The 123,435-nt window shown below is 39.7% G+C and overlaps 2 protein-coding genes across 3 annotated transcripts; both read left to right on the top strand.

Annotated features, from left to right (window-relative positions):
• Positions 1-5,235: 5,235 nt before the first annotated feature.
• Positions 5,236-17,293, top strand: Hint3 (histidine triad nucleotide binding protein 3). Its single transcript, XM_038340390.2, has 5 exons — positions 5,236-5,602; positions 8,629-8,746; positions 11,614-11,683; positions 13,197-13,323; positions 14,228-17,293. Exons 1-5 carry the CDS (start codon positions 5,447-5,449, stop codon positions 14,258-14,260), a joined length of 504 nt encoding a protein of 167 aa, XP_038196318.1. The 5' UTR covers positions 5,236-5,446; the 3' UTR covers positions 14,261-17,293.
• A 2,197-nt stretch (positions 17,294-19,490) lies between these two features.
• Positions 19,491-69,906, top strand: Trmt11 (tRNA methyltransferase 11 homolog). 2 transcript variants are annotated; one of them, XM_038340285.1, is made up of 13 exons: positions 19,491-19,934; positions 23,419-23,484; positions 25,000-25,073; positions 27,273-27,354; positions 27,443-27,535; positions 30,461-30,595; positions 31,580-31,736; positions 41,222-41,302; positions 44,327-44,491; positions 45,943-46,015; positions 46,136-46,267; positions 55,966-56,086; positions 69,676-69,906. In XM_038340285.1, exons 1-13 carry the CDS (start codon positions 19,863-19,865, stop codon positions 69,805-69,807), a joined length of 1,383 nt encoding a protein of 460 aa, XP_038196213.1. In that variant the 5' UTR covers positions 19,491-19,862; the 3' UTR covers positions 69,808-69,906. The 2 variants fall into 2 exon arrangements, with proteins under 2 accessions (XP_038196213.1, XP_038196214.1); XM_038340286.1 differs by lacking the exons at positions 19,491-19,934; positions 27,273-27,354 and having other exon boundaries at positions 23,422-23,484.
• Positions 69,907-123,435: the final 53,529 nt, after the last annotated feature.

Here is a 123,435-nt window from a genome sequence, read left to right as displayed (position 1 = left end):
AGTGGTTTGCTATTGCCTACTGTGTACCAGATGCTAGGCTGGATTACAGTAAAGAAGGCCGCATGCCACATGCAGGGGATTTGCATTTTAATGGCAGGGATCTTAGGGAGCACCCAGAAAGCATCTGTTGGACAAGGGATGCAAACTGCATAGAATCATGGAATAATTTAACAGTGTATGAGCAGATGAATGACAGCATTGAAACAAGGACTGATAACTATAGCAAGTACGCCAGAACTTAAATGTGGCAAAGCTGGAGTAAGGAAACAGGAGGGAAAAAACTGTTAGTTGTGAGGTGTGGAGGCACCTAGTAGACAAGCATGGATAACATGTGTTCTTAGCAATAGTCACTTCCCTCAACCACTCTGGTATCTGCATCTCATCTTGTCTTTATTGCTGTAGCTCAGTCTCTGAGATCCTTTGTGTACTGTCTTTTTTTTTCCTAATTGTTTTTGATCTATTCATACTTGCTGCTTTCAGTTTCTTTATTACCATTCTTTCTTAATGCAACTGGAATCTGGCTTTGAGAAAGCTCAACTCTAAACTTGCTTTCCATCATCTTTTCCAGTGACCTTTGCTCCATTCCCAGCCCTCAACTCGTCTTCTTAGCAGCCTTTAAAGTCCATCAAACCCTCCTACTTGAAACCCTTTGTCTTTGCTCCATGACACTATTGATTCTCTTCCTGTGTCTCAATATTTATTTATACATTTTGTTCATTTACTTTTAAATTTAACCATTTCTCATTTCTATGACTTTAAGGGGCTTCAATGGCTCCAGATTAGTCCCTGGGAATGTTTTGTTCTGGACCTTTTCTCTTGGGGATCTCTTCTAATTTCCTGTACACTGAAGATTCTGAACCTTATATCTCCAGCCTGGACTACTGAAGCATGATTAATAAAAGCTCGGAGAGAGAAACTGGGGTTCAAACTGAAGATCTGAAAAGCAAAGCAGTCATCCACTGGCTTTTACCTCTACCTCAGTCTGAAATGACAACCCTGCCTCCAAGAATCTCAGAATGAGACTATGACTGAGAACTGTCTCTTCCCGTTTTATAATGCTCTCTAGGGCTGGGATTAAAGGCATATACCATCCAGTTTCTATGGCAACTAGTGTGACTACTGGGATTAAAGGTGTGTTACCACTGCCTGATCTGTAAGGCTGACCAGTGGGACTGTTTTACTCTTTGATATTCAGGCAAACTTCGAGGCCATCCTTGTTTACAAAAGCCAGCTACAGGATAGGCTCCAAAACTACAGAGAAACCCTGTCTGGAAAAACTGTAAAAAACAAAACAAATACACACACACACACACACACACACACACACACACACACACACAAAGGAAATGCCACTACAGACTACCATATGGAAACTCAGATATTCAGTGATGTGTCACTTAAATGTCTGATTGACATGGTAGGCTTTAGTATTGTTATTTTAAGCTTGCCTGATATGGGATTCCCCCCCCCCCCCCGGTATGCTGTGAATATTATTGGTTAATAAAGAAGCTGCTTTGGGCCTATTGCAGCACAGAATAGAGTTAGGTGGGAAAACTAAACTGCTGAGAGAAAGTAGGCAGAGTCGGAGAGGTACCATGTAGCCAACAAGGAGAAAGACATCTATGGGAGCCTACTGGAATCTTGCTGCTAGGCCACAATCTCATGGTGAAGTATAAAATAATAGAAATGTGTTAATTTAAGATGTAAGAGCTAGCTAGAAATATGCCTAAGTGATTGGCCAAATGGTGTTGTAATTTATACAGTTTCTGTGTGATTATTTTGAGTCTGGGTGGGTGGGAATGAATGACTGGTCTCCATCTACAGCTGCCTTTCCAGTGATGTGATTATATTTATTCTATTTTGATGAAGCCAGGGTCAGCTATGCAATTTACTTTGGTCCACAACTTGTGGATGCAACTAGCATGATGAATTTCCGAGACATGTCTTAGTCCATTTTCAGTTGCAATAAGATCAAGGCTGAGTTTCTCATAAACAGAGATATTGCTTAGTTCAAAAATCTGCAAGTACAAGAGCATAGCACCAAGACCTGGGCGTATGCCTGGATTCCTAATACCCAGGATGAAGTAGGAAGGTTATGGAGAAGTGTTGCATACTGGCTTGTTCCACATGGCTTGCTAAAACCTGGTTTCTTAAAAAAACAAAACAAACAAACAAACAAAAAACCAGACTACCACCCACTGTGAGCTGTGCTATCCCCGTCAATCACTAACTTAAAAAATGCTCTTCAGTACTTCCCACAGCCAGATCTTATGGAGTCATTTTCTCCATTGAGGTTCCTTACTCTCCAATGACCTTTGCTTCTGTCAAGGTGACATAAAAGTAGCTAGAACAAGTATCATTGCGTATATAAATATCAGGAAAAATTGGCCTGCTATGAACATAAATGTGGCAAGACATTTTGATTGCTTGTTTGATAGATTTCAAGACAGGGTCTCTGTGGTTGCCCTGGAACTCACTATGTAGACCAGGCTGGCCTTGAACTCACAGAGACCAACCAGTTCCTGCCTCCCAAGTGCTGAGATTAATGGTGTGTACCACTAAGCCCATTGACTAAAATTTTTTAGTTTAAGACACTAAGAGCTTTAGAACTGTTTACTGTAATAAACAGCCTATACACAGCAGTTCAGTTAATAGAGCATATCAATGTGACATGCCCAGAACAAAATGCCTGATCTTCCCTGTCTGCCCACCATCTCTTAGTCACACAGAGTACCCATCTTGGTGAATGGCAGCCTCAGCCTTCCAGTTATGAGGTCAAAAATCTTTATAGTCTTGACTACTCTACTGTACTGCTATGGTACTGTAGTGTAGTAGTCTACTGCAGGTACATATATGAACGGGCACAAGAGATAATTTCTGTAGAGATGGCATTCAGTGGAGATTGTCTTAGTTAGGGTTTCTATTGCTGCCACAAAACATCATGGCCAAAAATAATTTGAGGAAGAAAGGGTTTATTAGGCTTATAACAAATACCAGAGCCTGATATTTTGAATTAGGCATTGCTTTTCAACACTGAAGGGAGTCAAGACAGGAACTCAAACAGGGTAATATTCTGAAGGCAGGAGCAGATGCAGAGGCCATGGGGGGGTGCTGCTTACTGGTTTGCTTCCTATGGCTTGCTCAGCCTGCTGTCATAGAACCTAGGACCATCAGCCTAGGGATGGCACCACCTACCATGGGCTGGGCCCTCCTGTAGGAGGGAGGGCAGCTTGTTCTTTCTGCCTGCCCAGCAAGCTTAGATCAGAAGTAACCACACAGAAACTGTATTAATTAAAGCACTGCTTGGCCCATTAGCTCTAGCTTCTTATTGGCTAACTCTTACATATAATTTAACCCATTTCTATTAATCTGTTTATCACCACAAGGTCGTGGCCTACCAGCAAAGTTTTAGCACATCTATCTCCAGTGGCAGCTCCATGGCATCTCCCTCTGACTCTGCCTTCTTTCTCCCAGCATTCGGCTTAGTTTTCCCTGCCTACCTAAGTTCTGCCTTGTTCTAGGTCCAAAGCAGTTTCTTTATTCATTAATGGTAATCATAGCACACAGAGAGGACTCCCACATCACCCTCTGTCACTGATCACTAAATGAGAAAATGCCCTTCAACTGGACCTCCCTGAGGCATTTCCTCAACTGAAGCTCCTTCTCAGATGTCGCTAGCTTGTGTCACACTGACATATAAAACCAGCCAGTACAGAGATGGGGCAGTAAGAATAAATATACATACTAAATCAAATGCATACATTTTAAATGTATGTGGCATATTACTAATTAATTTTAAATATGTGGAGATTGACATGCAACAGAAAAATTAGAGCAAGATAAAGAGGAAGCAAGGTGTTAGGTGGAGGTTCCAATGTTAGTCAGCGTTAACCTTATTGAGGAAGAAACACTTTGGTAAGGAACTGAGAACTAAAGAACTTATGCCCTATAACTACTATAATCTATTATATATAACATACATACAAAACACAAAAAAACCCCAGTGATATGCAACTCATCTTAAAACAGACACAGAAAGCAATAATACCTAAATTTGGCAAGGTTTGATTTTCTGATTCTGAATCCTGCCTTGACTTCTGAGGATCTGTGGAGCTCCGATAGTGATTATCCACCCAAGTGGCTAACCACAAAGTGAATGTAAACGAGTCTTGAGGGAGCATGTACTTTTACCTGTGTTACTGTTGTAATGAGTCTTGAGGGAGCATGTACTTTTACCTGTGTTACTGTTTTCGATGACAGCACAATTCACTTATAATCATTACTGAATCCAAAGTCAACAATCACCAATGTCACAAATATTAAAATCAATGATTTTATGTAAAATTTCAGCATCAAAAGAGAAGTGCGGGGAGCACAGTACTAGGAGGTTTGAGGTAAGATGGTTCCCAGGCCAGCATGGGCTATCCAGTCAGAATTCACCTCACTTTTGTTAAAGTGTATTATAAAAAAAATTCTATGGAATCTAGGAGTCATTTGAACTGTGTCATCATCTAGGTATCAAGAAAAAACTCTGAATCTATTTCTTTCTGTAGAGTTGTAATAAAAAAAATCTTGCTTGGCTTCACAAGTAGAGAAACATCATGCATATTTGGTGCTCAGCCATGTATTCTAAAAAGCTGAGGTCAAATCATACCTAAAGAACTGACAATTTTTCTTTGGGCATGATTGTTACTAAAAGTTTTTGTTTTTGTTTTCTAAATCGTAGGGGGGTAAAAAAGAGAAAATTCTTGCAGTGAACCAACCGATCAGACATACCAATGAGCAGGCAGGAACTTCTCAAGTACAGTCTTTTCTTTATGACATAAACGTGGTAGGAAAGACTCCTATTTTGATTTACATCGTTCCGTTAACAACAAAAAGTAACCACATGTGAAATTCAGTCTGGCCGTTTTTAGTTTCAGATCCTAAAATTTCTGTGGCTGAACACAGAAAAGACCTAACATTGACTTTGCCAGACAGGGCTCTCTACATTTTACTCATCCTCTTAAACCTTTAGAAAATGATAAAACTTTTATACTGCTTCTTTCATTTTATAACAGCAGCCTAATACACTGTGAAGAAGCAAAAACAATGTCCTTCGCACTTTCGACTAAGGTTACTGGCAGCTCCCAAACCCCTACACTTAGGCACTTAGCCTTCAGGAAACACTTTTTTTTGTGTGCGCGGCTGCGCGACGACGTCATCACCGGCGCGCCGCGCGGGGGGGCGGGGCAGGCCCTAGAGGCGTCCTCGCCCGCCCTCTAATGGCCGTCGGTTTCTAGGCCTCGCGCCGGTGCTTGACTCCCTTTCCCGGAGTCTAGCGCTTCCCGTGTGCCCGTCGACTTCCCGTCGCTAGGAAGGCCGCGCAGGGGCGGCGACTCCAGGGCCGGAGAGTGCGCGCGGGTGTCCGTCCGTCAGCTGGTCTGGGCGTCGCCTCTCGGCCGCCATGGCTGAGAAGCAGGTGGACTTAGCTGGAGAGCCGGAGCCTGGTAGTACGGTGGCCTCGCCTGCGACCTCGGAGTCCGGCGACTACGACCACACCTGCGTGTTCTGCCGCGTGGCGGCGGGGCAGGAGCCCGAAACTGAACTCTTGCACTGCGAGGTGGGCGGCGACAGGCCGGGGTGGGTGGGACCCCGACCGCCCTGCCCTTCCCTACCCGCTGGCTCCTGCTCCCCGCGGTCCCGCTGGGACCCGGAGGCCTGCAGCGGTCCCTTTGCTGCTGTGTAGGGAGACACGGTAGCGACAGAGGCAGGCACCCTCGCCTCCATAATGCGTTTGCAACACAAGTGCACTCCGCCCTTGCTTTTATTGTCGGGAGTCGTCAGCGTCTCCAGATAGTAATTTTAAATTCTGCACACTTCTGCTATGGGTAGAGAGGAAAGAATTAGCAGGCAATAGAACATGGGCGTGGTGAAGAAGCGTGAGTTCGGTTGAAAACAGGATAGGAGGGGATTTAGGGACTGGGTCTGAAGTCAAATTGTCACTTAACAGTGACTTGTAAGTGGTCACACCACTTTAGAAAATGTCTCCTCCCCCATCAACCCTGAGTTCCGCCCCTCTTCATGGCAAGACTTTGCACGGTTCAGTTCTGTGCAGATCACGTGCAGGTAATCGTGGCTGCTCTGAGTTCTAGAGTACAACAGCCGTGCCATGCCTGGGCATCTTTATTCCATAACCCCCACCCCCCTTTCCTCTGGCTCTAACTTTTTTTTGTACCCCATCATCCCGAATAAAAAATTAATCTTTTTAAAGAGATTAATCACCTTGCATTTAAAATTCTCATCACACATAAATTTGTTGTAAACACCTGAACGGATTGGGCTTACATAAGGAGTGATATACTTACATAAGTAAGTATAGAGAAAATGATTTGCCGTGGAATAATCAGAGTTACCAGCATTATGAAGAATTTGTTTGGGAAACCTTTCCAACAAAAGTCAGAGAAAATTCCTCACTTCGCAGATCTCTATATAGTTTTCTTACTGTATTTTTCAGAATTCATTTGAGTAAAAGGTACACCATATATTCTTATCAGAGAGCATAGCAGTTCCAAAGGCGTGTCTTACTCTTTGTGTATGAGGCACAGGTATACATAATAATACTTAAATACCATGACCGGCATTAGTATCTCATACTTTTAATATGAATTATCTTTAAGAGCTCTGAGAAACAGCTGGGCAGTTGTGGCCAAAACATTTATATCTACAGAGTGAGTTCAAGGACAGCCAAGGCTAGATGAAGAGAAAAGGACTCTTAGAAATGGAAAAAACAAGATACCCTAGGTTAAATTTCACCATGTGTGAGCCCATACTAAGCAAATATCTCAGTGCTAATTTAACTCTACTTTTGTTAACCAAAATTGTCTTGAAACCTTAGCATGATACCAAGAACTCTTTCAGTATACTCCCTTGTTTTAGATATCAAGGTATAGTTAGTGGGAAGAAATTGTTGTAGAGATTTTAAGCAAAAAATATTTTTTGAGAATTATTTTTAGAAAAATCATTGGAAGAATAAGAGAAGCAGGTTCTAGAATAGTCTATAAGAATTATAACCAGAACAGCATGGTAGAACCTTATACATTATAACTGTTTCTGCTTCTTACTGTAAAATAAATTAGACTCTTTCAGAGAAATAATTTCATAGCTATATAGAGATCCTTTGCATTTCTTTTTATAACTATTCAGTGGCTTACTGGACAATTTTAAACATTGTCTTTGAGTTATGGACATCTGGCTTCAAAAGTTTTTTGCTTTGGGAAGTCATTATATAAAGATCAGCTGTGTCTGGAGGTGTGCTCAGTGGCAGAACTGGCCAAGCATGTGAGGCTCTGGGTTTGATCACCAGCACTACAAAAGAGAAAAATAATTTAAAACGTTTATATGTGGATATAGACAAACAATTTCATATTTTTGCCATCATAACTTTGGAACTGAATCTCTTTCTCTTTTTTTAAAGTAATAGTTGGGTCAGTAGTAGCAATGGAAGACAGTAAATAGCACAGAACCAGTATTTTAAAAGCATAGTGGAAATGCAAGTAACAGCTAACTGAAATATCAAGTTTCTTTGTCTTTAAATTTAAAACATAGTTTATTGTATTGGTATTGGTTTATTGTATTGATATTGTATTGTATATGTATGTGCATATGTTGAGGCCAGAGATGAGTGGTGGGTGTCTTTTCCTATTGCTCTTCACCTTATTGCTTGAGACAGAGTCTCAACCTAAAACTTGGTGGGCAGACCCCACCAAGGACCTCCCATCTTCACCAACGAGCTCTTTTTACCAACCTGACTTTTTATGTGGTGCTGGGATCTGAACTTGAGTTGTCAGCTTGTGTGGCTTGCACTTTACTCAGCAACCTTCTCCTTAGCCCATGCTGTGATAGCTTTATCTTAACCTTTTCCAAAATATCTGTTGTTATCAGTGCTTATCTGCTACTCAGACTGAAATAAAATGGATCAAAATGTAGTTGCTGTGCCTTTATCTTAGATAATTAAGGTTAACAGTATGGGTGTGAGGTTCTCTTGACATTGAATTCTGATTCCTAAGATGGGGAATTGAAGGAAAACAGTGTATCCAGGGAATTTTGCTGAGAAAAACTGTTTATTGATTTAACCTTTATTTTAATTTTTAGAGAATTTTAGAGAAGAAAACTTACACTAGAGACGGGAAAACGTGTAGTGAGATTTAAAACCAAGATGTCTTTTTTTCTTTTTGATTTTTCAAGACAGGGTTTCTCTGTGTAGCTCTGGCTGTTCTAGAACTCTCTCTGTAGAACAGATTGGCCTCAAACTCAAAAGAGATTCACCAGCTTCTGCCTCCCAAGTGCTGGGATAAAAGGTATGTGCCATCACTGCCTAAAACTGAGATTTCTGGTAAGGAAATTTTAATGAATTTTACTTATAATTAATTGTTCCTTGAAATTGACCTAATATAATAAATTCCCCATGACAGAAGCTTAAGCTGCTTTTTGTGAATTTAAATAAGGCAAGTCACAAAAATGTTCATTAGACATAAATTGTAACTGAAATACCATTTTCCTTTTGTAGATTTATAGTGTTAAGTCACAGCAGAGCAGAATGATGTTTGTTTTATTTTAATTTACCAACAAATATGCCTCTTTCTTTAGAATGAAGACCTAGTTTGCTTCAAAGATATCAAACCAGCGGCACTTCATCATTATCTGGTGGTGCCAAAGAAGCATATTAGAAATTGCAAGGAACTGAACAGAGATCAAGTAGAAATGGGTAAGATGGAAGCAGTGTTCTCTGTGGCTTTATTACATGAATTGCCTTTAAATATGTCAGTGCTGATATAAACGCCTATTAAATTATCAAGAAGAAAGTGAGAACTTTTGAAATATTCCCTTTTTTAGATTAGGAGCATGTGTGTGCCACCATTCAGACTTTGCTTTATGCTTTCTTAAATAATAGTTTTTTTGACTTTGAAATTGGAAGATGCTATGAAAAATTCTAAACAAGTTCTGATGTATTATCTATATAAGTTTACACTTCCTGATGGTTTCAGATGCAGATAACTTAGTGCCAGAGTTTAGTTATGAGGGTTTTGAACTTTTAGCTTCTGAAAAGGAGATTCCAATTTTATTTCTTCCAGAACTATTCTGTATTTCCTGCTCATTGCCTTCTTTGACATTTTCTGATATCTTTTCCTAAAACTTTTTTTAGTTTATTTCAATCTTTTAGTAGTCTTTCTAACTAACCATGGTCTGGTATTGGTTTGGCAGTATTGTATGATAGCCAACAACATAGCTGAATCAGGCCAGATTTCTAGAGAGGTGAATAAGAAAACGTGTAGACAGAACATCTTGTGTAGTGTTATTGTTCATGGGCATGTAGATGACTGAATTACCAGTTAGAAAACTTGTTTCCAAATTCTACAAAATTCTTTAGTTATCTCAAGTTCTTTCCATGTGCTTTAGAACATAATGATTTATAACCACAAGGTAGCATTTATACTTATAGAGATAATATCTAACCTATATTTACCTGATTGATTGATTGTGTATTTATTACCAAAATTTCAATTGCATTCTTTGGCTATTTCTTAGAGATCATAAAACCTCTAGGAAGTTTTATTTATCATTAAGGTAGTAGTAGCCTTATGGAGAAGAGAGTCTTCTACAATTATTAGTAATAATTAGTAATTTTTAGCTAGTTATTATAGCTAGTGCATATCAAATATAAATATTCAAGCTAATGGGGTTTGGAATTTCATTATATTAATTCCTCTCTCCACTTGTATTTGAATATTTTCATATAAAAATCTTAAAAGTTGTTGAATTTAACTTTTATTATGTTATTGATAAAGTGAGAAATGTATATGGAAGGATGCAATAACAATGTCAAGGCTAGCTTATTGCTATTGACACTTTTAGAACTTTTACTTGCAGAGTGCATGGTTTTTTAAGAGCACATGTTCAACAAAGTAGATCATATTCTGAGCATTAAAGCTTGTAGCAGTTAATGTGTTTGAAATCTTTTTTATAACCAAATGTTCCTTTTTGTTTTTTTTTATTAAATTATATAATTTTTACAAATTTTTCACCTCCTCCCATTTTCATTTTCTTCCCCCCACTTCCCCTCCCCCTCCCTCTCCAGTCCAAGGAACAGTCAGGGTTCCCTGCCCTATGGGAAGTCCAAGGATGGATGGGAACCCCCGCCATCCAGGTCTAGGCAGGTGAGGATCCAAACAGACTAGATTCCCACAAAGCCAGTACATGCAGCAGAATTATAACCCAGTGCCGTTGTCCTTGGCTTCTTAGTCAGCCCTCCTTGTCAGCCATGTTTAGAGAGACCAGTTTGAGCACATGCACCATCAGTCCCAGTCCAATTGGCCTTGGTGAGCTCCCATTAGATCAGTCACATTGTCTCAGTGAGTGGACGCACCCCTCGCGGCCCTGACTTCCTTGGTCATGTTCTCTCTCCTTCTGCTCCACATTTGGACCTTGGGAGCTCAGTCCAGTGCTCCAATGTGGGTCTCTGTCTCTATCTTCATCCATCGCCAGATGAAGGTTCTATGGTGATATGCAAGATATTCATCAGTGTGGCTATAGCATAGGGTGAGTTCAGGTGCCCAAATATGTAATCTGAAGGCGATGGAATTAAATTAGATATTTATCACAGCAGTAAATACTTTAAAATTAAACAGACATCTAAATAGTTATTAAATATGTCAAAGAATATTTTTGTTCATTTTATTTCATGTACATTGGTGTTTTTCCTGCGTGTTTGTCTGTGCGAGGGTTTCAGATCCCCTGGAACTGGAGTTAGAGACAGTTATGCATTGCCATGTGGGTGTTGGGAATTGAGCCTAGTTCTTGAATGAAGCCAGTGCTCATAACCTCTGCTCTCAAAGAAGAATTTCTAAATAAAATAACACTTTTCTAAATAATTCCAAAATAAAGAAGATACTGAGTTTTAAATAAATAAAAACACAACATATTAAAATTGGTAGGATATAGCTAAAGTACCTAAAGGGAACTTTGTACCTTTGAATGCTAATACTAAAAATTTTTTAAGGAGCTGGAGAGGTAGCTCTATAGTTAAGAGTGCGTTTGCTCTTCCAGAAGGCTTGTTTGTACCTAGCACTCACGTTGGATTGCTCATGATAGTCTGTGACTCCAGTTCCAGGGATCTGATGCTCTCTGCTGGCTTTGTGGGCCCTTTCCCATATGCACACAGGCATGCACACGTAAATAAAAATAAACCTTTTAAAAAATAAACTCTTTTTGAAAAAAAAGAGAAGAAAGTGAGTTTCAAATTCAGTAAATTAAGTGTCCAACAGAAAAAATGGGGCTGAAGAAATGGCTCAGAGGTTAAGAACACTTTCTGCTCTTCTAGAGGACCTACATGCCAGCCCACAACTGTCTGTAACTCCAGTTCTAGGGAACCGCACACCTATTCTGACCCCTGTGGACTTTCACATGCTGCACAGACATACACTTGGACACACACATACACAAAAATAAAAGTAATTTTTAAAAAAGATACCAGAAAAAGACAAGTAAAGACAAAGTAAGTACCCCAAAGAAAGTAAAGTTTTAGTGAGCTTACTGTGTCCCATAGTATAGTATAGTTTCTTTTCTGTCTTACAGTTGAGAGCATGGTAGCTGTTGGAAAAACCATTCTTGAGAGGAATAATTTCACTGACTTTACAGATGTGAGGTATGTACACTTTGCGTAGAAACCAACATTAATTACTGAATTTTATGAAATTTGTTTTTCATGAAAAGGGAAGTAGCAGTGACAGAGTCTGTGCTTTAGATACAGTATTCCTGGAAGTGAGAATATAGTTTATTGCTAGTATAATTGTAATAAACCTGTTTTGTATGCCTCAACATCTTCTGAAAACCTTCACCGGTACATTAGACAGATAAGTGTATATAAACAATAAGTAGGTAAAATAGTTAGAAGTCCTCCCTTCTTTTTCCATATTTTAATTTCTATAAAATTGGGTAAAGCGAATTAATGTATGTAAACTTACATGGCTTAAAAATACATTGTTGGGTTGGGCAGTGGCGGTGCATGCTTTTAATCCCTACTTGGGTCATCGGCAGGTGAATCTCTGAACTCGAGTCCAGCCTGTTTTACAGAGCAAGTTCCAGGACAAACAGGGCTACATAGAGAAACTGTCTTGAAAAGCAAAAAAAAAAAAAAAAACAAAAAACAAAAAAAAAAAACTAAAAAAACAAACCAAAAACATTGTTGGGACTAAGGAGATAGTTCTATAAGCAACAGTGCTTGCAATACAGCCATAACGACCCTAGTTTGAGTCCCTAGAATTTAGGTAAAAACCCAGGAAGGGCTGTACCCCTAGCATCCTAGCATGGTTGGAGGCAGAGACAGGAGGATTTCTGGGGCTTGCTGGCTGACAGTCTAGCTCCAGGCTCAGAAAAAGGTCTTGTCTCAAGATAAATGATGAACCAGGACATCCAATGTTATTTTCTGGATATGTATGAGTGTGCATACCAGCCACACCTGTACACACACACACACACACACACACACACAAACACACACCATTATTAGGCTTCTAGCATAAAATTAACTTGAGTTCATTGTTTGCTGAACTGAACTCTAGCATTTAACAAAGTTTGAGCCAAAACCCATAACATTTAATTGATTTTAAGAGTTTAAATGCTTTCCTATTGAAAAGAATAATCTTATGTTTTATAAAGTAAGAAATTATCAACAAATAATATAAATTGTTTTAGTATTTAACAACCTTATCTGATGACAAAAGCTTTTTGATTTTTTTTGTAATAATGATTGGATTGATCTTACTAGAGAAATGTTGGTCACTGTCTGAGTATTTTATTAGAGGTAAAAGCCTGCCATCTACTGGCAATGTCTTAAAGTAATGTCTAGTACATTTGCTTTGAGATTCATTACAGGCACATTCCTTTGCAGAACTAAGCTTATTTTGATAAGTACTGAAGTGACTAGTAATAATGCAATCCACACTCTCTAGAGGTCTTATCAGGTTTTCTTTGATAAATGGTATGCATTGTCTATGAACTTCAACACGAGGGACTTTGCAAATACTCAAGAGCATAAAGAAAACAAGAAATGATCAATGAATGGTAATTTGTTCACCTTTGGATATTTTTAATCTTATGTGATTTACAAGTAATTTAAAAATTGAGAAGTGACTTTTCGATAATCTCTTCTGTTACAGAATGGGTTTCCATATGCCACCATTCTGTTCCATTTCTCATCTGCACCTTCATATCATAGCACCAGTCAAACAGTTGGGCTTCTTATCAAAATTGATTTACAGACCAGATTCTTACTGGTTTGTCACAGTAAGTAATCCTGTTGCACCAGCAGCACACCAACATATTTAAAGTGTTTGTACCTTTCTGTTTTTATTTTCATTTTGTTTTATTTTTCTTGATAGCCCTAGACACAGAGTTCTGTTTGTCTCTAACACTCACTTTAACAAACTTATTTATTTATTTTGCATTGATGTATATACTTATTTATTTTGCATTGATGGGTCTTGAACCAGGGTCATCTTATGCTAGTAGGCAACATTTTATTCTGTTGATCTATCTCAAACCTCCCCCCATCTGAATTTTGAGACAGAGTGTTGTGTATCATCCAGATGGGCCTTGAAATTGGGATCCTCCTACCACCGTCTTCTAAGGTTCTGGGATTGCAGGCTCATGCTATATTTCCATTCCAAATGTAAATTTTGATTTGAGGGAATGTTCTGGGCAATCTAATTTTATAAGATGATAAGTAGAACATATATAGAAAAGCAGAGCTTTAAGAATTCAGATCTGGATATAGATTCAGACTTTTCTTACTTGAAAGATCATATACAGTATCTTTTAAAAGCTCATGTTCTTATTCTGCAGTACTGGAAACTGAATGCAGTTCAGTATTTTCATATTTCCTCTGCTGGTACATACATACCCAGTCCTCCTCCTATCGCGTCCCTACCATAGTGGCCTACTTATTGCCAGCCAAGAACCAACACTGACACATCATTGTTATCCAGAGTCCTTAGCTTACTTTAATTTCCACTCTGACTGCAGTACTTTCTGTAAGTGTTGACAGATACATGACTTGTATCCATCATTGTAGGCTCACACAGAACAGCGTCACTTTTCTAAAAATCCTCTATGCTCATGTTATCTAATAGAGGCAGTGGTAACTACAAAGAACCATATATTCATGTCTATCCTTTTATTATTATTACAGGTTGATTATTGGCTTGAAAAGCTAAGAAAATAAAAATGTGAACCATGGACAAGCTCCTGAACCTGACTCAGGATGAGCTACTTACTGTTTTGCTCTCTTCGAAGTCTAATTGCAGTCTGAAGGTTTGCTGGATATACATGATACTACCACTGAGTAGCCTTACATTTTTTTCTGAATGTCTATTTTCTGAGATCTGTAATATAGTTATGTGAGTACTCTGTCACTGATTTCTTTGTTTTGATGCTTATGTAAGGTTTTATGCTTAAGATACTATAACTAAAAGTTCATTTAATATAAATTTTGCTAATCAGGATGACTCCTATATTCTTTAAAGTTCAGGTTTCATGTATTAGTAGTCTTAATAATAATTTATGATGAATAAACTGGCATATAAAATTGAAACCTTTTTGCAGTGAAGTAGAAAAAGAAATTGGCAATTTTATGATAGTTTTATTGTCTTACACATAAATTTTCAAAATGAAGAATACCATACTACCAATATTCTCTCATTTCGATGACAGAAACATTTATATATGTGTCATTGGTTTCAGAAACACACACACACACACACAGACACACACACACACAGACACACACACACACACACTCATATATTAGTTTACCCTTTACCTGAAGCCCAGGATAGTACCAGACTCTATAATGTGTCCTGTGCTTTTTCTATAAATGCATATCTTTGACAGGCAGAGTAAAAGATTAATAATAATACTAATAAAATAGAGCAGTTATAACAAGATACAATTGAAATGCTGCCAATGTCCATGGTTGTACTTTGTTGCCATATTATGTTGATCACAACTACTAAGGATACTGTGACAGTTAATCTGATAACTGGGGTCGTTACTGTAAGTGGGTAATGCATACAGATTGTGGATGATTCATATCACAGATGGGATAGAGTGGAATGCTGTGAAATTTCATTGTTCTGTGTAGAACTGCATGCAATTTAAGATGTATGGATTGTTTATTTCTGGCACTTTGTCATTTAATATTTTGGGTCAGCCATAGATAACTGACACTATTAAAAGTCAGGTTGCAGAAGGTGAAACTTTAGGTAAGAGGGAACTCCTTCAGTGTAATTTTAAATGAATATAGTAACCAACAACAGGTTATCTAATAAAATTTATGTGTAATTTTACCTGTGAGGAGATAAGGAAAAATACAAATTAGTAATGTATGAAAACTATTGTCATATGGTATGCTTTTGTAGCAATGGAAAATGAAAGTGCCTAGTGGTTAGACCCAGTGTTATGAAAAAAGACTTGATTTGAAAGTAGAAAGAGACATAGATAGGGAGTTTATCTTGATAATATAGTGCTAATATTGGTATATCATTTAGTAGAGACTGTTAATTGGAAGTTGCCATTGGCATTATCTACACAGTGGTGAGTGAAGGGAGATGGGGTGTTGAAAGATGATTCTGCATTGTGCCATTGTCTAATATTGTTATGTATACAGCAGGACAGGAACCTGAGGACTAGTGCATTATAGAAATCAGCTAAGATTTCTAGTTTATTGTTTTGGCATGATGATAAGTGATTTTAGGAACACACTAGTTATTACAGTGCTTGTTTACAGTATCTACAGTCAAGTGTTGTCTAGTTTGATTAAAATTAATTAATTCATCAAATATTTTTTAATATTTAATAAGTGCCAAACACTATTGCTATTCAGAACTAAAGAAATGATAGAGGTCAGTTGCCAATGCTATGGGGTTAGGCAAAAATAATTTATTAGATTTTAGTGTGTTAAATGTGGTAAAGAAGCCATGGAAGGAGACCACTACTGAGAATAGGTAGTAAGTGGGTAACACCTAAATTCAAGACTCAGTGTTAGGCTGACAAACAGTGGTGGAAAGCTGAGAACTGAGTTCTGTTTCCACTGTTAATTTATACAAACATTTGAATTTCAGCTTATTCACTAGAGATGGAGAAAGGGATTTGTGTGCAGAGGCTATTCTCAAAATTATATTTATAGGTTTTATAGCACTGCCTTGTATAATAACTTTCTGATCATTTGCATAGCTAGCAATCACAGTTTTTTTTTATACCAGTAAAAATAAGACAAACTTCAGGAAAGATGCAACCTTTGAATGTTTTACTCTGAACTTGCAGTGATATAATTTACCCCATGATAAGAGTACCTGGAAGATGGTCAGGGTATTGTTTAAATGCCCTTAGGGGTCTTAAAAAATGTAATTAGCTGGTTGATTGTGTTTGTATAGGTTTATATCTTTTCAAGGGGGCAGAGTGGGTAACGGTGCTTACTGTCTGACAGTAAACCCTGAGGACCTGTGTTTGATCTTTGAGTTTATGTAAAGGTGGAAAAGAAAAGAAAGGAGCCTACAAAGTTGTCCTCTGACTGGCACACATGACCTCTGTGGATCTCCCCACCCATTATAAATGCACACATACAACGAGATAACAAAATTTAAAAAATCATTGAAAGAACATTTTTAATGCAATTTTTCTTTAATTATAATGACGAATAATCAAATTACAGTTAAAATCCGCTTAGTCTTTTTATTAGTGTTTGGTTACTCGTTACCTATCCACAACATCAATTCAAAGCAAAGCTAATTAATAGCGTGTCTTAGTCACTGTTCTAGTGCTATGAATAGACACCTTTGCCAAGGCAACTTTTATAAGAGAAAGCATTTAATTGGGGGCTTGCGTACAGTTTCATAGGTTTGGTATGTTGTTAACATGGCACCATGCAGGCAGCTCTGGAGTAGTAGATGGGAGCTGTGTTGTGATCTGTATGCAGAGAGAGAGAGAGATACTGGGCCTTTTGAAACATACTTCCTCCAACAAGGCACACCACGGCATTAAGACCACACCTAACCTTTCTAATCCTTCTCTAACAGTTCTACTCCCTAGTGACTAAGCACGCAAATATATGCGCCTACGGGGTCCATTCTTAATCAGAACACCACATAAAATGTTTAAAATAGTATTGAGAACATTATGCATGTGATACTAGTGTATAATTATAAAATTATTATGATAAAGTAACTAGAAGAAAATAAAAATGAAGTAATCTGTCAAATTTTGATTCTCTGTACTCTTAATATTACTAAAATCCATAATTAAACTCAAAAGTGTTTAATAAACTGGCTGAATGGAATAAAAAATTTCACCCTTGAAGATGGAGACACACCTTTTCTCTCATATAAAGAATCAAAGATCAAGAACTTTTTATTGTTCTGTTGCTATGAAGAGACATGATGACCAAAGGAACTGGTATAAAGGAAAACATTTAACTGGGGGCTTGATTACAGTTTTAGAGGGTTGGTCCATGATCATGGCAGGAAGCAGACTGGTGTGGTGCTGGAGTAGTAGCGCAAAGCTGTAGAAGGAGCGGTGGGCTGCCTCCCGCCACCCGGCTAGCTTTACCCAAAATAATTACACGGAAACTGTATTCTTTTAAACACTGCCTGGCCCCTGGCCCGTTATCTGTAGCTTCTTATTGGTCGATTCTCATATCTTGCTTTAACCCATATTTAGTTTATTTTCTGAATGTACATGCTATGTACCAGGCACTTTTACTATTACAACAAAATCAGTTCTTTGAAAATATTTATTTATTATATATACTGTGTTCTGCCCACATGTTTGCCTGCAGGCCAGAAGAAGGCACCAGATCTCATTACAGATGGTTGTGAGCTACCATGTGGTTGCTGGGAATTGAATTCAGGACTTTTGGAAGAACAGGCAGTAGTATTCTTAACCTCTGAGTCATCTCTCCAGCCCCCCACTCTATTTTTTTAAAGATTTGTTTATTATGTATATGATGTTCTGCCTGCACGTATGCCTGCACCAGATTTCACTACGAATGGCTGTGAGCCACCATGTGGTTGCTGGGAAATGAACTCAGGACCTCTGGAGGAGCAGCCAGTGCTCTTAGCCATGGAGCCATCTCTCCAGTCCTCTTTGAGAATCTTTTTTTTAAAAGTTTTTTTTATTCATTAAAAATTTCCACCTCCTCCCATCCTCCCATTTCCCTCCCACTCTCCCTCCCTCTCCAGTCCTAAGAGAGTCTTTCATCCCTTAAATTCCAAGTTCACACTAGCCTTTGTGAGGTCTTCTGATACCTTTCATTCTCAGTTGCAACAATATACTCTTGGCAGCTCCCGTACAGAGTATTATATTTTCCTAGCATAGGCTTTCTATATAATGTAGCCAAGATATGATGGGATACTTCTTGTCATTGGATTTTGATATCTTTTTGCAGTTGATATCTATTTATATCTTTCTATATCTTTTACTATATACTATCTTTATATCTATTACATCAGTGTTTCATGTATATGTCTGGCCACAAATCCACTGTATCTCTCTATGTACCTTATGATGCTGATAATGTTACCATAACACACTCAAGGTTTACTGAGGAGCTTAATATCATTGTATTAGTTATTTGTCTGTTGCTATGATAAAACACCATGGACAAAGCAACTTACAGAAGGAAGTGTTTATTTGGGGCTTATGGTTCCAGAGGGCTAAGGGTCCATCCTCATCACAGTGGAGAAGCATGGCAGCAGACAGACAAATCTTTTTTTTAAAGCAGGAATTCTCATTTAAAAAAGAAATCTTTCTCAATGCCATTTATTGGCCCCATGCAATAGGCTGTTTTGAAGTGTGAATATTATTATACCTTATCCTTTTAACGGTCATTTGTAGGTGGCAATATTCCAGCTTTTATAAGAAAACAGAGACTCGGAGATGTCACAAATTTTGCTAAGAGCATAGGAATGATAGTGGACCCGAGGTTTGAGTTATGAGAATCTACACTGTGTATTGAGCTCTACTAGTACTACTGCATCGACTGTAGCACGTGGTACTAGGGAGAAGCAGGACACTTTTACACATTGTCTACTGTCAAGGTGGAATGCAAAACCCCCAAAATGGAGGTCTCAACAGGACAAAGGGTCAGTACTTTTAAAAGTTAACGTCACTTGTAGAATGAGTCACTGTCTTACAAACTGTTGATATTAGACCCATCTGAATGATTAGGACAACCCTCGCCAATGTTTTTAATCCACCATTGACCGTGGAGTGACTGAGTGCCTGTATAAAACATAATGATTGAGTCTTAGTCTGAGAAAGGTTTGTGTTGTCTTCCATACCGAGTAAAGCAAAGTCCTTGAGAGCTCTTGAAAAGTTCTGCAAAATCACAATAAGTCCACTCAATGTTAAAGCCTGGCGCAGGTGAGGCCTAGAATCCTGGATAGTTAGAGGGGTCTACACAGAAGAGTAAAATTTAGGTCCAATTTTGAGTTGAATGGCTGAGGAGGAAGTCGGAAGTACACTCCAAGTGGAGCATCACTGGGAACTGCGGGATTACAGCAGTCATGCTCTTAAAACGATGCACCTCTCACTAAGGGGGCAGCTCAAGACAGCGCGAGCTCTGGGAACGGAACGATCTAGCTCTGCACCCCACCTCCACCCCCACCGACTCACACACACTCCATCCCGATCCCAAGACGCTGTCAGGCCTGTGCTCTCCTGACCCAGCTTCCGTTTCCGGTCCTCGTTTCGGCTTCGGCGGAAACTTCGCTCCTGGGTCGAAAAGGGCGGCCCCGCAGAAGCCGCGCAGGCGCACGGCATCCGCTGCAATGGCGGTGCCGGCCTCCTTGAATAGGTATCTGCTGCTCATGGCACAGGAGCACCTGGAGTTCCGCCTGCCGGTGAGCCGTCCTGGGGTACCCGACGCACAGGCCCGCACTCCCTCGCGCGCCGGATTGGGGGCCTCCGGGCAGCCGCGCGCGCCGGCTTGGGGCGGGGGTGAGGTCGCTGGTGGGATGAGATAGCTCAGGGGACCTTTCTCCAGGACCAAACTTGTCATTCATTCCTCTGCACGGGAGCCTGGCGCCGCAGTTAAGCAGGAGAACATGATCAGGCCCTCAGGACTCTTCGTCCGACCGAGACGTATCATTAGGGAGCTCAGGGGAGTGTGAGAAGTATCAGAATATGAAGTTCAGGCATGGTGGAAGGCTTGAGGGTGGTACTTGATGAAGTTGGGAAACAGCTTTTTGTTTATTCAAGAAACGTTGTCCAAAGCGCGTGTAATCACGTGCGCCGGGCGGTGAGGATGTGCTGACTGACTGTCCTGCCCACAAAGAGCCTACTGTTCACTTAGGCTAAGGGCCAGCAGACACCTATGCACAATTGTAACGTTAAGTGCAGTGATGGAGTGCCCAGTAAGGATATATAGGAGCTTTTAAAAAGGCAGTCTTGTCCACTGAGGGATGGGGGCTTTCATGGTGGCCTCCGTGAAGAGGTGACATTGAACGATAGGATTATTTAGCTGGGCCGAGGCAGTAGGTACATTAGAAGTATAAACTGTTGTTCATTACTGGTCACCAGTTGCATGGCAGAGCGTGGTTAAGGAGAGAAGTAGGTTGATGGATCAGAAAAAGCAGACTTGAGAATTCTATAACTTGGAAGAGGGATTACAGAGGTTAAAAGAGGCAGAATTAGATTGTTTTTAATAGAAAGCAAAATGAAGGATGGTCTTGAGAGGAATAAGACTTGAGACTGCTTAAGAATCTGTTGAAATGTTAAATGATTAAGAAATTAACTTAGTGTGAGCAATAAGGACAGGATAGAATTGCAGTGTGGGAGATGAGAACAAATCTAGACTTGTGATAAATATTTGTGATTGTTTTGCAGAAGAAAACTAGGAAAGGGTGGGATTTTTTCAAGTGTAAGTTCTGAATGTGGTAAGACAATGGAATCGAAGAGATGGTTCACTGGTTAGAGCACTTACTGCTCATTCGGAGGACCCGAATTTGATTCCCAGTACTCCTATTAGGAAACTTGATTACAGCTCTCTGTAACTCCACCTATAGGGGGAACCCACATTTCTAGACCATCAAGCCTTCCTTAGTACACAGGCATTTTTGTTGTTGTTGTCCTTCTTCTTCTTCTTCTTCTTCTTCTTCTTCTTCTTCTTCTTCTTCTTCTTCTTCTTCTTCTTCTTCTTCTTCTTCTTCTTCTTCTTCTTCTTCTTCTTCTTCTTCTTCCTCCTCCTCCTCCTCCTCCTCCTCCTCCTCCTCCTCCTCCTTCTCCTTCTTCTTCCTTCTTCTTCTTCCTCTTCCTCCTCCTCCTCCTCCTTCTTCTTCCTTCTTCTTCTTCCTCCTCCTCCTCCTCCTCCTCCTTCTTCTTCTTCTTCTTCTCCTTCTCCTTCTTCTTCTTCTTCTTTTTTTTTAGAGTGGTAGGCCAAGTACAAATACTTGGAAGCATTGACATTATAGGAAAACTGGGAGAGGAGACCATGCACCATGCCAAACATAAGAGCCTCAGACACAAAGAGAGAGTGAAGGTTTAGAGAGCAGAGATGAGTAGTGTTGAATGCATGTGCCTTGGGGTTAAAAAGGTTACTCTCTGAAAAGATAAAAGTGAGGAAAGGGAAATAAGGCAGACTTCTCGAATATCAGAATATGAGAGAGTAAAGTACAAGATTAGTTACTGTTTGAGGGGGACTAGGGAATAGACCTGCGGAGAGAATGGAGCTTCAGTCACCACCATCTTATTGCCATGATATCTACATTTCTGTGCTGAGCTCGGCTTAGGGACATCCTACTTCTTGTAGCTGTGATAATGCACATGGGAAGGAAGGATAGCCAAAGGATGTGATAGTATTTAGATGATCTGAAAATCAAATTATTGTCATACTCCCATGTTTCATAATGTTTCCCCTTCAAATTTGTGTTATTCATGTAAAGAAGCCTTCGGGCTACCTTCACTGATTTACCTATCATCTCTACTAGCTTGTGATTCATTCACATGTTTGACTTGAACTTAGCCCTCGCGCACACACACTCACCTCTTAAGAATATTTTTATTCTTTGAAATTTTCATACAGTTTGTTTTGATTGGATTCACCTCCAGTTTCTCCTAAAACTCATAACTTTCTAATGCAAGAAACAATTGGATGCATAGCCAAAGGAAAACTAGAAGTAGCATTTGTTGTCAAATCTCCCATTCCTTTTGATTTGGAATGGACAATTTGATGATGTGACTGTCTTTCTCTGCTGACGCCTATGGGCTGGGTGTTAAGACCTTCTGGCAGGGAGGAGAGGAGAATGTTGGCAGCCAGCAGCAGGGTCACTTAACTTCTCCTTAGTTCCTTTCGCCATAGGGCCAACGTAGAGGAATAGAATTCATTTGCTATTGAAGGAAACAAATTTCTAGTGTTATGAGGCAAACTCTTTGTATAGTCATTCTGTGTTTGTCAGTCCAAAGAGATTCCTTCAAAGAATCTATGTGTTGTTTGATCAGATTTCCCCTTTGCATGCGTTACGTTTAAAATCTCTACTGTGGGCAGGTGTGGTGGCATACTCCTGCAATCCTAGCATTTGGGAAATGGACGCATGTGAATCAGGAGGTCACAGCAGCTGTTGAGACTCCGTCTCAAAAAATAAACAAACAAAAATAAAAGTCTCACTGTATTAGTCCTTTCTAGTTTATTCCTATTGGGAAAGGAGGTTAACCATGTAGCTATCCATACTGAATTCACAATTATGGTCCCTAGCTAATTATTTCTTTTCCAAACATCTTGAAATCATGTTTAATAATTGATTTATTTTGGTTAATTGTTTGTCTTATTTACCAATCTATAGCATCTGTAAATGTTTTCTCCCTCTCCAAACCGGGACAGGACAGTTTCTTTTTGCAGCTCATATATAAAATTTCTCAGAAATTGCTTAATCATGGTTAGGACCATGTAAATCCTCCTCAGAGCCACACATTTCAATTGCCTGATGTTGAAACTTCAATGCCTCAAGTAGATGTCAGCCTACTCTTTTATTTCTATTATTAGACCCATTTTTCTTAGCAGGCTGAGTTTAAAGTCACTTTTCTTGGTGGTGTGACGAAGTAGCTGCTGGAAGTAACCACATGGAAGAGCTTTGTTTACTCCTGACTTGAGAGAGTGTAGTTGAGGCATAGTAGAGTGGCTTAGTGTGTGGCAGGATCGCGGGGAAGCAGCCTGCTCACTTGACAGACCGGAGAAATGGAGCAGGTTGGAATCTTCCTCAAATCCTGCCTCTTAGTGATGGTCTCAGTCATCCCTGGCTCTACAAGCCAAGGGCTGAGATTTAAAACATTGGGGGAACATTTCTTAAATACACAATAACAATATGTATTTTTTCTGTATTTTCGATACAGGAAATAAAGTCTTTACTATCACTGTTTGGAGGCCAGTTCATTAACAGTCAGGAAACTTATGGAAAGGTAAGATGAATTTTTTTTTCTTTAAAACGGAATAGGTATTTATTTTGGAGCCTATTTAAGTGACCATATGGTCTGGGAACACAGATTCAGGCTACCCCAAGTTCCATGTTCCTGTATGGTAGCTTTATAGTTTCACAGAACAAAATAAGCCCAAAATCAGTCCCTAAATTGAAGTCTTCTGTGTTGGCAATTCCTTTGTTCAGAGTGACTCCTTCACTATGAAAAGAAAGGTGGAGGGGAGAATATGGATATAATGCGTGAGAGAGCAGCGCTGTGGTTGGCCAGGTTCTGACAATGGATTGTAGGGGTGGAGCTTACCACTTTGTTTTTGGGGACAGAGGACTAAGAAACCCCTGCTGATACATCTGAAGCTTTCCCCCTTAAATAAAATAATTAAAATTAATATCAATATATAGACACCATGACTTTATGTCACTGTTAATTCGCAGGATGCTTCAGACCACAGCTATCCAGAAAATGAGTGTGACCAGGGTGAGCATGGTGGCATACCCCTCAATTCTGTCGCCTGGGAAGTTAAGACAGGAAAGTGACAAGTTTGAGTCTAGCATGGGCGACTTAGTGGGACTTTGTCTTTGAGGGAGGTTGACATAGTTTGGTTTCTGTTGTGGTGATAAACACTAGGACCAAAAGCAAGTTGTGGAGGAAAGATTGATTTGCTTTTACAGCCTGATTCTAGTCCGTCATGGAGGGATAAAAGGGCAGAGACCTGGAGACAGAAACTGGAGCAGAGGCCATGGAGGAATGCTGCCTGATGACTTGCTCAGTTTGCTTTCTTACACACCTCAGGACCACTTGCCAGGATGGCACAGCTCCCAGTGGGGTGGGCCCTTCCATATCCATCATTTCTCAAGAAAATGTCCCCTAGATTTAACCCCCTGCCAGTCTGTTGGAGGCAGCTAGGTGTGTCAGGTAACGAAAAGCAGACCATATAGAGAGCAAGGAAAGGGGGAAAGGAAGCGAGATTTAGTAATTAGGGAATAAATCAAGGTAATATACTTAGAAGTTAAAATAATGATGTTATAAGGAGTGATTAGTAATAACAGCAATTCCGGTAATACAGTCTCATATGCATTAGTTTTCTAGTCAAACTTCATAAAGGCAAATGAAAAGTCATCTTAAGCCAGATGTTGCACACAGGTTTACAATTTCAGCACTTTGAAGTGGAGGCAGGAGGATCTTGACACATTGAGTATGAGGCCTGTCTGGAATACATAAATATATAGGAAGTAGGTTTTTCTCTTTAAAAGTAAATTTAAAGTGTACTGACATTTTCATTTATAGAGTCATTTATAAAAGTTTTCTTACACAGTAATTTATTAACAAGTTGTCTACAAGTAACTTACCATTTTATTATCAGAATGATTCTTATTTTGATTAGAGTCAGATCAGGCATTTTTACGTGATATGTAGGAATTTCTCCTGTTGTCTCCCTGCATCAAAGCGTATTAGACCTTGGAGCTTTTTAATAATTTGCATGCTTTTTTTTTCTTTCAGTCTCCATTTTGGATTCTTAGCATTCCCTCCGAAGATATTGCCAGAAACTTAATGAAACGGACGGTGTGTGCCAAGTAAGAAAAACTCCTCGTGTTGTGCTGCCTGCCACACACGGGCTCACAACCACTCATGTCGGGGAATGTGGTAGAGGCTGGGAGGATGATAGTGGAGGGGGGTATCATCTTAGCCTGAGTTACATAGATTTACCATTGGGTGCTGATGAGGGAACAGAGTCATCTGGAGCTGAGGTGACGGACACTTGCATGTGTAGTGGGAGGACACTGGAATGACATATCCTTACATAGAATGAATATGGATATGAAGGAATGCTGCATTTAGTGTCACCAAGTCTTACAAAATCTAAAACTGCTTTTCTCATTTTCGATTTTTGGTGGCTCAAATTAGTAAATTTAAATTTGTAAAATGTGGGAACTGTCAAGAAATATATTTGTTAGATGAATGAGTTCTTTTTTTTTTCCCTTGGTTTTTTGAGATGAGGTTCTCTGTGTAGCTCTGGCTGTCCTGGAATTCACTTTGTAAATCAAGGGTGGCCTTGAACTCACAGAGATCCACTTGCCTCTGCCTGAGTGCTGGGATTAAAGGTGTGCACCACCGCTGCCCACTTGAGAAATGAATTCCAACAAGCATATTTTTTAAGAAATTGCTCATTGCTCATTCTTATTTTTGTTTGTGGATTTTTATCTTTAACCTTCCTTATTCCCTTTTCTTTAAACTCTTTTGATTGACACTGTTGATTTTTTTCCCTGAATATAATGGCAGATTACTGAAATATTTTTCCTTAGACTTTGTTTTCAATAATGGAATGAAAAGTATATAGCAATGTTTTGTAATGTGGTATGACAGTCACCTCCATATTTATTTAGCTTTTTCCTGTTGAGAAGGATGCTTAATTCTAAGTCTAATTTCTTAAATTGCAGCTTGTTAAAGATAATATTATTAAATATAAATGACTAGAAAATGGAAACAACAACAAAAATGAAAATGACTATTTGTATGCTACTTTATTTTATGGTTGTTTGAAGTTTTTGAATTTCAGAAGTAAGGGATATTACGTTTAAAATAGCCACTTGAGTACTCAAAACAAATATGTTGAAAGCTCATTTCTTTTGATGCATATGCTTGATGAGTAGTAAAATGAATAATTGTATAATCCTGTAAAATATATAACATTTTACTTTAGGTTGTTCTTCATTTCTGTGGTCGAGCTACTCCTAAAGTAACTGCTAAGTAAGAGTAGCATTACTTGCTTGCTCTAAATTCAATAAAAGAGGAATTCACTTTCAAAGATGGTATTTGCAACCTACAGATAATTAAACTAGACTTACAAGGACATATTAAAAACAAAATTTTCTGAGGTTGAGTTAGGCTTAAAATTAGTTCAAGATTGCTTTAGTATGGATTTTTAGAAGATTTATTTATGTATTTTTATTTTATATACATATCTGTTTGCCTGAATGTATACATGTGTGCAGATGCCCTCAGAGGCCAGAAGATAGACCTAGATCCCTGGAACTGTAGTTATTGGTGGTTATAAGCTGTTTGATGTGGGTGCTGGGAACCAAATTGGATTTCCTGCAAGGGCAGCAAGCTCTCTTAGTCACTGAGCAATCTCTCCAGCCCCTTTAAAATGGAATATTTTGTACATTCCACAAAATGAAACTTATAGCAAACCCTAGGCACTCACTTTATTAGAGCTCAACGTTTTGAGTTATGTAGTAAATTTTAACAAATGATAACTAAATAATAATGATAGGGTTTTTCTCTGCTCACCATTCCCCTTTTTAATGGGGAAAGTATTTAGAAAACTTTGATTTTCTGCAGCTTTTCTTACAGTGCCATGTGATTTTGTTGCAGTGTTTATATTATCCAGTATAGTATATAATAAAAAAGCCATGGGTTATAGCTCAGTGGTTGACAGCATACTTAACACACATAAGACCCTGTGGTCAGTCCCCAGCCCCCCTCAAATATATGCATATATATTTATGTATGTGGTTCAAATATGAAAAATTGGAAAACTCCTAACTTAATGTTGGATTTCCCATCTTTCATGTCAGGTTCAGCTTCTTTGTATGGTTTGGGGTTATATTGTTGTTTGTTTCCAGCATATGCATTTCTCATGAATAGATGAGAAAGCATGGCCAATGATGGTTTGATTGTAGCAAGCATAAAGAACTAGCAGAATAACTATTATGTATTGCTGTGTGAACTAAGTTCTTTACTGAGGTTAGTACCAACCATTTATTTCCTAGGTCTATATTTGAACTATGGGGTCATGGAAAATCTCCTGAGGAGCTGTATACTTCTCTTAAAAATTACCCTGTGGAGAAGATGGTGCGTAGTGAAATGTGATTTTACGTAGGCATGTGTGCCTGTTCTGTAGAATGCATACGCTTACAAAATTTATCTGCTTCTATTTTAGGTTCCATTTCTACATTCAGAGTCTACATATAAAATAAAGATTCATACATTTAATAAAACATTGACTCAAGAAGAAAAAGTCAAACGAATAGATGTAAGTGAAATTAGCTAAACCGAAGCCTGTGGACTAAATACACTCTAGCTGTTGATATATGTGAATATGTAATGTCTGTTAAGGCTTTCTATGTTGTGTATGTGTATCTGGTGTAGTTGTGAAATCGACCCGCACAGCATGTATTACTAGATAAGCACTGTTTTCTATGATTCTTTTTATAAATTCCTGAAGTACATTAGAATTTGTAGGCAGAGGCTGCTTGTTCATTCCCCACTGCTCAAATCTCAAATAATCACACAGAAAATATATTAATTGCAATACTGTTTGGCCAATAGCTTAAGCATATTTCTAGCTAGCTCTTACATCTTAAATTAACCCATTTCTATTTTTTTTTTAATTTTACCATGAAGCTCGTGGTTTACTGGCAGGCGGGAGGGATGCCTTTCTCCTCCAGAGACTGCATGGTGTCTCCCTGACTCTGCCTACTCTCTCTATCTCTATCTCTGTTTGCATTTTCCATCTGACTTTACTCTGTTTAGCCACTGGCTGAAAACAGCTTTTTATTAACTAATGACAATAAAACATAGTCACACTATACAGAAGGGAATCCTGCATCACCTCCCCTTTTCTTTCTAATAAAAAAGGAAGGTTTTAACTTTAACGTGACAAGATTACATACAACAAAATAGTTATCAACCAAGTATTGCAGTTACAGTATTTATATCTACATTATCTTTTATCATAACTAAGGAAAACTGTAAATATAACTATCTAGTCTTCACCTCCATCAAAGACCCCAGAAGGATATAATATTACCTAAGTTAACAGGAAGTACATTGTAAGCAACGTCCAAAACTCTAGAATTGACAGAGACATCTCGCTGCCTGGACAGTCACCCAACATTCTTCTGTACTGTTGGGGCATCCATCTTCAGCCTAAAGGCCCATAGTATCCAGCAGACTTTTTCATGAAACAGGAAATTTCAAAGAGAGTTCCACCCATATTGGCAGTTTGTCAGTTGCTTTCTTCTGTGTCCTGCAGAATGTCTGGCAGACTCATAAAGCAGGAACCCCAAAGAACTGTCTCACCTTTAGGCAAGTTTAGCAGTTGTTTTTCTGTGGGTTCTGCATGTCCAGTTTATACATCATAACATCATGCAGTCCAGGCAAAAGTAGTTTCTTGCCCAAATGACTAACCAGCTCCATAAGGAGCCTCTTCAATGCCCATCTTCCTCTTGAAGTAATTGGTGCTGCCAGGAGCAGATGTGTCTCATTGTCATGAAAAGTCCTAAGTTTTTAAAACATTTTAAATAACCATATTCTGTAAGTCTTTGAAAGATTTAAAGAATAGCTATCCTGAAATATATCTCTTTATATCTAGAAAACCTAACTAATATGATTACAAGCTTAATTTTATAGATGACTATCTATTAACTTGTATTTCTTAACTATGCATTGCATTTTTAAATGGGCTGCAAAAATATAATATCTTAAGAGCAGAAATATATATTATATATATAAATAAAATTATATATATATAAAATTGACCTTAAATTTGTATCAGTTAGACCAAGATACATATCAGTGCAAAGTATCATCTCTATAGACTATCCCTCTTTAAATGTAAACAAACATTTATAAACAATATTTGGGAATTTGGGCATAGTTCTTTCCTAACTGCTTCTTGCTTTTGTTGGGTGAAGAATTTTTGGTGGTTCACAAATACCTTTCAGGGCTTATTGTTCCATCAAATCACATTAGTCTGGAAGGAATCCACAGGTTCTCATCTTCTGTGGAAACAAAATCAGAACTTCTTTTCCAAAGCAACGTATCCTTAGACGCAAATTTTGAAGTCCACATACCTTTAAAATACAAATATTTGTTTAGCTTAGCAGCCCCCAGAATCAAATGTTTCTCTGTACTTAGCTTATTCACAGTCAAAAAATTCAAAGAAAACACAATATTATACATAATCCAGACTCTCTGTGTACATTCCATCTTTACATAGCTTATTTTTCTTACTCTGTTAACTTTTCTGCAAGTTTAATGGTTATTATCTTTACTCCTTTCCTATGACTGTACCCTTTTATATTATAACTGTCTATACTCTTTTTCCTCTTTCCCCTAAGCCTATGTACATTTTTCCAACACGGTGACCCATTAAGAGGTCTTTTTAATTTTAATTTGTCTTAATTATGTACGTATCTGTAATTAATTTTTGACCAGGAGTGCTTTTTAAAATGTTAAGCGTCATGGCTAGAAGTAAGGCTGCTTTGCCTTTGGCTCTGCCTAGTCCAACATGACAGAGGTCCATTCAGCTCCAGCTCTGCAAGCCATGCTCACAGACCCATTTTGAGGCACACAGTGGGCCTATGCTGCCATTAAGCAATTTGTAGCACTCTGCTCACAAACTCCATTCAAATGCTTAGTCTCCTGAAAGAGTCGGAATCTGCCTTCTCTTATGCTCTGCTGGTAAACCATTTCTTTTTTTTTTTTTTTTATTTTTTAATTGATTTTATTGAACCATATATTTTTCTCTGCTGCCCTCCCTGCCTCTCCCCTCCCCTTCCCTTCAACCCACTTCCATGGTCACCATGCTCCCAATTTACTCAGGAGATCTTGATTTTTTTCTACCTCCCATGTACCTTAGATCCATGTATGTCTCTCTTTGAGTCCTCATTGTTATCTAGGTTCTCTGGGATTGTGATTTTTTAGGCTATTCTATTTTGCTTTATGTATAAAAACCACTTATGAGTCATGGTGCCTCTGCTTGCTGCTAGCAAACAGCCCATCTGAAAAAAGTCTTACTTACCTCTGTTCTTTTGTGTCTAGAATTCCTTTCCAAGCTTTCTCAGTTTTTATGTGGATGTAGTTGACCGGTTGGTGCCATTCTGTTTGGCCGTTCTCTTAAAGGCTATTGACTGAAGGAGTTCCCACAGCAAGAATTACTTTTTTTTTTTCCTAGGCCCTTGAATTTCTGCCATTTGAAGGAAAAGTGAACTTAAAGAAACCACAACATGTATTCTCTGTTTTGGAGGACTATGGTTTGGACCCAAACCGCATCCCTGAGAATCCACATAATATTTATTTTGGTAGATGGGTAAGCAAGTTCCTTCTACCTATCTTACTTCTTTCTTTGAAAGCTAAATACAGGGTGGGGATGGGGATCAGTGGTGGAGCTCTGGTCAAAGCAGATACCATGTCCACCTTTGTATTTGAGATACATACGTGTGTGTGTGTGTGTGTGTGTGTGTGTGTGTGTGTGTAAAAATTTGAAGCAATTGGAATCAGAACTCCTGTATTTTTAAAATTACTGAAAAGTATGTGATTATAATTGGTGATTTTCAGAGATTCCTATGAAACATAAGGAGCTTGTTAGAGACACGACCTAGGAAATGGGGGTTACACCTGATGCTGGAAACGAGATTTCCCAGAATGTCAGGAGTACTGTTTTAGTGAAACAGAGAGAGGGCAGAGTGCTGGGCTGGTTCAGTGATCTCTCATGAAAACCTCAAGTCTGAGTCTTCCATTCTGAGGGGAGATGGAGTTATAGAAGTGTCTGCTTACTTCCCTGAGGCTGCATAGGTGGATGGAAGCTGAGAGCCATGTTGTGGATGCTTGTCATTTCAGAGAAAGAGAAAAGGGAGGTGAGAAAACTCAAGACCACACTCTAGAATAATTATATTTAAATTTGATTCCCACTTGGTTTGAAAGCACAAAGTAGATGGAAAGGCATTAGAGAAGTAAAAAGAGTGACTGTAATGGTCTCAGTCCTGTGATTTTTTGCAGGATTAAGTTTAGAACAGTAATAAGTGGGAAAAAGTTCTCATTAGCAAGGTGCTATCATTTTTTTTTTCCAAGACAAGGATTCTCTGTAGCTTTGGTGCCTGTCCTGGAACTAGCTCTTGTAGACCAGGTTGGCCTTGAACTCACAGAGATCTACCCGCCTCTGCCTCCCAAGTGCTAGGTAAGATTAAAGGCTTGCCCCACCACTGACTGGCTTGGTGCTATCATTTTTATTGTGAATAATTATCTTGAGTCTGTTCTGTATAGCTAGACTAACTTTAAAAAATGTCTGATTTAGATTGCAGATGGGCAAAGAGAGCTGATTGAGTCATACAGTGTCAAAAAGAGACATTTTATTGGAAATACAAGTATGGATGCTGGCTTATCATTCATCATGGCCAACCATGCAAAAGTGAAAGAAAACGATGTTGTCTTTGATCCATTTGTTGGAACAGGTATATAAGTCTATTTGTTATACTAATGCATAGATTTTGCTTATTTATAGCAGTGAAGGTTATAGTATGCTTTGGATGAGAGATTGACTTTACAAACTTTTCTTGCTTAATAGCTCATATTTAATACTTTGTCATTTGATGGATGTGACTAGAATATTGTGGGTTTTTATTCCAAGTAAGCCACTGGGGGGAGCATCAAGCTTATTTTTCAAAGATGTCTTGCAGCATATCATATCTTATAGATATGCATAGAATCATAGTATTTATTTAAGTAGGAAAACTCATGGGAAGAATGAAAAAACAAAACAAAACAGAGAATACTCATGCTTTTAAATAGATAGCCATGTATTTGGATAGAGGAAAAACATACCTTTGATTCTGTTTGTGGGAGTTTTTGAGTAAGTGTGAAGCTGAAGGTGACTAAGTCACCATAGTCTTGAGCCTTCTTGCTGACACTATAACCCACGTTCTTCTGAACTTCCCAGGGATGCTCTCCTTATTAAGTCTTTGGAAAGCCTGAAATTGCAAGTTGACTTCATCTGATTCTGACGTTTTCCTTTTCTCAGATTGCTTTCTTGCTTGATATAGCCCTTAGGCAGGCGATACTCTTCTTTAAATTTTACCTGATAAACCTCATTATTGTTTAGTTAGTGTCACCGCAGCTGTCTTGGGAGCAGTAGAGATGCAAGGCCAGTGCCTGTTGAGTCTGTAGGTCAGTACTATATTGTACTCTAATACTGATGACAGCCAGCATGAAGACACTTTGAAGTCTTCCTGAGGAAACTGCAATGCAAGGAGAGGCTATGTGACATAGTCAGGGTTACCCAGTGTATCGCTTTTGCTGATTCAGACTCCAGCAGTTTATGTATTCGTTGCTTCTGCAGAACTGCCTCTCTCTGTATAAAGTTTACTGGCCACTACTTGCACCTAAATTAACTTAAGGAGAGTGAGTGACCAAATGTGATCTGGAAAAAGTAGCATCTGTTTTAGAGTTCCTAGGGGTGGAAGGAAGTTTTGTAATTTGTTTTGAGCTAATTCACCAGTGCACTTTCTGGCATGTTTCCGCGGACCCCTCTCTCAGCGTGCTAGTTTGTTCTCTACCTTCATTTCCCTAAACACATTCTCACATTTTGAGCTTGTTATTGGAACTAATATCAAGTTACTTACAAATTATAAGAACAAAGAATATCCACATATCCAATCCCAGCTTAAGCTTTTGCTAACATTTGGCTTCTTTTACCTTATCATTTTATTTTATGTATATTTTTTCTTGAATCATTTGAAGGTTACATTTATTTTGTTTTTAAAAATTTATGTATGTATGTATGTATGTATGTATGTATGTATGTATGTATGTATGTTTGACCTTACATGTATGTCTGTTGACGGTGCTGGATTCACTTAGAACTGGAGTTACAGACAGTATGAGCTGTCATGTGTGTGCTAGGAACTGAACTGGGTCCTCTGAGAGGTCAGCCAGTGCTCTTAACCCCCGAGCCATCTCTTCAGCCCCTGAACATTACATGTTTTACATTCCTCTCTCAAACACATCAGTATACATTCTTAAGAATAAGAATTTTATATATATTTTCACTTATCTATTTATATTCTGCAGTTGGGTATTGTGTTTTACTGTTAAAGTCACTTTGATTTGGAACATTATTAACACTTTTAAGTTTAAAATAGTTTTCATTTGAGTGGTTTGAATTTCCTTAGAATGGGTCGTTCATTCCCACTAGAGATGTTATGTCCTTAAGGCTTGCATACCCTGCTTCTCTGCCTCAGTATTAATACTAATTTTTTTAATTGAATTTGATTTTCCATGTGTGATGGTTAGTTACTGTTATATTCTTGCAGTTAATCTAAAGCATTTGTGGGAGGTACATTAAGAGCTTGTAAATACACTGCTCCTTACCCAGGTGTCTCTTCATCTTGACAAGTCAGATTTAGCATCCAGTGACAAGACTTGCTTCAGTCAGTCTTTTCTTGGATGATTCTTCCACTCTAGCACTTCTGTGTTATCATCTGCATTCATTATTTTGTAAACAAGAAACCTTTCTTCTCTTCCTGTTGCTAATTTCACTTATTATCGACAGGAGCAAAGTCTGTCCCTTTGTCTCAGGTGATGTAGAAGTCCCGATACCCTTTATTTTTAGCTATTAGCCACTGGGCCAATTCGCTGTGAGCCCAGCTCTGCCCACCCCTTTCACACTGAGTCTGTCTTTGTGACCTGTCACTTTTTTTTCCTCTTAGAGAACTTTTAAAATTTCTGGCTTATTTTTTTCATACCAAAGCCCTGGTATCAGTCATTTCTACCAGTAACCCTTGTTTCTTTCAGTGGGGAGATGGTATCAAAAACCAAGATTAGGTTCTAAAACTTCTCCGAGGGTAAGCAAAGAGATACACATGTGTATAAACATACTATACATGTTAGTGCAAATGGAAATACGCATGCATATACACACATGTAAACCTACACATAGATTACTAGAAATCATGGGTTTACACATGTAGCAGATATTTCTGCTGATTACCACAGATTGTTTCCTCCCTATTCCAGCCCTGTTGATGTATACCTTTCTCTTCACAGAGGACCCTGGTTCGTATGTTCAGCATGTTTGCTCTTTCGCTCATTTCTGTAATTTTCTAAAATAGTCAGCATTGCTTTGCCGATGCCACTGGGGGAAGAATCCTATTTGTTCTCTGTTGCCCTGATAAAACACCACGGCCAAGGCAAGTCATGGTGGAAGACTTTGTTTGGACTCGGTGGTTCTAGAGGGATAGGAATCCATCCTGATGGGAAGGCGTGGCAGCAGGTAGCAGGAACAAGGATGCTGAGAGTTCACATCTGTTACCATAAGTACCAAGCAGAAAGAACAAATTAGAAATAGACAAAACTTTCTACTCCCAAAGCCCGTGCCCAGTGACTTCTTCCTCAAGCAAGCTGTACCTCCTAACATCCCCAAACAGCGCCACCAACTTGGGCCAAGTGTTCAAACAATCTGAGTTTGTCGGGGATGTTCTCCTCCACACTGCCACACCTACCCACCTACCGTAAACAACTTAATATGTTTTCACTTCTGGTTATGTTCTCCTCCACACTACCACACCTACCCACCTACCGTAAACAACTTAATATGTTTTCACTTCTGGTTATGTTCTCCTCCACACTACCACACCTACCCACCTACCGTAAACAACTTAATATGTTTTCACTTCTGGGGATATTCTCCTCCACACTACCACACCTACCATAAACAACTTAATATGTTTTCACTTCTGTCCATGCTTAAGGAGCTATAAAGTAAAATTCTGTGCTTGCTTTCTTTTCCTTTTGACAGTCACTTGGCTTCATTAGATCTCTGCCTTCTGCTCCTGCTGTTACTTCTTTTTATTGTGTTGACATTTACACAAGCAGAATTCACTCTCATCTACACAATAATGTGCATTCCTTTTTGTTTCTTTTTTTTGGTGAACAACCTTGTTTGCTAATTGATTCTATTTTCTTATTTCCTAGTGATATACTTATGTAGGTACAATTTCTTATTCATACTCTTTTTATATAAAATGTTTGATACTCCACATGTTGTCTCTTGGTTTTTTGTTTGTTGTTGTTGTTGTTTTCCATTTAACAGTATTTCTTAGAAATCTTTTTCTGTTCAGAAATTGTCCCCATTCTTTTGTTGTATGTGGTACTAGAGAAAATACAAGCACTCTGTCACTGAGCTACATTCCAGCCGTTTTCATTCTCTTCTGTAGTATTAATCCATATATGTATTCTATAGTTTGTTCAAATGATCTCCTATACATTCCTGGGTACTGGTAGTTTATAATATTTTATACTTGAAAATAATGCTTACAATGAGCAATCATGAATATATTACACACACACACACACACACACACACACACACACACACAGACACCCCTTTGTAATTTTGAGGCTAGAGCGCTGGTGTAAATTTCAGGAAGTGGGAGTGCTAAGTTAAAGGGAATATGTAATTTTGCTAGATGCTACTAAATAAATTCTCTACTATTCAGCTTTGGATTTCTGCAGCCATCTAAGAGAGTTCTTGTTCTGCAAGTTTATTACTAAAGAACATATTCTTAAGCTTTTGTAGTTTTCCTGGTTTGTTAGGTGGGAATGGTATCAAAAATAAATCGTGTTGGCATTTTTAAGGGCCATTATACAGTTTTTTTTTAAAAAAATATTTATTTATTAAGTATACAATATTCTGTCTGCATATATGCCTGCAGGCCAGAAGAGGGCACCAGATCTCATTACAGATGGTTGTGAGCTACCATGTGGTTGCTTTTGAGTAGCCTTTTATGTCTTTTGCCTCCTGCCTTATATAAAGATACTTTTTAGAGATATTAGCACTTCGTCTTCCAGTATTTCTGTAATAAATCACAATACTTCCCTCCATATTGCCAGTTATCATTTACTTTGACTGCATTTTCTTTCTTCCATTGCATGTTTTCCCTCTATTCAAGTTATAAAGGATTCAACTATACTTTCTTCTAGTCCCTTTGAAGCTGTTTATATTTTTGTTTGTTTGTTTTAGAACTCTGATCCATTTGGGGTTTATTCTTTTGGATGTGATGAATGGTCATGATTTGTCTTTCTCTAGAAGCTTAGCTCTTAACTTTTATTTTGTTTTAAGGTTTAAAAATTTTATTTCTTATTGTGGTTTCTCGTTCTTTTTTTAACATATTCCCTTTAACCTAGCAATCCTACTTCCCGAAATTTACACCAGCGCTCTAGCCTGTAAATTACAAGCGTACATACACGCACACACATATGATTGATTGCTCACTGTAAGCATTATTTTCAAGTATAAAATATTGGAAACTACCAGTACCCAGCTATGTATAGGAGATCATTTGAACAAACTATAGAATACATGTACAGAAGGGAATAAAAATGGCTCTGTGTGTGTGTCTCTGTGTGTGTGTAAACATAAGTGTGTATGCATGTGCATGTGATGTATGTTTCTGGGTGCAGTCATGGCACTGTAGGTATGTGAAAGTCAGTTGGTTCTCCTTCCACCTTTATGTGGGCTCTAGGGATTCAGTTCAGGTAATCAAGCTTCTGCCACCAGCACTTTATCCACTAAGCCATCTTCTTGGTTCATTCTTAAACCTTAAAACAAAACAAACAAACAAACCGGCCCTTTTTATGAAGTAAAAACAGGTCTTTGGAATTATGTAATATTTGTGCACACTTAGGTTCGACCTTAGAGTTTAAAAAGAACATTGTCATAGTAGGGGAGGAAAGGGATTGTGCTCTTGATGCATTTGAACCTAGGAGTATTGTGAAATTCCACTTCACAGCAGTCGAGGTGCTGCCTGCCTTATGCATGGTGAGGGGTAAGGATACCTGGCTCCCTGCTGTGCACGGTTCCCTGTTGTGCATGGCTTCCTGCTGTGGACGGGCCATCTCACTACTCACATAGAAGAGAAAGGTCAAATGATAGGTGAAACTTTAGAAGATATACCACTAAAATATATTCTCACAATCTGTGTAAACACATAAATGGTTTAAATTTGGCTTTAGGATATAGGTCAGTTTTTGACACTTCTAACTTTAAACTGGTTATAAACCCTAATTTTGAACAGAAACCCTCAAGGGTCATTGGTTTCCTCCTGGAACTGATTCACAGACAGTTTGTGTCTTGGAAAGGACTAGATGAGTAGCCCTGTGCCTTCTCCAAGCCTATAGGTTTTCCATCCTCTTTGATGATGGTTTTACCTTTGGCTTCCATATATTAGGGTCTCTTTTGTTGTTGTTGTTTTTAATTCAAGTGTGTCTCTTTTAATGGTCCAGACCAAAATGTGTGCAGTTTCCCAAATGAATGAACATTGAACTAGTCATGGCTGAGGCTTTTCTCAAGGCTGCAGAGCAGGTTGATCTCTTCTTGCTGAAACATTTTTCCCTTTTCTTTTAGACAGTTTGCTGCTGCTTGGAGTTACATTCTAACCTGCAGAAATGCACTTTCCTTTCTGTTTTGGCAAATATATTCTCATTTAAGTCACCTTTAAAATATTACATTTTTATCATTTTCTGAGGAGAGAGGAAACATCCTATTGCGTCCACTCTCGGTGGTCAAAAAGTACACTATTAAGGTTAGCATGAAAAATATACAACACCTATGTTGGTGTGAACTATTATGAACTGGATACACAGTTTTACCTAATTTGCTTAGTAAAACAATGTGCTTCTATTTTATCTAGCTGGTATGCTAATAAACTTTCTGTTACTATAACGAAATACATGATAGAATTTACAAAGAAAAGGGTTTATTTTTTGCTTCTTACTTTTAGGTGGGCAGACCATTGCTTGTAGGCTCTTGTTTGATGTCAAGACAGGGTTAAGGGACACAGAGTAGAATTAGCTGCTAATCTCATAGCCAAGAAGCAAAAGGAAGGTCTGGGTTCTACAATCCTCTTCATTAGAATAACCCTGTTGGCTAAAGGCCCTCCTTCTAAGCCCGACAGAGGACCAACACTTATGCATACTCATCTGTGAAGGGCATTTGACATCTAAAACTATACCAGTAATTTAGTGCAATATAAACTAAATATATTTTTTAACTTCAATTGGTGCTGACCTAGAGGAGATACTAGAGTATAAAGAAAAGCATATATAGTGTGAGTTTACTTTCCTAACAAGGTGACTTCGGACAAAATTCTTGTGTAGATTGCAGTTCTGTCATTGTAAATTAGCCATAGTAATATGTTATAAAGATTGAGGGAGTTAATGTATGCATATAATGTTAGAATGATATTTGAAAACTTGTAGACCTTCAGTGGACTGCTATTCTACTATCATTATTTAATTTTTACTTTCTTATGGACTTGGATACTTTTTGGTGAACATGTTAGATGTAGCTAATACTAAATGATGAAGAGTTTGACTATGAACTCATTTTCTAGTCCCCTCTTGGGTTGATTTCTAAAATATTCGTAAACTGCTGCTATTGCAGCAGCAAAGGGATTGCAGCTTAAATTTGCAAATGTATAATTTTTTGTTTATAATTAAAATGATTGAGATGAGTGTGTGTTCACTATTTTATGTGGCCTAGAGCTCTGAAGCCATAGCTTTGACTCTTCTTAAGTACTAAGAGTCCACCCAAGGGAGATCCTAGGTGTAAGGAAAATCCTACCCCTCCTTTTGAATCTTGTCATTTCAAGAATGACAGACTGCGCTCCAGGTGAGGGTAGTGACTTGGTCCTGAGAGGAAACTGTAGGATGGAAAAGAGGACTGGGAAGTAGTTCTCAGTAGGTCATTACAGTGTTTTCTGCATTACAGTAGTTGATAGTTCTTTGTAGTTTCTTTTCCTAAATCCTAGAGCTGGTCTAGCTGTGCTGCTGCTTTGGCAGTATTCTTGTGCTCAGGCTGCTCGTTAATTTAGAGAATTTAGGGCTCTTTTGGCAGTATTCTTGTGCTCAGGCTGCTAGTTCATTTAGAGAATTTAGGGCTCTTTTGGCAGTATTCTTGCGCTCAGGCTGCTAGTTCATTTAGAGACAGTGAAAAGTAATGGCAGCAGAATTACCAGCGTCTTTTTCTTTCCCCACCCCGTTAGCAAAGCCAAAGACTAGTTTCACATTTCCTCATAGTTTCAAAGCTTTCCCCTTAGCCCTCCAGAGATGAAACTCCTAAATTAAGTTTTATAGTATGGAATAAATTCCGCTCGTTGTATTCTTTTGTTTATATTACACTAATCTTAAAACGGTTACTGTGTAAGTAACAAGAAACTGAGACAGTGAGTGTTAGTCTGACCCCCGTTTGTGGTATTCATATGTTACTTTGGATAGCAAAAATGGGTGAGTCATTTTCCTGCCTTCTCAACACAGCACCCTCTGTTTTTACTGCCCTATTTGCCCGAGAAAATTCCACGGAAGGTATTAACAAAATACGGAAACTGCTGTAACTGAAAGAGCAATAGATGACTGACAGTGATCAACTCAGAGAAACCAATTGATTATGATTTTATTTTTAAAAAGTTAGAAGCTTAAAAAGCCACCAGGTAACAGGTGAGTCTAACAGCTTATCCGTCTCCTTTCAGCAGTGTACTGTAAATTGAGTCTTCTCAAAAGTCCCTCTAAGCAATGGATAAGGTTCTGGTTAAGGAAGCACAGGGAAGCTTTTCTGTTCCCTTGACAACTAGTTCTTCTAGGTGAGTATCTGCCTTGATCGGCAGAATTGCAGTAATGCCTTGTGATTTGGGTGAAGTGACCTTGTGAGGCTCACAAGCCATCACACAATACTTAGTACTTTTTCTGACTACGGACCATCCCGTCTAGACCAAGAACTATGAGGTCTCTTTTACACTGCATCTCACAAATGCTTCCGGGGTTAGTGTGAGAAGACCTAGGGTTTGGTTTCTACTGCGCTTTGAGTCCAGCGTTCTTCAAGGGACACAGTAGGAAACTAGTTAGTGCGTTTTCAGAATACTCTTCCCTGACTATTTCTAAATTGCTGTAGATATGTGACCCCATGAAGATATGTATATATCTTGACCCTATGAAGGCATTGCACATCTTAATTTTAGAGGTTACATTTTAAAAGGGTGGGAAGGAAAACCCTAAAGTTTGCCCATTGTCCAAGGTTGTGCACATTTTATAGTCTAAAAGTGAATTTCTCATTTCTACTCTGCTGTCATCTTTCTGTATTGTAATTGGGGACTGATCAAGCACGAAAAGCATTTTTTAATTTGAATACATAAAAATGTGCAGTTTAATAAAAATACTGTATTTTATTTAAGTATGAATTTTTCTTAAAATTTTAAAAATATTTGTTTTTATTTTAAAGCATTTCATTTTTAATTGTTAGAACTTTCCTTCATATTTGAACTGGTCACATCTGTCATATTCCTTAGTCTGGTCAGTTTATATTGGAACATTATTTTTACTTCAGTCATAGCACTGTTTAATAGAAAAATTATATTATTAACTGGATAAGTTACTCAGAAATTCATATTTATAGTGTGTACTAAGAGATAATTACATTACATGTTTTAGCTTCTAAAAGTTAGTATTGCCTGTGTGAAATATGTTCACTTTAGTTTTCTGAAACTCAAATCCAGTTATTAGTTTATTTTAAATCTGTGTGTTTATAGACTTGCATGTCCATGTTGAAAAGGGAGCAAAATGTTTTTTTTTAATAATCTAAGGTAATCTGAAAATGTTTAAATATACATTATTTTGAACAAAAAAGTAATGTTCCTTAGGTAGTATGAAATAACAATGCCATGATATACATTGATTCTCTGCTTTGTGGCCAACTTAGTGAGTTCAGTTTCGGGTTTATTTGTTCAGTTTCGGGTTTATTTGTTCAGTTCTAAGCCTTGCTAAGTTGACTAGCTTGGTGTCATTCCAGGGTGCTCTGCCTGCAGCTAGTTCAAAGCTCTGGATCAGATTAAATCAGGACCGGAGCAATGTGGGACTCTCTGCTGATAGTCACAGTTGTATGGTTTTCCAGGTGGGCTCCTGATTGCGTCTGCTCACTTTGGTGCATATGTGTGTGGGACGGACATTGACTACAACACGGTTCATGGCTTGGGTGAGTAGAACTTACGGTGTTGACATCTTTGTTGTTAAGCCAAATGGTCCTTTAAAATAATAAAGTAGTTTTATGTGATATTCTAGTGTTTAAAGCGCAACATCTTAGTGTAATTTTACCACAAAACTTCCTTGAGTGTCTCCATCTTATGACATTATCACTCAGCGTGTGCAAGGTAAACTAGAAGAATATTAAGATGAATAGAAAAAAATCTCACTATCCCCAGTCAGGAACTTGTCATCCTAATAAGAGATTTTTTTTTTTTAATGGCAAACTGAGCTGGGCTGTGTTGGCACACGCCTTTAATACCAGTACTCAGGAGGCACAGGCAGGTGGATCTCTGAGTTTGAGACTAGCCTGATCTACATACAGAGTGAGTTCCAGGACAGACTCCAAAACTACAGAAAAGCCCTGTCTTGAACCCCCTCCTACCCCAAACAAAACAAAACAAAACAGGTGAGCTGAGGTTGTGAAGCTCAGTGTTGGGAAGGAAAAGGTGGAGTGGCCATTTTGTAGTCAGCAAGCACTTGGTAAAGAAGCATGGGGGGAGCTGACTCAGCTGTTAGAGCACTGACTGACTGACTGCTCTTCCAGAGGACCCAGGTTCAGTTCCCAGCATGCACATGGCAGCTCACACCTGTCTGTCACTCCAGTTCCAGGGCTTCTGACACCCTCACATACTTGCACGCAAAATGAACGTAAAAATAAATTTAAAAAAAGAAAGAAAACATAGGTAGTCTCTGTTTAGGATTATCATCATTGATTTACTTGGCAATCATGCTGTGAAGATGGGTTGGATTAATGTTTAGTTTTTGAATAACATTTAAAAATTTATTTTTTGTGATCTGCTTGAAACACTTGAGGTGTCTACAAATGTAAAGGTTCTGCCTTTAAATGAGGGTAACTTGAAACATGATCCACTTTGATTTTATGGCAGTTATAGAAAATAGCTAAAAATTGGAAATCTTCACTAATGGTCTGTGATTGGATGGCATTAAATCAGAGTGAAAAAGTATATTTCTCATAATGGGGTAGTATTAAAATTACCAAGTAAATTCATGATTTTGAAATTGTTTGCCTCTCTGCTAGTATTCCTCTTTTGTATCTTGAATGAGTTCTTCAATTTCCTTCATTCAGTGTAGGTTAAAGGTGAGGTTTCATTATACTTTCCGTTGCTGAAGCTGTGGTGTTGTGTGCAGAATTAATAGCTTGTTACACTATGTCTTGAGTCTTAAAGAGCTTAATAATACTAAGGAAAGACAAAGTTATAGTTTTGAACATTTTTCATAAATGGGCGATTTAGAAAAAGATACTCTTTTTGTCTTTTTTACTGTTAGACTAAGTAAAGTGGTGAGACTTGCTCTAGCTTATTGCCAGTAGACACAAGACATTTGCTTTAAGAAAATTATCCCACACAGATTTTAAGACATTTTTATTTATTAAAGTCTTGAAAAGTTATTTCATACCTTTAAGTCTACTGGGAGTAGATTTCTAGTTGAGGAGAGTTTCTTAGAGAGTCTCCAGTTGCTAGGTATGTCCTTTGCTCCCGGTTTCTGATCTCTTAGGTTATACCGTCTCGTGTTTTTCCCAGTTGGACAGCTACAAGCCTTTCCTGTCAGTCCTGTAGGGTCCCTTTAGCTGTATTTTAGCTGTATTTTCCTTTTGCCCACATGCCTGGAAACCTGCTGTCTGCATTCAGTCTCACTTTCTCATCATCTGTGACCCTGGAGCACCTGTGCCCAACATTTAGCCCAGAATGCCCACGGAGGGCACAGAGCCACCCTGTTCTGCAGTGTTGGTTGTCATAAGCCTTCCTTCTTTCCGGGACAATGTTCTCACTGGGTGTTGCTTTTCCTCTTCTGAGAGTTTTATTTCAGTCTCTTTAAGACCCGGGGTTTTCTTTCATTTCTCTTTACATACTGTTTTTTCTCTTGGCATCCTTTTTTTTTTTTTTTTTTTTTTTTTTTTTGGCTGTCCTAGAACTCTCTCTGTAGACTAGACTGCCTTCAGAGTGCTGGGATTAAAGGTGTGTGTCACCACTGCCTAGCCAACGTCCATTTTCTAATCCCTGTTTTTATCATACTGAATCCTTTTGATTTTCTTTTTAAGTTTTGTTTTACTGTAAAATTGATCATAATACAAAAGTGTATAATTGCTGGGCATGGTGGTGCATGGCTATGGGAGGCAGAGGCAGGAGGGTTTCTGTGAGTTCCGTCCCTGCCTTAAGAATAAGAGTAACACTAGAGCAAGCTCTTGGGTAGCCGACACCTAGGCTGAAATTTATTCATTCTCACCGGTTCCACTTGTTTAAATACTGATGGCTCAAGTGTGTTTTCCAGAGTTCAGCTACCCAAGTATTCTCTCTTTAGCTAGTGCCATTTTCTGGATGTGTGTATGTGTAGTGTGTGTGTGTGTGTGTGTGTGTGTGTGTGTGTATGTGCGTGTGTGTATGTGTAATGGGTATGGTGTGTGTGTATGGGGGGTGGTTATAGATCTCAGACTTTATTCATTAAGCTGGTTTTTTGGGGGGGTTTCTCTAATCTTATCACTGACATGATTATCATCTTTCCTTTAGGTTTTAGCTTTTGAGCTTCTTCATTTTTTCTGCGTATACTGATTTTTCATCAGTAATTTTTCTGTGTGTCTGCCTTCTTCATGGTCAAAGCTGCTGTGTTTCACAAGTTAGCATTCTTCATTTCTGTTTCATTTATCTGATCACTCATTCAACATGAACTCTATTCTTGTAGGCTAGGTCCATGTTCTCCTCACTTATGTATCTTACTGGTGAATACTTCATACTTGGGAAGTATTGGTCATTTTAATAAGGTGCATTTTACTGTTCAAAATAATAAGGTGAAATATTTGCTTAATTGTATGCATACAATTAAGATTACAAACGAACACACATTTTATGTGGGTAAACGTGGGTTTGCATGGGCATAAAGTATTTTCAGCTAAACTAAAGAAAAGAATGATGCTCTGTTTGATAGAATAATTTTCTACCTTCATTTTCTTTCTCTTTAGGAAAAGCTAGTAGAAAAAACCAGAAATGGCGAGGACCAGATGAAAACATCAGGGCAAATCTTCGTCAGTATGGCTTAGAGAAGTTTTATCTTGATGTCTTGGTTTCAGATGCCTCTAAGCCTTCCTGGAGGAAAGGAACGTATTTTGATGCAATCATCACAGATCGTGAGTTTATTCTCTACAAAGTAGGAAGGGAGTTAGTTTTCTGAAATTGGTACATTTTAAGTATAAAATATATCAACACATGAGAAACGCCCACTTGTGCTAGGGTTCTTCCCACTCTCCTTCAAAATCAATACAAAAATTATGACGAGAAGGCAGGTTGTTAATTTTAGTACTTAAGGGTTTGTGGTTTCATTTTAGCAAATACATTTATTTCCTGTCTGTACATAATTTGCCATCCATTTTCCCTCCCATTTATTTTTTAGTCATGCATTTTTCCTGGCCATCAGTGTATCAACTATAGCTAGTGTTGTTTGTGGTTTCTGTGTCAATCTCTGGGCTTTCAGCGATCTTCCATTTAGGTGAGCCTCCCTGTGTAGCACCTGTTTTCACCAGCATCTTCTTTCTGGACATAGAGAGATTTGGGTTGTGCAAACTGCTGGGCTCCTGCGCCACTAGCTCTAGAACACTACATGAAAACTTAGGTTCTGTGCTGGGGAATCGTCTGCATTTGAGACGTCAAAACAGATGTGCCTTTTTCACAGGGTCGCTAATAATCTTTGTAAAAATTTTTGTAATTAAAAATTACAAATTTTGGTAGTAATTGGTAAAGAATGCAAAGTTAAGACCTTTTGTCTCAGCCATTTTTTGTTCTTTGCCTTAGAGGATTTCAAATCTAACAAGAAATTTCTTACGGCATTAAGATGCCATTGTGAATATACATTATGACAATTTACTTACTGTTTTTTTCTCCTAGTATGGTATTTTTCTTCCTATACTTTATTGTCGATTTTCTGAGAAAAAAGATAGTATCTTAGTCACAGTATAGCTATCTATCTATCTATCTGTCTATCTATCTATCTATCTATCTATCTATCTATCTATCTATCTATCTTGTTTTTTTGATGCAGGGTTTCTCTGTGTAACAGCCCTAGCTGTCCTGGAACTAGCTGTGTAGACCAGGCTGGCCTCAAACTCACAGAGATCTCCCTGCCTCTGCCTCCCAAGTGCTGGGATTAAAGGCATGTGTCACCACCGCCTGGCTTAATGATTTTCTTTTTCTTTTTTCTTTTTTGATTAGCAATCAATTTTACTAAGTTAACACAATAATCACAGTTTGTTAGCCAGTTTTGCTAGTTGAACCACAAATATTATGAACTACTTTTTTCCTTGAATTCAGGATCTACTTCAGAGGCAGACATTGCATTTAATAATTTTGGGCCTTTGTTACTTAACAATATGTCCACAATCTTATTGTGTCTTTATATTGTGGACATTTTTGAAGACAAAGTTGTCCTTCCTGAGCATTTTTTGTTAAATATTTTCAAGTGGAATGATGCATGGGTGATGATTTTTTTCCTTCCGTGGATATCACATTTGATCGCCCGTGATATGTACCTGTCCCTCATTGGCGATGGGTTGACTTGACTGTCCTGCTGTTTTTTCCTGCCTAGCTCCATATGGTATCAGAGAATCTACAAGAAGGTCAGGTTCACAGAAGGAAATACCAAAGGGAATAGAAAAGTGGTAAGTGAAATTTAAATGTAACGAGTTATTACTTTGAAAAACTTATTGATTTTTTCTTTTATAATGACTGTGAGCAGTTTTAAACTTTTTACTGATTTTGTAATATTTGTTCTCTGTTAGTCCAGAAAGCCACGTTCCTGTCTCCTTGAGTTATCATCTGAGTGATATGTTTTTTGACCTGTTAAACTTTGCAGCTGAGACCCTCGTACTGGGTGGAAGACTAGTCTATTGGTTACCAGTATACACACCGGAGTATGTAGTCTATTTTTCTATTTTGTAGTTATTTTCTATTGTATTTTCTATTGTATTTGTATTGTATTGATGTATTGTAATCATCCTTGTTTCTTCATCTCTAACTTTGCTCCTATTTTTATATTTGCTGTTTATCAGTAGCCTTGGTTTGTTTATATACTAATCCAAAATAGTCCCCTTCCTCTTATTAGTTGGGTGTTTTTGAACTTTTTAATGTAAGGTATTTGCCAAACCACCACCTTTGGGACAGATAGGCTTTTCATACTGTTTTTATATGGTGATTGAGCATAACTACTTTTTTACATTTTTTAAAGCTAATTGTTAGAAAACTCACAAAAGATTATGTACCAGAAAATCTGGGCATGATAGTATATGTTTGTTATCTTGGAAGGCATAGCTGGGAGGTCAGAATTCAAGGTCAACATGGCTACCTCTTGATTTTGAGGTTAGTCTAGGCTATATAATATTAAAAAATAGTTGTAAGAAATATATGTACCCACAAAATCTAAAATATTTGCATTTTGGCTCTTTGCCCAAAAAGTTTTTCAACCCTTTAGCTCAGTGTCTGGTATATCATAGATGTTTAGTAGCTGCTGCCTAGTAACAAAACACAAGTCGTTTTCAGAAATGTCCCTGAGTAACTCCTCTGCCTGTTATTTCTAGTACTGGCTTTCTTACCTGCCTCTTAGGACTACCTTAAATGCAATAAATATTTTTAACAACCTAAAACCAAGATAAAAACGTGCATATATTTAAAGCTGTTTATGTTGAACATGATTGGCTTTGTTCCTCAATAACTGGCAACTGTTGAATAGAGCTGTGTGCATCGATGAAGAGAAGGTGTCTGAATAAGATGTGGTATTAAAGGGGCCTAGAGAGAGGTTCAGTTGATCAAAGTATACTGTCAGGCCTGGTGATTGGAGTTCAGTCATTAGGACCTACATAGTAGAAGGAGAGAATTGATTCCCAGTCATCAGTCATCCTCTCTCTCTCTCTCTCTCTCTCTCTCTCTCTCTCTCTCTCTCTCTCTCTCTCTCTCTCTCTCTCTCTCTCTCTGTATCTCTCTCTCAAACACACACACTTTTTAAAAAAGGATAAGTTCTTAAGTTTGAAAGACAGTACTAAGATTATGGTTTAGTTATTTCTTTAAAATGCCACAGAAATCTTTTGAAAGGTATTAAGTATTTTAATACCTGTCTTTTCAATATATATTTGTTCAAAAGCGGTTGAAGACACTGGTATCAGTGGTGGGTTAGGTACCTCAGGATTTGGAAGGTGTATAGCTTTTGTTTATTTTATAAACATTTATTTGAAGTGACTTTGACCTAGCTTTAGTTATGCATTTGTTTATCAGTTGATAAGTACACGTATCCAGATTACTTAACACTGGCTTTACGTTTTCTTAGATGTCTAGAGTACTTGTTGCTCTTACAGAACACCCAGGTTCAAGTCCCAGCACTGCACAGAGGTGGCTCATAACTGTACCTCCAATTCCAAAGGATCAGATGACCACTTTTGGCCTTTGTAGTCACTAGGCACACACATGCTACACACACACACACACACAGGCAAAACATTCACATATACAGACACACACACACACATACACATGTACACTCACAAATAATAATCTTAAAAATGTAATTTAGCCTCTTTATTTTAGAAAACAAGGAAAATTGTTTTCAAGAAGTACTGTGAGTTACCCAAATTTTCAAAGCTGCCCAGCTAATTGCATTTCTTATTCCCAGTGGTGTATCCCGCTGTCTGGTCTGTGCAGCTATAGATAGGGATTTATTACAATTTTCAGGAGAGCATTTGCTCACTTATAACTCCTAACTCTTGCCAAACAGTTCTACCTACTGTGAACCAAGCATTCAAATATGTGAATCTATGGGGACCATCCTCATTGAAACTGTCCCAGCCCTCACCAGGACTTGTGACGTTTCCTCTGTGACTCGACTGAGCAAAAATGTTTTCTTTGTGGGAGCATCGTAAAATTGATCTTAGTATCTGACACCTTTATAAATCATCTGAATTTCGATCATCTGGCCATTTTATTTTGTCTGGGTCTTTACTCTGAGTCATAATTTCCTCTTTTATGGCAGATTTCTAAAAGTGACACCATCTTCTCTATCAAAGTCCTGCTCACATTGACAACTTTTTGATTTGCTTCTCACATTGTATTACAAACAGCACTGCTTTACTGTTGTGGAAAGTGATAAACTATTGTTGTTCTTTGTGCATTTGTGAGTCTTCATTGTACAAGTCTTTCCTTCATTTGCTCATTTATATTTAGCGGTATGGAATCATCCATTACTATGTTTATCTCATTAGACTCTAGGCATTATACGAGACTCTTACAATCCAGTTCTCATATGCAATTAATATAAATGGCAAAATCCTCTGTGTGAGGTCTTTGGGTCTACAGTCATAGGGAAGCATCCCGGAATTCCTGGTACTGGGATTTTGTTTAGTTGCCTTAGGGCTTCTAGGTGTGCCTTTTTTCCCTCATGTCAGATGCCTGTGTTCACAGTCATTAGCTATAGTTTTATGTTACAGGCATAGACTGTTGTAGGATTTTCTCAGTCACTCATTATGTATTACCTATACCTTGTCTAGCTATAAAACACCCTAGAATATCATTGCACATCTGACCCCTACACCCTGTCCCAGATATTTCCCATCCTTGCTCCTATGGGGTGTACTTTCCTACCTTTCAGATGCCTCTTTAAATCTGTAAAACACATGGATTAGCACTATATAATGAGACCTTTTTACACAGTGTGGGCAGGATCCCTGAGGGCTCACTGCAGTCCATTCCTTCCAAGCACATGCTACCTAGCGTCAATAAAGTACAAGGCCCAGAGTGCACAGAAAGTCCCCGTTACTTCTTGCAGTTCTTTTCTCAGAAGAGCAGTGTTCACGACAACAAGAGTGGATGGATGGAGAGCATTACCCTAAGATTTTTAAAGTCTCTAATCATTCTTTGTGAACTATCCCAACTCCTCCCTCTGGAGTATTTCTTTAATGTGCCCCCTCTCCCCCCCCCCCCAAAAAAAAAACAAGAGTTACAGGCTTGTGCTTATCACCTGGCCTGGGGCTCGGGAGCCAGGGAGTCTTCTTCCAGGGTCTGACTGGCTCTGTTCTTGTGCTGCTTTCTTCTGCTGCCCCTCCATGGGCCACATTTGACTCTCCATCCCCAGGGGAAGTTCCCCGTCCTTAGGACACACTCACTCCTTTTCGCTTACACTACGCCGTCTCCACGTCCATTCACTGATGCTTATTTCTCCTAGTGCTTCTGGGGTCCCGCAGGAAACAGTAGGCCCCTGCCCCATCATCTGTCTAAGTGCACATAATCTGCAGTTCAGCATGGGACGCTCCCGTTGCACTGTCCTCTTCTATAGGCTTCCTTCTCTGCTGTGTTAGGGAAGTGGCTATGGTGTTTCCCATTCCATAGAATCTCAGAGATTCTATGAGTTGTCATAGTGGGAATCCCTGGTATTTTCATTTTGTAAATCCCGTTGGTAAAGTCCTGTTCAGGCTTTTGGGACTTAGAGAAATCATAATCACTTTTGGTTTTCTGTTAGTTTTCCTCTTGGAAATTCCAGCTCTACACAATCCCTGCCACATTTGCCTTTGACCTAGACAGAACCCATCATCCACTCTGTTTTTCCTAATCCATCTTGATTGATGGAGCACTTAGGACAGCCTAAATCACTAAGACCCTTAGAGTCTCCTACATCATTAAGATGAGACACACTAGGGGCTTAGCAAAGCCACACAGTCCCGATATCACTACTGGATTGACTAACTTCTAGTGCATACAGTCCTGCCTTCTTTGGAGGACTGAGCACGACACAGAACTTCTCTCACTCCCAGTTCTCTTCCATGTTCACCTCTTTGCCTGTCACTATTTGATTCTACTCACACGTCCCAAATGTCTGGATCCCAGAAGACACTATTTAGTATTTATGTGACATGTACTCTTTTTAGTTGGACCCTTCCCACTCAGCTGGAAGAAGTGGTAAGGCTCTGTCTGCCTCCATTTATCTTTATTTAGTTTACTAATCAAATCAGGGCAGCCATAAAAGATGGCAGCCATCTGCACATTTCCCATTATAATTCCTCCTTTCTTGGAAGACAGCTGAGCCATGGTTAAATGTTTTAGCAGCTATAGGAAGGACAGTGCAGCTTTTCCCACACTGAGCTTTGGATCTTCCCTGTGCCTCTTTGGTGCTAAGTATTGCGTTTCTTCTCCTAAAGCCCTGATATGACACCCTCAGAACAAAAACTGATCTTGGTGAGGGAGCATTAACAGACCCGGTCTGAGATCTTTTGTGGGTTGTTGTGTGAACTTTCCTTTCCGAGGACACAAACAAATAAATGTCTCTTTGTCCCAAACATAGTCCCAACAACAGATCATAGAAACAGTCCCTGAAATGTCTAGCTTGGTTAAAACAATGATTTTAATTAGGTTTATTTACAGAAACTTAGGCAACTTATGTACCGCTACATGGCTGAAACAAAACAGTCTCCCATAGCAGCTGTTAATTGTCTTTATATCCATGGGGGTGGGGCCTCCTAAGTGCAGAATGAGCTGCATTTCCACCTGGCTCCCACATGGCTAGCTTAGCCCCAGAATAATTACACGGAAACTGTATTCTTTTAAACACTGCCTGGCCCATTACTTTCAGCCTCTTATTGGCTAATTCTCACATCTTGCTTTAACCCATATTTAGTAATCTCTGTAGCATCACGAGGGGTGGCTGACCAGGAGAGATCTTAACCTGCATCTGTCTCAGAGAGGAGAGGCATGGCATCTGCCTGAGGCATCTGCCTGACTCTGCTTTCTTTCTTTCACAATTCTGTTCTGTCTACTCCGCCTACCTAATTTTCTGTCCTATTAAAGGGCCAAGGCAGTTTCTTTATTAACCAATGAAAGATAGACAGATGACCTTCCTCCATCACCTAAGCCTCTCCTCTAGTAATCATTGCCTGTGAGTCTTGGGGAGATGTGGGGTCCAGTGAGCTCCTCCCTCTGTGACAGAAGGTTAATGGGCCCAATCTTGTGCGCAGCTGCTGACACTGTCACTAGCACAGTGGCACATTGTGCCTATAGGACAGTGTTCATAACATGAGTCACAGCTGCTGTGATCTCTAGAGGGTCACAGGCATGTTGTATGAAGACGACAGCCTTTACTGCACTTCACCTAAAGAAATTCGAAGATTCAAGCTGTTTATAAAGACCTTAAAAAGTAGTTACTGTTTATTTCTTCAGTGACTTTTCTATTCTAATAAATTATACAAGGAAGAATGAGCAAATACTTAGAACTGCAGGAATGTAGACAAAGAGTTGGGTATGAAGACACATGGTTGTAATATTAGCACTCAGAAGTCTGAGGCAGGAGAATCTCAAGTTCAAAGCCAGCCTGAGCTATATAGTGAATTTCAAGTCATGCTGGGCTACCTAGGTGTAAAAATCTATCAATTCTTTCTCTTTTGTTCTTTTTTTTTTTTAATTTGGAAATATATTGATTACCATGTTCCCTTCCCCAACTCCTCCTAGATCTTCTCTGCTCCCTCCACCCCTGAAATTCCACACTCCTTTCTTTCTCTTTTTGGAGAACAAGCAGGAAAACAAGCTATCATTTAAAAAAAAAGACATAGTATACAAACATATAAAAGGCCAGTAAGAAGAAAGTACTCAAGCAAAGCTGGAAAGCTGTTATATTTACACAACAGAATATTATTTAACCATTAGGCAAAATTATGAAATTTGCAAGTAAGTGGATGGAGCTAGAGAACGTCATCCTGAGATAATCTAGGCTACCAAATCACATCATACAACTTTGTTATCTAATTTCATTGTGCCAGCTAACTCCTAAAGTGATTAGAAGCTTCTATTGTGAAGGACAAAATCCATCTATTCCTGTTAGCGATGAACATGATGGCAGGGTCAGCAAGATGATTCAGTGGATTAAGGTGCTTGTTACACAGGTTAGGTGACTTGTGGTTGGATTCCCAGAGCCCATGTGGTAGGAGAAAACTCCTAAAAGTTGTTCTCTGAACTTCACAGGTGTCTTGTGGTGCTTGCTTGCACACACTCACTAAATAAAGTAATAAAGAATGTGACATACAAATATCAAAACTTTATATTATACCCCATAACTATATGTTATTATTGTCAGTTAAAGTATGGGAGCTGCAGACATGGCTTAGCAGTTAGAGTGCTTACTGTTCTTCAAGAGGACCTGGGGTCAGTTCCCATAGCCTCCACTGGGCTGTGTTCATCACTGGTGTGCAACTCCAGTTCTGAATCTTCTGTGGCATTCTAGAAAACCCACATGTAGGTGGTGAACACACACACACACACACACACACACACACACATGTACTCTCACAGACGCATAGAAAATAAATGATGGCCTACTAACATGTCTCAAATTAAGATTTGGGGAATATATTCTAATGTAGTCCATAGTTTCTGGTAGTTCATATCAATTAAGAGAACATGTTTTTGTTTTGTTTTGTTTTTTATCTTTATCAAGGAAACAGGAAAGAATGATTCCTTAAACAGTTAAGAAAAAATAAATAAAAAAAAAACAGTTAAGAATAGTCAGTAAGCTCACAGTTTGTTTCTCATGTGGCAGGTGAGATTGATGACAGAAAGAAATTAAAACATGAAATTTTACAAGGAAATAGGTGACTATGAAATTGATTCATGAAAAATCTAGGGGCTTATGGATACAGCTATTTTTGCTTTTAAAAAATTTGGAATGTAATTTGTATTCATGAAATTCCTACTCTACACTTTTCTTTCCTGTGGTTTATGTATTTCCACAAAGTTGTGCAGCCATCTCCACTATAACCCCCCTCCCCCCCACACACTGTAAACATTTTCATTGTTGAAGAAACCCAGTGTAGAGCCACCCCTCCTGTCTTTGGCAACCACTGATCTAAATCTGTGTGGATTTGCCTATTTGGGCTGATGTTAGTTTTAAATAGATAACAAATTATAGGGTAATATTAATAAAAACTGAATCAGGAATTATTATAATTGTCTAGGCAAAATATAGACTTAACAGTTTTCAAACAGTCTTCTGATACGAAGTACACTATTTATATACACCAAAGATGTTTTTTAAGCTGCTATTTTAGGTTTTTTTCCAATATGTTATTTTGAAGTATGTTGTTTCATTGATTTGGTCATTAATATACAGTTAGTTCTCCATATCTCTTGTTTCTACATCTGGATTTAGCCAATCTTAGATGCAAAATGGAGTTTGGGCTACCATAGTAGTTTTACGTGTACTGAACAGACTTTATTCTTGCCATTTCCAAAGCTGTGCAGTATAGCAAGTTGCATTTCTATCATATTGAGTATTCTGAGTGATCTATAGGTGACTTACAGAGTACATGTTGTGGGGGAGGCCGCTTGTTGGTTTCCTGGCCACCTGGCAGCTCAGACCTGAAATAGTTACACAGAAACTGTATTAACTAAACCACTGCTTGGCCTGTTAGCCCTAACTTCTTATCTGCTAGCTCTTACATTTTATTTCTAATAATCTGTGTATTGCCACGTGGCTGTGGCTTAATGGGTAAAGTTCCATCTGGCTCTGGCAGGGCTACATGGCTTCTCTCTGACTCTGCCTCCTTTCTCCCAGCATTCAGTTTAGTTTTTCCTGCCTATCTAAGTTCTGCCCTATCAACAGGCCAAGGCAGTTTCTTTATTCACCAATGGTATTCACAGCATACTCAGGGGAATCCCACATCAAATACTGGAGATTAGTAGTGTTGTTGCAGATATCTACTGGTTTGAATGAATCCTTGGATTATAGTATGGAGAGGAAGGTGTCCTACAACCAGTCTAAGATACAGAGGAGGAGTGTAAGAGGCTAGCAATCAGTAATGTTCCTTTATGGTTATAACAAACAAACACTATTTTATATGGTTTTAAAACAAATGCTGTGGTTTGTGCCTACCAGGCTCCTCTTAAAAGAGAAAGTTAGCTACTGATACCTTGTTTGAGCAATATTAGAGTTATTCATGTCATAAATATAACTTAAAATTAAATCTTATTAAATCTGGATTTAACTTATTTTTTGTTTTATAGTTATATAAGAGGCGTAAGTATGAGGAATTTATATTTGTGTATATTTAAGTGACATTTTAGAAACATGATTCAGTGCAATAGAAGGTCTTTAAGTTTCTTTAAAAAGTTAACCTTTCTACATAGAAGGATAATAATATGAGACCAATTTGAGCTACATAGTGAAAAATAGGATCCTCCCATATAAAACCAAAAATATACATTCAAGTATGACAGATACCGTTTTAGACATCCATGGATTTTGCTGTATATAAGTTTAATTTCAAAGTTAATAGATTCTGTTTTAATTTTAAAATTTAGTCTCAGTCATGATGTGAAACCTATTTCTTCATATCATAAATATTTCCAGTGGAGAATCATAATTTATATGGATTAGTTTTATTAAAAAGTATGTTATTTCTGACTATAGAGTAAGTATTAAAGACTTACTAGATGAGGTAATACTGCAATGGCCATGAGTGCCCTAAGGAAGAGCAAAGAATGACTTCAAGAGAATTCCTTCCCCTGATAATGGAGTGAAGTATAGCATGAACGTGCTTGGTGAGTGAGTGTTGAAGGTTTTGAGCGTGTGATTGAGGCAGTGACGGGGAGAAAGTTGAAGGTCAGAGAGACATGGAAGAGTCCCCAAGAGCAGTGAGCAGGGTGATGTTGACACATGAGAACAGCTGGCTGGGTTCAAGGTGCGTGCGTAGTCAGTACCTTTCTCAGTTTTAGTTTGAGGTTTAAGGTTAATCCATGTAACAAATGTGCAGATACTACAGAAAAACATAAAGGCTTCAAAGGGAAAGTAAAACCTGCAGTCAGTGTTCTGCAGGAACCCACACAATTTGGGAGGGGGTGCTTCCTGCTGCTCTTCTCCACTCTGCTCCATCAATGTTCTCCCCATCACTAGTTCCTTCTGCTAGACTCTTGCCAGGTGTGTTCACTGGCCTGCTTTCTAGATGCCAATCATCTCTGTTCATGTAGCACATCACCCTATAGCAACACTCACTCCACTCAGTGTTCTGTCCAGTGTTATTCCTAGTGAATGTGACCCTGGGACTCATACAGTCTGTATTGTTTACTTCTTGTTAATTATTTGATAGAGAACTTTAGGCTTATTTACATATTTAATGGAAGTCTCATTATCATTTGCCTTTTTTAGGAATGTTTTCATTTTTCAGTGTAAAGTATATGCAAGCTATTGTAGACTTTATAAAAATCCCTAGAGGAGTCAGTCCTCTTGACTGTCAAGGGTGTGCTATGGAATGTACTTCTGTCTAATCTGCTTTTGTGGCCCCATTAAGGTATATCACCATTTTGTAGTTCTTTGGTTTGACATTCTTCATCAAAACATATGGGTAGATTCTCCCTTCTTCCCTCCCTTCTCTCTCCATCTGTTTTCCTTTCACTGTCTCTCACTGTCTGTCCTGTCCTTCCTTTCAAGGGTTAACATATTTAAATTCAGTTTTTGATACCAGTACTTATAAAGTATTTGTAAAGTACAAGTAGATGACTTATGGATTGTGTGGGCACCGAACTTGGTTTCCATGGTGCCTGTGTGACTGCTGCCGTGAGCTTTTCCTAACTGTTGGCTTTCTGTCTTCAGGTACACTGAAGAGATGGTGCCTTGGCACCCTTGCCTGAAACTTATTAGCAATTGTGAGCAGAAGCTTTCCAGTCACACAGCAAGGCGCTTGATCACAATGGAAAAGGTGAAGGAATTTGAGGTATGTTGCCTACATTTATTTTTTTGAAACTTTTTCTTTCTAGATAGTTTTCCTGGAGTAAAATTTGGAAATACTACTCTTGATTTTTATAGTATAGGTGAGTTTAGGAAGAAGCAAGTTGAGGAAATTTGTGGCATTTGGTTGTTGTAGGAGTGGGATAGAGGGGTTTTCTAGAAGAGCAGAAGACACTCACTGATGCCATGGGCTTTTTTAGGTGTTGTGTTGCAAAAGCAGAACTCTATGACTACAGACTTGGTTGTTTTGTGTATTTATTAAGAATGTGTGTACATGCACACACATGCCATGGCTCACGTGTAGAAGTCAGGAGACCTGAGGGAGTTGGTGCTCTCCTTCTACCATGTTGTTTCCGGGGATTGAACTCAGGTCATCAGGCTCGGTGGCAACTTTACTGACTGAATTGTAAATTTTAATTGAGACAATGATTCTTTAAGGAAACAGTAAAATATCCTCATTTGTTATAGTACAGTGTCAGCAATCACTCATTCTCACAGTCTCTCTTTCATTCTCTTCTCTCTCTCTCACAAACACACACTATATTTAAGTTTTAATAACATTTATTACTTTCTATCTAGAGATCTAAATTAGAAGTGATGTAACCAGTACCTCATTTAATGCCACTTCAGTACCAGGACAAAATGTCCTTTGTGCTGTTCTTCTCTGAACTGACAGGCTCTCCAAATGTATTGGCTGTTTGGACAAGCCTTGTTCTAATAGGGCAAGCAGAACAGTTGTGCCTGAATATTTTCTACTGCCCATCTCCACTCTGCATTTGATTGATTATCATCTAATTTATATCTTATGGGTCTTTCACAGTAGTAGTTGATACAATGCCTTTTGTGTCTGTCACTTTGCATCTTTCATCCCTTTCCCATTTGTTATCTGTCTTTAATTTAGATTCTTATTAGCACATAATTGGTTTACGCTGACAGATTCCAATCTTCCTCCTTATCTTGTTCTTATCTATTAAGTAGATTCTCCTAAAATATGGCATTTATGTTACTTTATGCAAAATGTTTTAGTTAATCATTTTTACTACTATATAATGTTTATAAAGTTTTCAGCATGTATAAATTATCCTCAGTAATTATCCTCCAACATCAAGACTTTTCAGGAAACTAAGGTATTCATCTAGATAAGTAGTTGATGGTTCATTACTAGATGTGTGGATATTTTTATGCTTGGGTGTATGGATATATGTGGTGTTATGAGAATGTGAGGTAGTAGTTAAAAAACACAACAGCCACCTGTTTATGTCCCAGCCTCATCTCCGCAATTACTATTTAGACAATAGATACTTATGGGATGGACACAGTTTTCCAGTGTGTTCCTAAAGCTTATCTGTGTACTTACATTTAAGAAGGGATATCACTACTAAACCATTGATATTACACATTTTGTACTGGATAATTTTCCTAATTAGAGTTCCTTGTAGAAATCAAGTCCTGTCCCAAGTATGACAATGTACCATTAGTTGTTTAGAACGTTGCAGTTCAGAAGCTCCCAAGAGTAGTTTCTATATCTATTGGCACAGTGACAACCTTCAAAAATGTCCATTTTGAATCCAGTAGAAGCCCTGTTTCTTACTGCCCATTGCAGTTGACTGATCAGTACTGGCCGCTCTGACTCAAAGCCACCTGTCTGATGGTAGTGATGTGTTAAATGCTTCCAGTTGTAGGCTTACTTCCATGTACCAACTAAAGTTTCTATTTCCCCAGAGTTACTTGTGCTGTTCTCAGGGCTGTTTATTCTAGGTAGAAGTACCACAGTCTGATGACCTGAGTTTGATTCCTAGAACTCTGATGGAAGGCGAGAGTCAACTTTCACAAGATGTTCTCTGATTTGTGACACATGCAGCCACTCCCAAATGAAATAAGTAAATAAGTGTAACTTTTAATATGTAAAAGACTTGAGAATAGAAAAAGGATCACAGTTTAAGTTTCTGGACTCGGTTTGCTTTGTAAGACACTCAAGTTCTTGGTTTATGTGATACAAGACAGAACTGGGGCTCTATAGGTTTAATTCCATAAAGGCTGATAAATTGCTGTATAAATATTTATGAGCGAATGGGTATTTTAAATTAGAGAATTAGCTCACGTTTGTGGAAATGGGAAGTGCAAAGGTTGGTTTCTAGGAGGTGGAACTGCTCTCCTGGCATCCTGGTGTCTCCCTTGTTGCAGTGCCTCACACAGCCTTTGTTGGTCAGCCTGCCCGTGTTGTCTCTTCGTCGTCACAAAGATACTGGTTACAGTGGATTAAGGCGTACCATTACGACATCTTTTACCCTTAATTACTGCCTCAAGGGCCTTGTCTTGAAAAATAGTTAGATTTTGAAGTAGGGCTTATTTAAGCATTGGGGGGATATGTTAGTCCCTAATGCTGACCATAATCAGCTTAATAGGCTGGTTGTTGGTTGAGCCACTCTCCGTTCCCTGTCAGTGGCATCTCATGGATTTGTATGTTTTTCTCTTGATATGTTAAAGGAAGTGAGGTGTTGGAACATTTAATAGTAGTTTTACAGCTTCTATAGATTATAACATTTAACATCATCATTTGAGTTAGTAATGAATGATACTAGTAGCTGTTGTGTTATGTGCCAGAACAAAAGAAATAGTTAAACAAAACAAATATTACTTATAGATGTTATAGCTTTAATTCTTGTTAGCAAAAAGCAAAATATGTAACATGAGCTTCCTTCATGACTTGCCTACATAAATAACAGTTCTCCATAAATTGTGTCCCATGGAATTGCCCAGCTGTGGAGAAGACTCTTGGCCATTTCTGTTTTTACAGAAACTGGAACAAACAATGAACTAGGATCTTCTGTGAACTAATTTCATATATGCTTTCTCCTGAGTTTAGTTTAAGAAAGTCTGTTTTTCTTCCAAATTTATACTTCTGTAAGCAAATTTATTTCAAAGTCAAAGAAAGGTGGGCTTCTGAGAACTCTTACTGTATATTAAAATGATAAATAAGCTCATCTCCCTTGGTGTTTTCAACCTGTAAAAACAGGACTGCTCCTGACTTGGCTTCTTGTTTTCTATTTGCTCTTGTTTGAAGCAGGTGCATGCCTGTGTGCCTGTGTGCATCGAGACAGTGTCTCACTGTATAGCACTGACTGTCCCGGAATTCATCTGTAGATGAGACAGGCCTCCAGTTCAGAGGTGTGTCTGCCTCTGTCCCAGTGCTGCCCCACCACACATGCTGAAATTGATTTTTCTTTAATAAGGAAAGCCTCCTCTTAATGGTCACATTAGTATAGGCTCCATTAGCAAGTCTTAAGTAGTGTGGGATTAACTGTTAATGTCTTGTTAATGTGACACTCTGCCATGTTTGTTTTTAATTCCTTGCTTCACTTCTGCCTTCTCTTTCCTGCCGAAGAATGTCTGCAGTTACATCAGAGCAGCAGCCCTTCATAACACAGGCAAACATAGAATTGTCAAACAGTCACGTCTGACAGATTGTTCTCAGGCTTGTTCAGTGCTGTTGATCTTGGCAGTGAATGAATATTAATTTTAGATTTTTGCACTTCATGTACTTTTGCTTTTGACTAGACAGTTGTTTGGTCTAACTTCAGTTTAAAGTTAGGCTTGCTTGTATGTTGTTGAAGTATTCTCCCACCATTTAAAATGTAGAAATAAGCCATAAACATTGGTCTACTGAATATGAATATTTGTATCTTTACATTGTTGGCTATAGTTTTAGACTTGTTTATTTTATGTGAATTGTGAAGAAGCTCTTGATAACAATGTCAATATTATGAAGGTACCTGATAAGAAGAACCTCGTTTTGTTTTCATTATCCTTCATTGATATATTCTAGAAACTAAATGAATTATTTGTTATTATCCTTCATTGACATATTCTACAGACTAAATGAATTAAGTGCCCTGTTTTCTCAGTGCTTGTCTGTAAACTTTTGAGTTTATGTCACCATTTCAGAGATGTCACCATTTCAGAGATGAAGAGCCTTCCTCTGGCACACTGATGACTAAGTGAACACCAGACTTAAAAACAAAACTTGTCTTTATCCTTGAAATTTGACCCTTTTCCTACATCTCATAATCTTCTATCTGGACTTATTTCTACCTTTGTATTGTGTTGATATTAAAGGTCTGTGCATGCTCTTTAGGGACAAGATGCTTGCCTATCACACACATGACCTAGGGGTTCATTTTAACTACTGCAAAAATAGATAAACAGCAAATACTCTTAAGCATTGAATCCTAACCTCTTTTAAACATACTCCTAATTTCCCTGTTGTTTTTAGCCAGTGTACTCAGGATGCCATGACAGGATGTAATAAGTTTTGCTAAGGTCAATTTTCCTCTTCTCATTGACATACAGTTAGTGGTACTGTGTATAGTAGTGATAACTCTATGAAACATTTTTTTGTATATAAAATTCACTGAATAAAAATATTGATCTCCAAAAGAATAAAAGAGTTCTAATTTCCAGAAATCTCTAGATTAGAACAGAGTGTATACAAGGGACAATGCATTCAGTGCAAGCCACCTAAAATCAGTATGCTCTCAATGGTTTCTGCCAGTACCTACTAGAACCAGATGAAATCTACCTAGAGTAGCTACTTCACAGGTTTTTCTTGACCTTTTTCTTTAAGAGATTTATTTTTATTCGTATATATGTAAGTGTATGAGAATGCATGTGTGCATGCATGCATGCATCTCTGTGTGAGTATGTGTGTCTGTGTTTGTATGCCATGTATGTGCAAGTGTCCATGGGTACCAGAAGACGGCATCAGATTCCTTAGAACTGGGGTTACAGGCAGTTGTGAGCCACCCATTGTGGATGCTGCAAACTGAGCTCTAGTCTTCAGCAAGAATAATATGCTCCTTTAACCATGGAGCCATGTCTCTCCAGAACCTCGAGATTAAGAAAAAAGAAAACAAAGGCGTGCAACTTTTCTAGTCTCCTCTACAATAGATACTTGATTAAAGATAAATACATCAACATCATCATGTAGTAGAGCATATGTACCTGCTATGTTTTTTTGGCTTACTTGTAGATGCCAATTCACTCATTGTTCAATAAAATTGAGTAGAATTACATTATATAAGAACATAATAATTGATTATAAACTCAGCTTAGGCCTAATTGTCCAATATTCATTACTGTCATAATATGACATGAGAGAGTAAAAGATAAACTTTTAAATATTTTGCATAGGAAATCAGAATATTTCTGTACATTTTGTTTTGGCATGAAGCACTTGGAGTCTTGAGAAGACAACATGGGTGTAGTGATGCTTTGTGTCATGCTGTCTGAATTCAGTTCCAAGACAATTTTTTTTTGTTATTAATCTTACCTTTTCTTGGGTTTAAATCTTAGTGGGTCGCCATTTTTTCTTTCATTCTTCTTCAATTAAATGATTTTGCTAAGCAAACTGACAAACCATGAGAAAGTGAGTCACCAACTCCAGCAAGAGTAATCAGATGTATGGCTCTTGCAACATATTAGTAGATATGAATCTTACTGTGTAGAGGCAAGCAGCTCTCTAAAGTCAGAGCAGACATGGATTCTGCAATTTCTAGAGCAGCGGTAGTAAAATAGATTAAAAAATACAATGTAGTAGAATCATAAGTGTGGCTGACTTACGATTCACGTACCTAGTGCATGTGTTGTTGAAGGAAATGGGACTCGGTATAGAGTCCTGTGCGCTTCCTTGGTAACTCTTGTATGACTGACAGAATTTCTGCTTTGTAGCTTTTTTCTTTATTCTCATGGATATTCAGCTTAAAGTTGGCTTTCTAGGTGTTTTCCAGTTCAGATGTGGATTTGCACCCTCTTTCCACCCTATGACTCCTAGAATTTAGGGCTGAGATTTTATGTGCATTTTCCCAGCAGATAAATGTACAGTTCAATGAATACTTAGGAAGTGCATATCTATATAGTCTCTATGAGATCAAGGTTACAGAGCAGTGCAGTCCTCCAAATATACCCCTATTTGTGACCATTTAGAAAAATGTGTTGTTGTAAACATGTCCTTCCTTCTGGTAAAACCATGTTCTGACCTATACAGGAGCCAATGTCTTGCTTGCCTTTGAATTTGCCCATAAGCAAAACAGTTTTACCTGTTTTTGATCTTTATTTACACACAGATACGTCTTTATTAGTTTTTCTTTTAATTGATTGTGGAAATATTAAAAAGTCACTCAGGATCAATATTGTTTCAAAACTAAAGTTGAAAGCATTTATTTATGCAGGTAGATGCTTTTGTGTGTTATTTATCCTTTGTTCTTTAAGAAGATAAAGATTCTTGTTAGTTCTAATTGAATATAAAATGCAATATTTAATTGATGTTGAACTTGATCTTGCATGTTGGCTATTTTAATATTTGACATTCAGATTTGCATCTATAATAACATAAACTTTAATACATACATGTGGAAAGCACTCACACTTTTGTGTCTTCATGCTAAGCATGAATGTCCACAGGTTTTATGTTACACTTAGGATGAAATTATGTGCTGAGTGTTCAGTGCCCAAAGTTCATTTATTAATGATCAGTCATTTTGAGACTCTAGATAAAATTTTAATATAATATCATAGACTTTAGACAGCTTAATATCTTGAAATTACTTTTATAAGGAACTGAATAAATGTGAATATATAACTTAGGGATAAAGATTTCACCTTTTCTATGTTCCCATTAAGAATAACACTACAGATTTAATGGTATTAGATACCAGACTTTTGACCTGCTTGTCCTTGGTTTGGAAATGGCCTAGTGCTGTTTATAGTTGTATAACGTTAGCACAAGTGGTTTCTATGGCTACTGTCCAGTACCAGATGTAGAACAGTGGAAAGCTTTGATAAGGAGAGCAGGATTTTTAAACAAAAGCCGGACATGGGTAATTACCCTGAAGCTGAACCGAGGTCCATTATATTCAGTACTGTCATTCACATTTCATTCCACTGTTTGCTGATTACGAGAAAGCAAGCCAACCTGCTGCTTTTCTCTTCCATCTCTCTGCCTCCTTCCTCACACTTCTTCAAGAATGTGATCAGTGCTTAACTCTTTCTCGCCAGCCGTAGTCTCTGCTGACAACAGGAGATGAACACTCCTAGTTAGGTGGCATTTACTATGGTGATGGCACTGCTGGTTTTCCTTTATCATGGAATAAGTTTTATAAGTCGTTTGTATTCAAGTATTTGCCATGTGTAAATTCCGGTTGCTTTGGTAATGGCAGTGATTTAATACTAGTAGAAGAAATCATTTTCTCACTATCAGGAGCTATCACTTACTAAGAGACAACTGAAAGCTGACCTACAATTACAATAGAAACTGTTTGGTGTTCTGTTAAATGACTTTAGCATCCTGCAAGCTTATCCTCCGGATAGGGAACTCCCCAAAGCCTAGAGAACAAGCAGTGTATAAGTTAATTGTTGCCCTTTGCTGTCTAACTGATGATTTGGAGAGTCTATAAAGTTAGCTCAGCAGTGAGCTGCACTGTGAAGCAAAATGCTGTCTTTGCTCAGTGTGGGTTCTCAGTGGTGAGAGAGAAGAGGTTTAGAGTTAAGTCAGCAGGAGCCACAGAAGATAGGTGTCCAGTGTCAGGAGGAAGTTGACATTTGTACCTGGTGACTGTTTGCTGAGAGAATAGACATAATATCAGTATTTGAGCACAGGTGAATTCTGAAGTAGGTGTCATGAGAAAAGAGGAAGTTGGGTCACTGAATATATTTTATGTTCATTAACCTTTCCTATTTTTTGTATATTTTCTTTACTTAACTTGAGTATACACTCACAGAGGGAAGCCATTTTATTTCACATCAGCCTTCATCGTGGGACCATATTTATCAAGTATTGAGGTTAAGTAGACCAGGCTTAGTCTTAGCGAACCTGTTGATTAGGAGAAAGTCACCAAAATGGTTTCAACTTAAGGTTTTGGGGTTTATAGTGGTGTGTGAAAGGTGCTGCATGGAAGAAAGCGTTCGTCTGAGGAGATGGTGTTTGAGGCAAGAGGTAACCACTTGATAGGTAGCTGTCATTTTAAGTAAGCTGGAGAGCTATGAGAAGGGATGTGGGATATGCAAGAACTCCTTATACTTCACCTTCAATGGAGTGTGGGGCATTTAGGGAGAAACAGCAGGAGACGACCTGAAGAACCAGAGATGCCCATGTGCAGAGCCTTACATACCAGGTTCAGGTTTATCCTATCTGTGGTGGCAAGCCTGCGAAGGATATTGGTTGGTAGCGTGGCAGAAGTGTATGCTTCGTGAAGGGTGCCCTAACTTCAGTTCATAGGTAAGTCTGAGTTGTGGGGTGATACGTTGTGATTCTCTGAAGAGGCTCCAGACATCACTCTGCAAAGATGAGTGATGAGCCGGAAGAGGGAGAGCGTGACTGCAGAGGGTCTGAGTGAAGTAAGAGAAGGCAGACATGGTGTGATTGGTGACTGGATAGTTGATTGGAGAAGAAGGCGGACATGGTGTGATTGGTGACTGGATAGTTGATTGGAGAAGAAGGCGGACATGGTGTGATTGGTGACTGGATAGTTGATTGGAGAAGAAGGCGGACATGGTGTGATTGGTGACTGGATAGTTAGTATGGAGAAGGCAGACATGGTGTGATTGATGACTGGATAGTTGGTGTGAAGAAGTAGGCGGACGTGGTGTGATTGGTGACTGGATAGTTGGTGTAGAAGTAGGCGGACATGGTGTGATTGGTGACTGGATAATTGGTGTAGAAGTAAGCGGACATGGTGTGATTGGTGACTGGATAGTTGGTGTGAAGGAGTAGGTGGACATGGTGTGATTGGTGACTGGATAGTTGGTGTAGAAGTAGGTGGACATGGTGTGATTGGTGACTGGATAGTTAGTGTGAAGAAGTAGGTGGACATGGTGTGATTGGTGACTGGATAGTTGGTGTGGAGGCAATGGAGTTAAGGAAGACTTCTGAGAAATCTATTGTGATGACTGAGTAGCTGATTTTTCTGTGTATATTTATATTCACCCCCCTCCCCCGCTTCTTTTTTCTAAGGACCATACAGGGTAAGGTGTCACTGCCCTCATGTATTGTAAGTCTCCCAATTCCTTTACTTCTTTCTGCACATTCTCCCTCCACTTCATTTCCTGGACAGTGGCCAGAATATTTTCTAGAAAGAGAATGATAACAAAAGTATAGTTTTTAAATTGTATTGATGACTTTGAGAAATTTAGAATAAAATTACAGGTTCTGGACCACCCTGTTGTGCTCCTGGCATCGTCTCTAGGTGCAGTCAGTGCCACTTCATCTCTTGTACAATAAGCCTTAACCTTCAGTCTCCTTTCAGCTTCCAAAACGGGCTCGCTTTTCTGTTTTCAGTCTCTTTTCATTGAATCTTGTATGCTGAGTGTTTCCTCCTGTGTGTGATGGGGTTTATTTTTCTTCCGCAGCTCCCAGTTAAGTGCCTTTTCCTTAGAGAAGCCAATCCTGTCCTTCCTTTTCTCCTCTTCTTGTTCCCACGGGTGCTGTTTCATCCCACTGTTTAATACCACGGCGTCCATGTGTGTCTGGAGGTGCGGCATTTTATGTCTGTCTCCCATCAGGATCTGTGAACTCACAGAACTCGATTCTTTTCCTCACCAGATGCAAGTGTTTATAGAATTAATAGTAACTGTTTAGTGAGTGTTTGGGCTGCCTCATCTAAAATAAAGCAATCATACTGAACAGTATTTAAACCATTTTAAGGAAGAATAAGAGCAGGTAATTAGAGCTAGCTAGAAGTTTCCTGTTTAAATAATAATAAACCAAAATTTACCATTACTTTTTAAAAGTCACTGGGACATCATTTTAATTCTTTATGCTTTACTTTCCATGTACAATAAACCAAAAAGCAGCTGAACTAGAAAATGTAACCCCTTCCCTTATTTAAGGAGGAGTTGACACAAGAGAATGGCCAACTTCTGAGGGAGGTGGAAATTGTTAAATAGTTTTACCTGAATGGGCTTCTCGATGAAGAATCTGTAGTTCCTTTTCAGCCTAAACAGTGTGCCATAGTTTTTGAGATGCGTTATTAAAATATATTCTTTGTATAATCCAGTCTTTAGTTCTACTGAAAATGACAATTTCGAGGGTTACTACAGGCCATGTAGTTGTTTCTTCTCTTGATAATTTATTCTCCCTTAAATTCATATACAAAATTATAAGTGACTGAATACTTTCCTTTTAATGTCCTTTAAATTCCCTTTAATGCTGCCTTCTCATATGGAGTTAAATTGTACAGAATTTTCAGTAGAATTATGTAGGTGTAAGATGCATGGTTATAATCCAGAGATTATTCTGGAGACAAAGACAGGAAGATGGAGATTTCAAGGACAGTCTGCGCTGTAAATAGGTGCACTCTGCCTCCAAACTGAAAACTGTACAACCTACATGATTAACTTGAAGTGAACTTTTCCTTTTTATTCTACAGAATGACTTGCTAGTTTGCACGCAGATGAGTCGTGCCAGCTTAGACTCTCTGAGGTGCATGTGTGTTTTCTTATTTCTGCATCATTCTTGTGGATTAGATGATGTGTAATATGATAATGCTGCCTAAGTAATAAGGCCACCCTGGGCATATAAGGGTTGTATGGTTGTAGGTGTTCTGAACAGTCAAGACTTGAAAACAGCAAATGAACCAGCGTATTCCTGATGGTCAGGTGTACAGTCTTTTCAGCTGGAAACGGGTTTCAGTCCACATCAGGAAATCCCATGAAGAGGGACTGTCCGCATCAGCCAGCAGAGGGTAGTGTACACATAAAAGTGAAGCACTGCCTCGTGAGGCTCCTCTGGCAAGTGTGTTAGAATCCCGAGATGGCTTATGTTTGGAGTTAGCGGAACTGATAGGACAGCGGTTACAGTTGAGATCCGAAGTGTGTGCTACCATAATGTTGCTCTTTCAGGAGGAATGGCCTCTAAATGTCAAACCTCATTTTAAAGGACCCACTAATCTGCCATGTGGGAAATTGACTCAGTCGTCTATGTGTTCCTGTAACTTCTAGCTTTTAAGGAGGACAGAAGGATAATGAAGAAAGCATGAGCTTTTGATGTCTGACTCGGGCCGCAGTCAGGCGGTACTGCGTTCCAGCTGTATGGCTTGTGGCAGATTGTTAAAGCTCTTTCAATCTCCGTTCCTCCCTCTCCAACATGTAGATGAAAAGAATGCAGAAAATTAAATAATTACCTTAGACAAGACTCAGTTGATAACAAATCCATAGTAGTTCTTTTTTGAAGGAATGTGTCTATTTCTTCTAATGTTTACATTTGCCGACTGCCTGAATGGGAAGAGGTGGAGAGCTGTTGTTGGTTTCTGTGTTTTCCTGCTGACACTTAGTCACTGGCTAAGAAGCGGGCAGCCGGCAAGAGTGCAATCAGATGTACTATTTGTTCGTTCTGTGTGACTGGTCCCCTCATTACGGCCCTACTGCTGTGGACTGGGCAGAGCCGTCCTTCCGTCTTCATCACCACAGTCTGCTTTTCTTTCTCTTTTACTTCATATGCATGCAGTATTTCATGTTTATGAAAAGTTTACAGGATCGAAGTTCTGTGATGTATAAATGACACCGTGATTGATAGTTGTAGACAGGTTTGGAACTGTTAGAAAAAACAAAAGTCAAACACCAGACATGCTTGGGTGAATGAGGAAGATCAAAGACTGTTGCTTGAGGATCCACTTCCTTTTTCAAAGAAACACATCTCGTTGGCCTTCAAGATACTGAGTTTAAAAAACAAAACACAACAACAACAACAAAACAAAGAGCCTACAGCTGTCCCTGGACAGGAAGAGCAGCGAAAGACCATGGAAACTGCGGGGCTGAAGACCATCATCTCAGGTGTGAGCCCTGGTGAAGGAAGCAAGCGACAGATGGGCAAGGAGCCTTTGAAAGAGGAAACAAAAATTGGTTCTGCTATTTGTTTCGAGTTGTGGTGATGTCATTTTATGTGGCATTTCTGTGGATGTGATGATGGATGGCCCATGAAGAACATTTGTCAGTTAGGGTGTGTCCACATAGGTGGAAATTTTAGCCACATTCCCAGAACCGTCTGGATTACCTCAAAGCAAGTCTTAACTGCTCCCAGATCCTTGCCTGCTCAGGGGATTTGGAGTTTTGGGGCTCCAGGAGTTCCTGTAACGTCTGTTTCACAGTTGGGGGATAGTTGATCTTAAAAGAGGACATTTGAGCCAAGACTCATGCACTTACCCAACACAGATTTCTCTGCTTCCTGGGATATGAAGAGAATGAGACTGTCCCCTGTCCCCTGAGCCCTTGCATTTATATGGTTAATGATCCTAGACCAGCTTTCATATGTCTTTGCTGTCTTGTGTCTATGGCACTGAGGAAAATGCAGTCTTTTAGGTTTTGTTTTTCTTATGATCCTATATTGATCAAAATACTGGTGTGACATTTTCACCTGTGCCTATATCATTTTGGTCACTTTCTCTGTCCTGGATCACCAGCTTGTCTTATTGGTCTCCTTAGTTCAGTGATAATATATTTGATAATATATCTGCCTCACTTTCTCTTTGGTCTGTAAAGGAAAACCTGCTTTCCACCATGTGTGGCTTTTGTTCTCCCTTCTTAATGAGGTCATATTAGAAGCCTGGGCCAGAGAGGTGTGCTTCTGGCATTCCGCGTTTCTGGTTTCCTAGTCCTCCTCGCTGGGAAGGGTATTCCTTGGAGTTACATGGTCTACTTTCAGAGGTCATACGTGACTATAGGAGCCGTAAGGACAATAGCGGACAGAAAGGCAGAGCTGGGAGGAACGTGATGCTGGTGTTCCGATTCTTGTGCCAGAGAACAAAGCAAGATGCCATTCAACAAAGTGATGTGTAAATTTAGACTAAACCCCCAAAAGTCCATGTGTAATTGAATATGCATGTAAAGAAATGCATAGGACACTATTTTTAGGTTTGCTTCAGAACTTGAAGTCATTTGTGAAATTGAGAAGCTAATGTTTCAGTTTCCAGCAGTTGTCTCTCACCTAAACTGGAATCCTGGGTCATTCTGACCCAGATTGACTTTTCCAGTGCCCAGTGACTATCTGTCTGAGTAGCAGTCCTTGTTTGGCTATGATGTTTGCACTATGGAGTCCCTCTTCACCCTGTGTCTGCATCTCCAGTGTTGGAATCCTTCGTTGCACTCATGGATGTGGATGTAGTGGGCAGCCTTGCGTGATCTTATGACACCGCAGTACTGCCGCGGTTCCTTGGTACACCCCTTTGTCCTTGAGTAGAAGCTTCTTTGATATTTTCCATAGCCCCAGTGATTTCAGTGTGTGTTAAACCAGGAATGACAAGCAATTGTAGTCTGACCATGTTCTTTGGAATTTTCTCTCTGCCCTGAGCAATGAAAGTGTCTCCTTCATTCAGCGTTCAATGAAAGTGTCTCCTTCATTCAGTGTTCTGAGTATCCAGTGAGGCTGAAGTGACGCTGCCTTGAATTCCCAAGTGTGATGCAGATGTGGGACAGCTGTGCACGCAGTGAAGCCAAGCAAATGCACCTTGGAGTGGGTGACTGCCTCGGTTAAAGGGCAACTGAAGGCGCAACTGACATGTCTTTATCTTTGTGTTTCTCTCCTGCCAGGACCGGGACCAGTATTCACACTTGCTGAGTGACCATTTTCTGCCATACCAAGGTCATAATTCCTTTCGTGAGAAATATTTTAGTGGTGTGACAAAAAGAATTGCCAAGGAAGAAAAATCCAGCCAAGAGTGAAAATCATGACGTTGACAATCAAGAAAGAATAAGCGTTTTATAGAAACGACTTGTGCTGTTTAAATTTTTTTATATAAATAACTGCTATAAATCAAAATTGAAAAAAAAAAAAACAAAATTGAAAAATTTCAAAATGATCTTTGCTTTAGAGACTATTTTGATGTGTCTTTTGAACCTGGTTAAGTTCAGGGACGGATACATATAGATGGAGTCAGTGTTTATATTTTTACAGAGAAAATATTGTTAACTATTTAGCCATATTTGCCAGATATATAGTAAGCAATTAATAGTACTTTAGAATATTTTCATTTTGTAAATTTGCTTGCCTTGGTTTTTAGTTGTAACTGTTTTTCATTGCCATCAATAAACTTTACTGAGAATTCCTAAAAATTGTGTGGTACTCAGTATTGCTCTTCTCATCTCATAGAGAGCTTTGTGGAAAATGAGTGTTTAACCATCAGTCCATACAGGTTGGAACAACAGGGGCCATGCTACTGGGAGGGAGGCGAAGGCCTGAGAACTGTGGAGATTCCAGCCTCACACCTCCAAGGGCCTGTGTGTCTGCACCATACCTGCACTGTGGGTGTGCTCTCGTATTCCTGAAACTTGACTGTTGGTCAAGTTAACTAACTACCCCCAAATTTTGGTTTAGAAACTAACTGATGGTTAAAAGCGAGAGCAACAACAGCTCAAGGCCCCGATGGACCCCTAATGGTATTAGGCCTAATCAGTACTCTTTGAAACAGAAGCTCTGTTTTTCTTGAAGGGAAACTTTGCTGAGTCTACATTGTGTCCATCCTGGAAATATCTTCCTTGAAAACCACTGTACCCATTAATTCTAGATGCTAATAGCTTTCTGCTTTTGGTGGTCAAATGTACCTCAGCAGGGCGGCAGTAAATGGATACTTTCTCTCTAACCAGAGCCTATTTTTATTTGTGTTATTATTATTATTATTCTCTGACTGTGACTGCTGAGTTTTATGAACTCAGTATTAACTTACATGACTTAGGAGCTGCTGAAGACTAAGGCTATGGGTGGAGGTCGGCGTTCCGCTGCCTCCTACTTGTCTTATAGTGCAGCCCTGGATTTCAGCGCGTCTCAAACCTTTCCTGATTGGTTTGTTTGGGTTTCTGGATGTTATCTGTGGTACTCCGGGGAAAATCTAAAAGTATTTAAGGATGATTTATTGGCAGTATTTCTGTTATACGCCGTCTTGTTTTTAAGTTTTTGAGGTTATGTGGGGGATGGGTATGAAACTTTATAGCTGACTCAATTGCAATATGAGATTTCGAGTTTAACCTCTTTTTGTGAATTGTCTCAAGGCTTAATCCAAATAAGGTCTAGAAATTCACAATATTAATTTTAGTCTCTTTGTCCTTAAAAATTGATTCATAATAATTAAATCAAATCATGTTATTACTATTAATTGAAGTTCTTCTGAACATCAATTCTTCCAACCACAAGGTTTATTTTCATATTTATTAGTAAGTTCAGCTTCCTACTCCTGAAGTGTCACTCAAAGTTTAAACGTTTATATTGCTTTAAAGTTGAAGCTCTTAAGTGCTGGAGAAACTTGATTACCTCCAATTTTGATTTTAGGATGTAGGTCTTAAGTGCTCTCTCTTTTGTAAAATTTTATTTTATTTATTACTATTATTATCATTATTGATTAGTGTATGTGTGTGTGCGCGCGCAAAGGTAAGAGGACCACTCCAGGACTCCATGATTTCTGGAGATTAAATTTAGGTTGTTGGGATTGAGCCCAAAGTGCTTTTACCCACTGAGCCATCTTGTTGGCCCTCAAGCTTTCTTACTCTAAAAACAAAGCCTTTATTTTCTACGTGAGTTTATTTTCTGCGTGAGTTTTGTAGGTGACCTTTTCCTCATGCGTTTACCAGCAGGAATATCTCCTAGCGAGATGCCAATGTTCACAAAGACCTATAGTTTGCATTTGTAGTATATTCTGCAAGAGAACTGTAGGTGGTCTGTGGACTGGCCTACTTAATGTTTATAATATGACAAAGTATGTAATTTTGTTTCTGGCATATATTAAATAGCCATAAAATCCAGATGGTTACCTCAGTAGTGCCTCATCAGAAGCACCTCCTTCCTGTCCATTTTGTTGAGTAATTTCTTTTTCCTGTGATAGCTGCGGGGAAGTAGTGGAGTAGGTGGTCTTGGGTTTGTTTAGCCAAAGTGGCTAGAAGATTTTTTTTTAAGTTGAAAATCTGGTAAAATTTTCTCGACCTCTTCCTGCCCAGCAGGAACCTGTTTTGAGCCAATTTCCAACCAAATTCCTCATGACTAACTCTTCAAATACATGGACTGAGCAGTAAACAGTTTGAGACTCTAAGCTCGGGGAGGTAACTCAAGGTTGTCACTACTTCCCTTTTGAGAAAACCCCCTCAAGTCCTGAGATCCCCTGTGTGTGAAAGAAAAAATGGAGATTCCAACTAAAAACTATGTTGAATTTGATGCAGAAAAGTAGAATGTGTTAATGCCACTGACTGTTGTACTGGGTATGTTATTTGATTGGATTGAAGATTTGAGCTTTAAGACAGAAATATTTTTTAAGGTACTATTTTCTATACTCAGTATACATTAAAAGCAGGAGGTAGGCTTTCTTTTAGCATCCGGAAATTACATGTTAACAGTGTATTACCTAGATGCCAATATAAGCAACTCTATCTTTGGAATAAGATGCCTTTGATGTTAGGTGAACTTCTAACATGTTATGCTGGAAATATCAAGTACTTTTTATCGAAAGAGATATGGAATAAATTATAATGTTTGTTTATTTATTTAAAATTAGAGATGACTATTTGAGAACTTGTCTTTCTGTGTCATTTTATTGTATTTCTCTTGAAAAAGTGCATAACCCTAACATTACTCATTCTTCTGTTGTATTATATATGCATATAGGGTTGTGTGTGATATGTGTGTGTGTATGATATGTACAGTGTGTGTTATGTGTGAGTATGTGGAGAGTTCAGAAGACAACCTTGGGTGTTGGTCCTTATCTTCTGCTTTGCTTGAGACCGTCTCCTCTTTGTTTGGCCCTGCATGTATTTGCCAAGCTGGCTTGGCTGGCTGCTTACCAGGAGTCTCCTGTTCCTTCCCATCTCTCCTTAGGAGAACCAGGATTACAAACCACTACTAATCCTTGCTTTTTATGGGTCCTGCGCATTTGAACTCGGGTAATTATACTTTCTTGGTAAGTCCTTTATCCACTAAGTCTTCCCTCCAAACTTCTGGCACTTCTTACAGTTAAAAACCCAAAACCTTTCTAGATAAAGCAGAGCATAGTAAAATTCAGCGCAGTGTTAGAGTGGAGTGGAGGTGGGTGTTTCCAAGGAAACTGTTGACCTTACTGCTGACCTTTCTGACCAAAAGAGAATAAATTACACCAAAATGAAAGCCTTGGCCTTTCTTTTTGCAAGAATATGGTTTTGCTCCATTACAAAGATACTTAGAAAACTAAACACTTGCAAGAAGCATTTCTCCCCTTAGGATTGTATTCAAAAAATAAGTGAAGATCGCGTTCTTTTCCAACTCACCCACTCCCATTTTTCTCAGATATTTATCAAGTAATGTGGTTTATAATCCAAACAAAAAAGTGCCTTAATCCAGAACATACACACAGACACGATAACTCTAGGCGGATGCTGTTTGTACTTTGCTAAAACATTGAGGTCTTCTCTAAAACAAAGTGGTTTGCACACATACAGTCTAGAGTGTAAAGAATTAGAACGGAATGGTAAACATATCTGTGATTCTATCTAGCCATAGAATCAGAGTAACAGCACATTCCTGTCTGTCCTTTGGGGTGAACCAACTTAGAAAGAACCTGACTGTTCCCTTAAAAGAGGCCTGCCTCGGGACGTGCATATGTTTCCTTGTGTGGGAAAAGCACATTGACATTTATACATAATTGAGGCCAACCTGGAATTTGGCTCTTACCCCTTCCTTCCTAAGCCATTGTAGGCAGGCCCTTAGGAGAATGGAGTTAAGTTGTTAGGGACGTCTCTTAAGAACCTTGAGTCATGGGACAAAGTGGAGCTTATAAGTATGTTAAGGACCGCCATCCTCCTTTAGGTAACCCATACCCCAGGTTCTTGGGGTACTGGGATGTGCTTAGTAGGCTTGTAGACTTTGAACATTCTTACCAAGCCAATTATGTTGTCGTCATGTTGAGCTGGATTGCTTGAAAGGGGTTCACTTTGACATTTTAACCTCTAATTTCAGAATCTCCCCTTTAATCAAACCTCCTCAACCTTTTTTAAGGGTTTATCAAGAGAACAGTTGTGACTAACACATTAAGTGTTAGCCATGAAGGTTAGCTGGGCCTGTGTATGAAGTTAAGCAAGTTAAAAGAAGAAAGAGGTTGGGGAAGAAAGCTGGAAATGTCAATGTTACTTATGATATTGAAATTGTGCTTTTGATGGGCATTCAAGTTGTGAAATATTTAAATGGGTCAAAATGGTCAGAATTGGACTAAGTGAAAGCTAAAATCTGTGAGCCCTTTAATGTTTGTGTATAACTCATGAACTGGAACCCACATAGCTTCACATACCTGAAAAATTAGTATTCTTGAGGCTGAGACAGGAGGATCATGGATTTGAAGCCAGCTTGGGCTCATAGTGAAATCTGGTCTCACAAATGAAACAACAGTCATTCAGTTCACCACACATTGGAGTGCATTTAGTACAAATAGCAAGTGTGTGTGTGTGTGTGTGTGTGTGTGTGTGTGTGTGTGTGTTGGGGGGGTTGGGAGGCCAGTGTTGGTTTTGTTATTTGCATTTTTCTGGAACATACACTTGTGGAGGAGCAATTCTACATAGAACTCTTGCATTCTCTGTGTCTATCTAAGTAAGGTAGGTACCTGAACTGTAATGAGCTGGGAATCTGGAAAAGAAGGTTTTCTTCAAGCTCTTCCTACAAGTCACAGAACAAAGGTCAAGCAAGTATGCACACAGTCTTGGAAAATAGTGTCTTCTCTCCAGAGTAAAAGCTGTAAATACCTTTGATTTTTTTTAAAGAACTAAGTTCACATATTTTTTTTTTTTAAATCAAACTCACTGTGTGTACAATTACCTCTTTGGACCTATTGACCCCACTACCTTAATCTTATACTGATTGTCATGCTTGCTGCATATACATTATAAAATTCCTTGTACATTATTCAGAAGGCTCATATCTTCTGCCAGCACTCATGAAACTGGCCGTTAACTTACTGGATTATAAAAAGCAAAGTCTTGGATCCTTTACAGTTCTCACAGTTGGGTGATGAGGGTAGGATTCTGGCAGAGATGTTGCTCACTAAGAAAGGATGAGCTTTTTGACGAAATAACAGGATTTTAAGGAAGTCCACAGGAGTTGCTAATAAACCTCTAGGGCCACCCAGGTCACAGAGCAGTCTTTATTGTCTGCTGATGAGGAATGTGGCAGTTTCAATAGTAATAGCTCAGGTAGGCTCATAGGTTGGAATGTTTGGCCACCAAGGAGTGGCATTGGTAGGAGGTATGGCCTTGTTGGGGGAAGTGTGTTCTTGGCTCCTTCTTCAGCATCATGTCTACCTGTGAAACCACCATGTTTCTCACCATGATGATAATGCACTTAACCTATGATCCTGTAGGCCAGCTCCAATTAAATGTTTTCCTCTATAAGAATTGTCATGGTTATCATGTCTCTTCATAGCCAAAGAAACCCTAAGACAAGGAGTGAGTCAAATATCCAGAAGTAAGCTCAGAGCCCCAAGACCTAAGTGGTCCCCATTTCTTTTTGCAGCTCATTTTCTAGGATTAGGGTTGGTGGGATGTGAGCTTTGCAGTTTCCTCAGTGGTCTGGTATATTGACATTTCATTTATATTTAATGAATAAAACTTGCCAGAAGACCAGAAAAGCTAAAACAGCCACACTGAGCAGCCTTACAGACCAGGCAACAATCATATACACCTTTAATCCCAGTAGCCGCAACGACACACACCTTTAGTCCTGGTAGCCACACTAGTTTGCCATAGAAACCAGGCAGTAGTTGTGCACACCCTTAATCCCAGAACTAGAGAGGATTATAAAATGGGAGGAGACAGCTCTGAGATTCCTGGAGGCAGGTTTGCTATTTCAGACTGAAGTAGAGGAAAGAGCCAGTGACTGGTTGTTTTGCTTTTCTGATCTTCAGTTTGAACCCCAATTTCTCTTTGAGCTTTTATTAAACATGCTTCAGTCTGGTTAGCTCCTCCACTGATACAAGACTAAGCTATAACTTGAGTGGGCTGAAGGTTCACCTGCATATCAGTAACACACACAGTGAGCATAGAAAAGGAAAAGATTATGCTCTAGCAGGCAGAAACTAGGTAAATTGTGAAGACTCCGGCCATCTTCCTTAGTAACTAAGGTAGGAGAATGCATGTGGCTTTTTAAGGAAACATGGCAACAACTGGACTCTGTATGGCGCAGCCCCTTCTGGCTGTTTTTCTTACCATCCTCCTAAAAATATGCCAGAGATGTAAATAAATACTGTTTTTCTTCCCAATGGATTCTTGCCACCAGGGAGCTTTGAACTCCTCAGGGCTTTGAAACAAACTCTTGGGAGAAGAAATAGGTGAGACATTCATTGTTAGTAGGCACCTCAGTGAGCTGATTGTCCCGGGTTAGAGATCTCACAGTCTACTACTGTTCTCAAAGAGTATACAGTGCCCGTGAGGGTAGGAGAATACAGAATGGGAAACTGACTCATTAAGTTATTATGGCCCCAATCCCCTGGAAAACCCTGCTCTTTCTGTTATAACCAGGTGAGACTTTGGTGGACTTTCCCCTCTATAATGGAGTAAAAGCTGCCGATTAAAATGAATCCCTACAAACAAAAGGGTTCACAGTGCTATAATGGATATCATCAGATGCTTTTGCCTTTGGCAGAATGAAGTGATTGAAATCTCCTCCCTTCCCTTTCCACCTTTCTTCCCTCCTTTCCTTTTTCCTTTTTGAGCTAGAAACAGCTGTCTTTATTTAAAACAGAGTAGGGATAAAGCCTTACATACTGGTGGGGAAGCCTGGACTCTGTGTCTCCTCATTTCTCATACCTTAACCTGACCTGGGTTTAGTTAAGGAAGGTATTAGGGGTGGAACTAACATTTCCTTGTGGGAAATATATATATGAGAATATGTGTATGTGTGTGTGTATATACCACATGCACACAAATGGGGAACCCTGGAGAGGAAAGAGAAGGGTCTTTGTAGGCAGAACTCAAGATTTTCTTCACTACCCTGATCAGTGCCCTCCTCAGTGATGTTAGTTGTGCTCCGACTTAGTGTTTAGATGTTGCTGTGCAGTACGGCTTGATCTGCCATTCAGAAAGCTACCCTGTCAGATTAGTGATACCCATGTGCCTTCCAACAGTAGGAACAAACATGGTTGCTAATAGAACTCTCCAGGTCATTCTATAGAGACCCATTCCCTGAAGAGACTTACTAGAATTAATCTGTCGATTTGGCCATCAGCACCCAGATGTGTCCTTCCTATTACCAGGACTCCTCCCTGGGTTAGAAATGGCAACACACCCACAGTTACAGACAGGACACAAAGTAGATTTAGTGTTTCTGGTGCAGCAGTTACTACTTGGTACCAGACTTGGAAGTTCTGGTTGCCTTGTGGTGAGTAACACCATGCTGCATGGGGAATGCTTCCCTCTGCTCCTGGAAGATAGATCACTTCTATACTTCGCTTCCTCCTTAGAGCCATTGGTCTGTGTCATTGCTACTGACACCTTCTCAGATTACAGTGGTGTTGTTCCAGGCAGATCAGTCATACCCACCTTGGCTCTTGAAACTAATTAATTTCATGTGTTTGGCCTTCTGGACCATTTGGTATGACAATGCTATATGTTTTATTGCAAAAGCCACTCAACCATGGGCAGATAGTCAAGGCATTTGATCAACTTCTCGTGTTCTCTGCGGTGCACAAGCATCTGGAATTTTTGAGCTTTGTGAGTTTGTTTGTTCTGTTTCCCCTGGCACAGTCCTTTCCCATACCTTCTCACCAAGGTTCAGCCCGTTCAAGGTTCAAAGTCAGCTCTGAATAATGTGTTTTGTCTTTTGTCAGGACCCTTGTTGTTCCAACTGATGTGTGCCTTATAGTTTAAGTCTCAAACTGAGATGATTCCCTCCAAACCCTGGCCCCAAAGGAATGAGTGACAATTATTTCTATTTCTTCCTCTGGCATGCTTCATTGTTCCTATTGAAGCAAGAAAATCAGCATTCCAGTTGCTCTATCGTTAATGGGACCTTTCTTTCCCTATATCAATTGTGTGTATTACTCCTAGTAGTATGGTTTGTTGTTCTCCTTTTCTTCTTTTAGAGACAGGATCTCACTTTGTACCTCAGTGTGACCTTGATTTGCCCAGGTTGCCCTTCAATTTATGATCCCCTGCCCCAGCTTCCCACACAACTGGCTTAAGCTTTTGGTTTTTTTCTTCTTTTTTCCTTTTTTACCCCCTCCCAATACAGGGTTTCTCTGTGCAGTCCTGGCTGTCCTGGAACTCAGTCTGTAGACTGGGCTGGCCTCAAACTCAGAAATATACTTGTCTCTGTATCCTGAGTGCTGGAATTAAAAATGTGCACCACCATCGCCCCACTCAGCTTTTCTAAAGCTGGTCTGTTGGTGGTTGGTCAGTGCTTCATGGAGATCCACACTTGGGTTCAAATGCTAACCCAACACTAACCTTAACCCTAACCCAGATGAAATATGCAATATCCTTGGAGAAATGAAATTTAAAAATTATAAAAATTAAAATAAAGTGCCTCCGAAGACTCTACTGATCACCACTCTGGATGAAGTGGTTTAGGAAGAAGACAGAAGATAAGAATAGAGGTTGGAATGTTGAGGTTAGGAGTATAGCTCAATTGTAGTAGATCATGCATATTCATCCCCAGCACCACACATGAAGAAGAAGAGAAGAAAGACAAGGAGGAGGTAGAAGAAAAGGTAGGAGCAGGAAGGGAAGAGTACTAGCTTGAAGTGTCAGAGCCCACAGAAGTGGATCCACTCCACCTTAACTAAAGGTCAGAGAGTTCAGGCCTATTCTTGCTCCTTCAAGGTTATTGACAAGAGGTTTGACTGGTGGCTACTAACATCTTGATGTAGGGTGTGGTTACTTGGTATTTTGGGTATTAAGATGGTAATCACTTTGTTTGTTCCTTGTTTGTATTATGGTAAAGAAGTCTTGCCTTTCCCCACCTTTTGGATTCAGGTATTTAAAGCTCATGAGAAGTAAACATGGTGGATTCGGTATTTACTAGGCTGCCCTCCCAACTCTATCTTGTGTCCCTGTCTATTTCCTTTTTATCTCTGTTTTTTCTGCCTTACATTTCTAATTCATGTGTTCCTACCCTGGAATGTTTGAACCCATCAAGTTTGGACCCCAACACTGAAGGTTGATGAAGCCCTCTGGGCTATGGAATCATTTGAGTTAAAAAGCATTAGAAGATACGTTTAGAGTTTAGAAGGGATCAAATTATTCCAGAGCTAGGGCATGGGAGTACAGCATGGCAGGAAATACATGGCCAAGGGAACCTGTTCATTTCACAGGGGTCCAGAATCAGGAAGAGAAAGTGGCAGAGTTCCAATATCTCTTTCAAGGGTATGCCCAGTAACCTAATTTCCTCTGGTTAGTAGGTCCTGTAGCTTAAATGTTCAGCCACCTCCCCCAGAGTGTCACACACTGGCAACAAAATCTGTAGCACAAGTCCTTTGGGGGACATTCCGTATCAAAGCAAAGACCAAGGTCAGATGTTGATTCCTGATGTGAGGAGTGGAAACATCTTGTATGAATGTTTCTCTGTAACTCTTAAGATTCATTCTGTGACATTTTCTCCCTACATGATATGTGTGTTTGGCAAAGGGACTTGACATGACTCAATACTCATGAGACCGGATCAGGCGAGTCCAAGTTTATTACAAGAAATTTATGCTCAAATTCTTAATGGGATGAAGCATCACTGTAGCACTTGAAGTTGCTGAGCGAGACCTTTTGCTTTGGAGCAATGCTGTTTTACCTGAACTGGACGGTGGACATACTCCATTCATTATTTAAGTGAGTGTGCTATAGTAAGGACCAAATTATAAAGCTGTGTCTAAGAAAACTATGCCACTGAAGTACACAGGCTACCACTGTTTGAAGTCAGGATATAGGAAACAAAGTCTTCTCTCTTTTCTTATTCCTTTCAGTTAAACACCGAACACCTTCTTCTATTAAATGGACTGTGTACGAGGTTCAGGGCAGCAACAGAATACGGGGAGATTTTTAATTAAATCTGAGGTTTTTGTCTTTTTAATTTGTTAAAAAGGTTGGGCCAAGAACAATCTTAATTCTGCTTCCCTTATTTATGTATCCATGTGCATTTGGCAGAGTTCTTGGCAGCGTCTTTCCAGTCATGGACTAGCCCAAAGCTGTTTCTGAACTCCCTACTAACTTGGATTAAAACTGACTAGTTAAAAGCTGCACGCAGAACTACTGCCAGAAATGTCACAAGGTCCCTTGACATTTACTTCTGCAGTCTTATCTTTGGGAGAAAAAAATAAATGAATAAAAATGTTTTTGATCTCGAATTTGTTAGCTTGTTTTCTTGCTTAGCTTTTGAGAAACAGATCAAGAACTTTAAAACAGTTCAACCTTATTTTTGCCTAAAATCTGGCTTTCAGAACCAAAACAAAAGACCCTTCACGGTGATATATGGGTCCCTGGGGGAAGAAGGAGGGAGAGAGACTGTTGCTGTCCAATGCTGGGGAGAAGGCACGAACCCCTTCCACGGGGCTCATGTGGCCTAGGAGGTTCAATCTTCAGCAAGAAATGTCACCTAACATGTTGGGTCCTAAGGGTAGACCTGGAAGCCTATCAAGGTGATATCTCAGCAATGAGTAAGGCAGTCCCTGTCCTCACTGATGTTATGGCCTTAAAGTCAGAAGTAGGAAACAAAATGGAAGTGTGCTGACTCCTTCTGTAGGACAAATCCCCGATGACCTCAAGTTGCAGCTAGCTATGTTCACCTGTGGTAGAGTGCAGGAACCATGTTCTTCTGACATTTTGACATCTAGACCTTTCCTACCTTAGAGGTATGACTCCTCCTGAGACTAGCCCATTGCTGGAGAGTAGAAGATTTATGTTCCTTGCTGATTGTGCTATTTATAGGTACTCTGTGACATTTCTCCTCCATTAACATTCCGGGCCACTATTTTCCCTGACTTCATCATGCTACAGCCATATATAAGACAACCAGGGAAAGTGCTAAAATTCTTTTTAATTTAAAATATTTTTATTTTTGTGTGTATATGTATGTATGTATGTATGTATGTATGTATGTATGTGTGTATGTTTTGATGTGTATGTGTGTGTGTGTGTGTGTGTGTGTGTGTGTTTTGATGTGTGTGGGTACCTGCATGTATGGATGTACATATAAAGTCCTGAAATGTGTTCTTTAATTACTCTTCACTTAATTTATCGAGGCAGGTCTCTTACTGAAACAAAGGACTCACCAATTTCACCATCCATTTTGGGCCAGAGAGTTCACGACCTCATCTTCATTGCATGTGCTACCTACTTAAAGTTGCTTTCCAATTTTGGAGAGTCTAACTAGTGAACCTGGCTCAAGGAACACCTGTTGCTGCCTCCCGAGTGCCAGGTTTGTAGGTGCTTGCCACACCTGCCAGGTTTTTTCCTGGGTTCTGGGTAAAAACTCTAATTCTCACTCTTGCGTTGCAAGTGCTTCATTCAATGAGCATCTTGACCAGTTTCCAAATTCAAAAATCCAGCTAAATTCTTCAAACTAGCTAATTCTATTTCAGTTTGCCTGCACTATGACCTGGAAACCACAAAAGAATCCTTTCTTCCTTCCTTCTTTCCTTCCTTCCTTCCTTCCTTCCTTCCTTCCTTCCTTCCTTCCTTCTTTCCTTTCATTCTCTCTTTCTTTGTATAATTCCCATTCCAGGCTGGTTGCATCATGACACCATGATCCATCTTTTGAGACCCATACAGAACAAACTGTCTTGCCAAATGCAACCTTTTTTCTGGTTGATTGATTAGGCCATACTTGGTGAAGACTAAAGCCTGCATTTTCAAAAGTGGCATGAGCGAGCATTGAGTCAAAAGAAGGTAGCACCTCAACTGAAGAGGAAGTGACATTGCCAGATGACATGGGACAGGGAGGCCAGGAAGAAAAGAGTTCTAGGCGGAAGGATCAGACAGTGAACAGAAAAGCACATTTACCTAATGGTTCAGTAGTTGTGTGTTTGAAACTAAATACTGATGAGCAGATGAAAGGAAAGGAAAGAAACCGTGCTGGCTGGATCCTAAAGGATTTTAAATTATGCTGTATGTTAGTGGTAGAATTACCTGGGAGACTGGCCTGCGAGTCTGACCATAGGGGTTTGTCATTAACAATCAAGGTGAGAACATCCATCTACTGTAGGTGACGACATTTTCTGACCGTCACTGGATCTCAGACTGTGTCAGTGAAGACAAGAGTGAACGGCAGCATTTTTTATGTCTGCCTCTTGACAGTGTGTGCAGTATCGCTACCCACTTCAAGCTGCTCCTGCCTTGATTTCCCCACTACTATGAAATGTCTCCTTGAACTGAAGTTGCTTCTGTCAAGATATTTTTAGCACAGCGACAGAAAAATAACTGAGAGATCCTGTTCCAAAAAAATCTGTTGATAATCAGGGAAGTTCACTCTCTGTGGCATCCCTGCCCTGTGGTGATGTCACAGCTCTTAAAGGAAACCAACTTCTTTCAAAACGATGCCCTTGCCTGTGGTGTTTGACCTCCATATGAAAGGCCTACTGCAAAGCAGTTGGTAGCTTTGCCTATGCTCTGAAGTCTGAAAACCTTCCATTTTGGGTCACAGTTCATGACCCCTCCTCTCCATTGTGTGTGCCACAAATGTAAAGCTGTCTGAAGCCAAGCTTTGGTACCTTGGTACTGCTGTGTTCCCATCCTTAAAGTTCTCCTAGATTCCCACTTAGAATGTGTAAGAGATTTTGTGAGGAATTGCGACAGAAACCTCCCTGACCCTGACTGACAGATACTTGCTCCAGAGCCAAGAAAGAGTCTGAAATTGGCCTCCTGCAAGCAAGAGGGTGTTTTTAAAAATTTCTGTCTTCTCACAGAGCTGACGGTGTAGGCCTGCAGAAGAGCAAGCTGATGAAAACAAAGATGGTGGCTTGCCAGCCCGTGTTTGCCTCTATCTCCAAGGAAGAACACAAACACTGTCTCAGGGAGCTGCTCTTCCCCTCCACGACAAACGAGCTGTTGAAGTGTCATGGTTCTGAAATCCTGCTGATATACATAAAGGGTATTTTGCTGGTCAACCTCAAGTGATCTGTCATAAATGAAAAATGGTTTCTCTTGCCCGTTTTAGAACTTGGCTGTGGGGCCCACTGTGCTGGCTTCTGAGGCACGGAGTCTTTCCTGAAAGAAAAAAAAAATAGGCACTGGAATTCCCAGTCTTTCTTTTCCCTGGGTCCTTCAAGAAGCCTATCCAGCACGGCCAGCCGATTTCCAGTCACCATATTTGGGTCACCTTCTCAAAACCTTTACCAATGAGGATGAGAAGCGCAGAGGCGAATACTCTAGTCCTTTTTTATCTTGGCACAAGTCCTTTAGTGGCCTTTTTCTGTCTTCCCTGCCTGGCTGTCCTCACCGTTACTTCATTGCCACCACATGCCAGCTCCTCGTACCAGAAAGTGGATGAAAGGTGTGTGTTTTAGACTGAGAAGGTGGACATAATCTTCAACTAAAGTATTTTCTGTTTTTAAAAATCTAATTATTCTGCATCCCATTATTGGCACTTTTAAAAACAAGAGGCATGGGAGATGGATCATCAGTTACAAGCACTTACTGTTAATGCAGAGAAGCTGGGTTCATTGCCCAGCACCCCCATCAGAGAAGCACAGCTTCCTGTAATGATGTGGGAGGGTCTTCTGTTTGAGTTGATTTCATTGGTTAATAAAGAAACTAACTTGGCCCATTTGATAGGCCAGCCCTTAGGTGGGTGGAGTAGACAGAACAGAATGCTGGGAAGAGGGAAGTGAGGCAGATGCCTCAAGCAGTCGTCATGCCTCTCCTCTCTGAGACAGATGCGATGGAGCCAGCCACCAGGTCAGACATGCTGAATCTTTCCCGGTAAGACACTACTCTTGGTGTTACACAGATTATTAGATATGGGTTAGTCAAGATGTGAGTAAGAGGCTGAAACTAATGGGCCAGGCAGTGTTTAAATAAATACAGTTTGTGTTGTTATTTCGGGGCATAAGCTATCCAGGCAGCTGGGAGCCGGGTGGGATGTAAAGCATGCCTGCCCGCCCCTTCACTACAGTGTAACTCTAATTCTGGATGATCCCACACTCCATGCTCTGTGAAGGAACCTGAGTGCACATGGAGTGCACAACCTCACAAAGGCACACATATGCCAATGCATAATAATAGATCATTAAAAAAAAGCTTCCCTACTTATTGTTCTCTGAATGGTGCCCTGAGTAAGTGTGAGGATGGTAACAGAAATCTAATATACAAGTTTCTGCTTTTGTGCATGTTACTTCTTTTTAGGCCTCGATTCTTTTCTTTAACATTCATTTGCTGCCTGTAAAGTCCCACCACCGTCTCCTCATGGTCCTTTGGTGTTCCATAAAGCTCTACAGTCTTTGGAAATTTTAGGTTAGCATTTTGGGATAGGCTATACATTTACATGGTTTAAAACTCAAAGCAGTTCAAAAGTGGTCCCTGAATAAAACATTCACCTCTATCCACCTCCATGACACAGGAGGTTTCACACTCCCACCAGCTTCTCTGTCTGAAGACGTCCCTATCATATGTGGCATAGCTCATTGCCAAATGTTATCTAGCCATAATTACTGTACCATGCAAGATAAATGTGGCAATGTACCCTCTCTATGAAGCTGACATTACAGCACTCATGAGCAGAGATGGACTGAGCTGACACAACCCAAAGCTAGCAGTACACTCTGAATTCACCTATGCTCTTATTTCTGGCTTCTAACAGAAGACTCTTTCCTTTGCCATCTTCTTTGGAATAAGAATCTGTAGAGATGATATGGATGAATGTCATTGCAAAAGCGTTGTAAAGAAGGGGAGGAGAACACACAAACCCTGACATTAAACCTACCAGGCAAAGAATCCTGATGAGGAGGTGAATTGTTCCAGATGTTGCCTGAGAAGCATTTGATTTCAACATTTCCACTGCTGGAAGAAGCTACTTGTTCCACGAGAGAAAGAGAAAAATGCTGATTTGTTTTCTGGAGGTTTTACAGATTTTTTTTTTTGGTTCTCCCACCACCTCCCTTGAAGTGGAGGCTAGTTGTGTACCTAAGCAAAAAATGGGGCATCTTTCTGTCACCTTTAGGGTCATCAGAGGTTTATTTCCTGGCTGCTTGATGCCTCTGTGACTTGTAGAGTGGTTTCCCATCTTCTAAAGATAGGGTCACAGAGTGTGAGTTGGGAGAAAATACAGACCATGGTGGGGCTCCAGGGTTGATGTCACAGCGTCCTTGGGCAGAGCTGGCCATTTACTTCAGAGAATGTTGCACTTGGGGAAGGAATGCAGACCCTGTAGTGCTGTTAAATATGCCCATGTGAAGGGAACTGGCCTGATAGCCCGGGGCTGGAGCCCTCTTTATCCACACGAGATAGGAAGCAAGGGATGAAGATAACAGACTCTCCCGTCTGTGGGCCTGCACCTTGCCTGAGAAAAACTGCTGGAAAGATAGAAGCTTGGAGTCTGGTGCGTTTGTCCCTCTTGCCTTGCATGATATAGTAATTATAGAAAACACCAATGCTCTTTTAATCAATGAATTGTTATGCAATTTTATCAATGAAACATTGAGCTTATGACGTTTATAGTATTCATCCTTTCAAAAGTGACAGTTGTTGTTTTTATTATTACAGAGAATCAATAATCAAACTTATTTTGTGCTTTCCTTCCCTGTACAAATTAGTCTAAGAACAGCTCAGAAAAGGTCTCCAGGTTCACAAGCCTTTGTAGCTCTTTTCTCTCTATCCCTTCCTTTTCCTCAGTCGCCATTCCAGGAAGATATCATTTCATTGATAACTGCCTGATGGTTTCTATCATTTCCTTGACCTTCTGATGATGGGGACTGAGTCCTACGTCTTTGGATAACCCTTGAACTCACTTGTCTTCAGGGTTAGAGGAAAAAAATCAGACGCTGCAGAGAGTGTATTGAGGTGAATAGCATATCTGCATGGGGGCACTGATTCTGTTAGCTGCTCTGTTTAGAAATCTCTGGAGATGTTTAGGGCGCTCCGTTGATGAAAAGAGATTCAGGCGTTTTGGCAGGTGTAGAATTAAGTCAGCATTCTTTTGAACACTGCAATTTTGCAAGTAACCACACTGACCAAAGAATCAAGCAGGCTTGTTGGGTGTTCAATTGGTAGGAGTACTGCCATCTATCCCATCTTTGGGTCCTTAACAGGGAGACAAGATGGGCTGCTGACAAAGAGAGCAAGGACAAAGAGCCCTTCCACCCTTCAATTTATTCTCCAGATGAGCAGAAAAATAATCTCCAGGCGGCTGGAGAGATGGCTTAGTCAGTCAAATGCCTTGCCCCACAAGCATGGGACTTGAGTTGTGACACCTAGGCAAATTCCCCCCCCCCAAAAAAGTGATTCACAAAGTGTCCCCACTATGCAGTGCATCCATGACAGAGTACAGACAAAACCATGTCGTGGTATCTACAGAGTTAGGTAGCTCTACTCACAGACTGTGGTTGGTCAGCACTGGAGGTGAGAATGAACCCAGGGCTCTACCTGGAAGGCATACAGGCAATGAATCTCAGAGACCTCCCTCAGCTCTGATGACAAACGGTGCCTCCTATGGAAACCTGGGCGAAAGTCGGTTTATTAGAATTCTTAGTCTAGGGGCAGTCTGAGAAGGAAACATTGGCCTCCTGCCCATTTTAGGATCTTAGGACAAAAGCAGTGTCTATGAAGTGTGCTCAAAGCCACGAGATCACTCGGATGAATGAAATGCACACTATGTTGAAGCAGGTAATTTCAACATCTCTGGCCATCAAGTGTTTCTAAGAGTTACCAGTGGCTTTTAGTTGCCACTACTACTGATGAGTAGTGGAGTTGTATGAAGGGAGGCTTAATGTAAGCGAAGACTCACAGATTTGCACAGAGGTGTGTGTGTGTGTGTGTGTGTGTGTGTGCTCGGGTATGAGGGTGGGAGTCTGTCTCCTGGCACTTTGCTATTCAAAGGGTCTTCAGCATTGTAAGTACCACTCTTAGTTTGTAGAAGTGGGGAATCTTGGGCCTCATGCCAGGCCTGCCTAATCAGAACCTGGGCTTCAACAAGATTCCCAGACAAGATTTATATGGGCATTAAAGTCTGAGAAGTGAGGCTGTAAACCGAAGTTTACCATGTGTTACTTATCAGCTAGCAGAGAGAAAAGATGACTGAGATCATCAGCAAAGTTCTTCAAGCCCGTTATCAAGGTTAATCATTTGTTTATTTTAGTTAACATGGCCTGTTTCCTCTAGAGTCATTTACTGTGCTTCTCAGTAAATCCTTGCTTTTAATTCATGCACTTCCTTATTTCCCACTTTCTTGACAGTTCTCAGAATGAATGAAGCAGCAGTCTGTCTATTCGTTCAGCTGGTGGTTTTGTCTTCCATTTGGAAATAACACTGTCCTCTTCAGAAGCCTGGGGGCCATAGGGCTGTCAGCCAAGGTCTGTCTCCCTTCAGTGACTGGGGTGGCCAGATCAGTGAGATGTGGTGTTCTCCCGTTGAGATGAAGCTCGCTTACTCTATCAAAATAGCTGAGAGGACCAGGGGCTGCATAGACCCAGCCCTTCTGGCTTGTCACTGTTAGGTCCCAAACTCCAAAAGGCAGTGCACATGAGCCCTCGCTTATAGCCACCACCTTGCCAAGGAGTTGTGTTACCATATCCGTACTGTTCCATTCATCTTTATTTGCCTACAGAAGCCTGAATCCCTTCTGTTGAGTTGAAGCCAAAGAATCTCAGTAAGCCAGACCTCTGGAGACACATGAAACCCTAGAACTTGTAAAGCAGAGGCAGGAGGATCTCAAGTTTAATGCCAGTCAGGTCTAACACAGTGGAGACCCTGTCTCAAACAAACAAACTCAAACCAGCAGAGAACCTCAACTGAGCAAAGGCATGTAATGTGTCAGGAAACATGGCGGCTGTTTGGAAGATTCGCCATCTTGTGATCAGTGAGGGAGAACAGCATTGCATGTCTACTCAGCTTGGACTGTTCTCCACATTGGGTTATCAATAATGTGAAGGCTACTTCAGTTTCAAACCATGGTCCTGAGGTAATTTACGCTTAGTCTTATCAAGTTTGTGTTTTAGTTTAAGTTTTTAAACTTGTTGCTGGCCTTCTTCAAGTATTTGTTGTACATTCTAAGAGGGGTAAATGTTAGCTCCATGACCAGAATAAACACATGCAATTTATTAGTCTATCATACAAAAGGTAGTGATATTTGCATAGGCCAGTCTGCTTAATGACTGTCAAAGGGAATAACTCACCTGGCAAGTTCTGCTTTATTCATTTAGCTGCGTAAAATTTACACAATTTCCCCACACATGTATTTCTTCCTAAAAGTGATTAAATTGAGTCTCTAAGTGACAAAGGCATATCTCCCATCACATATATAAAATGCCTTACCAAAAAAATAGACATGGATGCTAGTGACATATTAGCTGACATCCTAAATAATGGATGCTCATGATTCAGTAAATAAATTGTGTATCTTTTTTATTGTCCATGCATTTACTATGCTAGGGTTTTTATTGCTGTGGATAAAGAGGGCTCCAGCCCCTGGAGCCTTCACATGTGCACACAACACATACACACACACACACACACACACACACACACGCTTGTTTTAATCTTAAAAATAAAATTTTAAAAGATTAACTGAATGTGGGGGCTCAGGCCTGTAATCCCAGTTCACAGAAGGCTAAGCCAGGAGTATGGCCATGAATCTAAAGTCAGACTGGACTAGCCAGTGAGTTTCAGGTTAGATTGTGTTACAGAACAATAACCTATCAAAAAAATAAACCCTCAAACTTTTATGACATAAAATAGAGAAATGTTAGTTGAAAGGTTACTCAGCTCTCTATATTAATTAATATACAAAATACGCTAAAGTCTAGATGCCCAGACTAAACCCTTACCAAACAGAGTTGGTAGAAACTCTAAACTTCCCTGAGTATGTGAGGGAAGACGTTTTGGTTTTAGTTATTTTTTTTTTCAATTAACTGAACTCAGGAGAACAAATTTAGAAATATTTCTGTGGCTGTTATTTCTGATTTTGTGAAGAAGTCTTCTTACAGCTGGGATTTGAAAAGAAGGAGTTCGATGTTGTGTATGACAGACATTTCTAGCCTGCATTCTCTCCTCTAACATTTTAATGTGCAGATGAATGCCCTCACGACGCCTCTGAACCTACGGATGGGTCTGTGTAGAGGCTGACTGAGTTGCTGTGTCCCTGAGATGGAGCCAGACGCTGTTCCTCTGAGTGGCAATGGCCTGTGGACAGGCCTTGTCAGTCTTAATGATGTTGGCAATCACTCCGAGCTGAAAAATAAACAATTATTGAGCAAAAGCTTTTACAGCTCTGGGCAGAAATCTGGGAGGATGGGAGTCTCCTGGCCGTAGGGCTTAAATGTTTCATCACAGTGGAACTGATGGCAGAGATGTAGGAGTAGAAGTGAGGGCAGAATGTTGGGTCAAACTGTGAAGGTCAGCCGATGAGGGACCTCTGGCTAGGAAGACCGTGACCGTTAGGAAGGCCAAGATCACAGCCATATGGTTATGTCTATCGATAAAGTTTGATATTATATTCCTAAAGGAACAATTGCAGATCTCCATCACTCAGGGGATTAGGAAGAGCGAGAAGCAGGTACCTATTGTAGAGGAAAGGTTGGGAGTGAGCCTGTGGGAATTGTTATGGAGGGAGGTGTGACACCTGGTTCAACAAGCCAATGCGGGCATGGGTTGGAGGGAAAAAGGGCACCAGCATCATCAACCTTGAGATGCTGGACTCATGGTTCCTCAGAGGACTGAGAAGTTCCCTTGACTGTCTGTTGCTACCTCAGTTAAACCAGAGCTCGTGGGCCTCTTTTGAGAACGTGCAAACGGTTCCAGAAGGATTAGTACATTTTTTTATTCTTTGGCATTTTAAAATTGAACTATTATTATAGTTTATAGGGGGAGGGATGCATGCCATGATACACACACGTGGAGGTCAGAGGTCAGCTTCTACGGAGCCAGTTCTCCCTTCTCACCTCTATATGAGTTTCAGAGACTGAACTCAGGTCTGCAGGTGTGCAGGGCTAGCACCGTTCCCCACTGCGCCACCCCACCTGTTCTCTGTCTAACGAAGTTTACCACAGAGCTGTCAGGACATCCCAGAACTGCAGAGCACTGGGCTTTGAGTGCATAGGGAATGGGGCAGGGGCTAGTATATCACACTTCCCCAAAACTCGCATTTTGAAGATAGAGAGGCAGGTCCATAGGAAAGTAATTAATTTGCCTGCAAGATACAATAAAAGTCACAATGAAGGATTAGAAACATTCTTTTGACAGTGTATAAACAATAAATTGTGGCAATTGCTGACAAAATAACAACCTTCAATGAACTGTACAGTGTAAATTATACTTTGAGAGCAAATGTTAGGCCCCAAAGATGGCTTTTGTAAGGAAGAAACTAATAAAACAGTAAGGTACACCCAATCCATGCAGGAAGGGGTGCTGGACTTGTACACTTTGATCCCTTTGAATAAATGGTTAAATGACTGTCCTAAAGTCAGTATTTCCTTAAAAGAATCTACAACGGCAAGGCATTTCTCCTGTGAGTAACTTTAATTTTCAGTTTCAACTCTTATTTTTTTCATTTAGCAGGCTTAAAAAAACTCATTTTCCTAATACATTAGTGTAGACCAGGGTTAGTTTTCAAACAATAACTAACTGTAATTAACGGATACTACAAGATGCTTTTACTTTAGAAGTGAAATCTCTCAGTGATCCCCATGTAGCCTGTTGCCCTGGTTTGAGTCACGGAGCATTCAGATTCACTGCTCAGGGCTGGGGAGAAGCTCAGTACTAGAACCCTTGCCTAGCATACAGACTGCCCAAGGTTTTATCCCCACTCATGCTGAACTTGGGCACCTGAGGAACCGACAAAGCTCCTGCCCTAAGAGGAGGGCGGGAGCAGGAGCTGGGCCCTCAACCTAAGAGGTAGCACATGGAACCCCGCCGTCAGGCAAGACAGCACTTTATGTCTTATCTGCTGAGAATGACATGCTCCTGAGACATCTGGAGATTCCAGATTCACAGCCCAAATAACTCTCATGCTTTCATTCTAGGCTGGAGTTTGTGTTTAAGAAAGCTCTCTTTGAAAAACCAAAAAAAAAAAAAAAAAAAAAAAAAAAAAAGCCGGCGGTGGTGGCGCCCGCCTTTAATCCCAGCACTTGGGAGGCAGAGGCAGGCGGATCTCTGTGAGTTCGAGACCAGCCTGGTCTACAAGAGCTAGCTCCAGGACAGGCTCTAAAAGCTGCAGAGAAACCCTGTCTCAAAAAACCAAAAAAAATAAAAAAAAAGAAAGCTCTCTTCCAATCCTGATTTCTCAGTTCACTAGGACACCTCCAGCAAGGTACTGGCTTCTTAGCGACCTGGATTTCTCAGTCCTGAAATAAGACTGATCTATATGTCAACAACCTATCGTATAGGTAATTGGAAGGTTTAGAAGATGAATTCATTCACGTAAAGTGTTTGGAACAGCCCTTAGTACATGGTATGTACTCAGTAGATTACAAGTAAGAGAAATTACATTGCTATTTTCCCTAAGCCGTTCTGGTCAAGTTGCTATGGTTCTCTGAGGGTCTCTTTTTTGGGAAACTGGGATAAGTGTTTTGTCATGTAAAAGGGAAGATCCTAAAGATGCTCAGACTCTACAGAGCTTGAATACTGACAGACAAAGCTGGGAAGGCACTGGCTACCCCACACCCTCTTCCGTTTACCTGGAAAAAGGTTTCTTAGCACACAAGTCCAATGCTGGCTAGGCTTTTTTGTCACCTGGACACAAGCTAGGATAATCTTGGATGAGGAATCTCAACTGAGAAAATGTCTCAAGCTATGGCAAGCAAGTCAGTAAGCTGTCTTCCTCCATGGGCTCAGCTGCAGTTCCTGCCTCCAGGTTCCTGTCTGGACTTCTAGCTTTGACATCTCTTCATGATGGACTATAACTGATAGAAACCTTTTCTTCTCCAAGCTGCTATTGGTAATGGTTTTATCACGGCAGTAGACATAAAGCTAAAAGAGACCTCTTCTCTTGATTGGTGGCTGGAAGGATTTACCCAGAAGCAAGCTTATTAGATACATGAACTAGTAGTACCAAGAACTATTATTTTTGACTGACATCTGGAATGCCCAGTGGTTAAGGTTACTCTATGAAAACAAGGAAGTTCACTTGAAGAAACTCATTCTGCGGGCCCGGACTGTGGCTGGTCTCTGCCTTCAGGCCAGGTATCATGGGGATGCTCTGGATTCAAATTCCTCCAGACCATCCGTAACTGTGAGGGAATCATGGCTGTGATCATGAACTCTGTCAGTTTGGGATATGGTATCAGAATACCATGGGTCAAATGGGCTTAAATAACAAGCCCTGCTTCTTGTGGTTCTAGAGATTGAGGCATTAGTGTGGCTGGGTTCTTCTGCTTGGTGTCCACACAAGGACTTCTTTGGGTACAAAGATAGAAAATGCAAGAGAAAAACATGAGGAAAGGAAGGGTGGGGAGGGGAGGTCAAGCAGAGGGGAGGGAAGGGAGCGGAGGGGAGGGAGAGAAAGGTTTCCTCTCTCATAAGAATATGTATCCTGTTATGGGGCTCTACTCTCACTTCTCTGAGCTCATTTCAAAATAATTATTTCTCAGAAAGCCCTATTGAGGTGATCAGTAGGGGCTCCCTCCTTCCTCTAACAAGGTGCTTGTCTATCCTTCCTCCAAGAATGGAAGAGGAAGACAGCAAGGAGAAAGCAAGGCTGATTTTATTTTCCTTGTAGGAATAACACCTTGAATGGGAAAGTAAGAACTCTGAGCCCCTTGGTGACAACAAGGTGAAGCCTATCTGAGACATCGCAGGTAACACACCCTCATGTTCTCATCAAGCTTTGGGGTTTCAGCTGAGAAAAAAATGTGTTACAGCTGAAAAACTCTCAGACAACTTTGGGGTGTCAGCCGAGAACAGTCTCTGGAGAGCAAGGGTGTTGATCATAGACAGATGTAGCGGGAGCAGATTTGTCTCAGGCCTTGAAGCATAGAGTTGCAGTTCTCTGGTGGCTGAGGTGGGAGTAGGCCCCTCTCCTTGTAGCGGCTCCCTGAGTCCCGGAGGCTGGCTCAAGGGATCTCTCTGGGACAGAAGTCCCAGCACGGGGAGCTGGGGAAGTTTGTCTTTGTCAGTTTTCTTTCTCTGTCTCCTCCACAGCATCATCTGTTCTTGCATCCTCAGAACGTCCGGATTTATGCTATGTCAGCTGGTCCTTGGGTGTGTGTGGTCAGGCAAATAAGGTCAGAAGTAGGCCAGCCAGGGAAGAGCTGTCAGAACGTTGCCCTTTCTGGTTGCTATAGTGTTCTCTGCAGGCTGCAGCTACTTCTCTCCTACCTTGATTGCTGTCAGGGCTATCAAAGGCCAGGGCCCCTCCTGCAGCTGGGGCTTTTGGCTCTGTCTCCTTTTGGCTCTCTTGCCACTAGGGTTTGAGTTTCCAGCCTGTTGTCACCTAGGGTGGGAGGCTCCACATCAGTGCCCCGCCTACCCGTCGCTGCTTTGTATACAGTTTCACTGGGAGATGGGGTGTCTGCCTCATATTTGGAAGGAGAAATGGGGAACACAAACACAGAGCTGAATTCTACAAGCAGTTGGGATATTCTAGACCTTTTGCCTAGATGTGCTGATAATAGTAGGGGAATTGACCCGACCTGAGGACAGGGAGCGGGCAAGACAAGAATAGGCCTGACTGAGAGCCGTCTGTGTGGACATTCAGGATTCTAGATCTCTAGCCACGGTAGACATCAAGAGTGAACCTCCTGATGGTTGGTCTACTGAGAGGGGAGACGGAAGGAAGGTATGACAAGGTGTACCCTTGGTTTCTGTATGCACCATCTCTGGAGCAGCAACTGTGAAGTTAAGTAGGACCAAGGCCCCTTTGATTGCATGGCCTGTGAGGGGACAAGGACTAACTTGGCCAATGACTCAGTATTTGGGATAAAGGTGACCCCAGTAAATGAGCCTGCTGCCTTAGAAGTGAGGAATAGTTGCGACAGCATGTCAGTGACATGTCATTGGTGTTTCTGTGAGCCTCCAAGGATGCCAAGTCAAAAAACTTGTTAAAGAGTTCATCTCCTTCCTTCCTCCCTTCCTGCCTTCTTTTAGATTGCTCTAACTAGCTCTAAGGAGACCCTTGACTGGGTCCTCAGCGCATTAAGGACATTAACACTAGTTATCAATTGAATTAATTAAATTAACACTAGGTATCAAGCTAAAGTGGCCTTTATTTTTGAAGAATTCAACAGAGGAGGCAAGGTTTGGCTATTTCCAGTTGATCCTTTGTCATGGAGTCACTTTGTCCCCACAGAATCACATGAATAAAACCAAGCCAAACACACAGATGACATGGTGGCCATGGGCTACTTTGACTTTTCTTCCTTCTCTGGATAGAGGATAAATACAGGACAGAGAGATTAATGTCTGGAGACTGTGGTCCAGATGTGCCGCCCTTTGGAGAGCCAGGGACACACCCCTTTTCTGCGTTCACTCCAGGATTTCCACAGCAGGATCAAGGTTCAGATTGGCTTCCAGCTTGCCGCGAGCGGTCAGAGCTCAGAGGGCTTTGGAGGGCTGCCACTCTGTCTGCTGCACAGACACGCTTTCCCCAGCCTCCTTTCTTGCTGCCCACTCCCGTGTGCCTAAGCCACTCATACTTTGCCTTTCTCCACATCGGAATGAAAATGACTTTGGGATCTTACACTATTCCTAACATGTAGAAGTTTTTGAAAAATTCAGATTAACACAGAAGAACCAAAAACTGAAATAAAGAGTGAAGTTCCACAGGAATCATTTAGGAGGAAATTTTTGTATGTTTTCCTCTCTCTTCTTTATCTTGCCTTTTTCTTTTTTCTTTCCATATGTTAAATAAAACGTTCCCTATTCGCTACAAAATTGCATTCTGGCTAGTGACACGGTCACACAGAAACCAAATTTGTGCACGAGCGATATGATTATATAATGCCACCAGTTTCTTGGCATTTATTTAAAAATGACATTACGTATTTGTACGTGTATTATTTCATATAATTCTTAAAGAAAAGCAATTATACGTTTATAGTGTTCCTCCAATTCTTATGGATGAGAAAACTGAGGTTAAAGAGATGAACATGCCCAGCACCCCACTAGACCCCCAGATCTGTTTGACCACAACCATGATGCTTCCCATTCATAATGCACACTTTCGTAGGCCACAATGACTGCACTGTTGAAGAAACTTAACCCTTAGCAGGGAAGGTTTGGGCAGCTGATCAGAACTGAGCTTGACTTTGAAGGGTGCATGTCAGACATCAGGAGATGAAAATCATTCGTGGTTTTATGGTGTCCTTTCCCTTATTCCTCCTCCTTCACCCATGAACAGTTCGAGCGCGGTAGTTTTCCACAGTGTGGAAACTAGTTATCATTAATCACTGCGTGCAGCCCTGCTTCCTCCAGGGGGCTCCTTGTAGAAGCTGATAAATAATTAGCTGTAAAACTCATGAAAATGAGACGTCATGTTTTAATCACAAGACACTTGGGCCATTGGCATTCTGTGTCCTAGTTGAATTCTTATTTTTGTTTACCAAATTGGTTTGAGCTTATAATATTTTTAGTAGTTCTATTGCGAGCCCCCAGAGTTTGGGATTACAAAGGCTATGAAGTCTTTTCAGTAATGAACTCACAGAAATGCACAAAAGGGGGGGGGCATAGACACATGGTGAGTGGTAGATTTTCCCATGTGTTGGTGGAATAGTAAAATATCTCAGATCTTCTCAGATAATTCAATGCAGGTGCAGTTCTAAGAATAAAAATCAACGTCCTAAGCCATGAGGGAGCAAATGAGCTTGCTTTCTGTTTTGTTCTCAGACGTTGGAGTGAGCTCTCCCCAGAGTTGTAGAGAAGAACCGGGATGCAAAGTCCCACTGCAGAACAGCGGTTAATGCAGAAGTCAAAGCATAGAGAATAAGGCACAGTGGAGCGCTCTGCCACAGAGGGCACATCTGTGTCACACGCCATCCCTCTAAGGCTCTGGACCCCACACAGGAAGAGACGGGGGTGGGGGGGGAGACTGTAAAAAGTAGAGGTCAGGGAGGAACAGAGAAAGCTGTCTTCCATCTTCCGGGTCTTCCATCTTCCATCCACTCGCTTGTTCTGAATCTCAGTACTAACTACCCCCTTGGTCTGAGTGGGTCTTCCTCCCCTTCTCTTACTTGCGCTGAAGCACGGTACTAACTACCCACGTATATGGCAGGAACACTGCACTAATAAACTCACAGCAATCATGCTTGCCTGCACAAGAAAGAACTACACAGACCAACCTAGTCAATCCCCAACACAGAGGGAGAAATCTCACGAGACCCTACCCTGAATTGAGGAGCTGTTGGCAGTTAATAGTTTTCTGAGGGAGGGAGAGTCGGTTTTCTTTAAGTACAAGACCTCCGGTTGGTTCACCACACTCTTCTGGATGGCTCTACACCAATGAATACATGGGCATCACAAGTTGGAACCAGTGGGCTATAGAAAATTTTTTAAAAAAGAGAGAATATGAAGTTGTGAGAGGGGGTAGATCTGGGAGGAGTTCGGGTGAGCATTAACAAAATACATGTATGAAATGCTCAAAGAAATAATATAAATATTATATTAAAAATAAATATGTAAAAAGTTGTAGCCACAACAGTAAGGCAAAGTTACTGGATTTGGTTTTCAGGGAGGATTGACATGGGATCAGAAGGTCACGTCTCAACTAGAATGCCCTCCATATTGTGATATTCAGTGTTCCATCCTTCCGCACACCTTAGAATTGTCTGGGAACCTTAGTACAACAAGGATTTCTGGGACCCCCTCCTTCAGTTTCTGACTTGGGAGGTCTTGAATAGAGCCTGGGATTTGCACATTAGACAGCTTCTTAGATAATGCTGGTACTGGGGCTACCCAAATGTGAGAGTCTGCCTCTTTTGTCCTGGCTCAGTACTAACTACGCATGTGGTCTGTGCGGGTCTTCCTCATGTCCACTCACTTGTGCTGAAACTCAGTACTACCCACATGACCTGAGTGCATCTTCCTCCCCTCCATTCACTTGTACTGAAGTTAGGATCTTCTTCAATGCTTTGACAATCACTTGATAAAAGGATAGACTGGGGCCTAGCTGATAAAAATATTTGATTCATTTCCTCTTCCATTTTGAGTTAGATCTACTTAGTTGAAACAGTAGTAAGGATTTTTGCTCTGGAGTGCCCAGGACATGAGTTAACCCTGTTCTTCTTAGCATAAATTTAATGTGTATTTAGACAGTGAACCATGGCCTGATAATTCCCTCTCTTTCCTTCTTTCCATTCCCTTTATAATTTCTTTCTCTTGTACATGAGTTTTGTGGAGCCGAGAATTGAACCCTGGGTCTTGTGCATACTACGTGTACTGCAGCATAGAGCTGTATTCTCACCCCTTTTACATGTGTCTTCCTATGCCCCACAGCACATAACAGACAGCTCTATGAACCTAAATTGTTACTGTGTTAAAACACTACATTTTTAAATTACAGTATATTGCCAAAGTTTACATATAAACTAGTAGCTTTTGAGAAGATTAAAATAATCATAATTATACATCACATGTTCATCTTAGTTCTGTCCAGATGCCTACAACAAAATCTCATAGTGGGAGGGACTTAACCAACATACATTTATTCCTCACAGCTCCTATAATCTGAAAAGTTCAAGATCAAGGCACTCGCTGACCTGGTGTCTGGTAAGGACCAACTCCCTCTTTTGCAGAAGACTGTCTTCTCATTGTGCTCTCTGTCACAGAAAGCAGAAATACATAATTCAGTTTCCTCTCCCTCCCCCTCACCTCTCTCAAGTTCTCAATATGTAGCCCAGTCTTACCTTGATGTAGATGGAACAGCGGGGCTGCGTCCTGCCACCCGGCTAGCTTTATACCCGAAATAATTACACGGAAACTGTATTCTTTTAAACACTGCCTGTCCCATTAGTTTCAGCCTCTTATTCCTTAATTCTCATATCTTGCTTTAACCCATATTTAGTAATCTGTGTAGCACCACGAGGTGGTCACTTACCAGGAGAGATCTTAACCTGCGTCCATCTCAGAGAGGAGAGGCATGGCGACTCAATATGGTGACTGCCTGAAGCGTCTCCCCAACTGTGCTTCCTTTCTCCCACAATTCTGTTTTGTCTACTCTGCCTACCTAATTTTCTGTCTCTTAAAGGGCCAAGGCAGTTTCTTTATTAATAATGAAAGTAACACATAGACACTCCTCCATCACCTTGAACTCACAATCACCTTGCCTGTCTCTCGAGCCCTGAGATTGCAGGCCCATACCACCTCACAGGCCTTACATCTTGTATCTCTTCTTGTGAGGATCAGTTTAAAGAGAACACTGACATTCAGTCCACAGAAATGGGACTAAGAATTTCAGCAGAGCTGGAGAACAAACAATACTATCTCGTACCATGGTGTGGGAAGAAGTCCTGTATATGTGTTGCTTTTATTGGTTAATGAGTAATGAAGCTGTTTCAGCCAGTGGCTTAGCAGAATAGAGCTGGGCAGGGAAAACTAAACTGAATGCTGAGAGAAAGAAGGCAGAGTTAGAGAGAAGCCATGAAGCCGCCATAGGGGAAAGATGTGAGCTGCCAGCTGGAACCTTGCCCATAGGTCACAAGCCTTGTGGTAAAATATAAAATAATGGAAATGGCTTAAGTTAAGATGCAAGAGCTAGTTAGCAATATGATTAGGTGACTGGCCAAGCAGTGATTTATTTAATACAGTTTCTGTGTGGTTATTTTGGGGCTGAGCAGCTGGGAATGAACTAGCGGCCTTCCACAACAGTTCCATCTCCATGAAAATTGGATATAGTAATAGTCATTTGGGCTCAAGCCTTGAGAAATAGCCCACATAAGATGGTGTAGTATTTTCCCTACTAGGATTTCTGGGAGCCACTTTCTAGCTCTGTGTCATTTTCCTGGCAATTGTAGATGGCTGCATCCCAGAGCTCACTGAAAATGTGGCTTTCTGTAAGCACAGGCGTGTTGTGAAGCCTGAGTTGGTCCTCTAAAGGAAATTTGCCTACTCTGAGATCAGGACAATATGGTTCTTTCCCTCTCTCTTGTCTCAGGAAGAGAGACCACTGGGCATGCATTTCTTTAATTAATTACAGTTTGAGTTACTGAACTCTGCAGACTAACTTTATCTTGGTATTTCTCTCTTTTGGTTTTTTTTATTTTGAGATAAGATCTTACTATGTAGCTTGAGCTGTCCTGGGACTCAATTCTGCTTCTACTCCCTTAGTGCTGGGATTATATACACCCACCACCATCCTTAGCAATGATACAATGTTTAACTACTAGAGAAATTGCTCTTTAAAATTCTAGTTAATAAATGAAATCCTTTTAGTGGGAAATTGTGACTTGCTCTTGTTTATTCATTCTCAGATGGGAACATGAATCACAAAGTCACAACATAAAACCATTTGGGAAATAATTACTCACCTACTTTCCCAGTAACTGAACATTTCATGTGATATGAATAGAAAGTGGAGTTCCCCCTTAGTGCCTGTGAAGTGGGGAGGACTGGGTCCAGTACCCATCTCCTTGGATACCAAACTTCATGGATTCTCAAGTTTCTTATATAAAATGGCATAGCATTTGCATATAATCTGTATGCATCTTTGTTTATTTATACAGAAATACATTATATATATATAACATATTATACATTAATAATTCTTAGGTCACTGAAGATACCTAATGCAATATAATGCTATGTTAACAGTTACTATACTACATTATTTAGGGACCAACTTCAAGGACAGGGAAACAATATATATTCTGAAAAATCACAACTATTTATTTTATAGGATATTTTTGATATTTATTTATATATTTTATATCCAGACCATAGTTTCTCCTCCCTTCTGGGCTTCCAGTCCTTCCACCCACCTTCTTCCTGCCTCCACTCCAATCCATTCCTACTCAGTTTCTGTTCAGAAAAGGGCAGGTCTCCCAAGAGTATCAATTTACAACAAGACTAAGCACCTCTCTTCGTATTAAGGCTAGCGTGGCAACCCAGTTGAGGAATAGGATTCCAAAAGCTGGCAAAAGACTCAGAGCCAGCCCCTGCTCCCACTGTTAGGAGTCCCACAAGAGGGCCAAGCTACACAACTGTCACACATATACAGAGGCCCTAGGTCAGTTCCGTGCAGGTTCCTGGATGTCAGTTCACTCTCTGTGAGCTGCTATGAGCCCAGGTGAGGTGAGTCTGAGAGTTTTCTTGTGATGTCCTTGGCCCACTGGCTCCTACAATCCTACCTCCCCATCTTCTACAGAATTCTGCAAGCTCCGCCTAATGGTGTTTGTCTGTGGGTCTCTGCATCTGTTTCCATCAGATCCTGGGTGAAGTTTCGACGATTGCTATGCTAGGCTTATGAGTACATCGAATATCATTCGGAATAATTAACTGACTTTTTTTTTTGTCAGTCATGTTTATTTGGTTCTATCCTAGGTCTCTGGACTATTCCACCTCTGGGTCCTGACCCTCCAGGCAGATCAGGGGTGATCTCCCTCTCGTGTTACACGTCTCAAGTTGGATTAGTTATCGTTTGGCCACTCCCACAATCTTGTAGGCAGGACAAATTGTAGGTCAAAGGTTATGTGGCTGGGTTGGTGTTCCAGTCCCAGTTTTGCCATTATAGAATAGTTTTGATTTGCTGCCGACCATAGATGTGGAACTCAAGGACACAAAGGGCCAAACATAGCTCTTATTTTATTCTTCAGTTTACAGCCACTGTGCATCAAAAGGATGATTGATGAATGTGCCAAGGCCACTTTCAAATGCCTCTAAGTATGTTACAACATTATTTTTGTAGTGTCTCAAGGAGGACTTTGAAAGGAGTTAAAAAATTTATTAGTATCAGGAAAATCAGTCATTTTCCTAAACTTTGTTTCTTTTGGTATTACAGTGTCTCATATGGCCCAGGCTGACTTCAGATTTTCAATGCAGCCAGTGATAACCTTGAACTTCAGATCCTCCCACCTCCTCCATTAAAGTATGTGGATCGCTGCATCTTGTTTTGGGGGGTGTTAGGAGGGAGCCCGAAGTTATTTTGTGCACGACGAGCAAGCACTTTACCAGTTCAGTCACTACTTCAGCCACAGATAGTTTCTTTTAATCTTAATATCAATTTTCCATCAGTGGAGTTTCTCTTTTTATGTAGCTGTAAGACAGACTGGGCAATATTTGTGGTTCATCTGTCTGAAGTATGTTTAACTAGGGTTGAGGGTACAGGTAAATGGTAAAGTTGTTTGCTGTGTTGGTATATGCTTGATGTTAGTAATCCCAGAACTTGGGAGGTGGAGGCAGGAGGGAGGAGGATGGAAGGAGGCAGATAAACATAGACTTATCAAGCTGGGACTCCTCTTGGCGTGATCTACACACACACACACACACACCTTTGCCAACGAAGTATATAGCAATCCAGGGTCCCCATCTGCATTGAGCTATGCCTTTCCCAACAAAGCAACTAGCCACCTACTAACACTTAGAACTACCTTAGTAGCCCTTAGTAAGGTCAACTGTTCTTTGACAAACTTCAACAAATCCCCTATTTACTATTTTACTGCTATGCATGTTTAAAATCAGATGCAGCATGGGAATAGAGATGCATAAAAGGCTTATAAAACTCAAGTCTGATGCCGGGCGGTGGTGGCGCACGCCTTTAATCCCAGCACTTGGGAGGCAGAGGCAGGCGGATCTCTGCGAGTTCGAGGCCAGCCTGGTCTACAAGAGCTAGTTCCAGGACAGGCTCTAAAACTACAGTGAAACCCTGTCTCGAAAAACCAAAAAAAAAAAAAAAAAAAAAAAAAAAAAAACTCAAGTCTGTCAATCAAAACAGCAAACCACCGCCCTAGCAACCAGCCCTTCCTCTTCCTGGACCCACAAAAGAAAGTCATGAGAGGTCACCTGAGGCTCTTGAGCAATCTTGCTGGGGGACTTGGCTCCCTTGTCGTTTATCTCCTCTCTCACTTTGCCTTTGAATACAATCCTTTGTGGCTTTGCCATTTGTGTCTGCTTCTTCAGCTCTTTGACCAAGATGCCAAAAATTTGTAAATATGATCCAGACAACAACTGCTGTGAACAGGAGGATGGAGAATTGGAGAATAATGAGTTTGAGGACAGCTTGGGAATGCACAGCTAAGCTCTGTTTTAAAAAACAAAAACAAAACAAAACACAACAAAAATGCATGCAGTAAGATATGGCATTGAGTGTTGTGCCTTTGCATATGTATATTTCTTTCTCATCTGTTTCGCAAAACAAACTTCATAAATGTAAAATAGCCTGCATTTGTCTTAGAATATATGGAAAATAAGGATAAGCGAACACAAAACCAACCAATTCAGAATGTTTCGATGTTTTTTTTACTATGCATATACATATCTTTAGACATTTTTTATTTGAATACATGAGCAAGTTTGTGTCTGTAATGCAACCATAACAGTGTAACCGTTTTTCCTTAAAAAGCACACGTCTCTGCGACCAAACCCGTCTCTCTGAATGTGGCCAACAGCGGGGGCTGACTGAGAAGCAAAGGACAATGGCGCTGGGCTCTGATTCTTCTGCATGGACAGGCTCTGTGGGAGCCTTCTCAGCTTGGTCGATCACGTTCCTGGACCTGGGGGGAGTTGGGAGGACCTTGGTCTTAGCATAGAGTAGGGAACCCTGATGGCTCCTTGGCCTTGAGAGGGAGGGAGGGGAGGTATGGGTGGAGGGGAGGGGAGGGAAGGGGGAGAAGGAGGGGAGGGAAGGGGGAGGAGGAGGGGAGGGATGGGGGAGGAGGAGGGGAGGAGATGGAAATTTTTAAATATAAAAAAATAAACCTTGAGAAAAAAAAAAGAAAAAAAAGCACATGCCTCTTATTAGCTGTTATCCCTTTTTATGTCATTTATCTCTATCAACTACCCAGAAACCCATAAAAACAAGAAAGAATATGTGGTATTAATAGTCGTAGTCATGGTTTTTTCTTTTTTTTTTTTTTGTCCAGTGCCTGGACAGGTGGATCAGTGATTAGGACCTGTCTTGGCCCTGAGTACCCAAGTTTCCAGCTGCCTCTGCCTGCAACCTCAGCTCCAGGGTGTCTGATGCCCTCTTGGGGCACCAGAGGACACCTGCACTCACGTGGACAGGTCATCCTCATGCACAAAACAACGCATACACATAATTAAAAACAACAACAACAAAAAACAATTTAGAAGCTTGTATCTGGTGACTTGAAGTAGATTATTAAGAAATGAGAGACTGAATGAAAGATGAAGAATACAATGATTTCTCCTATAGTTTTCTAAAGGGTTGATCTTTATGATAGAGAATTGTGCTCTTCTTAGAATCTAGGCTGCTCTTCATATAAAATGTGCCATGGACCTGCTCTTAACTAACTGTGGTTGTTTAATGAAGGTGGCAGACATACCCTCCCTTCACTACACATGGGTCTTGACACAGCTAAGGAAAGATTCCACTTGTAGTCTAGGAACTGAAGGTGGCTCATGGGACCTTGTAGATACTGGTCTCAAGACTCATGCTAAAGATAGAGTTAACCAGTTCAACCTGAAGGTCACTGTCTGTATCTGGCTAGCTTGTTTGGGGTTCCTGAGCATTCTTGCATGGGTATTAATGTGGACAATATGTGTCTTACTTCCTGGGATGAACTTGTGGCCCACTAGAAGTCCCAAAATCAAAGATCCCTATGATATGCATGAGTTGTCCTTCTGAGAGAGAGGATACAACTTTCTTGGTTATAAGTCATGTCTTCTTAAAAAGAAGTTTTACAAGATACCTGCTAATCCAAGTAGATTCCTAAGTGTCTTGACTATGTAGGAAATTCTACCAGGGGTATGGGTGGGGAGAACTGAATGAAAGAAAGATGGTCACAAGAGTTATTAAGATGGAGAGAAAGAACAATAGGGCGTTGAGTAATTTCTTTATTATTGTTGTTATCATTATTTTGTTAGTGAAGTCCTGGAGTAATGTCTAGTTTTCTAATTTTTAGTATAAATTTTCTCTTTGATTTCTTTTCTTAAACATTATTATTATTTTGCTGTTGATGTGATAGAATCAAGTACATGTTAGGAAAGTCTCCTACCACTGAATGATACCCAGAACCCAGACCTAAGACTTTTTAATGCCTTTTGGGCATTTATGTACATATCTATGCACATTATGGAGATGATGCATCAAAGTTGAGTTTTTTTAATTGAGTTCTACATTTTTCTCTGCACCCCTTGCTGCCTCTCCCCTCCCCTTCCAAGGCCCCCATGCTCCCAATTTACTCAGGAGATCTTGTCTTTTTCTACTTCCCATGTAGATTAGATCTATGTATGTCTCTTATTGTTGTCTAGGTTTGCTGGGATTGTGATGTGTGACTGGATGGTTTCAGCTCAGAATTCTACAAGATTTTCAAAGAAGAACTAATACCAGTACTCCTTAGATTGTTCCACACAATAGAAAATCGAGTTTCTTAATCTTATTTATTTATTTTTATTAATTTTTAGGCTAGCATGCAAACTATTGGTTTTCATCATGTCTCCTCCTTGTGATTATGTATTTTTCCTTGTGGTCAATACTTGCATTCTCTCTTTACCACCTTCTTGCTCCCTTTCTTCTCCCAGTCAGCCCCCTTTTTTACTTCCCTGTGATATGTGTTCCACCGCCCTCTCTATTTGCTGTCTCTCTTAAGATCTCTTTCTCCCGTCTCATGGTCCCCCTTTCAGCCTGTTGACCCACAAACACATACATGGAGAAACACACATATGTCTAAATTTTAACTAAGGTTCTATACAAGAAACTAAATGTGTAATATTGTTCTTCCTGAGTCCGGCTTATTTCATTTACCATCAATGATTTTCAGTTGTATTTATGTTTGTGAAAATTTCACGCCATCATTTTATTCGTGACTGAATACAATTCCATTGTGTATGAGTACAATATTTTCTGAATCTGTTCTTTGTTGACAGACCGCTAGCCTGGTTCCATTTCTTGGTTGCTGTGAATAGTACAGCTATAAATATTATGTACAAGTATTTTTATAGTATGCTGATTTAGAGTCCTTTGGGTACATCCCCCAAAATATATGTCATGCGGTAACTCTATTTTCAATGAAAATATTATTACTATTATTGTTATTATTATTATTATTATTTAGGTTTTTTAAGTCAGAGTTTCTCTGTGTAGCTTTGGAGCCTGTCCTGAAACTTGCTCTGTCGACCAGGCTGGCCTCCAACTCACAGAGATCTGCCTGCCTCTACCTTCTGAGTGCTGGGATTAAAGGCATTTACGTCTTATTGTTATTATGTGTGTGATGTGTGAAACATTTAACGCTCTGGTCAGAGAGAGAGAGTAGTATTGAGACGGGGTGTAGGCATACTACTACAAGTGTGTGGAGGTTGGAGGTCAATATTCTGAGTCAGGTCTTTTCTTCCCCTGTGGGTTCTGGGTTCAAAATCAGGTTGTTGGGTTTGCACAGCAAGGCTTTTGCCTGCTGAATCACCTCATCTTCCATCCTCCCCCAACTCTATCTCCCTCTCTCTCTCCTTCCCCTGTCTCTCTGGAGGAATCTCAATTCTGATGTCCATAGGTAGTATGAAGGTTTACATTTTCACTGGCAGTGAATAAGGTTTCTCACTCATTCTGACACAGGATTGTCATTCATTTTCTTGGAGATGGCCATTCTAACTGAGGTAGAATGGGATCTCAAAGCAATTTTCATTTCCATTTCCATGATGATAAAAGATGTTAAACAAACATTTCTTTTTTGGTTGGCTTCAGGTAACATTAGCTCATTTATTGAGTGGATGATTTGGAGTTCAGCTATTTATACATCCCCTGCCTGCTTTGAGGTGAACAAAGAATTCCTGCCCCTGTACGCTGTCTCTTCATAGAGTTAGTTGTTCTTAGGCATTTCCCTGGTGACTGTTTCCATTGCTGTGTATAACTTTCTTAATTTTACACAATCCCATTTGTCAATTCTTGGATTATTTCCTTTACTATTGGAGTTTTGCACAGAAAATCCTTGGTTATTCCTATATCTTGAAGCATTTACCCAACTTTTATCTAGCAGTTCAGACATTATAGACTTTGATCGTACTGACCTAATTCACTATGTTTGATCCACTTTGGATTAGATTTTCAGTGTAGGGCAAGTAATTCTAGTTTCATTCCTTGACATGGAAATATTCAGTTTTCCAAGCACTATTTGTTCAAGACTGTTTTTCCTCCAATGTATATTTTGTCAGCATTGTCAAAAAAGAGATGGCTCTTCCCATGTGAGTTCACCTCTGGATCCTCTATTCCTTTGGTCTCCATACATATGTTTGTTCCAGCACCTTGCTGCAATTGTTACTAAGTTCTGTAGCATAATTTGAAGTCAAATATTGTGATATCACTAGCATTTATCTTCCTACATGGGATTACTTGGCCAATTCAAGGACTTCTGTGCTTCCATATGAATTTTAAGGTTGTTTCATTTGTTCTATGATGACTATTCATTGAGGTTTGGCTTGAAATTGCATAGAATCTGTGGACTGCTTATTTAGTAATATAGCCATTTTCACAATATTAACTGCCAATATGTGAACATGGGAGGTCTTATATCTTCTAGTGTTTTCTTTGATTTCTGTCTTCAGTGTCTTAAAGATTTACTATAGGTGTGTTTTACCTTATTGGATCAAATTTATTCCTGTCTCTGTTGTTGTTGCTGTTGCTAGGGCATCAAAACAGGATTCCCCCCCTAATTTCTATCTTGGTGAATTTGCTATCTTTATATAGAAAAGCTGCTTTTTAAAAAAATATGGTGAACTTTTATTTAACTACTTTACTGACAGCACTTGTCAGGTTGTAGAGTTTTTCAGAGACTATTGATTAAGTCATGTAATCTGAGAATCATGATTATTTGATTTTTGCCTTTCTCAATTTTGTATCCCTTTTATTTTTCTCTTTTCTTATTTCTCTAGCTAAATCTTTGCATACTATACTGAACATACAGATGGAAAGCGAGGGTACCCTTGTCTTATTTTAGATTTCAGAGGAAAGAAGTGTACTCAGGTTTTGTTTTTGCCACTTAGTACCGTATTAGTCATGGGATTATTGTATACAGTACATTATCAAAATGTCACCTTGATTGAGCTTTCTGCTGCTTTAGCAGAACACTGGAGTGTGAAGACCGAGAGAAAGCAGTTTATCTCCACAACTGTGGAGACTGGAGAATCTCCGGTGGTAAGGCTGTGTCTGAGGAAGAGTTTTGTATAGAACACCTTCTGCATCTTGTCATCACAGAGGTCATCTCATGGCCAGAGTGTGAGAGGTGAAAGCAAGAGGCAAGAGCGAGAGACTAAAAAACAGTGATAAAACAGCATACAAAGCTACCCTCTCAATAATGACCTCATTTCTAAGATTAACGCTTCCATTCAAGTGGAGCCTAATCATCACCCCTCCCAAATATCCCACATCTTAATGACATCATGGGGGTAAGCTTCATGAGTTGGGGGTGGGTTCTCTACCCATTTTCAACTGTCTAGATAGTATGCTGCTAATGGTAATGAGGGGCAGGGGGAAGGGAAAACTTGGGGCAGGAACATAGAATTAGATCTATCGCCCTCACTGGTAGTAGAGCCTACATTTCCTATTAAGAGCCACCCGTCCTCTAATTTATAGTTATAGAGCTGTGGTTTGACCGCCTCCATCCATTCCAGGGCTAGGCATATGCCCTAGTTTTGACCAGTCATCCCCAGTTAGCTATGGGACCGAGGAGGCCTCCTTTCAGCTTTATGGGCTATCTATGCATGCCCATCATGCCAGTAGCTGTGCCAATGCAGTGCCACCAGCGCGCATGTGTGTTATTGAAAATAAAGTCAAGAGACTGGCAGACAAGACAAGAGAGGCAGGATCTCAACATCTAACAGTACCTATTCCCATCTTGACTTCCTTATTTATGCCAGCCAGGCATTTCCTTAGTCTGAGGGAGGTTTAGTTAAGTTTGTTACTTGCAAATAAAAAAGAAAAGCTGCCACTTCTTCCTTCTTGCCCTTCTTTGCTGAAAATCCCAAGTAGCAATTGCCTAAAAAGATACTAATAATTATAGTCTCTATATAGTCATCGTATAGTTGTTGCTTTGTGGATGTGCATACGTATGTGTGTGCTTGTATGTACACATGCATGAATGCACATGTGTATCTGTTCATCTGGAGGCCAGAGGTCGACCTAGGGTGTTACAGTCCACGGACCATCCACCATTTTTTTTGACAGGCTTTCTGACTGGGTCCCGAGGCCCCTGAGTTTTGCTAGACTGACTGGCCAGTAAGTCAAGGGGATCCATTTTGTCTCTGCTTCCTACATGCCAGGGTTAAAAGCATATTAACTGTGCTAAACTTTGTTGTGTGTGGGTTCTGGGGATCTAACTGAGGATTTATGCTTGCTCTAGGGGCGGAGATATCTTCCCAGTAAATTAAGGGTTTTATGATACAAGTTCCATATAAATGCGACGTAAGTAATTAATATATATATATATATATATATATATATATATATATATATATATGTCATTTCTAATCCTAGCTCAGCCATTAGTAGAGTCTTCACTGTTATAATTAATGTTTGGCTGATTATTATTTTAATCAGATGAATTAGATTTTAACACTTAGTTATTTCCACCACTAAAGAGCAAAATATGAAAACTGGGCTCTAAAAATATTAAGGGAGAGCCTGCCTTTCATTCCCACCACCTCATCAGAAACCAGACCCTTAGTTGATAGAAAATTTTGAGAATTTCTAAAGCAAACCTGGGTAATGTTTGTTCTGGACATGGCACAAGAGAGATTTGGATCCTATGGCCAGGTCTAAGCCCAGTGGAGGGTTTCAGAGGATTGGGCCAAGTTGCTCTGTTTAATCCAACACTTCAGGAATGAAGGGTGAAAGAAGATATGCAGTAACTTACTGGTGGCCCAAACTCTGTTAACCTCTGTCTCCAGTTCACAAGCTGTTTGCTTTCTTTCTTTCTTTACCATAGCCTGATCAATTATTTGTCTTTATTTAGTGTTCTCAATCAGGAGCCAAAAGAAGTTGGAGCATCTGGTGCCAATTTTTAAATTTCAATCCAACAGAGCAACTTAGCTGTCTGCTGTTGTGCTGAAGAGTGACTGACTTTCCTTCAACTTTGTCATCGCCACTGTGCCCAACCTGTTCTGTTTCAGATATACAACATCTGGGCTCCGAGATGTGTGTGTAAGAAATCAAGCCAGATATGCGATCATCCACAGTGGGGTAAGAAGCTCTGACCAATCACATCATTCCTTTCCTGTGTTTTTTCTTTCATCTTACTCGGTCTACATATTCTGGAAACCTGTCTGGAAAGCCGAGTATGCCCTCCTTCCCAAGCAAGGAAACAAAAGGAAGGTTTTATTGTCCAAAGTAGTTAAATGAGCTGTACAAGAAAACGCATGAAATATTCTCTAATTCTTTCCCCATAGAATGTCCTTAGATGATTCAAATTCAACTCACCCCTTCTTGCTCTGAGGTCTAAGGACAAGCTGGTCCCAGCAGGGTGGGTGTTACATAAGAATCAAATTTCCTTTTCCAACAGGAAATTTTTATAGTTTCTTTTTTTTCCAGAATGGTTATACCTTAACCACATATAAATACTTCCTTCTCTATATGTACACACACACACACACACACACACACACAGAGAGAGAGAGAGAGAGAGAGAGAGAGAGAAGATTTAACACATTGATGACAAGTTCAAGTTCAACCGACAATAATTGCTAGATAGCAACTCTGATTGGAGAAACCCAATGTTGTGTTTCATATAGGGCATTTCTGGGTTAGAAAGAGGTCACTATTTGACTATTAGCTATTCCCCCTTATTAACATTTTCCTTTGTATATAATTAACACAATTCCATCCTCCCTTAAAAAAACCAACACTGATATTAAGTAGACTTGAGCTAGTTAACTTAGTTGACTTTTAGCATAGCTACCTTAAGTAAATGCAACCTTGACAGCCAGTCACTAACTACTGGTGAGGATTCTCTACAATCAGGTGCCAGTGTGGCTGTTGGGTACATGCATAACAGGATTGCTGTGAATGCAATGCTATACATTTGTAAACGGCAACATTATATCACTGTGTTCAAAGTTGGGCAGCCCTTAATCTGCCTGCGCATATGATGTGAAGTGGACGGGGACTACAGACCAGCTCCATCCGTAGTCTAGATAATCTTAGCACAGCTTAAACAATGGTTTTTCGGAAAAGACCACACACCGTTAATACCAAATTATTAACTTCAAGTTAAATTACTGACTAGCACCATTGGAGGAACTCAGAAGTCCCACCTATCCTCTCTTGCCTTGCTATTGGCCATTCAGTTCTTTATTAAACCAATCAGAATGTACCTTAGGCAAATGAGGTAAAACAGAGACACGTTTTCACAGTATATAAAGATTATTCCACAATAGCGCTCACTGAACCTGGAGTTCATCTTTTTGTTTGTTTGTTTCTTTTTTCTTTTTTTGGATAGGTTCATGGTTAGCAAGCCATAAAGATCTGTCTTTACCTTTCTGCCCAGTGCTGGAGATACAGGTGCATGTGACCATTACTGGCTTTTTATGTGCGTATTGGGCATCGAGCTCAGTTTGCACAACAAGGGCTCTTACTCACCGAGCCATCTTTCCAGCCCCAAAGCAGAGGCTTCATCAAAGACTGGGCATCTCACTTCTACATGTGCCTGAAAATATGTATCTTTTGTCACAATGGACAGTATTTGGGGATATGGGTACCCTTGTACTGATACGTTATTTGCATTGAGGAAGCAGGGTTTATATTCTTTTTGTTATGGCTTTATTATGGAAGGACTTTAGTCACTGGAGAGGGCATTGATTCATAATCTAGTGTATCCTTTATTCTTATAAAAGAGGGTTCTGAAATACAGGGATTACAGTGGAGTGGGCACATGGAGATCAGGAGAATTGTCTGTGAAATCAAATTTAGGTAAAAAGATAGCCCAACAGCCATGTGTAGATAGTTTCTTTAGAAGAAACAATAGTTTACACTGCCTAATTCAATAGAAAACATTAGCCATTTATCATTCTTAATTATCAGTCATCTCTAGCTGCATCTGGTTTGCATTTTTTATTAGAAAGCTTTATTTTATTTTTTTAAAAGTTGGACCAGGACATTTTTTTCTTCCATTCCTGATTTCATTTTGTTATTCTTTTTAAAATTCCATCACTAATTCCCATGATGCAAGGAGTTTTGTATTTCATAAGACAAAATAAATCAAGCAGCTATAATGCAGTCCTTACTTGTATTTATCACAGGCCTCACATTGCTGAGTTTACTCAGGGTTAGAGTGTCAAGCTGCTTTGGGGACAAATTTAGGCAGCACTGTGGGTATGCACGTAGCCCAGCTGAGGAGAGGAAGGTATAAAGCTTTGGTCGGCTTGAGTGAGTGCAGCTGCTTCAAGAAAGAAAAGAGGCAAAAACTGACTTTTTTTTTCTGGGGCATTGTGGAGTTTGAGAGCTCTCATCCTAATACTCTGGACAGTGTTTGACTCATGTGTTAGAATTTTGCATGCAGAATTGATGGTATTAACATTATTCGCTTGTAAGATAGGTGCAGCTAATATTAATTAAGCATTTCTTAGGGCTGGAGAGAGAGCTCAATGGCTAAGAACACATACTGCTCTTATGGACTCAAGTTTGCTTACCAGAATCCATGTTGAATGGTTTAGAATCATGTGTAACCCCAACTCTATAGTTTTCTTTTCTAGTCTTGCCAGATATGCACATGTGTATGCACATATGCACGTAAATAAACACACATAATTTTTAAAAATGAAGAAATTTCTGTGTGCCTTGCATCGGGTCATGTACCTTTATATGTTATCATGTTCAATTCTCATCCATCCTCTGAGGGGAGCCAATATTATTTATGTCTTTTTGATGAGCAAACTGGTACACTAATAATAATGTTGCATGTTGATTTCTCATCCAATGAGCACCTAGATGTAAATATAAGATAATAAATAAAAACTCTGAATCTGCATGAGATAGGGCCTTGATATGTCTGTGAATAGGATCATTGTAACAATTTAAATCCCAAGAAAACATAGGAAAGTGGTGTTTGTCTCTCTGTAGTGTGAAGGTTCCTTGTCACATAAGCTTTCTGTTTCTTTTTATATGTTTAATTTTTAAAGTAATTATTTATTTAACAATAAATTCAAAAACTTCTGAAAAAATAATCTAAGCCTGGTCTTTTGAGCACATACCATGGGCTGTGTGTATCTGAGGATGATGGCACCATAGGTTCATCATTGTTATGCAAGAATTCAAAGGTTTAGGGATGGGAATGGGCATGCCATGAACAAACTTCATGCATAATCCAAACTGAACACTCTAGAAATCACAAGAACACCTTCACTATGATAAAGAAGGGAACACCAGTGAAGGGAGTACTTGTGTTCTTGCTATGCTTTATGGATTCACCTCTTTGTAGACCAGGCACGTCAGAGACAGGCGGCCTGACTTCCAGGTGGATGGTCCTTCTGTGGATAGCACAGGCAAAGCAGCAGCATCCATCCACCAAGGTTAGAGTGGCTGCACTTTATAAAAGCAACAGAGGAACACTATGGACCAGAATGCATCAGGCTGCTGCGATCCGCAGTGGTGTCTAATGTATCACAGCAACCCCAGCAAAGAAAAGAGATGGACATTCTGTTAGAGTATTGATATACCTAAATAATAAAGAAATGTCACCTTATGGTGTCCAAAGTTCTAACTTGAGCAGACATAATGGGGAGCTGAGACCACTCCTCAAGTGCCCATACCTAACCGATTTACTGCTGCTGAGTCCTGAAGAAAAGTTCAGGTCTCTTTGAAGAAGGAGCCTATCATTACAAGAGAAGACCATTATTTCTCCAGAAGGCCTGAGCTATCTCTGCACTTTGGAAAATGTAACAGCTAGGGCTGGGCTATGTGACTCAATGATAGAACATTTGCTTAGCCTAGTACCTCAAAGAAAGTAAGAAAAAAGAAAAAAAAAAAACAAGAAAAAAAAGTCAGTAAAGGAAATCCAGAATTCTATACCTTTCAGGAACAACTAAATATTTACTTAATTACATTAATTACCATGGTCTAACTGACCCACATAGCTTACCAATTTGTTAAAATGGGAGCCTTGAGTGGTTGAGGACACAGATTTCTTGACCCAAGCTTTTGAGCTACTGGAGAACCAGTCAGTGTTGTGACTCCAGTGTATAATTGAAATAGATGTATTTGATCACTGACAGAGCCCTGAACTTTGCTCTTTGACCTGTAGAATGACCGTCATTACAGTTAGATAGGCATCCTGGAAACCAAGGGATTTTATCATCCCTGCAAAGGTAGTAAGCAAAAATAATATCTCATGTGAAGTTGTATAAATTGAAGTCCCCGCCCAATCCTGGAAATCTGCAGTGATATCTACAATATTCCCGTTTAATCCAGTCCCTTGGTCTATGAAGATTTTTCAGTGGATTCTTGAAGAATCACTGTGAATCACACATTTACAATGATGGCAATCATATTTTCTTCTGCTGTCCCGTACATGGTAAAAAGAACCATGGCCCTTGCCTGGCTCCTGGCTTACCAGTATTGACCTGAAAAATACTTTTTACTACTTATGAATTTGGACGATTTGCCAGAAGTAACCTGCTTTTATAATCTGTAGTGGCAGCATTCAGCTTTAAGCTCTGGAGACAGGGCTGTGCCAGGATCGTTCTGCACTCTAACAGTGAGCAGAGAAATGGATTGTCTTGATGCTGTACAGAACATCACACTGATCTTCTATATTAATAATATTATATTGATAAAATATGATAAGTGGAAAGAAACAAAGTATCTTAGACATACATAAATTAGGAGGTGGGACAAAACCACAAAATTCTAGAGGCTTCCACTTTAGTGAAGTCTCTGGGGGCTCAGGTCACTTCCTGTAGGAGCTGCGGGCTGCTTCCCATCACCCGGCTAGCTTTACCCGAAATAATTACATGGAAACTGTATTCTTTTAAACACTGCCTGGCCCATTAGTTTTAGCCTCTTATTGGCTAATTCTCACATCTTGCTTTAACCCATATTTAGTAATCTGTGTAGCACCACGAGGTGGTGGCTTACCAGGAGAGTTCTTAACCTGTGTCTGTCTTGGAGAGGAGCAGCATGGTGACTGCCTGAGGCGTCTGCCTGACTCTGCTTTCTTTCTCCCACAATTCTGGTCTGTCTACTCCACCTACCTAATTTTCTGTCCTAGTAAAGGGGCAAGGCAGTTTCTTTATTAGCCAATGAAAGTAACACATAGACAGATGACCCTCCTCCATCAACTTCTTAGAAAGAAATGTGGGAAATCAGTTTGTCAAAATGGAAAGAGCCCAGAACAGTAGAACATTGAAGAAGTTGTCCCTAAAACTGTTTAGCTACAAGTATTACTAAAAATGGGAAATTATTGAAAGAAACGCAGGATCAATGGAGTAAGGTGTGGATGCTCTCTTACAGTGGGGTTGATGTGAATCTCCACCACTCTTTGTCCTTCTTGACTTGATTCCTGATATAATGTCAGTTAACATGTAGCTCACATTGCTCTGGACCATTTGTTACCTATGCAAGAATAGATTTTCCTTTGGCTTTTTGATGTTTCAAATTCCTTCACGTTTTAAACACAATGAGCATTTATTTGAAAATGATTGGTAAGTATTGCAGCACAATGTTTTTTAAACTAGGAAAGCTACCCTTTTCATCTTGATTGTGTGTTAATGTTTTGCCAGTATTCAGCAAGTGTCAGTAAGCGACACTAGAACAAATCTTTACCTAATGGGATTCTGAGGTCAGTTGCTATCCTAGCAGAATGTGTGATGGCGAATATAGGGAAGTCTCTTCTCTGTATTCAAGTGTTAAAATAACCGAGTAACTTAGAGCATTAAAATATTTTATGATGCTCTAATGATGGACTAATGTCACTATACATCTGCATACACACATAGGATGTACAGCATCATGCTTGGGCCCTAAAATAATATGGACTTGGGTAATAATAGTATGTCAATGTAAGCTCATCAGCTGTAGCAAATGTATCTCAGGGGATAACATCATAGAGGAGATATTGCAAGTGGGGGAAGAGTGAGCTTATGCAAATTTACCATACCTTTCCCATCCTAGTGCTACGAACCCAAACTTCTCTAAAAATAAAATATTTAAAAACAGTAATAATTATGAAACAAAAAATGAGTGAGAACTGTCATCAAATGTCTATGATTTATAAACTGGAAAAACATGTCCTTAAGCAATCCATTTAAAATAATGCATTTTCTCATTTATAATTTTTGTGCTCTTTTATTAAAAAGCAATAGATTAAAATTAAGAAGTACTTCATTCAGATATCATACAAATAAAAGTGTAGATGACATTTTGTGCATTGAATTGTGAATGGCTTGCGTAAATTTCCCTTACTCCTTAAACACACATTCAACTTAGTTCTGAACAAACCCTATTAATGCACTGGCAGGTATAAGAAAAGAATGCAATGCTTAGGTACAGAAATCACAGCCACCAGTTGCCCAAACCAGACACCTAGACATCATCTTTGTCTGCCCTCCTTCTTGTCTCATACCCACTCTTAAACCAATCCAATCAACATGCTCTGTCAGCTCTCCTTTCTACTCTTCCAAACCCAGCATGTGAGTCTCAGCTACTCTGCTCATGATCTCATTCCCCTCAAGCTGATCATTGCTGCTTCTGCTTCCCCAGCCTTCATTCTACTTTCTGAACCACTGTGACATTCATTAAGCCAGCAATGCATCTCCTTGCTAAAACACTTGAACAGATTCACTCTATTTATAGTGCTGAGTTCACACCTTTCATACTGGGATCAGGTTCATGCCTACCTCTTACCTTTGAGTCATTTCCTTCATACTTGAAGTCATTTCATGACTTTGGCCTTCTGTAATACACTTTCCACTGAAAACCTGGGATGACCTTTGGCTATATTGGAGGGCTCTCTCTGAGATGGTGACCTCTTTCTGACCTCCCAATAACCTTTTGTGTTTACCTTTGTATTCATATTATATTCCCACTCCCCATTTTTCTTCTCTCCCTCCAGTGCCCCTAAAGAATTATACACTATTCGGTTCAGGAGCTTAACCTTTTTTGTGCCTTGAATTTGGCAAAGTGATGGTGTCTCAATAAATACTTTGCCGAATGAAATGTTAGTAGATAAAAGAAAAAGAATAAATATCCAAAGTTTCCTACCCCTTTATTGGTTCACAAACCTAGTGAAGTTAATCTTTACCAATTACAAGGCATCACAAGCTCTATGGAGGAACTCACTTTTGTTCTAACCAAAGACACGACTCTTCAAAGACACAAATGACATTAAATGTTTTGTAAATGAACCCACTGGAGTGCAAGAAGGAATATTATATTGGAAAACATTAAACAACCTGAAACAAAAGCAGATCATTTCCCAACCACAAATTGTAAATTAAAGAAACAAAATTTTCAACCAATATTAAGTAAATGCTGCTAACATGTCAAAGGGAGGAGACAGTCAAATCAAAGGGAACAAGACTGTGGAATGAAGACAAATGGTAAAAGAAAGCACATTAGCCAAGAGCCTAAAATGCCAGGAAGCCCATTCAGACAAAGGGAGAAAATAAAACAAATACAACAGTTGTACAAATGTCTGATTTCTATAGGATTGCTCCATTATTTTTGCTTGTTTTTCATTCTAAGCCGATCTTAGAGACTTTTCATTTCCAGGGAGAGGCTCTGGCTGTCATTTTATCATGGTATGTGTTTGTTCACATGCCACACAGGCGATGAATTATGAAGAAAGGAGAGTCTCATAGGAGGCAACAGCAGGCTGGACATACTTTTAAAGAACAAGTGGGGGCCAGCTAGAAAAAGGACTTGAAAGCTAGATTCTTTGCAATGTACACCCCAAAAGAAATGCTGAAATTCCTTCATCTTGTTTGCTGTGTTTCTTCAAATCTTACCACTTCAAACTCTGTCTCAGTTTCCCCCAGCTTCCAGTTTCCCCAGAGTCTAGTTGTTTTGGCTATTCCTCTTGGCCTCCCTGGGAGCTTTGGAATCAGTTGATTTAATTGTCCATATTATTGCGTTATGGTTATCTATCATTGTGTTTTTGTGTGTAGACATTGTCTCTGTAATTGCATTATTCCCTCTACCACGAAGAGTTCCTGACTTTGAAAGAGTACTCCTGGCAGTTATTAGAACAATCTGCAACGTATATAATAAGTATTCATTCAATGTTAAAAATCAATTGGATTAAGTTGAACAAATGACATTTCATGAGAAAGATTATTTTCCTCTTTTGAAATTATTAATCCAAACAAAAATCAATATACGACCATCTTTATTCTCTCTTTATATAGCAAATACTGTTTATTCTTCTGCTTTTGCAGAGGATACGTATTTCCTATCACACCAATGTTTCTCAAACATGAATATACATCAAATGCCTGAGAATTAAAAAAAGAATACCACTCTTCCTAGTTTAAACTCAGGTAGAAGACATAGGGTCTTTAAAAATGCAAAATTCCAGGGCTTGAGAGATGGAGCAGTGGGTAAAACCACTTGCCACACAAACATGAGAAACAGAATGTGAACCACAGATTTTGATGAAACAGCCATACGCATGGTTCAAGCATCTGCAATCAGAGCATGCCTTTCATGCAATAGGAAGCAGGGCCAGGGACTGATGGCTATCATGCATTAGGAAGCAGAGACAGGAGAATCCCTGGCACCATGCAGGCCAGCTAATCTGGTGTATATGACAGAAAAACAGCAAATAGATTCCATCTTAACCAAGATGGAAGGTGAAGCCTCACATCTGAAGTTGTCCTCTGACCTTTCCACATGTACTGTAGCATGCACACACACATTCACAAACCTGAACGTACATGTAAACACACACACACACACACACACACACACACACACACACACACACACACACACATCCTAAGTGTTTCTGCTCTGTAGACATGGTGGAAAATCTACATCATCATTCATGAGCTAGTTAATCAACAGTATTCACTGAATACCAGGGCTAAGCTCTTCAAGTTCACCATGGTAACTGTTGCTGTGGGCTTCTACTTGGTGATTGCCTGAAATGTACCAATTTAAGTATGAGTGTTCAGGCTTTTCAAATATCCAGATACCCCTTTCTTTAATTTGTTAGTACATTTCTTCTAGATGTATAGTAAATAGCATAAATATTTTAAAGATTATTCATTTATTTTAAATTATGTGCATGCATATGTCTGTGTGTGCAAGTTATGTGCACATAGATGCAGTTGCCCATGGAGGCCAGAAGGGGATGTTGGATCCCCTAGTTGGGGTTGCAGGTAGCTGTACACTGTCCTACATGTCCTGGGAACCAAAGTGGGGTCTTCTATAAGAGTAGTAAGCATTCTCAACTACTGAGCCATCTCTCCAGCCCTAAGTATAAATATTTTTAAACTATAGAGTAAAATAGAGGAATGCAAGTCCAAGAAGCTTAGAGAGTTTAGTGAGAACAGTTTTAATTGGTTCTATACTTAAGGAGCAAGGAATGGAAGACAACCAAATCATTTTGCCAGAAAAAAAGTTCAAATCGTGTTCATCTGAAACTCACCCTGCTTTTAATATTCACACTATTTAATTATTGACAAAGAGAGTTTTCAATTGTTTGTTTCACTGTTATTTTGTTCTTATTTTAAGTTACTCGCTGAGCTCCCACTACATAGCAGACACTCCGCAAAGCTCTTTACACATAACCCTGTTTATTTCACATGCTGTTTGAGCTACACAGTGCTGTAGCTCTTGATTTATATACAAGGAAACTGAGGTAGAGATGATGAGAAACCTCGCCAAGGTCACTGGTTCCTGCGAAATTAAAGCAGGAATGAAACCTGAGTCTGTCCAGCTTTAGAGCTGTTGACCCTATGCTAGGCTCTAAAGAGTAACTTCCACCACCTGGTGCTGCTGACGACAAAATGGAATGAACTGCTTAACCCGAAATCCAAGGGTGATGGAAAAGAAATAAATTGTGGGGGTTTTCCTTTTCATTTAAGTTCAACTGTAAGTCATTCATGAATTTATGTCTACTGTAATTGTGTTTGTAACTTTCCACGAGAATGTGTTTTGGATGATCTTGTAAAATTTCAAAGAAAATTTACAGGACTTCCCCACTCACCACCACCAGTGTTAAATAAGCATGTGGAACAGCAGCGTGGCTGTAATGAATGCATGGTTTGTTTACATGAAAATTATAGAATGTATTAATGCAACTGTTTTCATGTTCAAATCAAAGACAGTTAGTTCAACTACCAGTTCTTGAACATCTGGTGCTGTTGCTGGCTCTGCGAATACACACGTGGTATTAGCTCCCTCCAGCCATGTGCTTTCCTCACCTTAGCCAGATCTCCAGGTCATTTTTCAGGAACTTCTCCAAGATACTCAAGTATCTTTTCCCGTGGATAACTCTTCCACTTCCCTCCCCATGGGCTTAAACACATTTTCCTTTCTGCCCCTTTCTCCATTTGTTCCTTAGCAACTGTTATGGAAGGTCTCATATCTTACTGATGAGGTAGGAAGCCTCTATAAATTCAGTCATGAATTAGATAAGGGTCTGCCCAAGATGCAAGAACAGTCCCCAGCCTGTGCCACTTTGGGGACATGATAGAACCTTTAAGAGGTGGAACACAATAGAAGGAAATTAGGTTATCATATGTGTGTCCTTGAAAGAGATATTGAGATCTTGGCCACTTTGTTTTCTCTCTGTTTTTAGCCATCATGGATGAAAACCTCCTCTATCCCATGCTCCCACCGCAAGGCCCAACAGCAGTGTACAGCAGGCTCTGGACTGTAGTGAGCTAAAATAAACTTCTTGTCTCTTCAAACTGTTTCCTACCAGTATTTGTTAAATAAAGCTTGTTCATGACCCTATAAACCTAGCCAATAGTATCTGCTTGATAGAAGACTGTCAAAATGCTGAATGTATTATGATACAGACAAATTAGAATTTACATGAGACCTTATTGTGGAAGTTGAAGAGCATTCAAACTGACAGTGTTAGATTTCTCCTCCATTTGTAAGTTTTCCTAATAGAAACAAATGTTCAAGTGAAGTATTGGTGTCATTAATAGTGGTATAGTAATAAATATGCAAAAAGCATTATAAAAGTCAAGGCTTCTTCCAAAACAATTATTTGTGGAGGTGGGAATGTATAAATGTAAGACCTTGTATCATACAGTCATTTGAAAAGTTGATTTATGTAATATTAAGTTGGACTATATTGAGTCATCCTTATAGCACCATGTGCCCTAAAATGTTAGACTGCCTCATCTTGATATTCATCTGTGAAGTTTCATGACTGAATTAACTGCTTTGAGAAGAAATTCTTACTTGTGTGGTGTGGTGTTAGTTTGTTATATGGGAAATGGCATCTGAATCCAGTCTTATTCTTCAAACTTTTCTTTGAAACATGTGTTCTCTCCTACAGAGGAGAGAGATTTGGGGCAACGCCTTTGGCTGCCCTGGCTTGGCCCCCATCTGCCATCTTTAACATCATGCAGCACAACCATATAGTGTGGTGGCTTTGTTGTTGTCATGGAAGTCTCAAAAGTGTTAGCTGCATTCCTTTTCTTTGAAATAATGAAGCTTAAAAACAGTTATTAGACTGGGAGTTTAGCTTAGTGGTTGAACTCTTGTTTAGCATGGGAGAATGCATGGTTTAAGGTCCACTTCTAAAAAAGGAGGTAGACTAATGAATACTATATTCATTAATTTGAATAATTATTATGAATCTATTTGAAGCCAAGTAGATTACTCTCTTTTAGTATTTCTCAGTCTAATAATACCCTCATGGAAATTAATTTTATATCCAAAAATCTTTGTAGTTTTCTCAAGTTCCTTTTTTTTAACTTGTCAATATATAGCCTGTAAATTTGCATTGTCCAGATAGAGGGGTGAAAAGGTAACCTATCACCTACATCTATGGGCCTGAGTTATGTGTGATCATATGTCTGAAAGTCTGAGTTATATGTGATCGTATGACTTTACACTTTAAGAAGCCATGCCAAAAAAAAAAAAAAAAAAAGAAACAGCCAGTTCTGACAGTTACTCAGATGATTCAGAATAAAAGTAGCCTTGTAAAACTTTATTTGGTATGATTAGTCATGCTTGCTTACTCATGGTGGTTGAATTCTCTCTGTAGGGTTAGTTTCAGTTTGGATTCAAGGACCACACCTGGTTTTTCTAACTCTGTTAGGAGGAACTGGAGAATGCCATCAACACTATCCAACCTTCTTGTTCTTTCCAATGATAGGGATTTTGTTTATTTTCTTTTTCTACTTTGTTGTGATATTTAGAGTGCATGGCAATTGTGAACTGCATTTGTTCTGGAAGTTTCCAGAAATGTCAGGAATTTTTACTGATTGTTTGCTGGGCGATCAATAGGTACGAAATTGGAAATTCTCACAAATAAGTCGGAAATGATACATTTACCACTTCCATTCTGGAAAACATGTGAGCTCTGCCATTCTTGAAGATAAATGACCCATTTCTTATCTGTTAAAATGTCCATGGTTACTTTCCTGTGTCCTGGGCCTCTTGCTCTATGTTTTCAGGCTCTTCTGTGCAAAAAAGAAAGTCATATTTTAACCTGCCCCATGAACTGTTGATTATTTCTGAAACATTTTCCGCATTGCTTACTTAATGGGGTAGAAAGAGGGAGATGTTTTCCTGGGAAGTTATTACATTATTTCCTTACAAGTCTAAATGCAATTTTGAGCGTTTTATGGGTCATCTCCACATCTGGCCCATCATAATTTTGAGTTATCTGTGTAAAATTAAAACATAAATTAATATTTTCTCTAAGTGTATTAACTCTTTACACTGCTAAGTTTGAACCACAGACACAAGAGAGGCAGAAATAAGAACAGTTGTCTCTTCCTGTGGCACTTCAAGATTTATTTGTCCATATTTTCTGCTCTGCAGTGTATATGGAATTCTAAGATAAATAGTTGATAAATGTGCACAATTCGTTACGATGTAAATATGCGGAATGAGGAGTTTAGAGACTAAGTACCACGAACTTGCAACTTGTTTGTTGATGTGGGATTCCCCTCTGTATGCTATGAATATGTTTTATTGCCATCGGTTAATAAAGAAACTGTTTCATCCAATGACTTAACAGTATATAGCAAGGCTGGAAAAGATATATATAGAGAGTAGGCAGAGTCAGAGAGAAGCCATGTAGCTACCACAGGAGATAGATGCTGGATGCTGGACAGAACCTTACCGGTAGGCTACAACCACATGGTGATGCACAGATTAATAGAAATGGGTTAATTTAAGATATAAAAGCTAGGCAATAAGAAGTGTGAGATAATAGGCCAAGCAATATTGTAATTAATAGTTTGTATGTGGTTATTTTGGGTCTGGGTGGCTGGGAAATGAATGAGTAGCCTCTGCCTACAAATTTGTACATCAACATGTGGCTGAATATACCCATATAAAACCTGAGAGAACTTTAAAAAAATTCTAGACACAAAAAACAGATTTTGGTGCAGCATCTTGGTAGCCGTATTTTTTTTTCTAGATTGGCTCTGTTTGATGGCTGCAGGAACACCGTAGTTCCTTTAAGAAAAGGCTTATTGACTCAGCATCAGAAACTGCAGCTTCCTGGTTTGTGCTGCCAGCATGAACTCTGGCTCTTTCAGGAGGTCAAGCACTTAAATGAGGTTTGTGAACAACATGTTACAAACTGCTTAATGGTGTGACATAGACCTGCTGCATACCTGGAACTGGGGTGGTGTGCCCAACTCGCCTCTCCCATGTTGTGCTGCGTGGAACCAAAAGACAAAGCAGTCTTAGTCCTAGCTGCCGCTTAGCATTTTAAGAGGCAGTCCTGGTCAGAAAAGGATTACAAATACATAATAAAGACAGATTCAGATGAAAAAGACCTCTGTATGGGTCACAGTGTTGGATAACTGTATGTAGGCTTAGAAGAGAGAAGAAAAAGAGTGAAGAGATAAAAGTAATATAAAAGAGTACAGATAGTCATAGATTAAAGGAGTAAAAATAATAAAGTGAATATTAAACTTGTAGAAAATGTAATAGAGTAAGAAAAATTAGCCACATAATGATGGACTATACACAGAGAGTCTGGATTATGCATATTATTA

This window comes from Arvicola amphibius, chromosome 8, assembly GCF_903992535.2.
Source record: "Arvicola amphibius chromosome 8, mArvAmp1.2, whole genome shotgun sequence".
In the NCBI taxonomy this organism is placed as follows: Eukaryota; Metazoa; Chordata; class Mammalia; order Rodentia; family Cricetidae; genus Arvicola; species Arvicola amphibius.
This window is presented reverse-complemented; position numbering and strand designations above follow the sequence as displayed.

What these genes read in the sequence shown, in the direction of transcription:
- Trmt11 (XM_038340285.1), top strand. Translation starts at nt 19,863, where the DNA reads ATGGCGGTGCCGGCCTCCTTGAATAGGTATCTGCTGCTCATGGCACAG. An exon ending in TGATCCATTTGTTGGAACAG is followed by an intron (nt 31,737 to 41,221) that starts GTATATAAGTCT and finishes ATGGTTTTCCAG; the next exon opens with GTGGGCTCCTGATTGCGTCT. An exon ending in CCAAAGGGAATAGAAAAGTG is followed by an intron (nt 46,016 to 46,135) that starts GTAAGTGAAATT and finishes GTTCTCTGTTAG; the next exon opens with TCCAGAAAGCCACGTTCCTG.
- Hint3 (XM_038340390.2), top strand. Translation starts at nt 5,447, where the DNA reads ATGGCTGAGAAGCAGGTGGACTTAGCTGGAGAGCCGGAGCCTGGTAGT. An exon ending in ACTGACTTTACAGATGTGAG is followed by an intron (nt 11,684 to 13,196) that starts GTATGTACACTT and finishes CTTCTGTTACAG; the next exon opens with AATGGGTTTCCATATGCCAC. An exon ending in ATTCTTACTGGTTTGTCACA is followed by an intron (nt 13,324 to 14,227) that starts GTAAGTAATCCT and finishes TTATTATTACAG; the next exon opens with GTTGATTATTGGCTTGAAAA.